At 46.7% G+C, this 143,453-nt stretch overlaps 2 protein-coding genes and 1 non-coding gene across 5 annotated transcripts; all 3 read right to left on the reverse strand.

Annotated features, from left to right (window-relative positions):
- Positions 1 to 22,484: 22,484 nt before the first annotated feature.
- On the reverse strand, positions 22,485 to 112,063 carry NUP214 (nucleoporin 214). 3 transcript variants are annotated; one of them, XM_068963787.1, is made up of 36 exons: positions 111,978 to 112,063; positions 109,426 to 109,621; positions 108,636 to 108,787; positions 107,062 to 107,260; positions 106,094 to 106,164; positions 105,501 to 105,564; positions 104,775 to 104,878; positions 103,492 to 103,598; positions 102,801 to 102,867; positions 100,442 to 100,568; positions 98,480 to 98,641; positions 94,365 to 94,824; positions 93,357 to 93,496; positions 90,842 to 90,936; positions 86,529 to 86,615; positions 86,171 to 86,320; positions 84,340 to 84,498; positions 82,507 to 82,610; positions 80,352 to 80,534; positions 79,323 to 79,408; positions 79,140 to 79,223; positions 77,113 to 77,373; positions 76,198 to 76,359; positions 74,009 to 74,108; positions 64,445 to 64,520; positions 63,023 to 63,101; positions 59,985 to 60,066; positions 57,793 to 57,854; positions 53,229 to 55,055; positions 51,398 to 51,468; positions 35,342 to 35,498; positions 30,928 to 31,080; positions 26,879 to 27,050; positions 24,980 to 25,119; positions 24,093 to 24,117; positions 22,485 to 23,595 (listed from the first exon to the last, which is right to left on the reverse strand). In XM_068963787.1, exons 1-36 carry the CDS (start codon positions 112,020 to 112,022, stop codon positions 23,562 to 23,564), a joined length of 6,243 nt encoding a protein of 2,080 aa, XP_068819888.1. In that variant the 5' UTR covers positions 112,023 to 112,063; the 3' UTR covers positions 22,485 to 23,561. The 3 variants fall into 3 exon arrangements, with proteins under 3 accessions (XP_068819888.1, XP_068819881.1, XP_068819896.1); XM_068963780.1 differs by having other exon boundaries at positions 93,357 to 93,532; XM_068963795.1 differs by lacking the exons at positions 76,198 to 76,359; positions 77,113 to 77,373; positions 79,140 to 79,223; ... (18 more) ...; positions 109,426 to 109,621; positions 111,978 to 112,063 and having other exon boundaries at positions 59,985 to 60,072; positions 74,009 to 74,104.
- Positions 45,600 to 45,718, reverse strand: LOC138093974 (small nucleolar RNA SNORA48). The gene has a single exon (XR_011146183.1). It is a non-coding gene; the product is annotated as a small nucleolar RNA SNORA48 (small nucleolar RNA).
- Positions 112,064 to 115,464: 3,401 nt separating the features above from the next.
- Positions 115,465 to 139,791, reverse strand: AIF1L (allograft inflammatory factor 1 like). The gene is made up of 6 exons (XM_068981328.1): positions 139,693 to 139,791; positions 139,404 to 139,465; positions 124,239 to 124,305; positions 121,745 to 121,786; positions 119,723 to 119,885; positions 115,465 to 116,140 (listed from the first exon to the last, which is right to left on the reverse strand). Exons 1-6 carry the CDS (start codon positions 139,721 to 139,723, stop codon positions 116,053 to 116,055), a joined length of 453 nt encoding a protein of 150 aa, XP_068837429.1. The 5' UTR covers positions 139,724 to 139,791; the 3' UTR covers positions 115,465 to 116,052.
- Positions 139,792 to 143,453: the final 3,662 nt, after the last annotated feature.

The raw sequence follows: 143,453 nt of genomic DNA on the forward strand, positions 1-143,453 counted from the left end.
CCTTCTCCCCCACCCCCCACTGCGGGTAACATTAAGTTCTAAGTTTGCTAAGTCTGTTCTCTTTCGCTGAGTCTCTCCTGTTCTGTAAATAAGTTCATTTGTCTCATTCCTTTTTAGATCCCACATATAAGGGGTATCACACAGTACTTCTCCTCTCTCTGCTTACTGCACTCAGCGTGACAGTCTCTAGGGCCATCCACATTCCGCAGCTGTCCTCTTGACACATGGCTCCGACACACGTGACACAGAATTACATCACGGCAACTCTGCCACGTGGACACATGCCTCCGCTCGCTGACGGTGATGCAGGAGGAGGATCCAACTCCCCACCCCGACCTCATGAAACGAAGCTAATGATCCCATAGGAACGACGAATGTGAAAAATGGTGCAGTGTTGGCAGAATCGATGGGTTTGATGGCCAGGGAACCCAAAAAGGTCTGAATCCTGCTCACAACCCATCTACTTCCCTGGGGGGCTCTGAGGGAGACGGACATCCTAGGAAGAAGCACTGCTTCCCTGTTAGCTGGACAGGGGTCCTAAAAATTCAGCCTGAGAATCCAGACACCTGGGTGCTACAGAAAACCCCTGCACTGCTAGTCTCCCGCACCTCTCCACTGCCAAGGCTCAGCCGTATGAGACACCACTGTGGCTGCTTGGAGGGCAGAAGAAACAAGACAAAGATGTCGACTTTTAGCACTTCTATTCAACCTTGTGCACTGAGCAAAAAAGAAAGAAAAATATAATGTGTAAAGAGTTGTTAAGGAAAAAGAAAACTGTTTGCCGTGAAATGAAAAATGTTTGTGTGTGCAGAAAATGCAAAGAAATCTACATACACACACAGAGAGAGAAACACAATAGTAGAATAAGCAAATTTAGCTCAGTTACAGAGCACATGATCAATTGATAGAAATTATCTTTCTATATACTACCAATTGTTCAACATCATTTGCTAAAGATTATTCTTTCTCCACTGAATTGCCTCTTCATCTTTGTCAAAAATAAATTGATTGTATATGTACACATCTATATTTGAGCTTTCTATTCTGTATAATTGATCTATTTGCTTATCTTGACACCAGTATTGAATGGTTTTAAATATCATAGCTTCACAATAACTTTTGAAGTCCAATAGCTTCTCTAACTTTTTCTTTTTTAATATTGTTTTGACTATGGGCTTCCCTGATAGCTCAGTTGGTAAAGAATCCACCTGCAATGCAGGAGACCCTGGTTTGATTTCTGGGTTGGGAACATCCTCTGGGGAAGGGAACAGCTACCCACTCCAGTATTCTTGGGGTTCCCTGTGGCTCAGCTGGTAAAGAATCCACCTGCAATGCAGGAGACCCTGGTTTGATTCCTGGGTTGGGAACATCCTCTGGGGAAGGGAACAGCTACCCACTCCAGTATTCTGGCCTGGAGAATTCCATGAACTGTATAGTCCATGGGGTCTCAAAGAGTTGGACATTGAGTGGCTTTCACTTTCACTTTAGACTATGATAGGTTGTTCGCACTTCAATATGGATTTTAGAATCAGCTACAAAAAAAGAGAGTCTGCTGTGACGTCCATGGGATTGCACTGAATCTGTAGATCAGTTTGGAGAGAACCGACATTCCTTAACAATATAGAGTCTTCTGTTTCAGGCATACATATCTCTCCTTTTATTTAAGTTCATGCAGCAATATTTTGTAGTTTTCAGTGTATAGGTCTTGTATCATAAATCTTGTCAGATGTATACCTAAGTCATTTATACACTTGATGCTATTATAAGTGGTATTTGCTTTTCAAATTTCAATTTTTGATTATTCATTGTTAATATGTGGGAATACAATTGACTTTTTACATTGACCTTATGCCCTGCAACCTTGCTAAAGTTCCTTACTTGTTTTATGGATTTTATGGAATTTTCTATAGAAAATCATGTTATCTGCAAACAAAGTTTAACCTCTTCCCTTCTAATCTGGATCCTTTTGTTTCTTCTTTTCTTGCCTTATTGCATTGGCTAGAACTTCCTGTACAACATAGAACAGAGCAGGTAAGAATGGAATTCTTGCTTTGTTTTGAATCTGATGTGAAAGCATTCTTTCACCATTAAGTATGATGTTAACAGTGGGCTTTTTTTTTTCTAGAGGCCCTTTATCAAGTCAAAGAGATTTTTTGAAAATTTCTACCTCATTGAAAATTTTTGTCAGAGTTGGACAGTGGATTTTATCAAATGTATTTTCCGTATCTGTTGAGATGATCATTTTTTTTTATTTTTTACTCAATATAATTGTATTGATTGGTTTTCAAATGTTAAATAATCAATTGCTAGAATAAATCCCACTTGATCATTATCTTATATAGATAGATAAATTGGAGTTGATGCCTAAACTGTTGTTAAAAATTCTTACATCTATATTAGATGAGTGATATTTGTAGTTGTCCTTTATATTATATATCTTTTTTTGGTTTCGTTATTTGAGTAGTGTTACACTCATAGAATGGGAGAAGGCAATGGCACCCCACTCCAGTACTCTTGCCTGGAAAATCCCATGGATGGAGGAGCCTGGTGGGTGCAGTCCATGGGGTTGCGACTGAGCGACTTCACTTTCGCTTTTCACTTTCATGCATTGGAGAAGGAAATGGCAACCCACTCCAGTGTTCTTGCCTGGAGAATCCCAGGGATGGGGGAGTCTGATGGGCTGCCGTCTATGGGGTCGCACAGAGTCAGACACGACTGAAGCGACTCAGCAGCAGCAGCAGCAGCAGCAGACTCATAGAACACACTGGGATGTAGTCCATTCTCTTTGATTTCTTTTGGGAAGAGTTGGTGTACAACTGGCATTCTTTTTCCTTAAATATTCACTGGCGTTCACTAGGAAAGTTGTTTGGACCTGGATTTTTCTTTATGGGAAAATGACAGCATCATCCAGAACTTTCCCCTACAGGAAACCAGATCCAAGAGGGCTGCTGTGGTTGCCGCTCTACCCGCCTCCGCTTCTGCCTGCTTTGGATTGGTTTAAGTCTCCATCTCACCCCCTTTGTTGGTTTACGATCATAACTCCTTGTTGCGCCATTTTCTCTGTGTCCCCAGGAGTGGGCCCCTGTTTTCCCCAGTCCTGTGAGGTTTACTACGTCTTTAACCCATAGTCGATGAGCCCTACAATAGCCTGAGAGACTTGAAAAATATCCCCCCTGGCCAATTTTTATATTTACTCATGTAGTTAACATTTCTGATATCTTTTCTAGTTCCCTCATCTCTCTTTTCGGGGAGTTTTATGACACATACACTGAGCTGCCTGAGGTTGCTCTTCAGTTTATCGATGCTCAGTTTCAATTTTCTCTCAGCCTCCTTTGTGTGGTTCATTTTGGGCGTTCCTATTGCTGTGTCTTCAAGTTCACGAATCTTCCTCCAAAGTGTGTAACACTGTATTCATCCTGTCCAGGATATTCTCATTTCAGACATTATAATTTTCATCTCTACTTTGGTCTTTTCCATGCCCCTATTTAACATGTTGTCTTTTTTTTTTTTTTTAAGCTTCTTAAACATATATAGTTTTAATAATGATTGAAAAATTCTTAACCACTAATTATATCACCTGGGTCACTTCTGGATTAGTTTCAATTGACTTTTCACCTCACAACAGCTCACATTCCTCTTTTTGCATACTTGGTAATTTTTGGTTGGATGCTGGACATTGTGAAATTTATTTCATTGCGTACTGGGTATTTTGTATTCCTGCGAGTTTCCTGAGCTTAGTTCTGGGATCTGGAAGTGATCTTATTTACCTGGGTCTTGCTTCTAAGCTTTGTTAGATAAGAGTGGCATTTTGTTAGGACTCATTTACCCCGACTTCCCTGGTGGCTCAGACAGTAAAGCGTCTGTCTACAATGTGGGAGACCCAGGTTCGATCCCTGGGTTGGGAAGATCCTCTGGAGAAGGAAATGGCAATCCACTCCAGGACTATTGCCTGGAAAATCCCATGGATGGAGGAGCCTAGTAGTCTACAGCCCATGGGGTCGCAAAGAATCAGACACGACTGAGCGACTTCACTTCACTTCACTTCACTGAGGTAAGACCCTTCTGAGTCTATTATCTAATGCTAAGTGAATAATGAGGTTTTCCACTTTGGTTGATAGGAACCAGCACGAGTTTATGGCCTGGAGTCCTTGGGACTTTGTCTCTAATCCTTTCATGTTGCTTTTTCTCCAGACATGGGATTTCCTCACACGTGTGTGCTGATCAGTGCTTCGTGCCAGAGACAGACCCTTGGCAGAGTCCAGAATTCTTGCTGTGCACCCATCTTCTCCGACACTTCGCCTCACGAGCGCAGAAAGACTACTGGGCCCCGCCTGGATGCTCCTTTCTGGTGCTGTGACCCGTTAACGTTCCCTGGGCAGGAAACTGGGGAGGTTGCAGGATTCACCTCATCTGTTCTTTGAATCTCAGGGGTCACTGTCACTTGCTGTTTGCTGTCAACTGTCTTGAAAAATTGACTGGATTTTTAGTTGTTGCAGAAGGAAGGTAAATCTGGTGTTTAGTAATTCGTCTTCCTGGAAATAGACAAAGTCAGCATCCTTGGAAAGAAAAAAGAATTTGCGGGCCAGTGTTATGCATTTCTACAATTTCTAGAGGAAAAGAACTCGGAAACAATCGAGAATTAGAGGGATCGACTAATTTTTTCGAAAAAGGCATTACGGCAGCAATTTCACAGAAATATAATGACCCATCCAAAAGGACAAGTGATCCTCAAATTTATGAATTCACTCGTAAGTAGCAACTGAAAACCATGACCAATTCAAGGCAATGCTGATGCTCACTGGAGAAAATCTGGCCCTCCTCCAAACTTCAAGAATCCCCACTCTCCTGACAGCTTTGATGCAGTGGAAAGTCTCATGATAGCTACAGATCTCAACAGGGACCTAGGGTTCCCTGTAGATTTCCCCCGTGCTTTCAGTTGGGAATACCTCAGATGGGTAACCTTTTCTAAGGCATTTTCCTCGCATGTGAAGGAAATCTAAGGAATTCTGTGTTGAAGGAAAACTTCCGTTTTTAGATCCACAGACCCTTCTAGAGGATGTTGCCGAGAGGTTTGGGAACTTGGTCCATCGCTCTGGCATCGGTGACCAAGATACAGGTTGAAACAGGTTTACTTTAAAGATGAGTGGTTTTGTCTTCCCCTCTAGTCCACTGCCCTCTCCTACCCATCCAATCTGGTGTTAGTGAAATAAACAGGAGTCGCTGTCGGACAGCATTAATAGACTCACAAGTGGCAACGGGTCACCGTAACATAGGCCCCCGTGGTCCTGTTTCCCGTTACCAGGTGGCTAAGCTGAGTGGACTCTGATTATTTGTTCTTGACAGAAGTTTAGCGGGTAAGACAAAATAAACATCTTTGATTAAGAATTCAACTGGAAATTCAATTTACTTGCATAGATTAGCTCTATCAGCTCAGGCAAGTTCTTCTTGTGCCCTGATTGACATTAAATGATGAGTAGAGCTGGGGTCCCTTCTCATTCCAAATTCCCTAATCCAATACCTTTGGCACAAAATACTCCTTTATAGAGCTTCCCTGGAGGCTCAGTGGTAAAGAAGCCGCCTGCCAATACAGGAGACGTAGGTTTGATCCCTGGGTCGGGAAGATACCCCGGACAAGAAAATGGCAACCTACTCCAGTATTCTTGCCTGAGAAATCCCATGGACAGAGGAGGCTGGTGGGTTACAGTCCATGGGGCTGCAAAATAGTCGGACACAACTGAGCGACTAAACAACTTTACAGGCAAGAAGAACCACTGCAAAGAGAAATGAGTTTGAGAGAAATCCAAGGTACATTCTGATTTTATATCCAAGAGTGGATGGACACCATCATGGAAAGGCTGATCTCTACAACAAAAATCAGACTAGAAGCTTCTTCTGGGCAGAGTTTTAATTTCTGTGTATTTGCAGTTTCCAATTTCAGGCCCAGTGCACTTTGAGAGAGCTGGCTTTAACATGGATGAATGAAAAGCGAACTCTCTCCTTCGTGGGTGCATTCCACTGGGGAAACGTGTGCACAGAGGGCATTAGGGGCACCCAGAGGCACTTAGGGACTCATGTGGGTGAACAGCCACCACCCACGGTTTGCACCTTTGAGTGACAGGCACCTGTGGAGCCAGAGTCTCAGACGGACCACATGTTCCTGCTGCCCCCTAAGACCTTCCAGGACTACAGGGACCCACGTTACAGCTAGAGTCCCAGGACGCAACTTTGAATAATTGATTCTCAGGGCCCGTGGCTGAAAATGTGAAGATAAAACATTTACTACAGTTTGACTGTGGTTATTTTTTCTTATCCAGTGAACATCTATTGCACAAGCTGACCTATCTCGCATATCTTTTTGAGTTGTAATGCTCTGAGAAACATTTAGCTCTGGGCAGTCAAGCTCATTTGTTTTGGAGTCTATAAACAGCTAACAGAGAGGAGCCTCAGAGCTTGCAACAGACTCATTTTAGCTTTTCGATTCTTGTCATATACTGAGCACAAGGCTCCTTATGTGCAATAAATGAGAAGTAGGTCAGGTATGGGGAACTCAGGCTGCTGCGCTCAGTCTAGTAAGTGAGGAGAATAATACCAGCTTTACACATAACGTCTCATTTAATCCTCAACAAATCTGGACAAATATATTATCATTGCTCCCCTTTTTAAAAAGCACTCCCCTTTTTATATAGGTGAAACAACTGAGACTCAGAGAGGCTAAGTGATTTGCCTGAAGTCACACAGCTAGGATGGAATTCTAGCCCAGAATTCCTTGTGTCCACATGATCTTAACCAATAAACTCTACTTGCTGGATTGAGTCACTTTCTTCCCATTTTTAGGTCTGAATTCCTTTCTGTATTGAGGATGGAATTGAACAGGACCATCTTCAGCCCCTAAACGCTGCGCTTCTTTGAGTCCCACCGGGGCTGGCTTTGCTGCGTGCTAAGGCCACAGGAGGGCCCACCTCCACCCAGAACACACATCCCACAGCCAGCAGCACACTTGGTGAGAAGAGGGCCTGTGGCTGGGGCAGTCGGACCCACTGCCCACCAGGAGGAGATGTGACGGGTGCACCGTCTAGCGAGGGCCTGGCCGTGAGACGCACACAGCAAGCAGGACACGTGAGCACGTGCTTGTGGGCGGTGACCACCAGTGCCACCATCTGCAACACTGGCCACTTGGCTCGAATGTCTCAGAGATGATGTTTATTCCTGTTTCCAGAATGACTCAAGATGAAGAAAGCCGCAGCTGTAGACAGGAGTCGGGTCATGGGGCGGGTCAGCTGCCCGAAGCCCCAAGGGGAGACAAGGAGCCAGCCTGAGTGCAGCTCGGAGCAACTGCCGCTACTTGATCAAAGACAGGAGTGTGGTTCTCGTGGGTCCGGGACAGGAGGGCTGGTGGCAGAGGTCTGGGCTGCGCTGCAGGTAGAAACTTGCAATTATAGCAGTTTCGTTTCCCTACACTGGGGCACATCTTTGTTCCCTAAAACGCAGAGCATGAAAGCGATTTGAAACCGAAACAGCCCAGGACTTGAGAATTCTAAGTGCTTCTGAAAATGCCGGGTGGTGACAGCCAGGCTGTTGCATCGGCTCACACGGCTCCTTCTGTCAGCTGCAGCCAGTGATTCAAAATTTGGCACCGCGGCCCTTCCTGCTCCTCCCGCACCCCCGGGGCCAGCTGGAGGTCTCTGGGATGGGCAGATTAGCAAGGGGTGGGGCTGGAGACGAGCATGGCGGGTGTGAGTTGTGGATTTGGCGGCTCTTACTTGCAGGGAACCTGTAGCCTGGATGGGTGTGTGTGTGTGTGTGTAGCCTGGACAGGTGTGTGTGCATGCATGTGTGTGTGTGAGGCTTGCACCCTCCTGCGCCAGGATGAGTCAGGCGGAAGCAGGGGCCACGTATCTTTCAGCCTGAGGCCTGTCCCTCCTCAGGGACTGAGCAGATGAAAGTGTGGCAGGCTGTGCCCAGGTGGGGGGCGCAGGGGGCGGGCACGGGGGCTCATCTGCTTGAGCTGGGCTGCCACAGCTCGTGGGCCTCTCGCCTCTCCCCGGGAAGCCACTGGTGAGACTCCCGGTGACGTGCAGGCACAGCCTAGTGCGCACCTGCTCCGAGAGGCGTGCGGCCTCTGCCTGCTTCTAACTTGGGCGGAGGACACGACCAGTTGCAGCTGGGAAGTCTCAGGAGGACAGCTTTGTACCCAGGCCTCTCTGCGTCTGGCCTGTGCCCCCACACGCTTCCCAACGTCACCTGCTGCGGGCCACAGACAGCGAGTCCAGCCCCAAGCAAGCACTGTCCAGGGATGCTGAGAACCTGGGGGCCACCGGGCAGGGTGGGAACCACGGGCCCAGCGACTGCAGTGATGCCTGTGGGGAGCTTCAGCCAGCTTGCACAGAGGGCCAAGAGCCAGGCCCCCAGCTGGGGGACGCTGTGTGGCCCTGGTGTGATCAGTTGGCTCCACGCTCCCTGAACAGCAGCCCTGCCCCAACCCCCCGTGTCCTACCCTGCTGGGTTCTGGCTTCAGGTGGGGTGGGAGGCGGGGAAAGGAACTCCTATTTGCTTCTGGAAAGTCATCCTGGGTGGCTTCTGCCCACAGTTCCTGACTCTGCCGCCCTGGCCCGATCGGGGGCTGTGGACAGACAAGGTTGACCCGACCTCTGCCCGAAATGAGCTGAAAATTGGGGGTGCAGGGGGGAGAAGGCATGGAACAGACCAGACAAATCAACAATCCACCCGTTCGACCGACGAATGATTGTAACTGCGATGTGGGCCTCAAAATGGCAGCAGGGCGGGACACAGTTGAATCTGAGCAGGGCAGGCAGCCCGGGGTGGGGTGGGGGCCGCTGGTGGGGGAAGCAGGAAGATTCAAACTGAGACCTGCAGGGTGAGTGGAGGGCCCAGCAGCAGAGATGAGTGTGGAAGAGCCCTGAGCAGGGAGGGAGGCCCAGCGGCTGTTTGAGGAAGAGAGAGTACAGAAGGGCCTGCAGAGGAAGGTGGTGAGGGGGCGGCTGGGGCAGGCGGGCCTGGATGTGTGACCCGCAGGCCACGATAAGGATTTCCTTCTCGCACCTTCTCGATAGCAGGCATGGTTGTGAACACCACCCAAAGGAGGATGAACTCGGCCCACTGCGACGTGGGGCCCGAGGCTCTGGCCAGCCCCCCACACCACCCCACCCCACCCCGCCTGCACAGACTTGCTCTCCGCAGCTGGCGATCCAGGGCCACAAACAATGTGGAGAATCTCCGGCTGGGGTTGTGGGATGGATGGGGTTCTATTTATAAGCACAGAGGGAGGGGCTGAACAATGGAGCCACTGCCACCTCGGTGGGTCTGTGGCTGACCTCCTGGGGGACTCTGGAAAGCCTCAAAGACAGAGCCCCCCCACCCCACCCCAAGAGACAGCGCAGGAAGGAGGGGATTAGCTGGCCAGAGGGCGTGAGGCCAGCTGCTTCCTCCAGGGTCTGATCACCTTCCTCCGAAAGCGGCTGGCAGGTTCCCATCTGTGGACAGCGTGTGCCAACACGGGCTCAACGGACTCGGCCCCTGCCCCCACCCCGCCTCCCCGGGGGCTGCGGCTTAGACAGACGATCACGTACAAGGTTGGAGCCAGTAAGCGACTACACGACAGGCAGAGCGTTTACCGGAGTCCACATCCGTCGTCGTCATTCCGTGGGGTGGACGCGATAGGCGTGTGAGGGGCTTGGCAGGGTCCTTGGCACAATTGGGCAGGTATTTCTTCTAAGAGGAGTGACCAGCTTCAGGAAGAACGATTGTGAGAGCCAGTGATGATGGCCTGGCCTAGCTGAGGGCAGGGGGCTGCGGGGTGGGGCAGGCAGGAAGCACCGCCCCGGGTTCCTTTCTGGCTCCACCGCTACCCACGCTTGGGACTCAGCAGACTGCTTCTTCACTTGGCCTCATTCGTATCTGAAAGGCGTAAGTTACACCTGAAAATGTCCGTGAAGCACTCAGGACAGGCAGTGCCTGGCAGCTGGTAATCACTGAATGAATTCTCACTCCTGTTATCATCAAATACAAGAGAGGAACGTCTTGGAAACACAACCCTCGGGAAGTAAATAAGCTCTGCTTTTGTCCAGAGACACCCACGACGAAGCAAAGATAAGCTCCAAGGAACCTGGCTCCAGAAGGAAGGTTCCACGGTCCCAATGTTTGGGAAACGGAGGACTATTTCATCTTCCTGATTTACAAAGCAAATCTGCATATTAAAGACACACACACAGAGTCCTTCAATAGAAAGATCTGTTAAATCTTGTTCTGTTCACTCTTTTCCCCAACTTATCTGACCCATGGAACCCTTTATGTTTTGGATGAATATACAAACTTTCTGGGCTTCCTGTGTGGCGCCTAGTGGTAAAGAACTCGCCTGCCTAATGCGGGAGACATAAGAGACGCAGGTTCAATCCCTGGGTCGGGAAGATTCAGGGAATGGCAACCCACTCCAATATTCATGCCTGGAGAATCTGCTGGACAGAGGAGCCTGGAGGGCTACAGCCTGTGGGGTCACAAAGAGTCGGACACGACTGAAGCGACAGCCCGTAAGCACAGTCTTCTCACAGGAAACATTCTGAAGATAGGGGAGGTTTGGGGGCTAAAACCATCTCAGTCTGATTGCTCCCCCCACCCCACCATGTGAGTGAGGAACAGACAAATCGGAGCAAACCAGGGTAGGAGGAGGAAGGGACTGATGGTAGAAGCTGGGGCCAGGAGGTACATCCGCCCTGCTCTCCTCTCAGCAGGCGACACCTCCTAACAGAAGGAGCAGAAGTTGGAGAGCCGGCCAGTGCCTGGAAGCGCTGGACAGGGGCTTCATGAGACTGAGTGGGAACCCGGGGCTGATGGAACTGGAGAGGAAAGCATGACAGAGCTGCCTCTCGTCCTCCTCCGGTACTTTGTCTAAAAGTATGATGTGGAGACAAGAGACAGCGGGAGTGAGCGGTGTGGCAGACAGGATGGAGTCGGGGAGGGGGCCTCCTTGCACCTGTTAACCGGGGACACTTCACTGAAGCGGCGGTCAGACACTGCCTCCAGGGGAAGGAGCTGACGGCCCACCTGTGCCTTCTCTTCTGAGCAGGTGCCCAAAATGCAGCTGAAACTTAAAACTCGGTGCTTCTCATCAGTGATTTCAGAAAGATCCTTTCGCCCTGTCGACTCAAAAAATAACATGCAACCTAAAAGTTGAGGGTTCTGCTTTACTTGGTGGAAATTTTTAGGACCTAAGGCCGGGAGGGAGTCTGAATGTCAAGCGTATTTTTGTGAATGAAAGAAAACCAGATAATCCTAAGTTAAGGAATTCAGTGCTTTTCTCTGTACGGGAGGAGGCAAGCGTCTGGGCTCCCTGAAATAATCCCTTTCATATGCACCTCAGCCATCTGGGGCCGGTTTCCTGTGTTTTTCACGTTCTGAGCTTCCTCCAGGCTCACTGGAGGGAGTGGCTGCGGTCTGACGGCTGCTAGATGGCAGGTGTTCTTTCCTCCCTGCGTTCCCTCAGGGCTCACCAGCTCACCTTCCCTGGCGGCTGCAATTGCCGGTGACTGTGATGTTCGTTGTCAACTGATACGGCGGGAAATACTCCACTGCTCAGTTCCTCCTCTTGGTCCAGAATTCGGCCAACATTTGGGAGGCATCTCATGACCAATTTTTGTCCCCCGTGGTGCTGGGAGGCTCATCCTGGATCAGGCAAGATTCTCATGGATGCGTCACTCCAGGTGTTAATTTTTGGGTTAGGCTCATTGGGAGATAATCAAAGGGCTTCCCTGGTGGCTCAGATGGTCAAGAATCCGCCTGTAATGCAAGAGACCTAGGTTTGATCCCTGAGTTGGGAAGATCCCTTGGAGAAGAAAGTGGCAACCCACTCCAATATTCTTGCCTGGAGAATCCCATGGACAGAGGAGCCTGGCGGACTACAGTCCATGAGGTCACAGAGTCAGACACGACTGAGCGACTAATGTTAAAGCTTCTCTGGATCCTCTATCTACTAACCTATTATGGTCCAGGAGATATTTCCCTTGTTGCTTCTTCCCATATCTAGAATCACACTGTTATAATTATTCTATGTTATACACGTGATCTATTTCTTCAAGATGTTTAGCCATCATTAATTTGGCCTCATCATTAATTTGGCCAGGGGCCTGGTTACACATCGTGTAATGCAAGAGACAACAATCTTCTGTTTTTTTAAAAAATAATTTTATTTATCTTTGGCGTGCTGGATCTTCACTGCTTGTGCGGGCTTTTCTCTGCTTGTGGAGTGGGGGCTGCTTGCTAGTTGTGGTGCACAAGCTTTTCAATGCAGTGCCTTCTCTTGTTGCAAAGCACAGGATCTAGGGTGCGTGGGCTTCAGCAGTTGTGATCCCTGGGCTCTAGAGCACAGGCTCAATAGTTGTGGTCCACAGGCTCAGCTGCTCTGGGGCACGTGGGATCTTCCTGGATCAGGGATCAAACCCGTGTCTGCTGCATCGGCAGGCAGATTCTTTACCAGTGAGCCACCAGGGAAACCCGACAGCAATCTTATAAAATAGTTCCAGCCAAAATCTTGGCTTTCTCTGTCCACCAAATAAAAAATTATGGAGACAGGGTCTGGTGGAAAAAGAAAGATGGCTTTAGTTCTCAGCTGGCTGAAGGGAGAACGCAGCAGGCTAGCGCCTCAAGAACTGTGCCCCTACGACGGGGAATCTGCGAGGATCACACAGATGGGGCTCGCGGTCTGGGGTAAGTGATAAGCGCAAAGCAGTGAGTCTTCATTATTCTTGCATTGTTTCAAAACGGTTAGAGCTAGCATCAGGTAGGCCGGTAAGTGGGTCTGTCTCTGGTTTACGGTATTGCGTCCTTTTTTCTAAAATGCGAAAAGCTACAGTGGTGATCTGCAAAGAAGCGTGGGGAAGGTGAGCACCAGGTACAGGATGTAATCTGGCTAGAGTCAGGGGAGGTCGGTGCAGGGTGCAACATGCAGAGCTGGGGAGGTCGGTGCAGGGTGCAACATGCAGAGCTGGGGAGGTCGGTGCAGGGTGCAACATGCAGAGCTGGGGAGGTCGGTGCAGGGTGCAACATGCAGAGCTGGGGAGGTCGGTGCAGGGTGCAACATGCAGAGCTGGGGAGGTCGGTGCAGGGTGCAACATGCAGAGCTGGGGAGGTCGGTGCAGGGTGTAACTCATGCGGAGTTAGGGGCAGTGGGTGCAGGTTAGTTTTGAGAGATACAGAGCACAGATTAGTAACAGTTAAAGTAAAGCCAGGAGTGATCAGCTCTTTCAGGCCCATTTGTTTCTTCTCTAGTCTGCTCACAGTTCTCTTTACTTTCCTTGTTCTCAGGAAAAACTCCACTTCTATTTTTGCTGCAACAAAATTGTGAGTAATACAGCTAGTAATGTTATTAAAGTTACAAGCAGGGATTTAAGCCATGGGTTTCCAGAGGCAAACCATCTTCCCAAAAGATCACCAAGGTTAGGAAATGGATCATCTCGGGCAGCCATCTGATTTTTCAGATGAGTCATTAAATGTGTTGCATTAGAGGATTTGTCTGGTGTGTAAACGCAACATTCAGTTTGAACTATGGCATAGGTGCCCCCTTGAGATGCTGTGAGGATATCAAGGGCTATTCGATTTTGTAAGACAGCTTTCCTCATCACAGAGACCTCAGAATTTAGCAGGCTAATAGCCTGGTTGCTATCATTTAAAGGCTTCTGAGTGAATTTTGTTAAGGTTTCAATGTGGGAAATTACATCTTCCAATCCTAGTGAAGGCACAAAAATAGCTGCCAAATGATCATACCAGTGGAACACAGATCTCAGTTCGTCAGGCTCGGATGGATGGTAAATTTGCTGGAGTTACATGTAAATTTGTATATAAGGGGCCTTGAGCCCAAGGGAATCCTAAAGTACACCTTCCCAGCCACCCAGGGCCACAGATTGGACCCACAGAGCCACTGAGTCCTGTCAGGTGCCACCCAGCACATTTCTGGTTGTCTGATCCAACCTGTTCCGTACCAATCACTATCTTTACGGGAAATGATATACTGGCATTTTTCACAAGGCGCCCATTCTAATTTTCTAGTGTTACCAGGCTGGTTATTATGATTTGACTGTTCCCAGCAGAGGGAGGCCTTTAGAGAACTTACAACAATAGCCTGGTGTTTCAGCCAGACAAATCCATCCCACAGCTGGGGAAGGGTCCCTCCTGAGAGCACAGACTTTACATTTTTTGACTGAAATTTAGCTTTGTTCTGATTTAGCTTGAGTAACCTAACGCGAAATTTCGTATTTATGGCCAGGGTCAGAATAGGTGTGTTTGATTGGCCGAGTGAGTGGGTCCCATCTAGTGATATCAATGGTGGCCCAGACAGAACTATAATTCCTTTCTTCTAGAATAAACTAAGAGCCATCCAATCAGAGCCTCGGAGGGGAGAAACCCACCGTGGTAAACCAGGAGTACGGGATGCAGGCACTTGACCACAAACCCAACAATCTGATTTAAAATCTGCATAAGATCATGTCCATTTGATTCATCTGTAAGAGTCCAAGAAACCGAGAAGAAAACATCACGAACAATCATACAGGTCAGGTCCAGCATCTTGGGGTAGCAGTCTCTTTTTGTCCGGTCCTGGCGTTGGTATTTCTACCTCATTAGGGCGACGTCTTAAAGTGAGTTTGAGGTCAGCAGTTCTTGCTACATACCATTCTGGTTCAGGAGCCCTTTTTAGGTGGGAAATAGGAATTCAAGAATCAATACCCTTCAGCTTCGCTGCACATGAGCTAGTTAAAAGACCCTGACAAGGGCCCTTCCATCTAGATTGGAGGGGGTCCGTTAGATTTGTCTTTTCCAGTACGCACAATCTCCTGGTTGTAAGTCACGCGACATCTGATCTTCATATGAGGACAGATTACTGTGATAAGCTTCAGAAACAAGCTTAGGATGTCCTGCTAATAATTTGATTAAAACTTTGCAATTATGTAATATATCTCCCTTTAGCCACATAGGATCATATAACCCTTCATCCATTCTCACTGGTCTCCCTGTGATAATCTCAAAGGGAGAGAAATGATGTTAGCCAAAAGCAGTGGATCTGAGGTTGGGGAGAGCCAATGGAAGGGTCGCAGGATAGGGAAAGGAATAAGCAACCGTTATTTTAGCCAACTGAGTTTCATTTGTTCGATTTGCCCTTTCTACTAACCCAGAAGACTGGGGGCGAAAGGCACAGTGGGTATGTTGTGTAAAAGGCCAAATTTTACAAATTTCCTTAACAATCTGTCCAGTAAAATGAGTCCCTCTGTTGCTGTGTAGTTCTGAGGGGATTCCCCAGATGGGAATCGCTTTTTAAAAGCAGCTTCCTGACTGACTGTGCCGTGGCCCTTCTGCAGGGGAATGCCTCAACCCAGTGTGAAAACACATAGATCATGACAAGAACACCCACATTGTAACAAGAACACACTGATAACCTTGCAAGGGAGGCTTCTGCTCTAAAATCAATCTGCCATAGTTCAGAAGGACTTGCAGGTCACGGAAAACCTCTCTGAGAACCACACGTGGCCTTTCCTGGGTGATACTTTGGACACAAATCGCATCCTGAATAGACCTTCTGAGCTATGGTAAAGAAAGGCATCCAAAAATATTGTTTACCCCACAACACCATCTTATCTGGGTTCCAAGGAGTTTACTCGTGAATGTATTGTAAAACAGGATACTGGGCTGAAAACAGAAGGACAGGTTTCCCATTTGGCCCTACTCTCTGCTGCAGTTGAAACCTCCCTTCCTTCTGTACACAGGTGTCTTTTTCTTGGCCTGCTACTGTTCTCTGAAACTTGGACAACGTGTTAGTGGGGTTACTGGAGACTGAAAGGGAAAAGGCAGTGGTTAGTTGGCTGTTGATTGCGAGAGAGGCTGCTGTCTCGGTGGCACCATCAGCTGAAGGGTTTCCTTTGGCCTGTGCAGCGTCAGCCTTTCAGTGGCCTGGCATCTTGACGAGAGCAAGGGCGCACGGCAGCAGGATGGCATCTCCCCGCTCTGCGACCTGCTTCCCGTGTTTGATGGGCCGTCCTGAGGGTGCCAGAAATCCTGTTGCCAAAGCATACCAAAATCATGTGCCGCTCCCAAACCACAGCGGCTGTCCTTGCAGATACCGGCAGACTTTCCTCTTGCCAACGGACACACCCGGGTCAGTGCTATTAACTCAGCCTGTTGGGTGGAAGAGACATTAGGCAAAGGCCCATTTTCGAGGATGGACACTGGAGACACAAGAGCACAGCCAGCCTGGTATTCTCCCTGAGGTCCTCGTAAATATGAACCGTCAGTGAATAAAAGAAGATTAGGATTATTCATCGGACTATCTCCAAAGTCAATCCTAGGAAATAAAAGACTGTTAGTTGCAACAATACAATAGAGCTTTCCCTCATCCAACTTTTCTGGGAGCAAGGTGGCTGGATTAAGCTTGTTACACCTGTGGAGAGTTTTGTTTGGCGAGAGCAGGACAATCTTACGAGAAGTTAATTGACTTGGTGAATAACGCTGTGCGTGAGGAGAGTTTAGTAAGGCTTCCACAAAGTGTGGAACAAAGATGATAGTGACAGGGTGACTCAGAACTCTCCCTCCTGTGGTTCAACACATCATAGCTGTTGCAGTGACAGCTCAGAGACACGGAGGAAGGCCACTGGCTACCGCATCTAGCTGCAGGCTCTAATATCTACCGGCTGGAAGGAGCCGCCATGCGGTAGGGATAATACCCTAGTGCAGCACTCTGGTTTCCAAGGACAAAGGAAAAAGGGTAAATCCTAATGTGGATGTCCTAAGGCTGGGGCCTTTACCAGGAGGCCCTTAAGGGTCTCCATAGCTTTAGAATGTTCTGTTTCCCAGCAAAGAGCTTCAGTTTGGTCTTGTTTAACTAAATCATAGAATGTTCATGATTTAGTGGAAAAACTTGGAGTCCAGTTCCTGTAGTAGCCTCCAAGGTCTAGAAAGCCTCTCAGTTGCCTTTCTGTTCTCGGGGCAGGGAAGGCCAGCAGGCCCTTTACTCTGTCTAGATCAATTAATAGCCACCCTTAGCTATCACATGTCCTGAATTCTTTACATTAGCCTTGTGAAAGTGTTAGTCACTCAGCTGTGTCTGACTCTTTGAGACCCCATGGACTGTATCCCACTAGACAACTCTGCCCATGGACTTCTCTAGGCAAGAATACTGGAGTGGGTAGCCATTCCCTTCTCCAGGGGATCGTCCTGACCCAGGGATCAAACCGGGTCTCCTGTGTTGCAGATGGACCCTTTACTGAGCCACCAGGGAAGCCCAGCTGCGGTTTCTCTTGGACCCCGTATGTTCTTTTGAAGCTGACTTCTGGAGCAAGTACAGGGTGTCTTGCTGACTATCTGTTAAGGAATTTGAACACAACAGCGAGTCATCTACATATTGTATCAAGACTGATATATGAGCAAAAGCTAGATCATCTAAATCTGCTTTTAATACCTGAGAAGAGCAAGTGGGGCTTTCAGTGGAGCCCACTGGCATCACAGTCCCCGCATAATGCCATTCACTCCAAGTGAAGGCAAAAAAGATACTGATCATCGGGATGTACTGGGATACTGAAGAATGCACTTCGGTATGTAGAGATACTATCCCAGAAAAGAAATCACTGTTTTTAGGGATATAGGACAGTAAGGTATGGGGTTAGGTACCACAGAGTGACAAGGAATAAAAATAGCGTTGCTAGATCTCAAATCCTGTGTCAATCTCCAACCTTTGCCATTAGGTTTTCTAACTGGCAGGATGGGAGTGTTACCAGGGCTAGTGCAAGGGACAGTGAGCCCTTCCTTAACGGAAGCTGATAATCAAGGGTTTTACTTCCTCTATGGGCTTCCCTAGTGGCTCAGCAGTAAAGAACCCACCTGGCAATGCAGACGTGGGTTTGACCCCTGGGTTGGGAAGATCCCCTGGAGAAGGAAATGGCATCCATTCCAGTATTCTTGCCTAGGAAATCTCATCGACAGAGGAGCCTGGTGGGCTACAGTCCGAGAATTTGGAAGAGTTGGACACAGCTTGGTGACTAAACCACCACCACTAGGGTTCCTGCTATAGCTTCCTGCTTCAAGGGATACTGATGACTTGGGCAGGTGTTATTGTGGTCTATGGTAATGCTTTATTTACTATGCCAAAGCCTTTGACAGTGTGGATCACAATAAACTGTGGAAAATTCTGAAAGAGATGGGAATACCAGACCACCTGACCTGCCTCTTCAGAAACCTATATGCAGGTCAGGAAGCAACAGTTAGAACTGGACATGGAACAACAAGCTAGGTCCAAATAGGAAAAGGAGTACATCAAGCCTGTATATTGTCACCCTGCTTATTTAACTTATATGCAGAGTTACATCATGAGAAACGCTGGGCTGGAAGAACCACAAGCTGGAATCAAGATTGTTGGGAGGAATATCAATAACCTCAGATATGCAGATGACACCACCCTTATGGCAGAAAGTGAAGAGGAACTAAAAAGCCTCTTGATGAAAGTGAAAGAGGAGAGTGAAAAAGTTGGCTTAAAGCTCAACATTCAGAAAACGAAGATCATGGCATCTGGTCCCATCATTTCATAGGAAATAGATGGGGAAAGAGTGGAAACAGTGTCAGACTTTCTTTTTTGGGGCTCCAAAATCACTGCAGATGGTGACTGCAGCCATGAAATTAAAAGACGCTTGCTCCTTGGAAGGAAAGTTATGACCAACCTAGATAGCATATTAAAAAGCAGAGACATTACTTTGCCAACAAAGGTCCATCTAATCAAAGCTATGGTTTTTCCAGTAGTCATGTATCGATGTGAGAGTTGGACTATAAAGAAAGCTGAGCACTGAAGAATTGATGCTTTTGAACTGTGGTGTTGGAGAAGACTCTTGAGAGTCCCTTGGACTGCAAGGAGATCCAACCAGTCCATTCTAAAGAAGATCAGTCCTGGGTGTTCTTTGGAAGGACTGATGCTAAAGCTGAAACTCCAGTAGTTTGGCCACCTCATGCGAAGAGTTGACTCATTGGAAAAGACTCTGATGCTGGGAGGGATTGGGGGCAGGAGGAGAAGGGGACGACCGAGGATGAGATGGCTGGATGGCATCATCGACTCAATGGACGTGAGTATGAGTGAATGCCGGAGGTGGTGATGGATAGGGAGGCCTGGCGTGCTGTGATTCACAGGGTCGCAAAGAGTCGGACACGGCTAAGCAACTGAAGCGAGCTGCATGCTAATGGTGGTTCTCCCCGTGTCAGCAGGGTCACATGCCTGTGATTCTTTAGGCACTAAGCCTAGCAGTCTTCCTTGCTCTGCATCCGCTTTATCATGGGCTATGAACATTGTATGAAGAGAGAAACCTGATTGATCTTTCACACCTCAAAACACTTCTCCCTTAGGAGTTAAAGAAATCTGGGCGCCATATATTTCTAATGAATCTCTACCTATCAGGTGACTAGGGGTACTTTCTACTGGGAAAAAGGAACGTTTTTGAAGTTCTGCTAAGTTAAACTCTAAAGGTAATGATTTAAAAGCCTTAATGGGTGCACTGGAAATCCCCACTATTTGCACTGAGGTATTCCTCTGGGGGAGGGAGCCTTTGATTTTGGTAGGGTTTAAAACTGAGAAGGTGGCTCCTGTATCTACTGGGGTTTTAATCGTTTCTCCTTGTATATTCATTTCTACGTCCCCAAGGGTGTTAGAAAGGAGGAGGGGAAAGACCCTCCAGGTTTCCTCAGAGCAGTCCTAATTCCTTTTTTCCCCTAATTCTTGTTTAACTTGAAATTCTGGTCTGAAATCTAGTCTGTCCTCGATTTGTAAAAATTTTCTGCAGTCCCTTTTTTAGGTGACCAAGTTGGTAACAGTAAAAGGCAACACTAGATTCCTTCGAGTTACGGATTTTGGACCAAGAGTCGTTAACCACCGACAGACCTTGATTAGTTAATTGGCACAAGTGAAGGTTCACAATTTTTATAGAAGTGTCCTTTTCTTTCTTTTTAATGGTTTTGAAAAGTTGGTCTGCCAGCATGACAAAGGCATCTGTGGCGGCTCAGAGGGTACGTAACACAGAGCACCCTAGACCATGTCCTTTAATCAGAGCAGCCAATTTCTCACCCAAACCTTCTAAAAACCTCTTGATATCAGCTTACATTAAGAAAGCCCATCGTGCCTTGCACTAGCCCTGATACACTCCCATTCTGCCAGTAAGAAAACCTAATGGCCAAGGCTGGAGATTTGCACCTGATTTGAGATCTGTCAGCGCTATTGTTATTCCTCGTCATTCCGTGGTACTTGATTTCTCACCCTGGACTTGTGACAAAATAAACACGGCCATGAGAATGAGTCACTTTTGAATGTTCCCTCGGGAGAAAGTATTTACTGTCTCTAAACGTGGAGCACAGACCATCTTCGTGGGAATCACCTGTGAAGCTTGTTGAAAACAGAGGTTCAAAGCTGGGCCAGCACCTCAGGTGGAAATGGACCCACTTGTGTTAGAGCTTCGTTAAGCGGGGATGACCCCTCACCCAGAGTGGTCCCCTATCTGCTAAGCCTAGGGCTGGACAGCCAGGTGGAAGATGCCCCCCATCACAAACCAGATGAGGCTGACGTGGGGATCTATCTAAAATTGTTTACCTGGGACGTAGGGTGAGGTCTGTAGGCTGAAGAGCCACCATTTAATGAGAACCTACTTTGTGCTGGGTGCTCCAGGGGTGGACCCTACTTTCATCCTCACAAGGGCCCCCAAGGTTGGGATTTCACTGCCAAGGGAGACTAAAAGGGAAAACTGGTCCCGGTTCCAGAGCCAGTGAGGGTGAGAGATCAACCTGCAACGTACACCCTCTCCACAGCGCCAGAGACCTGACTCAGAAACATCTCTGGGGGCTGCCAGAGACGGAAAGGAAGGCTGAAGACAGAACCAGGGTGCTTGTGGGGACAGGGCGGGGTGCGGGGGGATCGGATGGAGGGGCCACCCGCTCAGGTGCTGGGGGTGCTACGGCCACAGCTACACGCAAAGGGACTTGGTTCACGCATCCAGTTTGTGAGCTGGGTTCATCTGGCCCCTGAGAAACTCAATTTCTGGCCTCAATCACTGCAATGCCTTCTGAAGCACCAATTATGAATGAACGACATTTAGGTCTGGCAAAGTCTAGCAAAACACGACCTAGCTCATTAAACTGCCATCCTCCTCTTCCTTCCTGCCTTTCCTGAGTTACACAAGCAGAGATACAAAGCCGGCCTGCTGTGACTGCCCATCTTCTGCCGCCACTGGCCGCTCTGCGAGAGCTGGGGGCACCCCCGTCCTGGGCTTCTTACTGGGGCACGACCCCCCTCCCTCCACTGGCTGCTCTCTGTCTGCCCCTACTTGGGAAAGGCGCAACCCTGCCACCTCCTCCCTGGGCAGGCTACACTCCCCGCCTGATATCCTGGGAGCTTGGGTTTCAGGGGATGCATGTTGGCTGCGTGTTGAGATGACCCCTGCCACCTACCAGCGAAATAGACCCCAAAAAAGGAACTCGCAGGGGCTCTTACATCAGCCGCGCATTCCTCAGGGCTGCCGCCCTCCGGTGAGTGCAGGACCTTATCTGGCTGAGCACAGCTGATACAGCCTTCTGGAGAGATGTCACATGCCACCTCGATGGGGGATTAAGCAGAGAATTTGAGGTCAAGGGTTTAGGCCAAACCAGCTTCTATTTATAAAAAATGCCTCTGGGGGGGAAACAGAAGGGCAGGAGATGGCTCTGTGTGGGTGCCGGTCAGCAGGGGGACATGCTGGGGCAGGTCAGCACCTGTCACTCAGTCACACTGCTCCGTGAAAGCCAGGCCTGCCACTGGCCCACCGCCGTGACAAAGGTCCTTTGTCTCAAGATGGCCCCGTCAGGAGCACACGCGCGGGAGGAAAGGACCCTGGGCCAGGAATGTGGACGTCTGGCAACCAGCTCCGTGGCTGAGGGGCCTCCCGCAAGAACAGGTGGAGACGAGCTTTTCAATTCCTCGAGGACCAAAAGGGTCCCCATGAAAGGACTGAAGTCCAGGCTCTCTGAAGGAGGCAGTTACCCTGTTTAGTGCAACGGACGGATAGACGCTCACTCTTCTTTCACAAACTGCACAGAAAACAGGGGAAGTCACCAGGGACCCAATCCTGCGCTGGGGCTCCCGAAACCCAGCGTGCTGCACTGGCAGACTCCTCTTCTGATGAGCGGCAGGAACTGCTGACCTCAGCCCGAGGCGTCCAGGCCACATCTCAGTCCGGCTGAACCAGAAGCTGCCGGCCTGGGGCCTGTGGGTCTGCGTCACCCAGAGCCCCTGGCAGAGTGGGGGCCGGCAGGGCAGGCTGTGGCCCCGGCTCCTCGCCGAGGTCTACCCTCCCCACAAGCCCACATTAGCAGCGAGGCCATGCTGGCTGCAATGTGACACACTAAATCGGGTGGAAAACTTTTATTAGAATGTTTCAAAATAAAACTTTCCAGTATACGAAAATCTAAATAATTGTCCCTTTCCACCCCTCCCCTGCTAATGGCCAGGCTGTCCCACTCTGAGCCTGAAAGGTAACATACGCTTCTGCCTGCGCCTGGTGCAAGGCAGTGTCTGTCAGAAACCGCCTAGGGTGTTACAGGCCTAAGAACGAAATACGCCCAGATCTGAAGAACTCTGCCTCACAAGCACTTCAGCAAGACTGAACTCGACCTCCAGGCCACGCTAGCACACGCGTGTGGTGGCCGAGGGCAGCAGCGATGTCGTCGCAGTTCCTGGGCCTACCCAGGTCTGCAAGCACTGCAGTTCACAGACAGGAGCCAGGGGCGGTCAACCACATCACCAGCGCCTGCTGGAATGAAAGTGGTTTCTCAATCGACTGCCCACCTCCTCGCCAGAGTGTGAGAATCACTTGTGGGATGCTCAGCGCCCAGAGCCAAGTTGGGAAGAGGGGCTGAGGGCTTCCCAGGGCGGTGCCGCCATTGCAGGCCCTGCTGCTTCCATGCTCCTCACAGCCACCCACGCTCTGAGGGGCTTGTGCCGCTTCCAAGACTTGGCTAATGCCCGCGTCGGTGAGCTTCTTTCCCTCCAACTAGTTGCCATGCTGGCACCTCGAGGGGCCTGATGCCGAGCAGCAGAAAGAAGTGAAGAAGAGACAGCAAGTCACGGCCTCAGAAAGGCGCTGGCCGGCACGTGACCTCTTCCCTCTGGGGGCCCGTCTGGGAGAAGCGCCAGCCTGGCCACAGCCCGCGCCAGACCCTTCTGGAGGCCGCCTCTGCAGAGAGACACTGCTGGCTACCGGCAGGCGGTGCAGGCTCCTCAGAGCCCAGAAATGGGGGACCTTTCTCCCTGCCTGTGACCGGAGGAGGCCCATACACATTCCGTGTGGATACAGACCGAATAGTTTAATAGCAGGGGGGGACAACCAACACAAAATGCAACGCAGAACACGCAGTCAGGCACCTCTGGAGTTTGGTTTCTGCTGTTTCTTTGAGGGGGTGGTGTATTTCAACGAGAGCATCCAGTTCAGAGGACTGCTGCAGAGTTTCTCAGAGAAGGGGAGCTGAGAACGCACCGGGTCACAGGGATGGAAAGGAGTGCCAACACCCACTCAGCTTCTCCAGCCACCAAAGCCCTGGACAGACCTGCAAGGAAGCGCCGGGAGAGGCAGGTCAGCTACTGCTCTAGGAAGGGCTCCGGAGCTCATGCAACTGCCTGTGTTCAAAGAGCAGGACTTGGAATTTCCAGTGTCAGGCAGTTTTGCACAGACGCAGAAAGCGAGGACAGAAAAACAGGACTTGGGGATGGGCTTGGAGCCCAGGGCGCTTCTGAGAATGAACAGGGAAATAAGGAAAAGCATCTCTCGGGTTCTGCCTTCCAGGCTCTGCTCAGCAGAGGCACCGTCCTCTCTCTTACACATGGCCCAGGAGAAGGCCAGGCCTGGAACCTCCGGCCACATGCCTACTGAGAGCAGCAAGTCCACACAGCCCAAAACCTGCTGCTGAAATGCCATTTCCAGAACAAGATTTTAAACAGGAAAAATAGATACCAAACTGTACAAACAGACCAAAACTACCGTTTTCACATACCGCTTAGGCCTCCACCCTTACTTAATGACTCAAAAATGAAGAGGGGTACTTACGAGTTAGAAGATCCAAAGGCGAATCCTGAAAAAGAGGAAAAAGGTGCAGTTAGAACACACAGACGCCTGAAAGGCAAAGGTGGTCTCTAGGGCGCCGTGGCCCCCTCCCTGTGTCTCCATAGGAAGCCCTCCTCCCATAAGACGCAGGCCGGGAGGGGGTGGGGGCAGGAAGGGGCGTGGTCTGCTGGCTGTTTCAGGGTCTGTCCCATCTCCACTGTGGCCAGCAGAGGGTCACGGCAGGCCTCCTCTCACTGTTGCTGATGCCACACAAACTCATTTCATCAAGAAAACGTGCTTTTTCTACTTTCCCCATCCACTTGCTCTCTCTTCTCCTTGAGGCCAGAGCAGCTAGACACTCGGTTCGAGGGCCAGCCCTGCTGCTCACTGTCTAGTCTTTTGAGCAAACTGGCCCCTTGCGGTTTCTGTGTCATTTGTAAAATAATAACAATGCCTAACTTTTGCATCTCATAAGTGTGCTACAAAGATATTCTACTATCTGAAGAAGTAGGGTGTCAAATGAAAGACATTTTGTAAAGTTTCTACCTCTTATTTTTACTTTCTTCTATATCTTTTGAGTCTTCTGGTTTAGACTTTTACGTCAAGGTCTAGTTAGAATGGATATTTTTTGGGGTCCTCAAATCTTGAGAGAAAAGTCAAGTCAGCCATTTCTTTATTTGGTAAGAAAGAGCACAGTGTTACAAGTCTAATTAAAACCTAAAAAGAACACTGTGTCTTTCCAGCACTTTCAGCTTTTCAAGTACCAGACTGAATAGCCAGGTAAAATCACTCATTCTTTTGGAGGGTCAGGGTAGGGGTGAGGGTTGTCAGACATTTACTGGGGGAACAAAAGGAGAGACCACAGTGTAGGGAGAGGTCAGGCTGCCCACCTCCTCCGCCTGATCCGAAGCCTGAGAATCCGCCGCTCTGGCTCCCAAACCCAGCAGACTGCTGGGACAGCGATCCGAAAGTCGGTGCGTTCTGGCTGGCGAGGGTGCCAAACGACGTGGTGTTGCTGCTGCTCCCGAACCTGCGTCCCGGTGAGAACGGAGACTGTGGTTAGCGTGGCCACACGGTCCCTCTGCTGCCCGACAGCGTCGGCCCCCCTCCCGAGTCTCAGGATGCGCGACATACATGATTCGAAGTGATGAGCTTGGTTTAAACTGGCAGCCTCTCAGAGAAAGTAGGCTAGAGCCCAGAGCAAACCTTTGCCTCAGCTTTGTGAAGAAAAATAAAGGGCTGCAGTATGAAACCCCACTTGTCCAGTGTTTGGGTTTTCCTCTGCTGTCTGGAACTTCCACGTCACTGGTCCTGGGCTAATCTCACCTCTCATACACGGCTGTGGGAAGCCCTCAGGTGTCAGCCAGGGTCAGAGACAGACTCACGACGGGGACCTGAAGAACGGTGATGGGCTCTTTGGGAGATGTCCCACCAAAACTGGTGCTTGATTCTGCTGGACAACTCGGAACTAACCAGCCAGTCAGGATTTATGTGGGCGAGCCCCTGGCCAGGGCAGAACCTGATCCTTTTTTTTTGCTAGTGAAGAAAATAGCTGGTTTCAAATAAATAAATAAAAACCTCAAGATTCCCAGTCAACTACAAACCTTCCAGCAACTTTGTAATATCATGTGCTGGGTGGCCACTGCAAAAAACAGTATCTGTCGGAACCTGCCAGAAAACTGGTTTAAGTCGACCCCAACTCTCCTTTCAAAGCTTTCCTTAACTTTGGGTTTCCTGACTTCCTGGGAGCAGCTTAAGAGACCCATCAGTCTCTACATGAAATCCAAGAAGCAATGTATCAACTCGCTCACTTTCCTAGAAACTTGCCAGCATGTCTGCACCAGCCTCTTTCATGGACAGGTGAGGAGGTAGTGAGCAGGGGCTCCATTTGAGTTTACTTTCGAGACAAAGATGCGCCCGCTTTGCCAGCACTCATCCCATGTGCCCTGACAGTGCTCCCAAACGGCCCCGGCCCCACCCGCCAGCTCTGTAGTGTTACGAGTCCCGAGCCAGGGTTGAGGGCTGTGAAAGGCCCAGCAGACAGTAACTTTAGACATCCATACTTCCTTCGAATGAGACACTTTGTAGTCATCACCACATATATTTCACTGGGATTTTGTGATGTGGTGAAGGCTATTTTCTCCTTGAGGTTTTGGTAACCAGACTGAATTTCTGGGGCCCTCTGGAGCAAATCTCTACTATGGCATTTTCAAGTGAGCATATACACCAAGCAGTAAGAGCAGCCTTGAAGGCAGAGCGGCCCTGGAGACTCTGCAATGTGTCCAGGGCCCAGACGGTGCCTGTGGAAGCTGGCCTGGGGACTGTGGGTGGGAGTCCTACGCTGGGGGTCTGCAGTGCAGCAGGGGGCTTAAGGAGCTGTCTGCTCAGGGACAGCAATAGCAAGAGAAAAGAATTTGGTAAAAACTGTTCCTTCGGAATTTCCTAACACAAGTCACCACACGAGGGGCAATCTTGCAGTAAGGGCAGACTGTTTTTCTTCCTTTAACCAATCCTTTAGCTCTGCTAGGAGAGCAGGGATCTGCCAGACACCTATGAGGGGACAGGAACGCGGCTCATGTCCACCAAGAACTGGACAGAGTCTGGCCTTATCCTTGTAGAGAACAGGAATCCCGGAGTGACTGGTTTGCGGATTTTGAGGAAGGGAATTTCAGCTTAGTCAAGAAAAGGGGAAACAGAAGAATTTTCTTTTCAAAACAGGAGTACTGGGCCCCAGTGCTTCTGCTGACCCGAGCCTGGGGGCTTCCTCTGGCCTCTCCCGGGGTGCTTACCCGAATCCTCCCGCGCTGGCAGCAGCAGTGCCCTCTCCGAACACTTTGCCTCCCGTCGAGCCCAGAGGGCTTGTAAAGGCTGGGGCTGAACCGAATGCTGGCACCCCTCCAAACCCAGGGGATCCCCCAAAAGTAGGAGGGCTGCCAAACACTGGAGCAGCACCGAAGCCACCTGAGCAAAACAGAGGCAAACAAAGAGAAACAGGGAGAAATAAAGGAGGAGACAGGAAGAGAAGACAATGAGCAGTGAGAAACCAAATCAAAAGAGGAAGAAGGAGAAAGGGGAAAATACATTAGAACTTCAAATTCAAAAAATTATAGCAAAGGGCAACACCCCTTCTATCAGCAAAATAATAAACCCAAACCCAACCAAACCGCCACCCCCTCCATTTCCAGCAGAAGGGTCTGCGGTCCACGTAGGAGCACATCTTGGAGTTCTAAGAACCCAGGAGACCTCATGTTTGTCTGTGAGCTCCCCGGGCCTTCCCAGAGGCAAGCTGGACTCCTCAGCTCCACGTTTTGTGAGATCCAACTGCCATGAAGAACCAGCTTGGCCACATCAGGCCCCCACCTGGCCCCCCTGCCATGTTTTGAGACTCTTCACTGAAAAGTCACATGCAAGAGATTCAATCCCTACCCAGCTGTCAAAATGGTCAGAGTTTATTACTTATCATCACATAGGCAAGCTCTCTAGCTTCACAGAAACATGAATTAGAGGCTCACGGTCCCCTCTCAGGGAGGACCTGCGAGCTGGGTTCAGAGGAGACGCAGCGCCGCGGGGCGCTGGCACTCGGCCAGGAGCTCGTTACTTATTTACAGCCGGATGCCTCTCCGTCTCTCTTAGGAGTCTCCCTCTCCCTGCACAGAAGAATTAACAAAAAGCTCTCTCTCTGTAGTCAGGAACTACTCCTCAATAAAAAAAGGCACACTGTGTTTCTTGTCTGGAGGACGGCTGCTGTATGAATGAGACAGAACCCTCCATCAGCCGGGAAGGCGAGCCCTGAGTCTACCAGCCCGTGGGCAGGCTCCCGGCACTGCTGCTCACGTGGACACAGGCCCACAGGGGCGGCACCCACGCAGGTGGCCGCACATGAAGGGCCAGGTGTGCCCAGGGCCGCCTCCCCCGACCGGTAGATGCCTGTCAAGTGGCAAGACAGAAGGCCCTTGCCTGACTGTTCTTCCTGCCCCCGAGGAGGATTCCCAAACCCCAAGACTCTGCTGACATCGTTCTAGGACATTAGCAGAGACACTCGCCGAGCGTCTATTGAACAGAACACAGCAAAACGGTACAAGAGGTGTGCTCTGAAGGGAGAAATGGTGGCCCAGGCCAAGCCAGGAGGCGACTGGACCAGCAAGATGGGGCCCTCATTCTCGCCCAAGTCGAAAGTGAATCCCGGTGTTAGAGGGATCACCCAGGCCTTCTTATTATGAGTGTAATCACCCACAAGCTTCTGCTGCCTGCATCAGGCAAGAGCAAACGCTGGATGTGAAAGGCTGGCAGCTGAACGCCTTAGCTAGCTGCTGCTCTCTGGTTCGGTCATTTGCTCATTCACCAGGAACAGCAGGAGCACAACTGAGAAGGCGATTTTCGTGCGGGCTCACGTTTGGGTCTACAGTCTGTATTTTAAAACCTCGAGTGAAATTCCAAGCCATGATAATGGAGACTGCTGGGTTACAAATATAACAGACTGGAAAAAAAAAAGTGCTAAAAAACCCTTGCAGTTGAATTATTTAAGACTGATCATGGATCTGGTTACACTTTCTTCCTGGACACACAGACCTTCACCTAGTACTTTGTACTCAATATTGTTCAGAGTTCCTGGTGGAAGGTGAGTGAAAAATGAGAAGTCACAACGATACAGAAAGTACACTGGATGGAGAGAGGAGATTACACGGGTACACACAACGCCCCCAAACAACGGATCCACCTCACAGCTAGACTAGAGAAGAGAATGAACGGTGATCCGGGCTTCACTGTTGGAGACAGACAGCTCACTCCTGATGCTGAGGGTTCCAATTTTATTAGATGCTTACATTTTCATGATTTTCTTCTCCAAAAGAGACAGGAGTTTAGTATTCAATAAGATATCCGATTTACTGAGGGCCCTCCATGTGGCAGGTACTGTTTACCAGTTTCAATCCTCCCTGTAAACCCGGGACCCTGACTTCACAGGGGAGGACACCGAGGCTCAGAGAAGATGCCCCATGTCTAGAATGAGCCACTGGTGAGCGACAGAGCTTGGATGGGAATAAAGGCAGGGTGACCACACGACCACCCAGCACCTCACCACCACGCTGCCCCCTCCACTGCCACCAAAGCCAGTAACTCCGGCGGCAGAACATGGCGTGACCCAGTGGACTGGGGCAGCAGGTCACTGTCAGTCTGTTCCACTTCCTGTCCTCTGTTCAAATCATCTCCAGTGGTGTTATTTTTTACTGCAACTGTACTCAAGGGAGGAGGGCTGCTTCTGGAATTTTTTACAGACCCACCCAAACCCACAATCTGAAATTCCTGGAGTCCTCAATCGAGGTGGTTCCATGGGGCAAGTCATCAAATAGGAAAAACCAGTCTGAAAAGTGGGTGGATGCATTTTCTCTCAGACTGAAAAAATAAAAGGGTCAGTTCTCAACTCGACTGGAACGTGACCCCAGGATAAGGAACAACAGAGAAGACACAAGAGTTGAAGAAAACATGATCAGGTTCCTCAAAAGATAAGTTAAAAGGTCTTGATGATTAATAAACTAAACTATCTTAAAAAAAAAAAAAAAACTATCTTAGTCAAGTCCTACTTGCCCTGTTAACTGGGACCAAAAGATTTGCAGCCCTTTTGTTTTTAAATCACTCTCTGCAGGAAGTGTTTTTAAATCACTCAAAGCTGCAAAATGCAGCTGTGGTGCTCATTCCTATTCCACTTCAGATTCTAGGAGAGAGCATCAAAAGCTAGCAAAGACTGACCCACGCCAGGCACAGGTCTGAGTACAGGTGCCCAGTGCATTAGGAAACCGCAGTAACTTCAGTTCTGAAAGGTGGGATTCCAGGTACTAATTCGGGGCAGCCACGCTCCCGTCAGAGGCATCCAGGCGGCTGCTCCTTCCGGAGGGTCCTTCCTTTGTGATCCCCACACAGAGTCCCCAATACACGCCTGGGGAAGCATCCTGCCTGCTCACCTGTGGGGCATTTGCTTAAACGAACTTCTTGCTCAGCAGGTTAAGGCTCCTTGCCCCCCAAAATCTTTTGACACAATTTTCCACAAGACAAGGGCAGGTATGCAGCCCCTCTGTAGAGCTCAGACACAGAAATAGGATAGATGGGGCAGCTGACAGAGATGAAGGATTTTTTTTTGCAGGTAAATATATACTGTTCTTTAAAATCTTTAATTGCAAGTATAATAATACACGATTATAAAAAAAAGCCACACAGTTTACAAATATACATTTTACAAGTGATGCTGGGATAAAAAGTAGTACTGCAATGTTCTTTATCCCTAGGTAGGTATATTCTAAAAGTGAAAATTAATTGTGTTGTATCATTATGCTATGCAAACTGTATACATACAAGAGCATGTGATATAGTTATGTGATTATACTTGATAAAAAGTTAAAAAAAAAGTGACTTGGGTAGGACAAAATGATATAGACATAAGAAATTACACGGACCATCTGTCTTACCCATCACAGGTAATGGGCATCCAAGCAAATATGACTCAGGATGCTTTCCTGTTTATGCTTCAAGTTACAGTCTTATAGGCTCCCTTCTTTGGTTGTTAAATGCAACTGTAAATATCCACAATGTTTTCTTCCCTATGAAGACACTACACTCTGTTAAGGGCTGCATGACATGCATTCTGTGCTTAGTATGTCTCCGGAGACAGAGAGCAGTGTCAGGAATGTAGTAGATGCTCAATGAAGAGAATGAATTTGGCGGAAGAGTATCTTCATCTGCATTCCAGTCACCTCCCTCGAGAACCAGCCTGGAGAGCTCTGCTTCCAAGTCTATGCATATTACAAACACGTGTAACCATAAGCATAGCAAATAGGCAGAGCAGTACCTGTTTTATTTGGAGTGGAAAACCCAAAGCCTTGGGAGGCCACGCTTCCTCCTCCAGAGCTGAAAGTGCCAGCAGGCTTCTGGTCTCCAAATGATGAGCTGGCAAATCCGCCGAATGTCTTGGCTCCACTGTTTCCGAACAGGTTAGATGTATCTGAAGAGATGAAGAACATGTGTGAGGGAAGTCAGAAGAAGAAAGATGTCCTTATATACTCCTCAAAACAGAGAAGGAAGAAATCTCACTAGGCATTTGGGGAGAAGGGAGTGACAAAGAAGTCTAGGACCCAAGGATGCTGGGTGGCAGTGAGACAGAAACCTCCTCTGATGTGTATGTATCTTCATGACAAGCTTGTAATCATTCCAGTGCCCAGGCTCAGGATTTCCTGATATGATGTTACAGGCACAAAACAAAGGGAGGCAACAGGTTCCAAGGAAGGGCTCTTCTGCAGAAATGCACCTGTGAGCCCACAGGTAGCAGATGTGTCCAACGGGGGGCCCACCCCGCGGCCACACGAGACTCGGCTTCTGAAGAACGGGGCTGGTGTTCATGGATCTTCTCACATGAAGACCAACTTCAAATTTTGTCAAAACTAGAGAAAACAAAGCTAGAGTGAATTCAAACTGGGCACACTGACTTCCAATCCTCCTCTTACATGCCTGCCATTGCCGGCTCTGCACAGAGAATGCAGGCACAATAGGAAAGATCCCGCTGCTCCTCCTTCTGGTTGGATGGAAGCTCGGGATGTTCTGAAGAACATAAGAGGCCAGCAGGACTTCCAGTCTCACTTCCTCTTTCTAAGAGGTTCAGAGTAAGCCCTTGACCTTTTAGATGCTTATATGGTGGGTTGCTCCCTCAGCTGAATTGGCTCCAAGAATTAAAGGAAAAAAGGAATTGAGCTCCTAAAAATCAAGATGGGGGTCAAGTTTTTTGTCGCAGGTACTGCAGATCTGACAGGCAACATATAAACTGCCAAAAGTCAAAAACACGGACGCTCCTGGGGAGCATGCTGTGTAACAGGAACTTTTCTTTAACCCTTTACTGGGAGGAGCGGAGAGGGATGACTCACATTTCCCCACCCTGCTGTGATGGGTGTTTTATTACAATGAGCTTGCACCCACAGTAAGGCAGCAAACTGCTCTCTTTAAAGAGGATCACTGCTCAGACACAGGCATGGACAGGAGGCTGCAATGACATGCTCTGGGTGGGTGTGGAGAGCTGACTGCACAGCACCAAGAGAGACGTACAGACACCTGCATGGGCCAGACAGGTGCTCACAGGGAGGGTGATGGATGGGAGAAGCGTGGAGGGTAACTCTCCAAGACGAGCTGTCTGAAGAGGGGGTCCACCACTAACCTGTCAAGGTCAGGGCCTCTCTTCTTGATCTGCTGCCAATCCAACCCCAGTGAGATGCAACTATGTTAACACTTCTGGTTTCAATGCTCTTGATCCACAATCCAGCAAGTGCAGAGCCTCATCTCAGGGACCCAACCATCTCTAATTTCCATGCGCCAGTAACACAGAGCCCCAGACCACGGCATGGTCACCTGCTCTGTAAAACTATTGCTGACAGTCTAAGAGCTTGGCTGTGAACATGTCAGGCACTGACAGCATGCGTGGGTAGCAAATTCCTTTTCATCACCATCATATATGGTCCCAGGGGGCTACATATCCCCTAGTGGAGCCTGCAAAATGCCCTCTTGAGCAGTCTGATCCTTTCCTGATCCAAGGTGACTGAGGATTACATTAGATCCCTTCAATGGCAGTGCATCTGATACTGGAAACAAAAACCAGGCTTCCCAGCCATTCCTTTCATTTGGTATTTCAAGAAGAGAGGGCGATGATTTTCTGACTTTGTTAGTGCTAACAAGGCAAAAATTCCAAGTGTAAGATTAGAGACTAGATCTCCTCTTGGAGAAACCAGAAATACAGAGGTGAAATGATTTTACTGGAACCGTGTTGGAAGACCTGAATTCCGGGGAGGTCAGAGAACATTTACAAGCCTTTGGGCTTCTTTATCCCTTTATCTCTTTAAGACTCCTTGGTCTTTAGGATGTTCAAAGACATTACAGGGGGATAAATGAGTGGTGCAGTCAGCCTTGGCTTAGAAAACGTAATAATTGATGGGAAAGGACTAAGCCTTCCTGAGTCAAGGTTTCCTCACACATAATTCACATGGCCCCAGGGGTTACCTGTGTCTTTGGTAGAGTCTCCCGGGAAGAAAGAAAGGAGAAACCTTTGCAGTGTGAACTTCAGGATACAGAACACTCCAGCACCAAGCACCAGTCATATCCCTAGCTTGTCTTCTGAGATCACTGCATAGTTAGTTCCAATTGTTTTTCAGGGCTAAGGAGGGCAGCTCCAGGACTACGCAGCCCGGGGTCTAAATGTCACCAGGGGAGGGGCTGGCCTCCCAGTCTGTGCTCTGATCTATCTGCAGGGGAGCGTGTTCAATGAATGCCATGCAAAGCAAGCATGAGGGCCATCAGACAGGGTGCACAGGGAGGGGTTCCATTCCATGGCGGGGCTGGAAGATCTCAGGAGGCAACACGGTGGATCAGAGCTCTGCACACATGCTTGGATGAAACCCCTCTTACACTACTTAATGGCTGTTACCTCTGGAAGCCCACACCCTCTCTCTGAATCTATATCTTTATTGATAAAATGGGGATGGCCACATCTGAAACTAATGACACCATCCTAATGGCAGAAAGCAAAGAAGAACTAAAGAGCCTCTTGATGAAGGTGAAAGAGGAGAGTGAAAAAGCTGGCTTAAAATTCAACATTCAAAAAACTAAGATCATGGCATCTGATTCCATCACTTCCTGACAAAGAGATGAGGAAAAAACGGAAACAGTAACAGACTTTATTTTCTTGGGCTCCAAAATCACTGTGAACAGTGACTGCAGCCATAAAATTAAATAAAAGACGCTTGCTCCTTGGAAGAAAAGCTATGACAAACCTAGACAGCATATTAAAAAGCAGAGATTTCATTTCACTGACAAAGGTCCATAGAGTCAAAGCTACGCGTTTCTAGTAGGTCCTGTACAGATGTGAGAGTTGGACCATAAAGAAGGCTGAGTGCAGAAGAATTGATACTTTCGAACTGTGGCGCTGGAGAAGACTCTTGAGAGTTCCTTGGACAGCAAGGAGATCAAACCAGTCAATCCTAAAGGAAATCAACCCTACAGTTTTCAAAAACTGTTATTGTACTCGAGTTCTAAGATCTCTCTGTTTTAGGTTCTAAATTCCTACTAGCAGAACAAAAATTTCTGATTATATAATTTTGCAACTTTAAAGATGTGTGTGTATCTTCACTACAATCTTTCCTTGCATATTACTAGATAAACAGTGACATCAAAATAACTGATCTGTCAATATGTGAGTCTCAGGAAAGAGAGTTTTGCTTGTAACTACATGAGCCTCATCATCAAGGAAACCTCTGTCCCATCTGGAGAACATTAGCGCCCAATGCCTTGTTGTTCAGCTGCTCAGGTGTGTCCAGCTCTTTGCTACCCCATGGACTGCAGCATGCCAGGCTCCTCTGTCCTTCACTATCTCCCTGAGTTTGTTCAAACTCATGTTCATTGAGTCAGTGATGCTACCTAACCATCTCATCCTCTGTCGTCCCCTTCTCCTCTTGCCCTCAATCTTTCCCAGCATTGGGGTCTTTCCCAATGAGCGATCATGTAATGATCACACAGATGAGAGAAGCTTCTGGTGGTGCATATTTAATGACAGCAGCTAAGATGAAGATTGACAGGTGCCTGACTTCCCAACTCAGTCTTCATCAGCAACACAATATTGTTTTTTTAGAAGATTTAAACAAACAAATTTCTTTCATTTCCAATCACGAATAGACAGATCAACAAGGAATTAGCTGAAGAAGAAAGTACCAGCACAAAGATACAGCTTCGTTTGAAAATAAGACAAAAGTGTAACAGCTGAGAAATAATGATGGCTTCAACTTTTGTGTGACATTTCTCTACAGTAGCTGTATTTTAAAGCAAATTCAAAGCAAGTCCAACACAAATGAAAATCCAGATGCTCCTCCGAGCACACCCAGCCTGTTCGGCTGCTCTCTTTTATGCTTGTCTGCTTGCATTCATTTCAAGTCATCTCAGTCCTAAGAAACAGAGCAATGTGGGCCTTGGGAGAGATGATGGGAGTAGCTCAGTGCATAGATCCTCTCTCCCTGCAGCTCTGATGTCTTTTCATGGTTATATAGGACATCTCATTAAAAACCCCAAAATGAAAAACAAAATCAAAACAGACCGCACTGCTCTGGGGGAGAGATTTTAAATGGGCCTTCCAGACCTTTCCTCCCTTGCTACCCTTGTCACTGAAGCTCTGATACTGCCAAGAGAATGACAATGACATCAGGGGACCCAGAGACCAGGAAAGTTTCTGAACTTACTTGGGGTAGCTGTGGACCCAAAGCCCCCGCTGGCCGAGCTGAATGGGTTTTTGTTGGCTGCATCCTGGCTGGGTTTTCCTCCGAGGCCGCTGAAGAAGCCTCCCCCTCTTCCAGCGTTTCCAGACCCAAACACGCTGCCGCTGGAAGAGGACGACTGCTAGGAGACAAAAGGGACAGGAAGCCAGGGAGGATGAGAGGTCACGGTAAAATGGCAGGCCCCGTCCACAGAGAGCAGCTCACAGCTGTGCAGATGGAACGAGCAAGGGAACGCTGATCCCTGCTGGTGCAGATGTTCTAACGACCAGAGAGGAAGCTGAACTCTGGATGGAATGATCCCTACAACCACACGTTCTCAAGTTATTCTACGTTGCCAGTTCTCTGAAAACATCACTTGTGGTAGGTGGGAGCCCGAACAGTTTACCTGCCCTGATTCCTGGGGCAGGGAAACCCAACCCTTGGGAGCTCTCCCAAATGTGAAGGTTTAAATACATTTCTAGGTTATGATGGGCATCACTTATTTTCATTCATCCTGTGTTTGGCTGAACTCATCAGCAACCGACTATCAGTGATTCACACAATCTTTTCTCCCAATTTGTGCACTTCTATTTCATAATGACTTTCCCAGTGCTGCAGAAATAAGCTTAAATTAGCTCCATTGTTGAAATGATGACCACAGCTGAGTCCTGTCCAAATCAGCAAATCACACACCCTGAAGGTGCTGCTAATGCAGGCGCATGCTGACACAGAGCTGGACCCAGCACCACACGTACTTCTGCTGAGGAACTAGTTCTTTAAGGAAGACAGGTGCTAGATTTGAGGGGCCATTAACACTAGTTAGATACGTTACTCGCTGGCTGGTAACGAAGAATACAGTGGGCCAGTAGAGACGGGCTGCTGTGTGCAGGAACCTAACAGGAGCCCCCTTCTGGGGGGGTGCGTAGGTGGAGAGGTGCCGAAGTCCCTCTTCTGAAAGATGGGGAAAATAAACTACTCACCTCCCAACACTGGGTGACATAAATCAGCTGGAAATGTAGTGCCCTTTAGAAAAGTGCCTCAAATGTAGCTGACATTCTCAGAAATGGTTGCTGGTATTTCAACAACCACCAGCCAGCGACTGAGCACTTCCTCTGTGCAGGCACTTTCCTAAGGTCTTTACACGCAATCATTTAATCCCCCAAAGAAGCCAGACCTCTAGCGGGCGGTCCCTGAGACAGGCTCCCAGCGGGCCCCTGCTCTGGAGGGATGCAGTCGCCGCCTGCAGTCTGAACTGCCCAACCAGGACTGGACCGCAGGAAGGGGCCACCGGCGTGCTGCTCCCCTGTGACCCTGCTCACACAGCAGCTAGAAGAACACTTGAAGACAGCAGTCAAGTCGCTCTGCTCCTGCTTACAAACTCTGAAAAGAAACTACGCGCTTTGGCCCCGTCCATCTCTCAGCATCACCCTTTATCCCCCGCCTTCTTTCGTGCCTTGAACAGGACAGGCTCATTTTTATCTGAGGGCAACCTACTTAAGGTACTTGCTTGTCTCCCGCCCCCCCACCCCTGCCCCTTTAAACTTCTTTAAAAACAACAGAAACTGTTTAATACACCCATTTAATGATGACTGATTTTTAAAACTTGGAATGAAATCCAATCATAAGAGCACAGGCTTTGATAACTAGTGAACTGACTTCCAAAGGAATGAAGACATGACAAATATGCATGTGTGTGGAAAACAGAGAATACCAGGTTTCTCAGCTGACTTCCATGGATCCAGCTGAAACAGGAAAATGGCCAATAGAGAGACCGTTTTTTGCCCTATAGGAAAGGAAAAAAAAAAAAAAAAAAAAAACCACAACAAAAAGCCCCACAAACCCCAGCAACTTCAGATGGTTCACTCTATTTTAAAAAATATGATTTAAAAAATAATGGCTATCTGTAGAAATGAGTAGAAGTGGGTAACACTTCACTGAAGTGAATGTGAATTGACAGTTAAACTATATCCTCAGAAGTGGGTTAGAATAGCCCATTCATTTTAATTAGAGTAAATAATAATAGTTTTAAGAACTTTAAATTATGGAAGATCTCAAAAGTCCCTATGGAGGGGCACAACGAACCCACGTACTCACCACCTAGCTTCACCCATGACTCACAGCCAGCTGAGCATCACCCACAGCCCCATGTTCTGCCCCCGATCCTTGATTAGTATGAAGCAGACATCTTATCATCCCATCCACTGTGTAAAGCTCCAAAACAGAAACCATAAAAAACTTACCACAACCAAAAAACTAACAGTACATTTACACCATTAAAGAGGGAGTCAGTGTTCAAGATCCAGAATTTAAAAATTGCCAAAAACCCTGAGAATTTCATCCGGCCTCCAGACCCAAGCACCATTTCACAGGAAGGGACAGAGGAACAAGTTAATCAGAAGCTACACCACAGGGATGCAATCAGAACAGGAGTGTGCGATCTTAACAGGACCAACAACCTGCTGTGTTCAACAGCTGTATTCTGAGGAAAAAGAAAAGGAGGACAGACATGGAAGGGCAATCAAAGACCCTGAAGAGACCTATCAACCAGTCTCAGTGAATGAACCTGCCTTGATCCTAAATCAAAGAAACAAATGTAAAAAGAGAGATTTATGAGACTTTCTCAGAAAGGCATTTCCGGACAATTGGACCTAAGTAAGCTTCCCTGAACACTACCACATCATCTTGTTCTCTTCACAGTACTCTTTTTGCTTTTTTTTTTGGTCAGGCCACATGGCATGTGGGATCTTAGTTCCCCAACCAGGGACTGAACCTGCACCCTCCACATAGGAAGTGTGGAGTCTTAACCGCTGGACTACCAGAGAAGTTCCTCTCCTCGTAGTGCTTAAAATTATCTGAAATTAAACTCTTAAAGACTGATCCCCCCACGTCCCATCAAAGGCAAGCTCTATGGACACAGCCACTTTTGTCTTTCTTACTCATTACTGAATTCCTGCGTGAATGTTAGTTTTCCCAGCCCTGGTTCTCTACTGCCATTTTAACAACACTAAATCTTTCAATCCATAAATATAAGATGTCCTTCCATTTATTTTGATCATTTTTTATTTCTTGAAATAGTGTTTTCTCGTATTCAGAGTTTTGTGCTTCTGACTATTTCTGATATTTTACTCCTTTTTGTGATACTGGAAATATAATTGTTTTCTTAATTTCAACTTCATTTTTGGATGGTGTGTTGCAAATGTATATAAATACAATTAAAATTTTATACGTTGACCTTGCATCCTACAAACTCGCTGGACTCATTTATTACTTCTAGTAGTCCTTTAGTGGATTACTTTGGGACTTCTCTATATATGATATTATCTGAACATATATAGTTTTACTTCTTCCTTTCCACTCTGGATACCTTTCTTTCATTTTCTTGCCTAATTGACCTGGCTAGAACCAACATATGCTCCTGAGGTCCATCCATGTGGCTGCAGGCCTTGTCCCTCCCTTTTTACTGTTGAGTAATATTCCATTGTGTGAGGATGACAGGGTCTACTATTCTCCTAATGATGAACATCTGGGCTATCATAAAGCTGCTAGCAACATTCTGACACCAGTCTGCCTGTGAACATATACTTTCATTTCCTTTGGGTAAACACCTAGAATTGCTAACCATAAAAATTAGTGTATATTTAACTTACTGAGAAATTGCCAAATGGTTTTCCAAAGTGATCCCACCATTTTACATTCCCACCAGCAGTGCATTAAGAGATCAACTTGTTCTACATCTTGTCCACGTTTGGTCTGGCTGGTTCTTCAGTTCAGTTCAGTTGCTCAGTCATGTCCCACTCTTTGCAACCCCATGAACCGCAGCATGCCAGGCCTCCCTGTCCATCACCAACTCCCAGAGTCCACCCAAACCCATGTCCATTGAGTGGGTGATGCCATCCAAACATCTCATCCTCTGTTGTCCCTTTCTCCTCCTGCCCTCAATCTTTCCCAGCATCAGGATCTTTTCAAATGAGTCAGCTCTTCGCATGAGGTGGGCAAAGTATTGGAGTTTCAGCTTCAGCATCAGTCCTTCCAATGAACACCCAGGACTGATCTCCTGCCGGGAGCCACCACAGGAGATCCCACCCATGACAAGGTCATGCGGAAGAGATCTGGTAAGCAAGGCTTCAGGACTCGATGGATCCCCTAAAGAGCAGAGACATCACCTTGCTGACAAAGGTCCATATAGTCAAAGCTATGGTTTTTCCAGTAGTCATGTATGGATGTAGGAGTTGGACCATAAAGAAGGTTGAGCACCAAAAAATTGGTGCTTTCAAATTGTGGTGCTGGAGAAGACTCTTTAGAGTCCCTTGGACAACAAGGAGATCAAACCAGTCAATCCTAAAGGAATTCAACCCTGAATACTCACTGGAAGGACTGATGATGAAGCTGAAGCTTCAATACTTCGGCCACCTGATGCTAAGAGTCGATTCACTGGAGAAGACCCCAATACTGGGAAAGAGTAAGGGAAAAAGGAGAAGGGGTTGTAGAGGATGAAGTGGCTGGATACCATCACTAACTCAATGGACATGAGTTTGAGCAAATTCAGGAGACGGTGAAAGACAGGGAAGCCTGCCGTGCTGCAGTCCAAGGGGTCGCAAAGAGTCGGACACACCTTAGTGACTAAACCTCAAAAAACTTTTCAATTTCTTCTTTTATGGTTTGTGTTTCGTGTTCTAAAAAAAATCTCTTTCTAATTGTTCCTTCACAGTGACATTATTGACATTTTTGGCCACATAATTCTTTGGAGAGCTACAGAATGTCCAGCAGCATCCCTGGCTAAATGACTACAGTAGTAGCCCCACTCATGAGGCTCAAACAAGTCTCCCGACACTGTGACTGTGAAATTCCTTTGGGGATGGAAATAGACACAAGTTGAGCAGCACTGATTTACTCCAAGGTAGCGAACTTCTTTTTGCTTTTCTGCTATGGCTGTCATATATTTAATACCTTGTTATTAACTGCACAATACATTATTTCTCTTTATGTCATCAGTCTTTTTTTCTTTAGCTGCTTTAAAAGTTTTCTTTTTGTATTTGGTTTTCAGAAGTTTAACTGAATGTGTTCAAGGGTGGTTTTCTGATATTTACTCTGTTTCAGGGTCACAGAGTTTATTGCATTTGTGGGTTCCAGCTTTTCAACAAAATAAAAAAAGCTTGGCCATTGTCTCTTCAAAAAATTTTCTTCTCTCCCATTCTGTCTCCTCTCCTTCCAGGACTCTTGATGACACATTGCTGAATTGCCTTACACTATTATACAGGTTACGAATGTTCTGTCCAGTCTTTTTTTCCGTCTCCTTAAGCTTCACGACTAAGATAATCATGATGGTGTGATCACTCGCCTAGAGCCACATCCTGGAATGTGAAGTCAAGTGGGCCTTAGAAAGCATCACTATGAACAAAGCTAGTGGAGGTGATGGAATTCCAGTGGAGCTATTTCAAATCCTGAAAGCTGATGCTGTCAAAGTGCTGCACTCAATATGCCAGCAAATTTGGAAAATTCAGCAGAGGCCACACAACTGGAAAAGGTCCGTTTCCATTCCAATCCCAAAGAAAGGCAATGCCAAAGAATGCTCAAACTACCACACAATTGGACTCATCTCACACACTAGTAAAGTAATGCTCAAAATTCTCCAAGCCAGGCTTCAGCAATACGTGAACCATGAACTTCCAGATGTTCAAGCTGGTTTTAGAAAAGGCAGAGGAACCAGAGATCAAATTGCCAACATCTGCTGGATCATCGAAAAACCAAGAGAGTTCCAGAAAAACATCTATTTCTGCTCTATTGACTATGCCAACGCCTTTGACTGTGTGCATCACAATAAACTGTGGAAAATTCTGAAAGAGATGGGAATACCAGACCACCTGACCTGCCTCTTCAGAAACCTATATGCAGGTCAGGAGGCAACAGTTAGAACTGGACATGGAACAACAGACTGGATCCAAATAGGGAAAGGAGTACGTCAAGGCTGTATATTGTCACCCTGCTTATTTAACGTATATGCAGAGTACATCATGAGAAATGCTGGGCTGGAAGAAGCACAAGGTGAAATCAAGATTGTTGGGAGGAATATCAATAACCTCAGATATGCAGATGACACTACTCTTATGGCAGAAAGTGAAGAGGAACTAAAAAGCCTCTTGATGAAAGTGAAAGTGGAGAGTGAAAAAGCTGACTTAAAGCTCAACATTCAGAAAACGAAGATCATGGCATCTGGTCCCATCACTTCATGGGAAATAGATGGGGAAACAGTGAAAACAGTGTCAGACTTTCTTTTTTGGGGCTCCAAAATCACTGCAGATGGTGACTGCAGCCATGAAATTAAGAGACGCTTACTCCTTGGAAGGAAAGTTATGACCAACCTAGATAGCATATTAAAAAGCAGAGACATTACTTTGCCAACAAAGGTCTGTCTAGTCAAGGCTATGGTTTTATCAGTGGTCATGTATGGATGTGAGAATTGGACTGTGAAGAAAGCTGAGAGCCAAAGAATTGATGCTTTTGAACTGTGGTGTTGGAGAAGACTGTTGAGTCCCTTGGACTGCAAGGAGATCCAACCAGTCCATTCTGAAGGAGATCAGCCCTGGGATTTCTTTGGAAGGAATGATATTAAAGCTGAAATTCCAGTACTTTGGCCACCTCATGCGAAGAGTTGACTCATTGGAAAAGACTCTGATGCTGGGAGGGATTGGGGGCAGGAAGAAAAGGGGACAACAGAGGATGAGATGGCTGGACGGTATCACCGACTCGATGGACATGAGTCTGAGTGAACTCGGGGAGATGGTGATGGACAGGGAGGCCTGGCGTGCTGCGATTCATGGGGGTCGCAAGGAGTCGGACCCGACTGAGCGACTGAACTGGACTGAAGCTTCATTTCAGGTAGTTTCTACTGACATGTTTTCAAGTTCATTGTTCTCCTGTAGTATTCCCTCTGCTGTTAAACGAATCATTTTGGATACTGTACTGAAACTTCAGATACGAACTGACTGTTTTCGTAATTTCCATTTCTCTGCTGAGATTCATTATTCAACCATTCTTTTATTTTCCTGTAAATACCTGAGCACAATAGTTATTATACCTGCCTGTTCCAATACGTGGATCATCTGTAGGTTATTATTTTATTATTATTATTATTTTTTTGCTGATTTCTAAAGTATGACGGCAGGTCCCCGTTTCTGTTTTACCTCTTTATATGTTACAGAATTGTTTGTTAGGCACAGTGGACTTAACATAGAAGAACAGTGTTGTGGTGACTGAAGACTGCTAATAATTTCCCCAGAGAGTGAGAGACCACTCTTTTCATCTCTGTCCTAAAGTGAGGAGCTAATGGTTCACAGATTTAGAATGAATTCACCCCAGGTAAGCCCAGCACTGTCTTTGCTTAGGATCTGGGTTGTTTGTTGTGTATGTGCTGGAGCCTGGAGCCAGGAGGCAGCTGAGTTGCAGTGTCATCCTTGGATTAAACAGTTCTAGGGAGCAGGAGGATGCAAGACTGCAAGTTCTTTCTGCTTCACTTCTTTACTCTTAGCAAAGGGTGGGAGGGGTGAGTAGAGCAGTTTTACATTGAACCTGCTAGTCTTTCAGACTCCAGTCTTTTTTAAAGGACTTTATTGGGATATAATGCACGTACTACACAACTCACTGATTTAAAGTATAAAATTCAATGGTTATGGTATATTACATCTAAGTTTTAAAAACTGTGGTAAAATATATATGACATATTTTCTCATATACAGCTGAATGGCATTAATTATGTTCACAATGTTATGAAACAATTAATACTATTTCCAAAATTCTTTCATCACATAACTGAAATTCTATAACCACTAACTCACTCCCTGGTCCCTCCTTCCCCTAGCCCCTGGTATACTCTGATCTACTTTCCAGCTCTATGGATTTACCTATTCTAAATATTTTATATACGTGGAACCATATAATATCTGTCCTTTTATCTATGGTTAATTTTACTTAACATAATGTATTCACAATTTATCTATCTGTGATGTGATGTGAAGAACAACTTCATTCATTTTGAAGTCCGAATAATATTCCACTGTATGAATATACCATATTTTGGTTATCCAATCACCGACTGATGAACATGAGCTGTTTCCGTCTTTTGGCCATTGTGAATAATGCTTCAGTGAGCATTGAGGAACAAGTGTCTGAGCACCATTTCTGGGTCATATGACAGAGTTGGACTATAGAGATCAGTCCTGAGTGTTCATGGGAAGGACTGATGTTGAAGCTGAAATTCCAATATTTTGGCCATCTGACGCGAAGAACTGACTCGTCTGAAAAGACCCTGATGCTGGGAAAGATTGAGGGCAGGAGGAGAAGGGGACGACAGAGGGTGAGATAGTTGGATGGCATCACCGACTCAACAGACATGAGTTTGAGTCAACTCCGGGAGTTGGTGATGGATGGGGAGGCCTGGCTGCTGCAGTCCATGGGGTTGCAAAGAGTCGGACACGACTGAGTGACTGAACTGAACTGATGACAGTTGTATGTTTAGCTTTTTGAGGAACCTGTTTTCCATAACTGCTGTACCATTTTCCGTTTCAACCAGAAATACATGAGGGTTCCAGTCTCTTCATATCTTTGTCAATGTATGTTATTCTTTGGTTTGCTTTTAAATTATAGCCTTCCTAGTGGATGTGGAGTGGTGCCTCATTGTGGCTTTGATTTTCATTTTCCTAACGCTTCTAATACTATTGATTACCTTTTGTGTGTTTATTGGTCTTTCGTTTGCCCTCATTGTTACCAAGATCTTCCTCTGGCTTCTTCTCCAGCCAGTATTCTTCCTTCAGCAAGGCCTGTCTTCCACTCTTCCAAACCCAGTCCTGACAGTTACTCCCAAAGGCTGCTGTACCATCAAGGTCACCTACAACTAACTCCCCTCTCTAGAAATCAAGTCAACAGGCTCTCTGCCATGCCTCGAAAGGCCATGTGACAGAGTATATTTTCCAAAGATGGTCACAGTAATATTTCCAGACCTAAATGCTCTTCTAGAGCAAGAGGTGAAGTTTAGTCCCCTCCCCTTGAGCTTGGTGGGACTCTGTGACACAGCCTTGCATAAGAAGATGCAGTATAAATGATGCTTGCAACTTTTGAGGATAGCTTCTGTATGGCTCCCTTTTTCTTGGAATAGTCTTCCTTGGAATCCAGCCACCATGTTGTAAGGAAGCCCAGGCCACATAGAGAAGCCACATGAAGATGCTGTAGCCATGAGTTCCAGTTAAGGTGGGAAATAACCACCAAGTCAATCTCCAGAGAATGCTACTATATTTGGAGGTAATTGGTTAAACAGCACTAGATAATTCTAACATTCATAAAACCAGTGTGATAGTCATACTAACTGGATTTTTCTTGGACTTATAAAGAAAATGAAGTTCTATATCCTGGCCAGAATCTACCTTGTATCCTTAAATTCTTCTGAGAATACCCCTGTGACCTGAAAATTCATTCATTTTTACAACACTCGTCTTGTGCTACCCATAGTCTGAAGCACTGGGGATACAGTAATGACTATAACAGATAAGGCCCCTGGCCATGATAGAAAAAAAAAACAAAACAGAACTGATTTGAATTTCCAGCCTTTCCAATGGGAAACCTAATTTCTGTGAAAGAAGAACATGAACTCGTGGTGGGGTGGGGGGAGTAAGCATTATGGAGTTTATCACAGTATGGGCTTTAAATTCCTTGGCTCAAACTGTGCCTGTGGGAGAGAGAAAAAACTTAGGCCTGTGAAAATCACCCATGTGGCTCTAATGTGTTCATTTTCGCAACCATATTTCACCATGTGGTAACATTCTATTACAGGATAATCCGAGTTCATCTGCCCAATGGTATATCCATAACCATTTGAGTTGCTTCCAGGCTCTAGTTTTTATAACACTGTATCCCAGTGCACAGATGAGTTTCTCTACAGAACAAACTAGGAGTGAGAACTGCAGGGCTTTACCCGATCATCCCAGACTATTTTCCCAGGCGATGGTGCCAATGTACACCGACTAAGAGCACATGTGAGTTCTGCTGCTTTGCATGCTCGCTGGCATTCAGTATTGCTGGGCTTTAAAATGTGTGCTATCTTCCAGGAGGGTCTCTCTTTGAGGTTTTAGTTTGTGTTACTAATTCAGTTGAATATACTCATGGTCCTCTGGCTATCCTTTTTCAAAAATATTTTTTCTTTTTCTATACTGTGGTAAAATGTATATAAAACTTATCATTTTAAGCTTCCCCTCTCCTATCTGTTCAGGGCATGCAGCAGGCACAGGCACAAGCCAAAAGCCAAGCTCAGATAAACAAGGAGTTGCTCTGTCCCTGGCTGGTATGAGACAGGCAGCACCAACCAGGTAGAGTGCACCATTTTAAGCATTTTCCATGTATAATTTAGGCATTAAGTACATTCCACAAAGTTGTGTAACTAACACTATCCTTTTTTAAGAAGTCTCTCGTCCATTTTCCATTGAGTTCACAAATCTTATGTGTTCAGTTCAGTTCAGTCCAGTCGCTCAGTCATGTCTGACTCTTTGCGACCCCATGAATCGCAGCATGCCACGCCTCCCTGTCCATCACCAACTCCCGGAGTTCACCCAAACTTATGTCCATCGAGTCAGTGATGCCATCCAGCCATCTCATCCTCTGTCGTCCCCTTCTCCTCCTGCCCCCAATCCCTCCCAGGATCAGTCTTTTCCAATGAGTCAACTCTTCGCATGAGGTGGCCAAACTACTGGAGTTTCAGCTTTAGCATCAGTCCTTCCAATGAACACCCAGGACTGATCTCCTTCAGAATGGACTGGTTGGATCTCCTTGCAGTCCAAGGGACTCTCAAGAGTCTCCTCCAACACCACAGTTCAAAAGCATCAATTCTTTGGCTCTCAGCTTTCTTCGCAGTCCAATTCTCACATCCATACATGACCACGGGAAAAACCATAGCCTTGACTAGACGGACTTTTGTTGGCAAAGTAATGTCTCTGCTTTTTAATATGCTATCTAGGTTGGTCATAACTTTCCTTCCAAGGAGTAAGCGTCTCTTAATTTCATGGCTGCAGTCACCATCTGCAGTGATTTGGGAGCCCCCCAAAATAAAATCTGATACTGTTTCCACTGTTTCCTCATCTATTTCCCATGAAGTGATGGGACCAGATGCCATGATCTTCGTTTTCTGAATGTTGAGCTTTAAGCCAACTTTTTCACTCTCCTCTTTCACTTTCATCAAGAGGCTTTTTAGTTCCTCTTCACTTTCTGCCATAAGGGTAGTGTCATCTGCATATCTGAGGTTATTGATATTTCTCCCGGCAATCTTGATTTCACCTTGTGCTTCTTCCAGCCCAGCGTTTCTCATGATGTACTCTGCACAGAAGTTAAATAAGCAGGATGACAATATACAGCCTTGACGTACTCCTTTCCCTATTTGGATCCAGTCTGTTGTTCCGTGTCCAGTTCTAACTGTTGCCTCCTGACCTGCATATAGGTTTCTGAAGAGGCAGGTCAGGTGGTCTGGTATTCCCATCTCTTTCAGAATTTTCCACAGTTTATTGTGATCCACACAGTCAAAGGCGTTGGCATAGTCAATAGAGCAGAAATAGATGTTTTTCTGGAACTCTCTTGGTTTTTCGATGATCCAGCAGATGTTGGCAATTTGATCTCTGGTTCCTCTGCCTTTTCTAAAACCAGCTTGAACATCTGGCAGTTCATGGTTCACGTATTGCTGAAGCCTGGCTTGGAGAATTTTGAGCATTACTTTACTAGTGAGATGAGTGCAATTGTGTGGTAGTTTGAGTGTTCTTTGACATTGCCTTTCTTTGGGATTGGAATGGAAATGGACCTTTTCCAGTTGTGTGGCCTCTGCTGAATTTTCCAAATTTGCTGGCATATTGAGTGCAGCACTTTGACAGCATCAGCTTTCAGGATTTGAAATAGCTCCACTGGAATTCCATCACCTCCACTAGCTTTGTTCATAGTGATGCTTTCTAAGGCCCACTTGACTTCACATTCCAGGATGTCTGGCTCTAGGCGAGTGATCATACCATCGTGATTATGGGTCATGAAGATCTTTTTTGTACAGTTCTTCTGTGTATTCTTGCCACCTCTTCTTAATATCTTCTGCTTCTGTCAGGTCCATACAATTTCTGTCCTTTATTGAGCCCATCTTTGCATGAAATGTTCTCTTGGTATCTCTAAGTTTCTTGAAGAGATCTCTAGTGTTTCCCATTCTGTTGTTTTCCTGTATTTCTTTGCATTGATCGCTGAGAAGGCTTTCTTATCTCTTCTTGCTATTCTTTGGAATTCTGCATTCAGATGGGTATATCTTTCCTTTTCTCCTTTGCTTTTCACTTCTCTTCTTTTCACAGCTATTTGTAAGACCTCCTCAGACAGCCATTTGCTTTTTTGCATTTCTTTTCCATGGGGATGGTCTTGATCCCTGTCTCCTGTACAATGTCACAAATCTCTGTCCATAGTTCATCAGGCACTCTATCAGATCTAGTCCCTTAAATCTATTTCTCACTTCCACTGTATAATCATAAGAGATTTGACTTAGGTCATACCTGAATGGTCTAGTGGTTTTCCCTAGAAACCACTAGGCAACTGTCTTCAATTTAAGTCTGAATTTGGCAATAAGGAGTTCATAATCTGAGCCACAGTCAGCTCCTGGTCTTGTTTTTGCTGCCTGTATAGAGCTTCTCCATCTTTGGTTGCAAAGAATATAATCAATCTGATTATATTCTTCCATCTGGTGATGTCCATGTGTAAAGTCTTTCCACAGTCTGTCGCAGCCAGTGTGCTTCTGCGCTGTCCCAATCTTGTATGTAGCGAGCTCAATGAATTTTGGCATAGAAGTGTTTATGATGTTCAACATTTAAGACATCAAACACTGTTAGTACTTTGGGTGGCTCCCCCAGACCTCACTTTTTATGTCCTAAGACTAACCACCATTCTGATTTTGTGGGTTACTTATCTAGAGTAGATACAGTCTGCTTATCTGGAGTAGATACACAGGTGTTCTATGTATCTAGTTTCGATACCAAAGTGATTCTATGAACTTTCACTCCTGCTGTGAGTGTTTCTATTACAGCTGCTCTGCTTCCTCCCAGGTACTGGGGTACCACCAGCCCTTCAATTTTAGCCATTCTGGTGGGGGTGCAGTTGTCTTTTTTCCTTTTGACTTGTATTGTTTATATCTGAATATGATTACTCTGTTGGTTATATAGGCTACAATTTTCCTATTTCATGGCTTGTTTTACCCCCAAATTAAGAAAGCTGTAATTTTAGTGAGGTCACATTTTCCTTCTGCCTGAAGAATATCCTTTAGAATTTCCTTCAGGTCTGCTAGGCATATATCCTCTCAGGATCTGCCCGAAAAGTGTCTTGATTTCACCTCATTATGTACAGATGTTTTTTTGCTGGGTTCAAAAATTCTGGGTAGATGGGCTATGTCTGGCTTTCACTGCCGCCATCGAGAACTCTGCTGTTAGTCCAACCATTGCTGCCTTGAAGGGAACCTGTCCTTCTTCTGAGTGCTTTTAATATTTTATATAGGTAGTGCCACAGTTTCACTATGGCAGGTCTTAGATCCAATTTCCTTTTCTACATTCTGCTTGGCATATGCTGGACTTCAGAATCTGTGGGTTACTGCTTGCTGTTGGTTTTAGAAATCTTTTTCTCTTCTAACACCATACATTCTTTTTCTTCTCCTTCTGATTAAATGTACATTAGATTTCCTCTTTCAGCGTTTTTGCTTTCTCTTTCGTATTTTCCATCTTTTATGCTCTCCATGGTGAATTCCAGATAACTTAATCTGGCCTTCTAGTTCAAGGGTCCGCAACCTCCAGCCCACGGGCCGAATCTAGCCTGCCGCCTGCTTTTATAAATGAGGCTTCATGGGAAAGTAACCGTGCTCAGTCTCTCCTGTGCAGCCTCTGGCTGCTTTTGTGCCACGACGGTGGAGTTGAGTAGTTGCGACAGAAGCAGTAAGTAGCTCTCAAAGTCTAAAATGTTTATTATCTGGTCCTTCACAGAGAAAGTTCTCTGATCTGTGATCTAGTATATTACTATTCTCTTCAGCTGGGTCTGATCTGCTGAGTTAAAATTTTAATTGTAACAGTTTTCTCAAAGTTCTATTCGTTTCTTTTTCAAAGCTGCTATGACTCTTGTAATTTCTGATTCTTAACTGGTATTTTCAAGTCTGTCCTTTATTTCTTTGCAACATGTAAAACACAGCTGTTTTATATTCTAGGGAGTCTTTGAAAATGTGTGTCTCATGTTTGTTCTGGCTCTTGATCATAGCTCCTTATTTCCTGCTGTGACGAATTTACGTGTGGGAATCAATGTCCTTAAAAATTACCAGAGGCCTAGAGTTACTCTTCTTCAGTGTAGCCTGTGCTGTCCTGCAAGACGTCTTGGAGACACTGCCGTCCCTGGAGCAGGTCAGGCTGCGTGTTTAGGACAAGACTGGAGAGGTGCAGTCACAGCGGACCATGGCGGGGGCTCTTTCAGCCCTCCCACTTTGCACATGCCTGGGTGAGTGAAGCCTGCCCCTCTGTCCTTTGGGGTTGTTAACACAGGAAGTCCGAGTGCTCTCAGACTAGTAATGCTCTCAGGGCAGAACTGGCTTCTGTGCTCCACTCACTTCTACAGGTTCCCATTTCGCCTCTAATAAGGTGTGGTAAAATACCTTGTTAGCTTATAAGTGCTTTCGAATCTATGGTTTATTTGGTTTATCTAGCTATTTTTAGCTGTTTTCCCTGGGGAACTTGAAAATCAGAAGTTCTGTTTCTTTCTGTCAAGAATCACTGACTAGGGCAGAGCCCATCTTCTTAGGAGAAAGGTGAAAAAGAAAATCTCCTACTGAAGACTTGGAAGAAGCATATAACACGGCCACCACTTTCTCCAGCTTCTGGACAAATGTCAATTCTACCTTTAGAAAGTCAGTCATTTCCAATATGTCAGAGCATCTTTCTTCGGAAGGACTCCTTGTGAAGGTACTATGATCTAAAAGCAGCATCTGCCTGCCAATGCAGGGGACGCAGGTTCGATCCCTGGTCTGGGAAGATACCACATGCCAGGGGGGCAACTAAGCTCACGTGCTGCAACTACTGAGCCTGTGTATCTAGAACCTGTGCTCCGCAACAAGGGAAGCCACTGCAATGAGGAGCCTGCATACTGCAACTAGAGTAGCCCAAGAGCAGCAACAAAGACCCAGTGCAACCAAAAACAAAACAATTAATTACAAATAAATGAATAAAAGCGGTTGGATTGGGGACTTCCCTGGTGGTCCAGCAGCTAAGACTCTGAACTTCCAACACAGGGAGCCCAGGTTCGATCCCTGGTCAGGGAACTAGGTCCCGCACGCTGCAACTAAAGATCCTGCATGCCACAACTAAGACCCGAAGCAACCAAACACAAACAGATATTTAAAAACAAACAAAAGTAAAAGCAGCTAGCTTTTATAACAGTAAATTTAACCCCTTTGGGTTCTCAGTGTTCTCATCTGTCAAATGGGGATAATGACAGCACTTAGCTTATTCAAGCACTAATGATTTTAAGTCTATGTGGGTACATCACTAAAAACCAGGCCCAGCACACAGATAACCACTAGCTAGACAAACGGAAACAGCTCAGGTCACCAAAAGGAGCTCGTGGACTACACGTTGCTTAGTACAGGGGCCATTTACAATTTCTGTTGCATATTCTTATTATTGTTTAAACAACCACTTAAAAAAAAAAAAGGGCCAAGGAGCAGATTTCGCTTACAGGCCATAGATGCCAATCCCTGGCCTCACAATAGGCAGAAGATTGACAGAAACCAGGCAATGTGCTTTAAAGTGCTTTTTGAGAGGACTTTCAAATAAGGATTAACACTGGAGTGATTCTCTCAAATCAGAAGCAGAGACTTTTGTGACCCCAAGGAAGCTACGGAAGGCAGAGCTTGAAAACCTCAGTGTTGTTTGCTGGACACACAACACATTACACCCTCTATACAGGAGCAACGCAAATGGGACTGACCGTGTCGGCCCGAAGAGAGGCAGATACCCACATTACCTGGCCGAAGACTGCTCCACTGGTACTGGCTGCTTGACCAAACAAAGAGCCAGTATTGCTAGACCCAAAACCTATAAAATAAAAGAAAACAGAAGTTTAATTTGAATGAAACTTCTATACATCAAAGTTTTGTTTTTCGGTTTAAATGCCATTCATGTATGTGAAAGTACCTCAGAATAAATCATCTCAAGAGTAAAATCTGTTTCCCTACCAAGGAAATGGAGAAAATTATGGGCAAATAGTTTTGAAACCTTTTTTTTCACTGCTAAAATTTTGTAACAGTTAAAAAAAAAAGTCTCAAAGCCTCAGGGACTGAATCCTTGTCTCTACTAAACCCCAGGGGGTGGGGCTGAGGACTCTGAGTAGCTTTTCCTTAGACTCATAGCTGCTAAGAAGTGTCTCCAATGACTGACTTAATATCATGAGCATGACTACTCTCTGGTTTCCTCTAATCTCAGCGCCAGATTCTTGCAGAGCTGTTTATCTTCCTTCTAGGGTCTGGGTTGAACGGGGCCTGGGAAACCAGGCAGAACTATATATTGTAGCAGAAGAGCCCCAGACAAGGAGCTAGACAGCAAGAGTTCCATTCTCCATTCCTGCTACTGGCCTAGGTAGGGGAGCTCAGGCAGGCCTCAGTGCCTCCACCACAGCTGGAGGAGGCTGTGCAGGCATCTTCCCTCCTAGTTACCACAGGAAGGAAGAGTTTTTCACAGGTTCTCGGTTGTATTGAAATAGTTTTGATTGTAGACAAGGATTCTCAAGTTTGACTGCAGAACAAAAGATGCGCTAGAGATAGGGTTAAATATCCTATTCTCTTTTAAGACCCACAAGACCTTCTCTCTGCCTGTGGTTTAGACCAACCTGTCACACTTCCCATCACTCAAACAGGCTGACCAGCCTCTGCACAAGGCATTAGGTGGATCTCAAAACTATCTCGCATCACTGTGTCTTGCATCCATTATTGTAGTGGAACATACTGGGAGTTCAGCAAATAGTTATTGAAGACAGGAAGGAATAGACTTCCTTTCTAATAAATTATGAGCCAGCTTCAAATATATTATCATCAAAGGAATGAACTAGCAGTTATCTGTAACCATGCCCACCAAGAAATCAATGACCTTTGATTACCCCCTCACCCTCTGAGCCTGACTGCTAAAGAAATGCCTTTCATAAGATAACCATGGAGAAAGGAAGATTAGAAAAGATTTTGGGAGTGTCCCATCTATTGGTTTTTGGAGTAAAAGCAGCTGCTAAGATGGGACATGCAATAGTGAGGATTACATTTTACTTTAAAAAACTGTAAAACTTAAAAGATTTTTTAAAACTTATACTGAAAATAGAAAAAAAAAACCCCCCAACTTTTCAAATGTCACTATCTGCTCTTCTAGGACGCAAGATGGTATCAGAAGACAATTTAACAAAGGGCTAGGGTGAGGAGCTCTGGAGTCTAGGTCTGGTTCCACCACTGGCACTGAAAGACATTAGACCAGTCACCTCCAGGCTTGACAGTTTTGGACATTATGACCTCTAAAACACCTTCCAAATTTAACATTTCATACTCATGAGTCATTCATTACTTGCCATGTCTTTAAACTTGTTTTTCTCCCCTATGGAATTGGCACTCTGGTGGAGAACTTGCGGAGAAGCAAGACTGGAGCCAGTGATTAGACCAAAGAAACGCCCAAGGCCGCCAGTGTCCAAGCCCTCTTACAGACTTTCCAGAATCTCTTGTTTTCCCTCACTTCCTTTTCATTTCTGAAGCAATGCAAACTTGTTGCAAATGTTTCATATACGGAGGACAACCAAGGAAAAATCTCCCATAAGTTCTTACCTGAAGCTTGACAGAAGCTAAAGCCAGAGGATGACGCTGTTGTGGTGGCGGCCGAGGTGCCACCAAACACGGAGCCTCCCTGCCCAAAGCCAGGACTCTGACCAAAAGCAGGAGGGTTGTTCTGGCCAAAGAGCCCACCTCCGTTGTTGGTAGACGACTGTCCAAATGAGAAGGAGCTGGAGCTACTGGTGCTCGAAGAGGCACCGAAGACATTCCCGCTGGTGGACGTAGGGGTGGAGGACACGGACTGACCAAAAGCAGGCACAGAGCTGAACCCAGGCTGACTGAAGGAAAAGCTGCTTGCGGGGCTGCTGGTTGACTGCCCGAAGGCCGGGGCCTGCCCAAAACCTGGCTGTCCGAAGACCCCTGGGGTGGAGGTGCCAAAGGCAGGGCTGCCGAACCCCGAGCTGCTGACCTGTGGCGCAGCGGCCGCTGTGCTGGCCATGCTGCCCGTCTGCTGCCCAAACAGGCTGGGGGCAGTGCTGGCGGCCACCTGCCCAAACATGGGGGTCGCTGAGGGGGCGCTGGCTGTGTGGCTGCTGAGCTGGCTGAAAGCCGAGCTGGAACTGGCAGTGGGAGGCTGAGTGAAGACAGAGGAGTCAGAAGTGGCCATCCCAAACACCGGGGTCTCCGTGGCTGGGCCTGGAGCAGCGCTGCAAACACCACTGGAGGTGGTGGCAGGTCTGGATGTTTCTGGGGCCACAGGGATGGTGCTTGAGGCTCCAGGTGCCGAGATGGTGGCTGGCCCAGGCACAGAGACGGTGGGGCTTGGGGACGGCGCTTCCGTCTTGATGTCTGGGACCCCAGGGGCTGCCGGAGCAGCCTCAGCTGCAGGCACCAGGACACTGGTACTGGCCGCTTCAGTGCTAGGGCTGCTGATGGCAGGCTGGGTGAGAGCAGGCTCTTTCTTCCCAGAGTCGGGAGTTTGAAGCGGAGCCTGGGGAAGCGGGGTTGGTGGCTGCTGCCCCAGGAGGGAGGCAGTTGATGTCGAGGCCTCATTACTGCCTGGCTTCTCGGGCAGAGCCGATGACGCAGCTGCTTCTGAGCTTTTACCAGAGCCCGTGGGCAGGGTGGGGGCAGACCCTGAGCTCAGGGGGCTGCCAAACGACAAGGTGGGGAGTGACGTGGGCAGGGGCGTGGCAGTGGACGCCGGGGAGGAGGAGGGTGCTGTGCTGCTTGTCGGTTGGCCTCCGAATGAAAAGCTGGTCTTGCTACCACTGAAAAACAGGCCCCCAAAACTGATAGCCCCGGAGGAGCCCGCACTGGTGAGTGGCAGGTTGCCAAAGACGCCTGTTGAGGAGCTGCTGGGGCTGGGACTGGCTGCTGCTGTTGGTGCCGCTGCCGAGGTGGCCGCAGAGGTGGTCTCGGGGGGCTCTGCGGGCTTCCCCAGCACCGCAGGGCTGGGAGAACTGAACCCGGAGGGGGCGGTGGGGGTCTTGGTGGGCTGTGCACTGGCACTGGTCACGCCTGGGGACAGTGCCTTGCTGGCTGGCTTGGTGGGCTCGTCTGCTTGGCCGACCCGCAGTCCTGAGAAACTTCCTAGAGTCTCTCCCGCCAGGGAGCTTGGGAACAGCAGCTCGCCCAGCTTGGATGGTGGCGCCTCCAGCTTGCCAGTGGGGGTGGAGAGAGAGATTCCAGAAGGGGCTGCGGGTCTGCTGCTGTGCGGGGCGGACTCTCCTGGCGTGGCACCAGCCGCTCCTGTGCTAGCTGATGTCATCGTCCCTGAGGAAGGTAAGCTTTCAGGAACGGTCTCATAGAAAGGCTTGCCTCCCCCGCCAAAGGAGAATGCATCGAGCTGGCTTGGCTCTTTGGTGGGGGGTGCTGACCCTGGCAAGAAAAAGAAATTAGGAGATGGGTTGGGTGTCACAAAATATGACCGACCACAGCCTCACTGACTTCTCTAAGCCAGAGCCTCTCTCCTCCCTTGACCTCATCAGGACAGCCTGTTCTGACAGCACTGTCCTTGCGCGAGACAGAATGTGTGCTTCTCCGTGGGAACATGAGCACTGAATCGTCTCACTGAGGTGAGAGGAACACACGTTCTTTTTATCACCATTAAGTCACAACAAATACACCTGTATCTAGAGTACCTGAAGTTAACCTAGTTATCCACAAGAGAAACAAAAAGACCTCACGCACATTTCCTCCCGTGTGTGTGTCTCAGGAGTAACATTCTCAGCACATGCTAGCCTATGGACCTCTTCTTGACAAGACAAGGAATTGATTCCGTATGGTAGGTTTTCTTTTGCTTTTATGGACAAAGTGTCAATCCACAAGTCATCTTTCTTACCTACAATTCAGGGCTACTTCCTAGTGCTCTCCTCACGGAGTGCTCTCACAGTGGCAGCGTGGTCTGCTGGGCAAGGACATGAGGGGCTGAGGCTGAGGGCTCTGCCACTTGCTGGCTGTGCCACTCTGGAAAAGTTAATTGATTTCTCTGGGCTTCAGGGTCTCCATTTGGAAGACAGATAATAATAGCTATACCTCATAGAGTTGTTGCAAAGATGAAATAAAATGTAGGTAAAGTACTCACAAGGCCTGGTCAAAAAAGTGGTCAACAAAGAAGACTAAAATTTGATATTATAAATGGAAACTGGTCTGTTGCAAGTGCCTGTTGAGGTGTTTAGCTCCATGTGGTTTTAAGAAGTCTAGCTATCACAAACACCTGGGAACACTGCGAAGCCCCTGGTATCTACAGATAACTTCCAGAAACCCCTCTTTGTATCACTGATGTGGTACTGAGTTGCTTGTGATTTTGGATTGCTGTCTGTTCTAGTATTAATGAAAATGGTTATGGAATTTCTGTTGTGTTTTATTCCTAATGTATTTCATTTAGGATTTCTGACAATTATTTTGTTCTTGCCAATCTTTTTATACCATTGAGCTGTTTTTCTTTTAGAAAGTGAGACTCAGGAGAGGAGTGGGCCTCAAGGGTATTCTGCCACATCTAAGTGGACAGAACCGTTTAGGAATCACTGCTCCAGACAGAAAAGATAGAATGAAATCAACAACCTTTTAAGTGCCGCACACAGACTGGGTTTAGGATGCCTGGTATGCTTTCAGCTCCCGAATATTCCTCAAGCAGATTTTAAGAGATCCCTTTTTTACCAAAAAATGTTCATCACTTGGGCTGACACACAGAAAAGCACTCATAAAAGTACATGCTGAAGGAAAAGTTGAAAGATGGTCATTGTCTTATTTATTATAGGAAAACCTGGTAAAAGCCTGAACCGTCCATGAGGGGGATGGTTAAATAAATTAGGGCACATCTGCAAGACAAATTATGTAGCCACTAAAAATGACATTTAAACAAGACTCTCATTAATACTGGAAAACGAAGGATTGTGTTAAATGAAAAGGTAGAAGCAAAAAATCCCAAAAGGAAATAGAACTGCAATGGTTAAGGGTACAATGTGTAATCCTAGAACGTATTACTTTAATAAAAAATATAAACACTTTTATAATAAAAGCTTTCTTTTTAAAACAGAAGTAAATTCAATTACTTTGAACTGAGAACTTGAAGGCACTTAAAAAATACATCTGGTTTCTGATAGGTCCTCAAAGTCTTTTAAACATTAAAAACATGCTGGTAGATGTTGGTCTGAGCGTCCCAGCTGGCTCAGTGATAAAGAATTTGCCTGCAATGCAAGAGACTCAGGTTCGATCCCTGGGTTGGGAAAATCCCCAGGAAAAGGAAATGGCAACCAACTCCCAGAAAACCCCATGGACAGCAGGAGTCTGGCGGGCTACAGTCCATGGGGGCTGCAAAAGAGCCAGACCCGACTCGGTGACTAAACAACAACAGACGCTGGCAGATCCGCACCAGCGTGCGCGGGACAAGTGTGTCTCCTGATAGGTTATCAAGGAAAGAAACATGAGTTTAGTCTTTCCTTTCTACAGTACTGTGTGTGTGTGTTCAGTTACTCAGGCCTGTCGGACTCCGTGGACTGCAGCCCACCAGGCTCTGTCAATGGAATTTCCCAGGCAAGAATACTGGAGTGGGTTGCCATTTCCTCCTCCAAGGGATCTTCCCAACCCAAGGATTGAACCAGCATCTCTTGCGTTTCCTGCCTTGGCAGGTGGATTCTTTACCATTGCCTATCTCAACCTACAAATTGATACAATTTTGACTTCATTAAAAAATTTTTTTTAAATTATGAAAGTATGATTAACACTCTACAGGAAACTGGGAAAATACAGAACAAAGTTACATATAGTTTCACTACATATTATGATTATTAAAAATTGATATAAATTTAAATACCATATGACAAAGATGGAGAAAGAAATTTTAATTTGCGTGTAAACATTCACATTTAAAGCACAGCCTTGCCTTTCTAAAAGCAAACCCTTTCTGAGTTTTTAACTATGAAGACAAAAGTCATTCCCCACAGTTTCTTAAATCCAGCCTATTTCTAATGCATAATATCAACACCAAGTTCACTGCAGATACTTTAAGCAAAATGCAGCAGCAAGTAAAATGTCAACCAACCTGCCTCCCTCAAACCTGCACTTGTTTAGAGGGAAACACGAAAAGTGAGGCGACTCAATGCAGAGACTGTACCTTGTGTGGCACTGAAGTTAGAAGATGGTGTTGGTGTGACTATCCCAAAATTAAAGCCAGTCCTAGGGGGTGGAAGAAAAGAAGTTAAAAATGAACAGACTTAAGGCACAACACTGCCCTCTAACAGTACATTTATAATCCATTCACATAATCTACTCTCAGGGACTTGCAATCTATCGATAAACATCAGCAAGCGCGTTGCCTCTGAAGCCGCAGCGCAGAGCTCTCAGAGCGTGGAGGGGAGCGATGTGTGGGTGAGGTGAGAGGGAAGCCGCCAGTGAGGAGGCCTTGGAGGAACAGCCAGGCTCCCCATGGTAGCGGGGCTGGGGACCTATTTCAGGGGAGTGAAGGAGCACTAGGACTGTGCCTTGGGACGGTGGCCGGAGCGGCTGGCTCGCCTAGTGAGGCGGACGGGATGGGCTAGGTGAGGAGGAGCCTATGACCCCCCCAGGGAGCACGTCAGGACAGCGCATGCCACTGGGGGAGACAACAGACAGTGTGAAATGGAAGCCACTGTCTCTGCTGTTCGGACAAAACGCTTAGTCCTCAGCTGGGAAATTTGGTTCGGAAACTTTTAAAAAAAAATTTTGGTTGCACCAAGTGGCTTGTGGGATCTCACTTCTCCGACCAGGCACTGCACACAGCCCACAGAAATGAAAGCGCTGTAGCTGTACCCTAACCACTAGGCCACCAGGAAAAGTCCCTCAAAAACCTATCTGATTCTTTTCATCTTCTCCTCTCTTTCTGTACATTTTCTTCACCCTGTGAGTGAAGACACTATAAGCAAAGAAGAAAACTCAGCACCAGTTGAGCCAGAATGGAGTACTCATTCTGAGAAAAGTTCAAATAGCAAATTAAAAACTGTTGGATTGGTCAAAAAGTTCATTTGGGCGTTTCTGTAAGATGTTATGGAAAACCCCAAATGAACTTTTTGGCCAACCTGATAAAAAGCCGAGCATATCAAATAGAGTAAGTAACAGTAAAGAGTAGAGTTGGGTTTTTTTTTAAACTCGTCACTGGCTTCATCAAATGGTCCAAGACCACCTAAGATGTGTTAAATATTTTATCACCTTAAAAAAAAAAAAAGAAAACAAATCACTTTCTTTGTCTCAACCCTGGTGAAGAAATTTGATGTAACAGAGGTAAGCAGCTGACCCATGACCCAAACCTCTGTAGGTTATTTTAAAGACGGGAAGAAGAGTATCAGGTTCACAGAAGTAAAGATTAATTAACAGATGCGGTAGCTCCCGGAACTGACCTACTCTCTAAAACTGTGCGTCAAACTACCTTTGGGGAGTAGAAAACTAATGATTTACAGGAAAATATATATGATTTCCCCCTTAAAATTCTATTCTAACACCCTCCTTTCTCGTAATGTGTTAGGCTGAAGGGTGTTCAAGAAACAAACTCACAGCAGGGAAAAGAGACTGTGGTCAGTGTGATTCCAGTTACAAAAGCATAAACTGGAAGAGCTTAAGAGGCTTTTCTAGTGGAACTGAATGTGTAACCCTTCACGGTGAAAACAATCTTTGGATGAGTATTTATCTCAGCCACACAGAGACTAACTCCACCCCAAAGAAGAGAGATGCTCTGCCAACTCTCACAGGTTTCATGATGAGTGTTCACAGGATAGTGAAAAGGTACGCCCCCTCCAACGTTAATAAGAACTTCCTTTGGACTGAGGGTTAGAAGACCCTTTTGTTTTTAAAAATAACTCAATTTGACAAGTACAGACATCATCACTTTTAAAAAAATGAAACAGAAATGGACTTCCCCACATCTATATAAAACCCCAGTTCTTAAATGGCCACTGTCTTGATTGCTCAGCAGTCTAGTATAATGTGACCTCTCGGGGCAGCGAAGCCAATCCAAGGTCTCACCCAGCCGCCAGATGGTGTCAGAATGAAAAGATCTCGGTGTGATAAACTAGAGCAACCACAGACCCACTACCCAAACAAGGCTTATCCTAAACAACAAAACAAACAAGCCAGTAAGAACACACATATAAAACTGAATCGAAAAGGACAAACAGATTTACATTAGGACACTAAGCTACTCCCACTATCATTAAATGTGTCACTGTGGAGATAAGAACTCTGGCTTCATATAAGTATACCCGCTGACTATAACATTTGGAGAAGCAATCTATAAGGATTCTGTGATCTGCCACAAAACTTAAGTTTATAACTGACCCTGATGAAAATGAGAAAGGCTTGCTGAACTGCCCAACAGTAGACGGGGTAGAAGTCACAGCTGTTTCTATCTTGGTTGCCACTGGTCCTGGAATTATGGGAAAAAAAGAAGAGCATTACAAAAAACCAAACACCATTTTAGTTTAATTCCCTGTGGCACTGAATGCGCAGTGCCACGCAAAGCGCAGCCCCAGGTCACGTGCTTCCTGTAGGTCAGCAGTCAAGGGGAGAGTGAGGACTCGGTCATGCTCAAGGTCTCTGAATGGGCTCTCTGGCCCTGTCAACTGTCAATTTCAAACCAAGGCATGCCACTTTACCCTTTCCAGGAAAGACATCAACGTAACTGGAGTGCAGGTCAAATTTAAGGCTTTAAAAGTAGATTCTGCAATTAATGAAATGTGATATATAGCAAAGGAAAAGAAACTCCAAGGGGAAGCAGGTCGTGTGAAACGTCTCTGAGCAGTGACTTCCCGGCTGCTGCTTTCTCGCCACGTCTCTGGTTTCCAGAGACTTCCTGTATTACTATTAGTTAATAACAGGTCTGCTTCTTTATTTTTTATTACAGAGGTAACACGACTGCTGTCACACAGAGAAGTGTGGAGAGTTACAGTGTAGTCCGTTGTCTCCCCACATCTGGTGTACTGTGGCTGCTCACTAACAGGCTGGGGCAGTACCCACACTCTCCCCTCCACCTCTCCCTCTCCTTCTAAAAGGAGAAGGGGGCTGGGGGAATTACACTTGAGAAGCCCAAATCAAACCAACCCAAACAATAAGAAAAAGCATCTTCTGTTTACATGAGTATGGAGTAAAGATTTGCAAAATTATCTAAAACACTACTATAATACAACGTGATGCGGACAAGGATGTCTAAAGCAGCCTTACTTATAATTTTGAAAAGTTAAGAACAATCTGAACTATCAGCAGAGTATTGGTAAAAACTGAACAGGGTACAACTGTACAGCGAAGGGATTAAAATGAGACAGGCAGACTTGTACCAGACCTGAAAAGATGAACATGATATTTTCCTGGGGGGAGGGAGGAGAGGGGACAGATTACTGATCAGTATATACAGGATATGGCTATCTTTGTTTAAAGAAACCAACAGATATACATCAAACCCCAAGACACATCAATTCTTTGAGGGCTGTTATCTCTGGAATAGGGAACTTACAAATTTTCTACATTATACAGTTCCACACGGTAGACTTTTTGTGGTCCTGTAAATGGCAACCCACTCCAGTGTTCTTGCCTGCAGAATCCCAGGGACGGGGGAGCCTGGTGGGCTGCCGTCTATGGGGTTGCACAGAGTCAGACATGACTGAAGTGACTTAGCAGTAGCAGCAGCAACAGTTTTAAAATCAGGAAAACAATGAAGGTGTTTCCATTATTAATTAATAAGGGAATTATTCTGTAGAGGTTTCAGAGATGACTTTTTGTTTTTGTTAGAAGTTTTTGCAAACTCTTAAATAGTGTTTTTCAGGGAAATTTTCCTGCTCAAAAAAAGTCTGTTTCTGGCAAATAGAAACAGAAGGACATCTAGCAATGAGAGCGAATATTTCACAATCATCATTGAATGATGAATCTTAGAAATTTCTTTCCAAGTCATGCTAACTGCCCCTGAGATGTTCTTGACTCTTAATTTCAAGAGTGACAAAAAACTCTCCAATAAAATCCTTGAAAGAGGTTAGGATATATAACCTTTCAAACTTTCTTCTAAAATATTAGCCAGAAATGGAAACAAACTTCTTAATTTGAATCCTAAATGATTCAAAAGTCTTTGACAACTGCACTAAAATTTCCCTTCTAAGTTAAAGTTTTAGCTCTTAGTCGAGAAGCGCTACATACTGCCTTCTCATGGGAGGCTTATACGATAAAAACTGTGCATTAGTCTGAATTCTAGAATAGAGCATTGGCTACACAATGGTTTTCTTCTGAGTGTAAGGAATATTTACTGAGGATAAACCCAGTATCCAATGAGAAAGCTTCTGACTACAGAGGAAGTTGGGATGACAGCATGACTATGTAGAGATTACGGTAGGCAGGCTACTCATGTGTGAAGTTCAGCATCTCTGACAGAATTTATTAGCTTAAAGACCCACTTGAGAGCATGAATCAAAATAAAAGCTGGAGTTCAGAGCACAGGGAGAATGCTGGGCTGTGGGTGGCACAAGAGCCCTGCAGCAAAAAGTGACGCATGCCGAGTGAAGCGGGCTCTGACAGGGAGCCAGCAGCAGAGGCCTGCATTCAACTAGGCTGGATGCACAGGCACGCTTCTGCATCAGGTGGGCTCAGGCCAGCAAGGATGCCTGGTCAGAGCACTTCATGGTGACTGTAAAAACTAATTTCAGTTAAGAGGCCTGAGTGTTGGAAGCATGTGAAGCTCAGTCTTTCAATACTGGATTACATCCACTTATCGTGCACTATGCTTTGTTGCTCAGTCGTGTCTGACTTTGCGACACCATGGACTGCAGCCCACCAGGCTCCTCTGTCCATGGGATTCTCCAGGCAAGAGTACTGGAGTGGGTTGCCATACCCTCCTTCAGGGGATATTCCCAACCCAGGGATCGAATCCAGGTCTCCGTATTGCAGGTGAATTCTTTACTATCTGAACCACCAGGGAGGCTCTCCATTTATCATATTATCGTATATTGTAACGGATCCATTTTACTTTCTATATTTTACTGGCTTTTGAATTATCCTTAAAAACCCAGAGAGTTTTCCTTTCCCTTTAGTAGAAGATATAAGAGTTCAACATTTGGATCTACTTCTCTCAAAACTTCGATATCCAACAAGGCAGGTCCTCTTTTTAGGAAAAATGTTTAAAGGAAGGCTTTCTCCTACTGCTCTCCTATTTCAGAAGTCTACAGAGCTGCCAAAGGGCACACTGACTTCCTGGAGATTCTACGTCCCCTGAGGCTTTTCAAGTATGTCTTTACTTGATTTTACATTAACTGCCCTTGTGATCTAGAACAATTAAATTCCTCTGTGGAAAATATCTTTCACCTCTTATTTTCACTAAAACAAAAGTGCAAACTGACCTGAAGCTTTATCACCAGATGACAACGGACTGGGTGCTGGTGGGGGCCCAGATGGCTTTAAGGCATTTATCAGCGATCCCTGTAATAGGAGGAAAACATTTACGTGACCCACAAAACAGTCTTTGGAATAAAGGAACACGTAAAATAATGACATAATTTAAAATAAGCAAGCACAAACACTTCTATTCAGTTAAATTTTGTTCTTCAGTTTCAACTTAGGTCAATATGTTTAAATGTGATATCGTCTCAGAAATGGGAATACTCCACAAGCACAAGAAAACAGGGTCCTACTTGCCGAGCCCGCAGTGCCTAACGCGATGCTCAGCACATGAAAGGCATCAGGGTGTTTGAAACCCAAATGAAGGAAGAAGTAAATGAATGAAATACATCCTGGCTCTCAATTAAACTTATAGTAAGGGTAAGAAGCAAAACCGCCCAACTTATCCATCTCCAGTCAATGCTCTTTCTCTCTTGTTCGTTATGGTTTGTGCCTCACCACGTGTCCTCCAAGGCGAAGATGGAAAGCTCCAGAAGAAAGACCAAATGCTAACTGCTGAAGTGCCATGTTAAGTCAGGGCAAACTACGGAGGAGACAGCCATGTCTGAGAACTCACGTTAAGCAAGTTCTGAGGGTCAATCTCAAACACAGTCTAAAATGACCTTTCTAGAGACAGAGTTGAGTAGCAGAGAAACCAGGTTTTCTTAGGGAAAGTTTCAGAGAGGGCTTGATCTGCCTTTCCACCATCTCCTATTACTTTCTTCTGGATTGTTTAGCTGTCTACAATATAACTTATTTTCGTAAGAGACCATGTTTATCAGGCAAGAGCCTGCAGGCAGACATAACAAACATCACTGAAAATTCACAGGCTGAGAAACAAGGATGACAGGAGAAAGCAGAAGACTCTACTCCCTGGAGGCTGATGCCCAAAGGTACAAGGAACAAAGCAGTGGGCAGGGAGAAGCCGGAAGATGGGTTCCAGCCTTGGTTCCCCATCCACTACAGGTGGAAGCCTGTGTCAGCCACTTGAGCCCTGGTTTCTTCATTAGTGAAATGTAGCTGAACATCTGTCTTGTCTATATGGCTGTTGTATGGGTTAACTAAGACAAGATTAAATGAAAGTAAACTTCAACTCCATACAGATACCCTCCCTACAGAGAATTATGACCCAAGATTACCAGATGCAGAATGTCACATGGTTGACAAAGACATCATCGGGTCCTGACTGACCTACTAGGTCAAGACCATCATGAATTGTGGGGAAAGGATCACAGGTCTTTTTCAGAGTTCATTTAAAAGACGTGGGAAAAAAATTTTTTAATAAAATAAAAAATAAACAGTGTGGGGACTTAGTACCAGATTGTCTTCAGTTACAAGGACAGTCACTGCATGTCACATTAGCAAAGCAAAAATCTGCAATTTACCTGCTTCGATTGGTTAGCAGCCGCTGGGGTCAACACCGGATGAGGCGTTTTGGCTGCAGAGCACGGCACTGAAGAGCTGGAAATACAAAGCACACGCTCAAGAGGAAGGCAAGACTGGGGGAGACTCACACTCAACCCTGAGCCGCCTTTTGTCAAAAAAGTAATACCAGTTCTGGGGTAGAACACAGATGTCTCAGACCCTAATCAAAATCATTTGACATGTTTCTGATTGAACAATCAATTCTTTACATGAAATTTGGGTCTTTAGCATAAAAGTCAAAGCAATGACCTTAAAATGTATCTTCTTCCTGAAATTTTAAGGAAAAAAAGTTACGGGTATTCTGAAGTAGATCTTTTTCTTATTTGAAGGGAAAGCTTTCTCCACCTCCTCCCCATCACCCACCACCATTCCAGACCATGTGGGAAATTCCTGATTCTCTCTCCAAGTCTCAGAAAATGTTCATCAGGATCGATGGGGTGTATGTGATCTTCTCAAAGCAGAGCTCTCAGCTTCTCCTAGCAACCAGCCCCGAGAGCTCACCACATGAGCACACAGGAGAGTTAAAACATACCACGGCTCCGTGCCCAACCTGCACTTTTGTTGTAGTGTCAACGTGAAAAGTGCCTCCTGTCTATGTAGAAAGAGTCCTCGCCATCTTTTGTTATCCCTGAACACAGTGTGCATGGAACTGTTATTTTAATAACTACTTAGTGTTAATTTTGTTGTTGCTGTTGCTTAGTTGCTCAGTTATGTCTGACTCTTTGCGACCTCATGGACTGCCAGGCTCCTCTGTCCATGGGATCTCCCAGGCAAGAATACTGGAGTGGGTTGGCATTTCCTTCCCCAGTGGATCTTCCTGACCCAGGGATTGAACCTGCATCTCCTGCATCTGCAGGCAGATTCTTTACCACTGAACCATCAGGGAAGCCCACTTAGTGTAAATATGTGAGGGAAAAAAAATCCCCTGTTCAACCCAAAGCTCTATTCTTGGCTCCTGGGAGCAATTCTTTTCATCAATGTATCTGTCCTCCGTCCAGAGCTCCTCTGACTGGTGGGTATAGCAGTAACAACTATAGCATCTGGTTTTATTTCTCAGAACTTCTGCTTAAGGAGGATTAACAATTTTCCATTAAAAAGGTAACTTGTGAGAGGAAAAGACAAAAATAAACCCACGCCTTATGGGAAAAAATTATCAAACATCTTAATAATCTTACAGTTACCTCAGGATACTCTCTTGGAATAACACGAGAACCTTCCCAAACAACCTTCCCAAACTTTATTAGATTCAGAGAGAAGGAAAAAAAATGCAATTGTTTTCAATAAAACCCTCTTTATTTTCCTAGTGAAAAGAGAAGCAACTACAAATGTGTGCCTCTCTGAAGAAATGCACACCGGTCCCCCAAGATACTTAACCAAGCAGGTACACAGGGACACTCCCCCATAAGCTTACACTCCAACAAGAAAAGAAATGTGTGCGTGAGAGGCTGGGACTGAGAAATCCCTGGGCAGACACAGCAGCGTTAGGTGGAAAAATGATTGCAGCTCATGAGAGTCACAAGGGAAATGAAAATCTTTCATGCTTTCTCAAAGATGAGCTAAAAAAAAACTACGAATAAAAATAAAACAGCAATTCACCCAACTTTAGAACATTTATACCTCAAACTTAGTTATGATATGATGGTAAATTAAATCATGCATGAAGCAGACTAAGTGCAATTATTCTTCTGTTTATTTGTGAGAAAGCCATAAATCTCTTGGGTGTCCTAAATCCCCAAACATGCAAAATTAGGATTCACAGTATTTACACACTGGACTACATGATGACCCAGCAGAGAAATAAATGCTGTTCATGCACTCAGCTAGTAAACGAACTGATTAAATCAGATCCACTATAATCTAACAGAACAAGCAGAAAAGGACAGTATATGGCTAAATAAATGTGTTCAAAGACTTGTACATGATCATGAACCAAAACAATGGAAATCAATAGCTAGAAATGTTCAAGAGGAGATGGAAATACCAAACTCGGAATTATCATATTCTGGATGACTGTATTCTACTAGCAGCATGCACCTGAGAAGAGATCATCAGAAATTCATCCGAAATGTTCTGTTCCACAACTGAAAACAGAAATCAAAGGACCACAGGCAGAAAATGGCACTGTAACATATATCTACCTCCATTTCATCAAAAGTATGTGACCATCCTAAATGTTTATGTAACTAACAACAGAACTACAAATGAGGCAGAAAAAAAAGCTAGAACTGAAAGAAAAATAAGCAAATCCATAGCTACACTTGAATATAGCAATACTATTCTCATTAACTGATGGAATAACCAGATAGAAAATTATCATCATCAACCACCTTAATCACTGCACATGGTGACTGAAGCCATGAAATTAAAAGACACTTACTCCTTGGAAGGAAAGATATGACCAACCTAGACAGCATATTCAAAAGCAGAGACATTACTTTGCCAACAAAGGTCCGTCTAGTCAAGGCTATGGTTTTTCCAGTAGTCATGTATCGATGTGAGAGTTGGACTATAAAGAAAGCTGAGCACTGAAGAATGGATGCTTCTGAACTATGGTGTTGGAGAAGACTCTTGAGAGTCCCTTGAACTGCAAGGAGATCCAACCAGTCCATCCTAAAGGATATCAGTCCTGAGTGTTCACTGGAAAGACTGATGTTGAAGCTGAAACTTCAATACTTTGGCCACCTGATTTGAAGAGCTGACTCATTTGAAAAGCCTCTGATGCTGGGAAAGATTTATGGCAGGAGGAGAAGGGGACAACAGAGGATGAGATGGTTGGATGGCATCACTGACTCAATGGATAAACTCCGGGAGTTGGTGATGAACAGGGAGGCCTGGCGTACTACGGTCCATGGGGTTGCAAAGAATCAGACAAGACTGAGAGACTGAACTGAACCGAACCACCTTAACTGACATTTATAGAACATGCCACCCAATAAGAGCAGTGGCACAGAACATTTACCAAGATGACTGACATTCTAGATCAAAGATTGGCAAACTAGAAACAAAAGACCAGCTGCCTGCTTTTGTAAATAAAGCTGAACTGTAACAAAGCCATGCCCATTCATTTACGTTTTGTTTATGGCTGCAATCAGGCTACAACGGCAGAGTTGAGTAGTTGAAGCAGAGACTGTATCTCCCATAAGCTTAAATTATTTACTGTATGGCCCTTAAAAAACAAAAACCTTGCTGATCCCACTTCTGGGTCACAGACGAAGTCTCCATAAAACCTAAAGAATTCAAGTCGTACAAAACATGTCTAACCATGATGGAATTAAATTAAAAGTCAATAACAAAAAGATATCTAGAAAATGCCCAATTATTTAGAAACTAACACACTTTTAAATATCCCATATGTATACAAAGAACCCAAAATGTTTTGAACTAAATGAAAATGAAAAAAAAACATTCAAAATCTGTGGGAGGTAGCCAAAGCAGTTCTTAGATGGAACTTTATAGCACCAAATGCCTGTGTTGGAAGAGAGCAGCATCAAATCAATGACCTTAGCTTTCACTTTAAGAAACTAGAAGAGTAAATAAAATCCAAAGTAAGCAGGAAAATGAAATAAAGATCAAGTAGGGAAAAAAAAAAAATTCAATGAAGCCAAAAGCTGGCTTGTTTGAGATCAATAAAATTGATAAAACTCTAGTTAGACTGATGAGGTTAAAAAAAAGACCCAAATTACTATTAAGAGGAAAATAAAATCTATATACATTTAAAGCATGATAATCAGTGACTATTAATGAAAAACATGTCAATAAATTCAACAACTCAAGTGAAATGGATTTCTTGAAACATACAAACTACCAAAGAAGTAGATAAGCTGAACAGTCATATATGTACTAAAGAAATTGAAACTTCCAAGCCAAAATAACTTCACTGGTGAATTCTACAAAAATTTAAGGATGAAATAGTAACCAATCTACAGAAACTCTTAGTGGAAATTGAAGAGGAAGGAACACTTTCTGACTTATTCTATAAGGCTAGTATTACTCTGAAGCTAAAATGGAAGAAAGACATTATAAGAAAAGAACATCTACAGACCAATATCCCTCATTAAGACAGATGCAAAACTATTAACAAAATTTTAGCAAATTGAGTCCAACCATATATGAAAAAGTTGAATACATTATTACTGATGATTGGTTTAACATTAGAAAACCAATCAGTGTGGCAAGGGTACCAAGACAATTCAAGGGGAAAAAAGGCTTTTTCCAAAAATGGTGCTGTGGCAACTGGGTGGGGGCTGCTGCTCAGTCACTAAGTCGTGCCTGACTCTTGCGCGACCCCACGGACTGTAGCTCCCCCAGCTCCTCTGTCCACGGGATTTCCCAGGCAAGAACACTGGGGTGGGCTGCCATTTCCTTCTCCAGGGGATCTTCTCAACCCAGGGATGGTACCACGTCTCCTGCACTGGCAGGCGGATTCTTTACCACTGAGCCACCAGACAGGCCCTGGGACAACTGAGTATCCATATGCAAAAGAAAAATATTGGACCACAAATCACAGTATTTACAAAAGTTAGCTCAAAACAGATCAAAGACCTAAATGTAAGGGTTCCAAATATAAAACTTGGAAGAAAACACAGGAGTAAATCTTTACGATCCTGCATGAAGCAACGGTTTCTTAAACATATATCAGACACCAACAGTGCAAGCAATAAAAGAAAAAAATAAATCGAATTTCATCAAAATTAAAAACTGCTGTTTCAAAGGACACCATTAAGAAAGCGAAAACCACACAAAGAATGGGAGAACATATTTGCAAATCATGTATCTGATACGAGACTTGAGTCTAGATCACATAAATAATATGACACCTTGGGACTTCCCTGTTGCTCCCAACGCAGGGGTCCCAGGTTCAATCCCTGGTCAGAGAACTAGATCCCGTATCCTGCAACTAAGAATTTGCATGCTGCAACTAAAAAGAAGTCTTCCTCAATGAAGATCAAAAATCCTGTGTGCCTCAACTAAGACCTGGTGCAGCCAAATAAATAAATAAAAATAAATATTAAAAAAAAAAGAAAATGACACCTCAACAATTAAGATAAAGAGCCCAATTTAAAAACAGGCAAAAGATTTAAAGAGATATTTCTCTAAAGAAGACACAAATGGCTGATATGCACACAAACAGACATCCAATATCATTAGTCACAGGGAAACACATATCAAAACCACAAGGAGATACCATGTCCAACCATTAGGATAGCTATAATCAAAAAGACGGACAGTAACACATATTAGTGAGGATGTGGGGAAACTGGAACCTCATATATTGCTATTGGGAATGCAAAATGGTACAGCTGCTTTGGAAAAGTTGAAACTACATTTAGCTCAGCAAGCAGACTGCCATATGCTCTAGCAATTCTACTCCTAAAACGTTACCCAGAGTAACTGAGAAGCAGGGACTCAAGGAGAGGGCTGCACAGCAGTGCTCAGTGCAGCGCCATGCACAAGAGTCAAGACGGGGAAGCCCTCAACCCGAGTGTGTACTTACAGATGAACGGACGGGCGAAACAGGGCATATGCATACAGCGGAATGTTATTCAGTCATAAAGGGAATGAAACTCTGACATATGCTACGACATGGGCTTTCCTGGTGGTTTAGACAGTAAAGAATCTGCTTCCAGTGCCTGAGACCTGGGTTCGATCTCTGGGTTTGGAAGATCCTCTGGAGAAGGGAATGGCTACCCACTCCAGTATTCTTGCCTGAAGAATTCCATGGACAGAGAAGCCTGGTGGATAACAAACAGTCCATGGGGTCACAAAGAATCAGACATGACTGAGCAACTAACACTTCACAACATGGATAAATCTTAAAAATTTGAGTGAAATAAGCCAGATATAAAAGGACAAATACCACACATAGAGCAAATTCTTAGCGACAGAAAGTGTATTAGAGGTTACCAGGGACTAGAAGTAAGGCAGAATAAAGGGTTACTATTTAATGGGTACAACCGCTGTATGAGATAATGAAAAAGTTCTGCAACAGATGGGGTGACACTTATACACACTGTAAACATACTTAATGTCTCTGAATTGCACACTTAAAAATGGTTAAAATAATAAATTTTGTTACACATATATTTACCCACAATAAAAAAAGAAATAGCTTCTTAACTGTTCTCCCTTTTCTTATTCTTCACTCCAGCCCTTCTCATCTATTCTAAATATACGAACCAGAAACTTCTTGCTAAACTCACAGGTCAACAAAATGATCTGCATTTATCATAGCTCGTGGAATTTTAGACTACAAAAAGGTGAATTTTACTGTGTGTTAATCATGCCCCAGTATTTTTAAAAATTACTAAAATTGCTTTAAAAAAGCAAATGTTAATTAGATCAGGTTACTCAGCATCCAGTGGTCAGCTAGGTCCTCAACCAGGTTTACCAGATGTTATTGGATTTGTACCCTGGCCCTGTCCCACTCTCTTCTCTCCTTTCAGCCACCAGGGGCTGCCTGGCTTCATCCTGAACCTGCCAGACAAGATCTCACTACAGGCCTGGTGCTTGGGGCTTTCTTCCTTAGGATATTCATGAGCCTGCTCTCTGGTCTTTATTGAAATGTAAAATGTCAAAGCCACTGCAAGGCAGAGTATTATCAACATATAAGACAGGAGAATCACCAGTTTTGTGGTGAAAAAAATATGGTCTGGTATTTCTGAGACATGTTAGCCATTAGTCATGGAGGAGAAGCACCTTCTTTGCCTCTATTTAAAACTGCAACCACGTCTGGACAAAAGTCCCTAAACCCCTTTTCTGCTTTAATTTTCTCTGTCATACCTATCCCCTTCTAAAACACTGTATTTAGATGAATCTTACTTGTCATCTGTCTCTCTGTGACTAGGGCAGGGTTTGGGGATTTTGGGGGGCGGGGTCTGTTTTGTTAACTGTGTTATTCTCAGCACCTAGAACAGTGTGTGGCATATACAAAATGCTACTTAAGTATTTGTAGAAAGAATGAAGAAACGAATGCCAAAATTCCTGAAAGGAATGACGATCTGGGTGTGTTTTGGAACACAACAAACCAATAAAAAATTCCACCATATTTCTCACCTCATTTGGCCCTATTTCCTTCACCCTCCATTTCCTGCCAGAACTCTAGACACACTGGCCTCTCACTTGCCCTCAGACCTGCGCTGCCCTTTCCCAGCTCTGGGCTCTCCCAGCTCCGGCAACCCCTGTTTACAACACTCTTCTTACACTCTGCCTGGCAACTTCTGGTCACCTCTCAACTTCCAGCTGAAACATCTTTTCTTCCTAACCTCGTCAGCCCCAGACTCAACCAGACTGCCTCACTGTGAGCATTCTTAGCATCCTGTACCTCTCCTTCATCAAACTCATTATACTACAGTTAAATAACTGATGTGAAATGGGTAGCTTAGTGGCTGTCTTCTTGCTAAAATCTAAGTGTCGTGAAAGTGGGGATTTGGTATATCTTACTGACTACTGGACCCCAAATATCCAGGGTGTTATCATGCTCATGGCAGACATCCCTTAGGAATCTGCTGAATCAAGTGCCTGGGCGCTGGTGAGGAGTCTAAATAGCATGAGTGTGCCCTAAATAAGCCCTCTTCCTGTAAACAGGATGACTGGTCAATATAAGGGGTGAGCGGGGTGAGGCCAGTGAACATAAGCTATACCAGTGGCAGAAACATAGAACCTCATCTTATAATAAATCTCTTTAAGATGTTACTCAGGAGAAGTTAAATGCAAAATTAAATACTTAAAATACACTTAGGAGGGACTTCCCTGGCAGTCCAGGGGTTAAGACCACTGCAGGAAGCATGGGTTCCACCCTGGTCAGGGAACTAAGATCCCATAAAGGCTCAAGGTGCCACCAAAAACAAAAACAAAACAAGCAAAAACAAAAAACACTCGGGAAACTACTGCTTAACAGAATCTGAAAGTAATTTTATAATGAGTATAATTCCCTCTCAAGCTTTCTTATTGGGGAAGGTGGTAAAAACCAATTTCCACTTACCAACTGTGCTTAGATTCACCTATTATTCAACAAGGTATTAAAAAGAAACAACATTCCAGGTGCCATGCTGGGCATACAAGTTTAATAATAACCAGAGTCCAATTCTGCAGAGAAAAGAAGAGTTTCTTCAACTCTTTTTAAACTCCTATATCTATTTTTCTTAAGTCAGAAAAAAGGGCAAACTCAGAATTGCTCCTTTAACAAAGCTCATATCAATGATTAGCTCAGATGAATCACTGGAGGAAAACACTGCCTGAGATAAGATAAAGGAGATCATCAAGAGGTGCTTCTCACATATTGTGAGAACAGCTAAAATATTCCAGACCATGTTTCTTTCACCATTAAGCTGGCTTTTCCTGTCTTATGTAAGATTCTGCCTTGCGGTGGCTTTTCCCTGCCTACCCTACACTAGGAATCTGGCTATAATTCCCAAACTCGAATGCATAGTTCTTTCCCTTGAGATGTTCGCAACAACCACAAATGCCATCTTGGTCTAAACAGCATACCAAAGCTTCAAGGTCACTATAAGATAGGAAAGCTAGGCTTGTTTTTGGCTGTTAGTATGGCCCTGAGATAACTAAGAAATTCCTGGCAGTGTTGATAAATGGACCAATGTGGAAAAAAGAGAAGGCCAGTGGACTAGTGAAGCAGGGCCACTTGATAAAGCCAAAACCGAACAGGGAGCAGACCTAGGGTGGGGGAGGAGAGGGCTAACGTGAACTGGAAAAAACACAGGGTTAGCGGCTGTTCTCGCAGTTGGACTGGTCACAGGCACCAGACACTAACCCCCTGAATGACCCTGGTCCTCACGATCTCTACATTCAAACTGAGGATACAGCCCTCAACTCTTCCCCGAGCCACACTGCACAGCTCTTGGCTACAAAATACTTGGTAGCAACAGGACACCGGCATGTTCTATGAACCGTGCTGCCCACAACAGTGGGAGGGAGTCAATGCCTTGAATTCTAAACACAGATTCACACTTAAAAGTCAGTTCTGGCAGCAATGATCCAGCTCTTAGATGTGGCATGGGGAGAAACTGGAAGTCTCCAAACAGAGCTTCTGCCTTTTAAACCACTGCTTTTTCATACAAGCAATATGAGAAACTTGAACAAACAGGAATGCCTGGAGAGGGGAAGGAAGGGAGGAGAGACCATCATTGGGTTTTTAGAATCAACAGTCTGCGTTAGAGTTGAAGTGTCAACTCAGGAGCCCCCAAAATAAATCAAACCCTCCACCTTACCTGACTTAATAACTGTAACGTGTACCACATGCAGACTTACATACAGCAAACAGCACACTGAGTATGTAACACCAAGACTTTGGAAGTTTATGAGGCAACTGTTACTGCCAGTTGGAGAGGACAATTTCCTGAAAGGCCAACTGTGTGCCTGAGATTAGCTGTCTATTCCGCTCCTCTGATAACCTGAAGTTGTGCAGGAAAGTCACACTGGAACAAGAGCACTGCTGCTCCCTGCAGGCAGTTCTACGCTACTGCAGAATAATTCATTGGCTGAAACACACTACTGAAGCAGTAACATACCCCATGGTTGTGGAGGGGGCTGTAGCATTATTCTTCAGTTCCTGCACATTTACCACTTGAGGGACATTCTTCAAAGTTGATTCAGTCAACGTACTGACAGCTATTTAAATAGAGAAGAGAAAGGCACATTAATTGCAATACAAGATCAAAATTCTAGCCAGGTCTAATGAATAACTAGGACACAAGCAGAATGCAAACTTATTATATAAAGGAAATTTAGGTGGTTCTGCAGCACTGTGTTCAATGGAACACCTGGCCTACGCCCTTCATAAAGATTATCCAATGAAGCTTTGTGCAATTTAATCAAATGTACTAGTTCAGAAAAAAGGAATTCACCAGCCAGCTTTTATAGAGCAGAGCTGAGATACCTGCCATATTGGCTTGTCCTGGAAAAGGGCAGAAAAAGCTAGAGGATTACCAGTGTTTCTGCCTCTACCATGCATTCATTCATTCAACCACTCTTTCACATGAGCTTATTATTGTCAGACTCTGTTAGGTGCTCGGAATACCAAAAATGTCTAAAATATAGTGTCTTCTTTAAAGAAGTTCATGCTTTAGTGAGAGAGACACAGTGAATAAAATATGAAAAATGGAGCTTGAACCAAAATGGAGGAGGAGGCCAAGCAGGCCTGAATTAAGGAAAGGTACCAGGGACTGATGTGGCACTTAATTACCTGTCTTAGGCTTATCAGCTTTCATACCTTTTTTGTATGTGTCTTATAATTTATAAATAACTATTAAGGCCTAAGCAAAGCTCTTGGATCTTCTCCAACTATTTTGGGGCAGTTGGACTTGTAGCCCAGGTAGGATGGTGGCTCTATGGCAGCTCACTCCACCCCCTCCTTCAGGGAGTCACCAGGGATGCCCTGCTTATGACTGCACATAGTTCATCCTTGACACTCACAGGTGCCCACACCTTCGAAACTTGTTTTTGAATAATGTCTTCTGAAATGATCACACCACCTCCTGCTGAGAATGGACTAATCCTAAATCCTGGTAGACTTGAAGCTGATAAATAATCAATCAGCTTGATTTTGGATCTGTTCAGTACAATGCTAAGATTCTGCTTGGTCCGACTAATATTTAAAACATCAAGGAATTCTTATATTTTTCAGAATGCTCAAAAGTACCTTAAAAAGTTCTGTTGTTTTTTCTCTTTCATATCTATTTTAGGTGTCTTAGTAAGGGTTTTAATCTGAACTTTCCCTAGAGATCTATTATCATCTAATGGCAACTATTTTTGGCTAAATCAAACCACCATGTCTTTTCCATCTTTTAAAATTTTAGTGTAAATTGCCATATGTTCTAAGCAGGTATAAAACTAAAAAAATTCATTCAGCTAAAACAAAAATATGATTTATAGACAAGTTTCTCACTCTTGGCACTACTGACATTTTGGAGATAGATAATCCTTTATTGTAGGGTTCTCTTGTGCTTTTGGGAGTTTCTTTGCAGCATTACTGGCCTCTACCCACTACAGGCCAGCAACACTGCCAACTGTTGGAGGGGAAGCAGGCAGAGTAAAAAAGCCTCTGGTTGAGAAGCACTGGCTTGTAAAAACTGATTAACTGAATTCCGAGGCAAATTATCTAGAAATCTTGATGTAGAAGATTATGGAGAGCCACAAACCACTGACAAAATGCAGGAGCTGATTAGCTCCTTAGAGCTTCAGGTTTCCAGGTTAAAACTGCAATCTTAAGAAAAAGCTGTACTTCAATACAAAGAACACAGGATTGGAGTCTGGGCTTTGTTGCATATTGGTTGGTGACCTTTGCCTCTCGAAACCGAGCATTACTCAAAAGCAAAACAGGCACATGTACACTCATTGCAAAGGGTGGCTCAGATCCTTAAAATACTGCGAGACAACTCTAACATTATTAGGTGATCTAACAGCAAAGATTAATTCTGGGGCTTAAAGCAGACATTATTAAAAAATAGGGATGAATCCTTATTATGTTGAATCTAAAAAGAAATGATGCAAATGAACTTAACATGGTAGATCTTATACAGCCCTTTAAGGGCAAGTTTCCAACTGAGTCTGCCCTCTCAGAACTCTCCCCCAAAAGGCGCAAGCTGTCACATCAGTCCTCTTTCCTGAAAGGCAGTGAAGGGCCCGCTGTTTCTTGGCCGCTGTGTCCTGGCCTGTGGCTCAGAAAGCTCAGCATCAGCCCCTGTACCGGTGCTTTTACCTGGCGCCTGACTGGCCATCTGCCGTCTCAGTGCTGCTGCAGCGGCCGCCTGGGGGGCAGAGATGGGGTGGGAAGGGCCAGGTGCACCATGCTTCACGGTTTTTGTTGCGAGCATGGTGCTATCAGCTCCTTGGGGAATAATTTTGCTAGCAGGTGTAGACACTGAGGGAAAAAGTAAAGTTAAGTGAGACAGTGGGTCAGAACAGAAGCACACACAAAAATTAAAAGGGTAAATTCTCCATGTTAGGTTGCAGGGAAAATGCGAAGATTTAAAATCCTTAAGCATTAACAGAAAATACTGGCAAACTGACAGGTTGGCACTTTTATCTTTCAAAGATGCTGTATGCTATTTGTCTGCCCACTTCTACTGGCAAAAATATGTTACATGATCATTTCCTCTGACACTGAGTGAGATATAACTTCTATGCCCATACAAAGCAATGAATAGTTAGCTCTCCTCTCACAAATCTCTCCATTCTGGTACCTCATGCCTAGGTTGGTCTACTTAGGAGTCACTTCAGTACAAAATCCTGACCCTCTGAGCTGAAGATCTAACAGCCCAACATAGGTCCTGTCAGCAAGCCATCAGAGATAACGAGCACCATGGCTGGTGAGCCCTGAGACAGGACATGGCTTCAAGCTGAAATGAGCCGAGGTCAGAAGGGCACATGCTGTCCTCCACGTAACGGGCAACAGTGTGAGCCTTGCAGCGCCTCCTCTTCCTCACAGTGCCCTACCAACCACTTTCAAGGGGAAAATATCTCTTGACTCTGTCTGTAATTTCTAAAAGATCAGCAGAAATGGGCTAGAACCCACAACTTCTGCGTGTGCTAGTAATAAAACCCAGCCACAGTTCCTTCATGAATTAGGAACCTCTTAGGGAAAAGATTGTTTCTGGTCTCACTGTTTACTTACTTGAAGTTCCCATCATACCCTGCGAACCATGAATCAGGTGAGATTTAGCAAAAGGAGTTGCCTGGGGTAAGAGACTGGGCTGGATGGAAGGTGTTCGAACCACAGGAGCGTGCCGGGGGACCTGGACCACTGTGTCGTCATCCTTACAGGATGTCCGTGTGTCTTCACTCTCCAGAGACTGGGAAATGGATGACGTTGAGCTGGCTTCATCCAAGTCTTCATAATACCTCTGAGACAGGAAGGCCGACCGAGACAGGCTGGCTACAGAGCCCAAAACAAAACACAACTGAGACAATTCAAGTCCAAAAAGCTATGTAATTTTCACTGTTGCTAGAGAACTGTCCAATTTGTAAAGTGACTTAATTATTACTTATTTTAAGTGGAAGTAGCTGCGGCTGAATGTGAACAAAGATAGCCTTTGCTCAAATGGGTTTTGCAAAACTGAGCTGTATAGGACAAGAACATTTTGACTGTTAGGCAAAAAAATGTGAGGTGGGACACAGGATGCACACTGGTGTAAAAGCAGGACGTTCACGGGCAATAACGCCACCTCAGAAAAGCAACAAACTCCCACAGAGTGAACAAGCAGTCACATTGGTGTCCCTGCTTTCCAGCAACAAACTTCTAAGAATAGGCCTAATACAAACTGGAGAAGACATCACATCCTCAGTCCCGAGGATCTCAAACAATGCCAGGTAAATCCAATGCTTCTTTTGAATGAGACAATTAGTTTTTTTAAAAAAAAATCACTAAAATCGATTCCCACTTTCCCTGTTTTGCTCCTTCCATAGACTGTAAGGTTAGGCTTTATGCCATGTTACTTTCTACCATGAATTTCAGAAGTCATGTTACTGTCTGTGTATTGGAAACACCAAAACCAAGCAAAAAACAGCCCTCTCGCCTCCTCAAGTTATTTAAAAGTATTGCTAATACTTACTGACTTATGTGTCCTATGGGCGCATCACTCTGCAAGATTTTACGTATCATAATGCGAGTGTAACATGGGCTTCCCTGGTGACTCACTCAGTAAGGAATCTGCCTGCAACGCAGGAGACCCAGGTTCGATCCCTGGGTCGGGAAGATCCCCTAGAGAAGGAAATGGCTACCCACTCCAGTATTCTTGCCTGGAGAATTCCATGATCAGAGGAACCTGGTCCGCTGTATAGTTCATGGGGGTGCAGAGAGTCAAACACAACTGAGCAACTAACGCTTTCACTTTTTTCAAACATAATATAAACAATTGCAAGTGAAAACCACGCATGGGGACTTCCCTGGCAGCCATAGCCAAAAGAATTTTTTAAATTAAAAAACGCTGTACTAGGGCTACTGCTAGGTGGCAATGTCAGTTTGGTAGCCACCAGCCATGTGTGGTTATTCAGATGAAAAACAAATGAAAAATTTGACCTCTAAGTTGTACCATCCCCCTTAAAGCACCCAATGGCCACCAGTTAACTGCTGTATTGGACAGTACAGATCCAACATCACAACCACGGCAGGAAGTTCTACCGGACAGCACTGTACCAAAGTGTTTTGAGGCAAGTCAGTGTGCAGCATAGCCCCTCAGCAAGTCCATTTATAACTACCTGCGCCTGCACGTTCTATGTCTGCATCTCTCATTAAAGTAGCCACTAGCCACGCGTGCCTACTGAGCATGTCTTTTTTCAAATGCAGCCTTACTCAAAATCCGACACAAATCAGAAAAGTAAAGCTTTTCCAGCTAAAGTGAAGGCTAGGACCCCTGGAACCAGTTCAGTGTCCCCCCAAATCCTTGGCAATCACTGCCACAGAACCTGAGGACTATGGAAAACACAGTGTGAAAGCCGAAACTACCACCTCGAGTTGACTATGCATAAGCTTCTTCTTAATCCCATATTCAGACGGATGACAGATTCTAGAGACACTTCCTCTATCTCCCATTAAGAACCAAAGGAAAACACACACAGACGCACACACACACAAACCCCATCCTACTCCCACACAATGTACTATACAGTTTATCCTAAAAATTCAGGACCGGGTTCCTCTACCTGGAGCAGTGGATCTCACTGGGGGGGTCTTCCTCTTGGCCAAGAAATTTCTCAGTTGTGCCTGTTTCACGGGGGACAGTTTAGCTGCAAGAAATTCGTGAACCCATAAATGCTTAAAACTTGGTTTTTAAGGTCAATAGATGAAAGAGAACAGAGTTTAAAGACTGGGGAGAATGCATTTACCTGGTACTTTAGGCAACGGCTTGGGGTGAGACTCTAGAGTCGTTTTCAACAAAGCATTGCGCAGGCTTTCGAGGTCACTGTCAAAACTGAAAAAGGACAATGTTACGTATGAACCAACTATTACCTGAGAAACTGGGACTCATGGTAATGGTGATGGTACATTATCCTCCCAAATACAAAGGCAAGAGATAAGAGCATCCTGAAAAGGAAATGGAAAATCTGACCAAACAATGAATTAACCCAAAAGGAAAATGATCAGTCTCACTATCACATCCCACCCCAGAGCAAACACAACCCCAATAGGGCTCTAGAAGGAAGGGCAATTAAAATCTATACATTCAGGCTAAAGGCAGTTACCACTTTGGTAACTTTAGGGGTAAACTGTCTAAGGCAGGGTCTGAAATCTCCACACTTGCAAAATGACAACTCTGAGTTTCCAGACAAGTTGATCAACCTAATCCTGACAGCTAATTTTCAATTGAACAATAATGCTATGACTACAGTACCAGCTATTATCTATCGAGGGCCTGTTCCATCAGGCACACTGCTAGGTACTTTAAAGACTTAAACCCTCCAGTAACCCCAGGAGGTGCACATTGTTAGTTCCCTGCGTGCACGCGTGCTCAGTCATGCCCAGCTCTTTCGCAATCCCACAGACTGTAGTCTGGCAGGCTCCTCTGCCCATGGGATTGTCCAGGCAAGAATACTGGAGTCGGTTGCCATTTCCTTTTTCAGGGGCTCTTCTTGACTCAGGGATCAAACCTCCGTCTCCTGCATTGGCAGGGGGATTCTTTACCATTGAGCTACTTGAGAAGGCTATTGTTAGCCCCACTTTTTGGCAGAGGGAAAAAGGATCAGAGAGGGTGAGGAATCTGACCACGATCACAAAGATGAAAGACAGCAGAGTCACTTTCAAACCCACATCTCAACTACTCTGCGACTAGTCCACTTTGCTCTGTGTATTTATTCGCTCATCCCACCTCATTTACTAAGCGCACGTGGCATTAATATACGTGTTCTCCTGCACACCTGTGTGTGGTGCTCTGGGAGGGAACATCCACGGGAAGGCTCCAATGGGAGGTCTGGTTGTAAAGTCGGAGCTGCTGGAGACTATCCACCAGGTGATTCAGCCTCTTCCTCTGTTGGTTGATGATTTCCCGGTTGTTGGCAAGAGTATTAAATAGTGTCTCTCGTTCTGGCACAAGCAGGCGCCTGTTTAGACCAAGGAGGAAAGAACTGTATAAGAACGGTTCAAATAAAAGAAATTTCTACTGGAAAGAAAACAAAAAAAGACTGTAACAGTGAAAATAATAAAATGAAGAACCACTAGTGGGAAAGAAATAGCAAGACGTTACTAAGAGGGACTTTTTTGGTGGTCCAGTCATTTAGAATCCACCAGCCAATGCAGGAGACAAGGGTTCGATTCCTGGTCCGAGAAGATTCCATGTGCCATGGAGCAACGAAACCTGTGCTCCATAACAAGAGGAGCCACCTCAGTGAGAAGCCCGAGCACAACTAGAAAGTAGCTCCCACTGTCCACAACTAGAGACAGCCTGTGTGCAGCAATGAAGAGCTAGCATAGCCAAAAAACAAACTAGTCAATTAAAACAAAAAAGCATGTCTTCAGAGTGCCGTCAAGAAACAGAGGACAGCACATGACTTGGCGGCAGGGGGTCCCCTAACCAAAAGAATTAAAAGGAGAAAAGGACAATGGTCCCTTTCTTTCTGGTGACAAGGTCATTAGCTCAACATATATTTTTTAAAGGCATTTCAGTGGGGTTCCAGATAATATTTGGAGAAGGGTCTAAAAGAGACGTGCCAGCAAAAAGTATAGATTTAAGAATCAGAACTCCGCAGAAAGGAAACTTAAAAAAGGACATTAAGTATAAACAGAAAATCCATGGGGTTGTTTAAAGGAGAAGAAAGCCTGGCTTTTCTTGTTAGCCTCATGCACTTTTAAAAAAGTCAACGTATTAATTAGACAAGAGTATTCCAACTGTCAAGCCAAGCAGAACGTTCATGCTGTCAGGTCAAGCCATTCTCTCACTTGGGGAGGAACATGAATTTAGCAACAAGGGAGTGCACTCTGAAACCTCTTAGAAAGGGGCCAGGCTGCCCCAGGGACAAGGGCTCCAGGGCACAGAATCTGCCCCTGCCAGTGTTGGGAAGATCAATTTTCACCTCTGTCTTACCACATCTATGCTCTGAGCTTCCTCAAGTTAGGGACAAAGCCTTTCTCCACACTGTACAATATCATGTATTAAATTCTGTTTACTGAATTTTAAATACATTCTACCCCTGCCCCTGACACAACACTCAGGCTGCCCTACTTAAGTCTGTGACCTCACAGTTTTGTAAACAAATAAACAGATCATTTCCTGGTTTATTTCCTTACAAGGCTAATCACACTGATCAAGTGTAGGTGTTTCAGAAATCTAGCATTTGGAGGGCTGACCTATTTTTCACATCATCTTATTGCTTTCACAATGTACTGCATTCTATTCCTTCTGGAAAACACAAGGCATCAAACCAAACATCCATGGACAGAAGATCACAAGAGAAGGTTTTCCTCTATGTTATCATTCCTCTCATCCTTTTAGTTATCCAAACTAATTAGCAATGTTTCCTTCAAAAGAAAATCTGGAATATACAGGAAAGTGTAAAAGAAAAACCCCTCTGAATCCCACCTTACAGCTATAAGTGAGTATTCTGATAGATTTATTACCAGCCTTTTTTTTTACATTAGACTTCCACACTGAGGTCATCTAGTATGACTTCATGTCTTAACTTTTTCATTTCTTATATGCTGTACCTAATAATTACAGTTACACAATTATATATTTTGTATATTTCATATAAAACAGAAAAGATATTTAACATGATTTTTTGAGAATATGAGATTCAACGGTTACCCAGTACTTTGTTTAAGAGAAAAATGTGGTCAGATTTAGCTACTCTTAACTTTTGCATAACTAGGCTGAATCCAATTTTTCACTCTCATAAACCGTGCTGTAAATTCTTTTATGTATTATTGTGAGCAATGTTATTATTCCATAGAATTTCTTGATGTATAATGACTGTGTCAAAGAGAAAGAACCTGTGTAGGGTTTTCGGAAACCTTCCTAGATGATCTTTTTAGAAGGCCACAGCACTATCAAGATGGTGGGTGAGAGATCTCGCTCACTTTTGTTTTTTCTTTTGTTCCAGATGCCGATCCCACTCCAAGTCTAGAACATCATTCACATCTTGGACAGCAAATTTCACATACTGATGAAGGCGCCGGATTTCCTACAAGAAAAAAATGAAATGGCAAAATGACTTGGTTTTCTAGTAGTTTGCAGGAATGTGTCTCAAAACAGTTAAAATGACCTTGAAGTCTTTTCAAACTGAGAACCACAAGGAATAAGGAAAACATAACAGGTTTTAATATAATCGTTAGATGGAGAGGAAATGGCAACCCACTCCATCATTCTTGCCTGGAAAATCCCATGGACAGAGGAGTCTGGTGGGCTACAGTCCATGGGGTCACAAAAGAGTCAGACACAACTTAGTGACTAAATAACAACAAATAATCATTAGAATGTTAGAGAAACCCAACCTTTAAAGTGTGTGACAGAGAGATAGTGTTAAGAAAAGGGAAACAGAAAGGGTGTGTCAGCCCAGGGCCTCTAGGGAACCGATGTTCTGGCTTAGTTCTCATTTTTCAGCTCTTATAAAGTATCTCCACGTGGCCTAGGAATTTTCCACTGTACTCTGCTACTCCAACAGTATACCCATTTAGATTTTGCTCTCCCACCCATGAAATTAACTGTAATACAGACAAAATTATCCTACAAAACAGCACTGAAAATAATTCTGCACCTATCTATTCACAGAATAGAACACATAAGTCATCTCATCAGCAGGGGAAAAGTCATTTCTCAAAAACAAAGAATAGTATCAGTACTAGAAATGGAATTTTCCATTATTAAAAGTCTTACCTATTAATTCATTTTAGGCCTTCAATAATTTTCTTTAAATTCTGATCTAGTGTTAACCTTTATGGCGCCATAACTTAACTCTCAAAAATTAAAATAGAGCATTCTACTAATGAAAATGAAGCATTCCATTAAATGTGTATACAAATGAAGATGAAGTGCTATACATTGGGAAATACTTTTACATCTGTACCAAGATCTTATTGTGTTTAACTGTATTTTCAAAATTATTCTTGGACAAGGGTATGTGCCCTAACTGAAAATGACAATGTCACTTAAAAGAGAGTCAGGCTTATTCTAGGAAGCAGCAGTAACCTCAGCATCAAATACAAATTTCAACTCAGTACTCTGTGACTACAGGGAGGCCCTTTACTGCGGACACTTCAAAAGTGACCGTATCTCTGCATGAACTCATGCTGTTTCTTCTGAATGCCCTCCCAAACTTGTTTACCAGGAAAACAACTCCTTTTCTTTTAAGGCCAATAAATAGCTGCTACATTAATAATTATTATTATTCCTGATTTGATTTCTAAATATATCTTTTCAACAGCTACTTTCTACCAAGCTTCAGTTCAGTTCAGTTTAGTCGCTCAGTCGTGTCCGACTCTTTGCGACCCCATGAATCGCAGCATGCCAGGCCTCCCTGTCCATCACCAACTCCCGGAGTTCACTCAGACTCACGTCCATCAAGTCAGTGATGCCATCCAGCCATCTCATCCTCTGTCGTCCCCTTCTCCTCCTGCCCCCAATCCCTCCCAGCATCAGAGTCTTTTCCAATGAGTCAACTCTTCGCATGAGGTGGCCAAAGTACTGGAGTTTCAGCTTAAGATTTAATGAAAAATTATGTTTTTGTTGATCCAAAAAACCTCAAGGGGGAAAGTGCTGTCTTCTTTGTTGTAGTCAAGGAGGTATATATGAAGTGGGTTAGCACTCAGAGGAAATGAGCAACTTTGTCTGGGCAGTCCTGCAAACCCGGACCTTCCAAAGGAGTGTGCCCATCTAGGTATCTGTTTTCGGCAGCTCTGGTGAGGTTCTCCTACCTGGAGTTGAGCTTCACTCCTGGGGTCCAGCGGCCTCTTGTAGAGCAAGTGCAGATATGCGGAGTCACGGTTCCTCTCATTCTGTTCTCTGGCTTCTTCGACACCAGCAAAGCCCTCCAGTAAAGTTGTCTTCAGGGTACTTATATCTCCATGAAGAGACTAGAAAAGGCACAAGGATGGGCTGACACAAAAGTGGTATTTCTGAGAAATAAACCTTTCTTGCTAGATCAAGGTGGTGCTTCTCAAATATTTAACAAGATGAACATCTGAACAGAGCCAAAAGTGATTTCACTGCTTGGAAAGAAAGATACTAACATTAATTTTTTTGTTTTTCCCTTTTTCATTAAAAAAATACAACTTTGATGATCAGAAACTGAGGAAATAAAAATAAAAATACTGGTAATCCTTCCGTCTAAAGATGATCACTGGGATTTCTCTGGCAGTTCAGTGGTAAGGAAGGGCCTTGGTGCTTTCACTGTCAAGGGTGTGGGTTCAATCCCTGGTCAGGGAACTAAGATCCCGCATGTTGCAGGGTGTAGTCGAAAAATAAAGAATAAAGAAATGAATAAATAAAGATGATCACTGCTAAAACCTTGGAGAATTCTCCCCTTTTTTTTAACTTTTAAAATTTTTATTGAAGTATAGTTGATTTAAAATGTTTCAAATGTACAGCAAAGTGATTCAGTTTCACATATATATACACACACACATATACTTCTTTTTCCGATTCTTTTCCATCATGGGTTATTATTAATACAAGACATTGAATACAGGTCCCTGTGCTATATGGTGGGTCCTTGCGGTCTATCTATTTGATATACAGAGTGTATATCTCTTAATCCCAAATTCCCAATTTATCCTTCCCCCACCCTTGAGAACTTTCCTGTTTCCAAGCATGATATTTAAGACAAGAACTCTGGACTCAGGCAGTCTGAATTGGGATCCTGGCCCTATCACTCAGTAACTGGGTGACTTTGGGAAAACACTTCATCTCTCTAAGCCTAGGTTTCCTGTTCTTGCAAAACAGAAAGAATAATAGTGCCTACCACACAGAAAAGCTGTGACGATTCATTGAGATAATATTGAGACGCCTGGCACATAGTAAAGAGTAATAATAGAAACACAGGGGTCTCCCCTGGTGGTCTAGTGGCCAAGAGCTCTCAATGCTGGGGCCTGGGTTTGATCCCTGGTTGGGGAACTAGATCCCACATGCCACAACTAAGACCCTGTACAGCCAAAAAAAAAAAGTAACACAGTAAATAATACAGCGAACAGCAAACATTTGTTATTTTTATATTGTGTCTGCTCTTGAGTATCCTGCTTTTTTCTTAAACTTAACACTTTATAACCTAACAATTGACTATAAAAGACAGTAAGTTTTCTCCTATAAATGACCCACAATATCTTCATTAAAGTTTGCTTTTATACCAAGAAAAAAAGCTAGTAAACTTTCAAATATACCTAAACTAAACTAACAACTAGAACAGACTTTAATGGAATACCTTGTGCCAATGGGGTACAAAGCACTTACTGTATTTTCCACATGAAAAAACTAAAACATAGAGCTGCTAGAATAACTTGCACAATGTCACATAGTTTCTTGTTCAATATCCATGGGAAATCACATGGACCAAAGTCCATAGGGTCACAAAGAGTCAGACACGACTTAGTGACTAAAACAAAAGGTAGGGTTTGAAGTCAGGCATTCCTGGGTAAACCACTCATCCACATAAAAAACACTACCAGTGGTCCTTTAAGAGAGAAAATATATATGCCCATGGAGTATCAGGATGACAATGTCTAACTTACGAACAGTATCAAAAACACAAACCTCTGTGGTCTCTTTAATCTCCAAGAGAAAGGTGTGTAGGTCATCTGATTCTGTTCGCAGCATCTTCATCTCCTCAGATGTGCCCACCTGGAAACAGGCTTTGGACGTTCGGGCTTTCAACTCTTCTAGCTCCTTCTGAAAGTGAGCGATCTGTCAAGGCCACAAATGAGGAGACGACTCAGTCTGAATGGTGTGGCAGGCCTGTCATGGCTTCTGGGCCCTCTAACAGCACAGACTCCCAGGACACGCCAAGGCTCAATGGCCAGAATAAAATAGTCACATAGGAGTCAGCACCCAGAGCCATTCAAGTCTCGCCATCAGAGCTATTTCCGGGGAAAATCTGCAGGAACAGATTTACCTCCTCCCCAATTCCAGCCATCACAGGATCTGACTCTTTCCACTGGTGTCCCTGCTTTTCTGTAACAGGAGGCTGAAGTGATTTTGGCTGAAATGAAAGGGAAAGGTTTAAAAATGCATCCCAAACCCCAAGCAAGATGTTACAACCAATGGCTTCCTGGAGTGGGTGGCTCAGTGTCTGTCACAGGTGTAGCACTCTCAAAATACCGTGACCGTTCCCCCATTCAGTCTTTTGAACCCATATTTGCTGGGCACCGTCTCGGTATGAGGCGTGTCCTAGATGGAGATGGAGGTAGACGAGGCAGATGAGGTCCCTACTCTCACGGAGCTCACCTTCCACTGGGACGAGACAGAATAAGAAGTAGACAAATCTTAAGTAATTGCAGCAAGTGATAAGTGATGTGAAAAAAATGAACAGGAACACAGAGAGAGAATAAAAATGAAAACACTGCTTCAGATGAGACAGCCCAAAAGCCTTCACTGAGCATTGTCTCTGCACTGAGATATGAAGTAAGGGAGAAAGCTATGGCAAGTTTAGGTAAGCACCTCTAGGCAGCAAGAAAAGCAAGTGCAGAAAAGACTTTGGCAAGTTCAGGGCAAAAGTGAATGTGGGCACATGAAGTCAGGCAGGGAGTCGGGGGCAGGCAGAGGGAGGTCATGTAAGACTATACCAAGGAGTCTGGATTTTATTCTGTGTTGGCAAACTACTAGTGGAGTTTTAGGAGAGCTGAAACTATTCTTTGGTTTATGATATTAGAAGAGTCCTCCTGCTATTCAACAGAGCAAGGATGACAGTGACAGGCAGGAGAAAAAACAGAGTGGTCAGGAGGCTACTGAGGGTAAAGAAGATAATGGCCTGAAATTCGGTATCAGCAGGGACAGAGATGTGGATTTATGACAAATAACACATCACAGAGCAAAGCTGGCAAGACCTCTGCTAGCATGGACCAGAGCAGGTGCTATTACAGAGAGGAATCCAGGATGACTTCCGGATCAGGAGCTGGAGCAAACTGCCAGGTTAGTGCTTTTCAAGATGGGACTACCAGAACAGGACAGGTTCCTAGAAAATACAGATCAAGAATTCTGCTTTGGGACTTCCTTGGGGGTCCAGTGGTGAAGACTTTGTGCTCCCAATGCAGGGGGCCTGGGTTTGATCCCTAGTCAGGGAGTTAGATCCCACAAGCCCCAACTTAGGAGTTCACATGCTGCAACTAAGAGCCAGCACAACCAAATAAATAAATAATGGGAAAAAAAAAAGAATTCTGCTTCAGAGACGTTATAACTTGAGAGGATGTTCAAGTGATTTGTTACCTACACCAATGAACATACAGAAGAGTTTTTAGATTGCATAAGCATTCAGTAGAACAGCTTTATTTAATAAATGCCATGTGTCACGTGTTATGCCAAAAGCTACAGCTGAAAACTGGGCATTTACTGTGAAGCCTGTACAGGCATGTGCTGGGGCGGGGAAGGAAGCAGACTGGGAGAGAAACAGAAGGAAAAGACATGACTCCTGTTCTGAAGGCACTCAAATAATCAAGTGGGAAATGGACAGAAAATTCTCTTTAAACTATAAAAATAAACTGAGATGATAGACTGTAGATCTAATATGAAAAGTAAAATAATAAAACTTTTAGGAAAATATCTTTTTGACCTTCGAACAGGAAATTATTTTCAAAACAGAACACAAAAAGTACTCATCTTAAAAAAATAATTAAATTACATTAAAATTAAGCACTTGGCATCAAAAGACACCTCAAGGGGACGTAAAGGCAATTCAGAGCCTGAGAAAGTATCTGCGTTATATATATGTGTTTATACATGCATATGCATATCCAATAAGGAATGAACTCTTACAAGTCAATAAGAAAAAAACAACCCAATGGAAAAATAGGTAAAAGACTCGCACAGACACCACTGAAAAGACGATAGTCAGATGAAAAAAAGCTCAATTTTACTAGTCATCTGTGAAATATTAATTAAAACCACAAAATACAACAACAATAAAAATGTAAACTACAAGACTAGTGAGGATGTGCAGCTGAACTCAAATACGCCTGGTGGGAATGTACTAAAAAGGAATATATGCATATTCTATGACCTAACAATTCCACTCCTAGAAATGCATACATATATTCACCCAAAGCCGTCAACTGGTGTGGTTATAACAACACGATTCACAATGACTTCAACCTGGAAACTACTCAAATGTCTGTCAAGGGTGGGATGAAACTTGTAGTAATAGTCGCCCAGTGAATTCCAGACAGCAACGACGACACGGAAAAACCTCACATACACAACCCTGAGCCAAACAGCCAGATACAAGAATGTATACTGTATCATTCCATTTTATAGAAGATACTCACAGGCTAAACTAAGCTATGCTATTAGAAATCATGATAGTGAGACCCCTTTGGCAAGGGTAATGTCTAGAAGGGCTCACAGGAGCGGGGACTCAGGGACTCCAGTATGGTCTGTTTCTTGTTCTGGGTGCTGGTTACCAAGGTGTATGCCTGCAAATTTGGAAAACTCAGCAGTGGCCACAGGACTGGAAAAGGTCAGTTTTCATTCCAATCCCAAAGAAAGGAAATGCAAAAGAATGCTCAAACTACCGCACATCTGCACTCATCTCACATGCTAGTAAAGTAATGCTCAAAATTCTCCAAGCCAGGCTTCAGCAATATGTGAACCGTGAACTCCCTGATGTTCAAGCTGGTTTTAGAAAAGGCAGAGGAACCAGAGATCAAATTGCCAACATCCGCTGGATCATGGAAAAAGCAAGAGAGTTCCAGAAAAACATCTATTTCTGCTTTATTGACTATGCCAACGCCTTTGACTGTGTGGATCACAATAAACTGTGGAAAATTCTTCAAGAGATGGGAATACCGGACCACCTGACCTGTCTCTTGAGAAATCTGTATGCAGGTCAGGAAGCAACAGTTATAACTGGACAAGGAACAACAGACTGGTTCCAAATAGGAAAAGGAGTATGTCAAGGCTGTATATTGTCACCCTGCTTATTTAATTTACATGCAGAGTACATCATGAGAAATGCTGGACTGGAAGAAACACAAGCTGGAATCAAGATTGCTGGGAGAAATATCAATAACCTCAGATATGCAGATGACACCACCCTTATGGCAGAAAGTGAAGAGGAACTAAAAAGCCTCTTGATGAAAGTGAAAGAGGAGAGTGAAAAAGTTGGCTTAAAGCTCAACATTCAGAAAACGAAGATCATGGCATTTGGTCCCATCACTTCATGGGAAATAGATGGGGAAACAGTAGAAACAGTGTCAGACTTTCTTTTTTGGGGCTACCAAATCACTGCAGATGGTGACTGCAGCCATGGAATTAAAAGATGCTTACTCCTTGGAAGAAAAGTTATGACCAACCTAGATTTATATTCAAAAGCAGAGACATTACTTTGCCGACTAAGGTCTGCCTAGTCAAGGCTATGGTTTTTCCTGTGGTCATGTATGGATGTGAGAGTTGGACTGTGAAGAAGGCTGAGCGCCGAAGAATTGATGCTTTTAAACTGTGGTGTTGGAGAAGACTGGGATTTCTTTCAACCCTGGGATTTCTTTGGAAGGAATGATGCTAAAGCTGAAACTCCAGTACTTTGGCCACCTCATGCGAAGAGTTGACTCATTGGAAAAGACTGATGCTGGGAGGGATTGGGGGCAGGAGGAGAAGGGGACGACCGAGGATGAGATGGCTGGATGGCATCACGGACTCGATGGACGTGAGTCTGAGTGAACTCCAGGAGTTGGTGATGGACAGGGAGGCCTGGCGTGCTGCGACTCATGGGGTCGCAAAGAGTCGGACACGCCTGAGCGCCTGGACTGGACTCAGCTGGTGACAATTCACCCAGGTGGGTGTGTCACCTGTATCCTGCTTCCCACTATGTGTGCTCCATGTTAGCGAAAAATTAAATAAAATAACCCAAGTCATAATGGAAAGGCAGAAAAAAAAGAGGGCAGTGGGAGATTTCTTGATTACTTTGGGAATAACAGAAAAAGATCAGGTGGTATACTACAGTCTTCAGAAATGAATAGGATTCCACAAATGGAACATAGCATGGATAAGCTCAGGAATCAGCAGAGAAAACAACCCTAAGATTCTAGGGTTGCGTTAAATGGCTTTTATGAGCAGACATTACAAACATTCACAGCTCCCACTTTGGTACTTCCTATCACATAGTCCGAAATACTTTTGCTGTGAAATCTAAAACCAAAAAAAAACTCACTTTATAAACATGTATGTCTGGGGCAGTAAATTAATAAACACAGTGTTGCAGGCTGAGTTTAAACATACCTGAGGAGAGCCTGACTTAGTCACTGGAGGGGTTATCCTAGGTGATTTCTGGACCATTGAGGGCACTGGACTTGGACTGCCCTGAGCAGCTCGCCCTGTAAGAACAAGAGGTCAGTCAAAACAAACAGTATTCATTCCCATTATTTCTTTCAGAATGAATATCCTTTCCTCAAATCTAATAAAATAAGTTTTTCACTGTCCCTGGCCTCCATTTATGATCTTGGTTACCAAAAGAGATATCCACGGTTCCCAAATACCTAAAAAACACGTATAACATTTTAAAACAGGAAGCTCCCTTGTAAAGCAGGTAAACTGGAGTGTCTCTAATAACAGGTATGTACACTGGTGTCCAGGCCCAGGAGGCAGAACACTCAGCCCATCCCTAATCCTCACAGAGGTGCCTGATGACCTCTGGGAACTGGGGACAAAGTTTAAAGACCATGAGAACAACAATTCTCATCACCTAGGAAGAACTCACAGGGCTTTCGGGACCCTCCTGGAATCCTCTAGGACAAGTCTGTTGCACATGAGAATCACCTAGGAGCTTTTACCAGAGAAGGCAATGGCACCCTACTCCAGTACTCTTGCCTGGAAAACCCCATGGACGGAGGAGCGTGGAAGGCTGCAGTCCATGGGGTCGCTAAGGGTCAGACACAACTGAGCGACTTCACTTTCACCTTTTACTTTCCTGCATTGGAGAAGGAAATGGCAACCCATTCCAGTGTTCTTGCCTGCAGAATCCCAGGGACGGGGGAGCCTGGTGGGCTGCCATCTATGGGGTCGCACAGAGTCGGACACGACTGAAGTGACTTAGCAGTAGGAGCGTTTTAAAAACAAATATACCAAAAACTTGTATCCAAGCCTCATCTCAAGAGAACCAGATTAAACAGTGAGAGAGGGGACTCCCCTAGTGGGTCTAGAGTACAATCCAATGATCCAGGAGCCACCAAACTGTTAAGAATTAAATAAGAGCAATGGCGGTAGGGAGATGTGGGTGGTGAGCAGCAGACAGGGAGAAAGTGTGTGTGGTGTGGTACAGTTTTTCTACCCTAAACTATGAAGAGATATGAAAAGACAAAAGGCTTGTTAACTCTTTAGGTCATAGACAGGTACTTTCCAGAATCTGGTGAAAAGTCCCAGAATGAGATAACTTTGACAAATGCTACAAGGCAATCCTTGATCAGCAGCTAAGAGAGAAGATTTCAGGAATTTATACAGCTCAATGCTTGCTCAGGATCTACCCAGATAAAATTATTCCTGACACTCAAACACCAAATGGCTATGCAAGTACGTCTGGCTGGGTATTATCGCTGGCACGAGCAAACAACTAACTTAAAAACAGAGACATATCTGACAGACGCCACCACAACTGTGAGCAAGACGACGTCGCTTACGTCAGGACAAAAGGAAGTCACGGGATGTGGCACACATCCACCACGTGGTATCACCGCTCAAAATGTGTCAGGTAAGTTTCACTGTGTAGAAACTCTCAAGCCCAAACTGGAGGACAGTCCACAAAACTACTGGCCTGATCTCACCAATGTTAATGCCGAGGAAGACAAAAACGGTAAAAGACTGCTTGAGAACAACGAGACAAAATCGGAACATAACGTGTAGTTCTTGAGTGGCTTCTAGAAAAACAAAGGGGGAAAACAAAGCTGTAGGAACATTACAGGAACAACACTGGAAATGGGAATCGGGCTACAGGCTGAATTTACTGTTAAATTTCTTTAGTGTGATAATGTATTGAGTGGCCTTGTTTTTAGGAGAGAGACACTGAAGTTCTTAGGGGTGAAGTGTTTCATATCTGCGATTAACTTTCAAATGTTTTAGAAAAAATTTACATTAAAAAAGAAAGACACAGGACTTCCCTGGTGGCGCAGTGGTTCAGAATCCGCCTGCCAATGCAGGGGACAAGAGTTCCATTTCTGGTCCGGGAAGATTCCAGATGCTGTGGAGCAACTAAATCCACAACTTTCGAGCCCCTGTGCCGCAGCTTCCGAGCCCGTGTGCCCTAGAGCCTGTGCTCTGCTGCAAGAGAGGCCTCAGCCTCCGAGGGCTGAAGGAAGAGAAAGACAGGCTGGATGCATTTGCTCATGGAGCTGTATAATGCACTTCAACCTGGAGAGAACCACTATCATGACGTTTATTTTAAAAATCTGCTTAAGGTAGGGCTGAGTGTGAAAATCCAGGGCAGTCACCAGAGGAAATATGCAGAAAGCCTCCGCAGGTTCCTTATCGTCTATGTGTCTTCAAGACTTACTTGGTGACTGACCTGCATGGAGAGCAAGCTCTATGTGAAGATAAATGCCCCACAAGACAGAGACAAGCACTGAAGCCATTATGAATCTTTCCAAACCGGAGTACAAAAGCCACTGGACTTCAGTGTGAGTTACAGGAAGCAAGAAAAAGGAATCCAGTCCAGCTATGTTGGCTAGGATTTTTAAATAACTTGGAGAAATGCTAATCTGGGAATTCAGGACTGAGCTTTGAAGCTGTTTGCTTAAAATCATACCTGATGCCGATGGAGTGACTGAGGACTTGGATGGCAAGGAACTGGATGATGCCGAGAGGGGTGTGGGGTGGCTGAGAGGTCCAGAGGAAGCTGGCTTGGAGGCCGAGGAGAAGGGCAGCATCGAGGCTGTACTCTGTGAGCTGTGAACAGGAGCCGAGGTGGCTGCAGCCGTGAACCTGAAAACGGCAGCCCAAGTGGGTCAGAACAGCCTGCTGCTGTGGGATTATTCGCAACAGTCATGAATGATCATCAAAAGGTAACTTCCTAGACTCTTCTGCCTTTAGGAAGTGCAAGGAAAGTGAAAGGAAAGTGAAGTTGCTCAGTCGTGTCCGACTCTTCGCGACCCCATGGACTGCAGCCTACCAGACTCCTCTGTCCATGGGATTTTCCAGGCAATAGTACTGGAGTGGATTGCCATTTCCTTCTCCAGGGGAGCTTCCCGACCCAGGGATCAAACCCAGGTCTCTCGCATTGTAGACAGATGCTTTACTGTCTGAGCCACCAGGGAAGTCCAAATGTGCAAATGTTTAGCTATTTCCTGGGGCCTCCCCAGTGGCTCAGAGGTTAAAGCGTCCGCCTGGAATGCGGGAGACCTGGGTTCGATCCCTGGGTTGGGAAGATCCCCTGGAGAAGGAAATGGCAACCCACTCCAGTACTCTTGCCTGGAGAATCCCATGGAGGGAGGAGCCTGGTAGGCTACTAGTCTATGGGGTCGCAAAGAAAAGTGGAGGGGGAAGCTGGTAGTATTTACACTGAATGGCAATTATGCGAAAGGGTACAGGTATAAGGGATACTTCTCTCAAAAGGCTTATATTCTGGTGGTGAGAACAAAACAAGCAGGTACAGAAGTGAAAAAATAAGATCACATAGGGCTTCCCTGGTGGTCCAGTGGTTAAGAATCTGCCTTCCAATGTGGGGAACTTAGATCTCTGGTTAGAGAACTAAGATCCCACATGTAAGTGAAAAACAAGTGATATGTCTACCTGTCAAACTTGAAGTGTTACTTACTTTTCGCTAAGGTTGACCTTGACTGCAGGAGCTGATGGTGGGAAGGTGGGCTTCATTCCCATATTTGGAGCTGACACACTTGGCATTGGCGTGCTTTCCAGGGCAGGCTTAAAACCCGATGATCCAAAGGAGAATGAAGCAGCTGAGGGGGTCATGGGAGAGGCCACAGGCGTGGGCGCGAGGGAGGCTTGAGAAGGAGGAGCAAAAGAGAAGGGCGATGCGCCAGAGGCCAGGGCTGCTTTGGCACCGTCAGAGCCACTGGAACTCGGAGGAGCCTCCCCAGGGACAGAACCAGAGGACTTCAAAGATGAAGAACCAAAGGAGAACACAGCAGAAGGCAGAGAGAAGGTGGAGGTGGGGGCAGCCTGTGATGAAGGCAGAACAGAGGCAGGCGCCGTGGCAGCTGGCACATCAGGCTTCTGCGGGGCCTGCAGGGAGGTGGGGGTAGTAGGAATACTTCCTGCAATGAAACACAGGGAGGAAAAAGGAAGAGACAAGTTAATGCCGTGACAGTGGAGGTCCACATCACAGGAAGCAAGTGGAAAAGGGCTGGTGGAAGAATGAGGCCAGAAATAATTGGTCCTCATTCCAAAAGTTGTGGGGAGAAGAAATGAGAGCTGATGTTGAACTTTCCAGAGCAAACATTCCATATGGCAAGATATCTAAAACTCTGAAGGAAAAAGAAAATGCAGAAAGACATCAGACTAACGGGACTTCATAAACACCAATTTGAGTAATACAGAAAAAACACACTTCTCGATGTCACAGTGAAAAGTAAGTCATTCTGCAATATTTTATTATCAGGAAAAAACTTTAACTCAGACCTACGCCTCTTAATAGTCACTAAAACAACTCCAGTTTAATCAAAGATATATCTGCTTTGTTTTGAGATATACAAAAGGATATATGTAACTGTATCTCAAAACAAAGGTGGCAAAAAGTGAATTAAGTCCAAGTGTCTAACAACCCGATAAACCTAAAAGTGACCCCCCCAAATCACAAGATAAAGATTTGACTAAGTACAAAAACTGGCATACAACCAAAAGGTATACTAGAAAAAAATCTGCAGCAAATGACAAGTAATATGTTTTATTTTTTAAATAAAAATTGAGATTTAAAAACCTTTTGAGGAGTTCTCTGGTGCTCCAGTGGTTGAGTCTGCCTGCCAGTGCGGGGCAAATGGGTTCGATCCCTAGTCCAGGAAGATTCGACATGCCTTGGGGCAACTAACCCCATGTGCCACAACAACTGAAGCCCTGGTGCCCTACAGTCTGGGCTCCACAACAAAAGAAGTCACCACAATGAGAAGCCCGTGCACCGTAACAAAGAGCAGCACCTGCTCACCACAACTGGAGAAAACCCCACGCAGCAGTGAAGACCTGGTGCAGTCAAAAATTAACCAATTAAAAAAAACAAAAATATAAAAGCAACAACAAAAATGTTGGGGACTTTAAATTTTTCATTTATTTATTTCTTAAATTTTTTGGCCATGCCTTGAAGCATGCGAGATCTTAGTTCCCTCACCAGGGATCGAACCCACACCTCCAGTATTGGAAGCAGAGTCCCAACCATTGGAACACCAGGGAAGTCCTGAGACTTTAACAGATAAACGCTGGGAATCTAATTCACAGGAAGAAAATACATACATTCCCTCTAGTCAGAGAAACACAAATTAAATGAGGCATACTTTGGTTCTCTAAATTATCAAAATATAGATACATATAATACCCTAGGTGTGAAAGGGTAAAATAAACCTGAAACTTTTTGTTACCAGGTACCTAATTTTGCAATCTTCGAGAAAACATTAAGTCTCAAAAAAATCATAAAAAATGGACCTTGTAATCCCAATTCTAAGAATAATGCCTATGAAATAACTTAAAAAGTAAAAAAGATATTTAATACAACCCAATGATAAAATATATTCAACAGAATATTAAACATTCTTAAATAAATCATAAGAATTGCATAAGAACCTGGAAAACACTTAAAATTTAAATAAATGAACTGCATATCAATTATGTATATAATATGATCACAACTATGAAGATGTTTATGAAAAAACACTGGAAGAGAATACCATAAAAGGCAAGTTTAAATTTTTTTCTATTTTCCAAACTTTCTATAAACAAGCTAGTTCTCTAAATTCCCCAAAATTATTCTCCAAATAACTAAGAAAGCAATATTTTTCAATCAAAATATTTATAGGTCTTGGTTCTTTCAAACTGTCAGAGATGACAGTTTACGCTCACTGTATCTAAAAGAATGAAATACTTAGGATACAACCATGAAAATGCTGGGGTTCCCAGGTAGCACTACTGGTAAAAAAATCTGCTGACAATCAGGAGACACAAGAGATGCAGGTTCGATTTATGGGTCAGGAAAGACCCCCTGCAGGAGGGCAGAGCAACCCATTCCAGTGTTCTTGCCTGGAGAATCTCCAAGGACAGAGAAGCCTGGTGGGCTACAGTCCATAGGGTCTCAAAGAGTCAGACATGACTGAAGTGATTTAGCACATAAAAATGCCACTTTCTGAAAATAGAGAACCCCAAGTAAATGTTCACTTCTTTGAAAGTATAAATACAAGTAAATCTATTAATACTTCCTGGGGCTTCCCTGGTGGTTCAGTGGTAAAGAATCCACCTTGCAATGCAGGGGGTGCAGGTCCAATCCTTGATTGGGGAACTAAGATCTCACATACTACAGAGTAACTAAGCCCATGTGCCTCAACTAGAGAGACCGTGGGCTGCAATGGAAGCTTTCACAGGCCACAGTAAAGAGCGGAAGCAGTCAAACAAGTATTTAAAAAGAAAGAAAGAAAGAAAAAGAAACAAACATCATTCCCCAGGCTCCTGACTTCACAGGGCACACTGCTTATTATATATGGACCCAGAAACTGAGTGTAGGGAGTTCGTGGGACGCAGGACCACTTAAAGGGAAGAAAAGAACTCAAGAGTACACACTGTGTTGAGGAGATTTTCCAACATAACAGCACGGATACAGTCTATGCAAGGCACCTAGTATATTACTTAAGGTCACACTGACAGTTGATAGGAGCCCAAGTATGCAAGTGGCTCTATATATGATGTATAATTCACTCTGCACTGGGAAGCAGTGCGATAAGACACTCTTAAGTGTTCTCAACCATACCCAAACCCACTGATCCACGTATTTCTTACAAGATATAGAATTGGTTACACTATGAGCTTTAAAAACTATATTAGAAGAGAAAAAGCTTACTAGTTATATATTCACAGAATTCAAAAAGAGAAATAGTAGTGAAGTTCTAAAATATGAAACAATGCCCTTCTAAAAAGTTTATTTTGTTCTCACAGGCGACTGTCATTGAGAAAATGCTGAAAATGCAGACTGGCATTTATATGCATGCATTTATGGACATAAAGAATATGTACCAAAATGTTGACTGGCTATTGCTTGATGACTAATGGGCTCTAAAGTGTTTTGGTATTTTTCATTCCATTTTCCTCCAGTAAGCATGTATTACTTAAGCAATACCTTTGGGGGTCGGGGGGGGTGGGTGTGGGGGGAGGAACTAAAGAAAATTAAATACAAAGAGAAAAGAAAATTTCCATGTTCTCACCACACAGCAGTAGCCACTATCTACATTTTAGTATCTCACAAGTAGTTTTTTAATGTATATATTTTTCTCATTAAAAAAAGAAACCATAGTGCTCTTTCATGCCATGTTCTGCCCTTTCTCTGTTAATAAATATAACATTTTTAACTGTTACATGACATTTCACTGTTTAGACGTACAATCACTTAGCCAATTTCTCACATTAAACATGTTGGGTTTCAGATCATATAATATGGGGTCTCACAACAGGGTACTGTCAGTAAATTACCTAATGGGATCCATCGGGTTGAGCTTCCTTTTTCTCTAAAGTAAAGGTTGGTGAATAAAGCTTGAGGATGAGAGATAGCAAGTTTGTGCATGTGTTCAAGGGGAAGACTGGTCCTCCCTTGAAGAGACACACTGGCTGACAGTGATAACACTTTGCGACCTCACAGCACTCATGCCAGCAGACACTCCTGTTCGAGCCTGCAGGACCCCCTCTCCGCCGCAACTGGGGTCGGGGGGCAGTGGAGGTACACACCTGATGACTTGGGTTGCCGCTCTCCTTCCAACGAGAGCCGCTCTGGTGTCCTGAGGAGGGACCTTATGCCAGGATTTTGATTGATCATGTAAAAAGGACAAAGCACACCATCTGTTGAAAGTAACATAAGCACTGGAGCAGGTGGAAGAGTCTTCTCCTCATCTGTTAAAAAAGAAAACCAAGGTAATAGAAGGGCCAAGTCAATGGAAGGGCCCCTGCGTGGGAGGTGAAGACAGCCTGATGTGCAAGGGGTTTCACTGGACTCTTCCGCATACAAGCCGCAGTTGGTTCGCTCTGACTTGGAGCTGAATAGCCCTTATGAATCGGCCCTTTAAAGCAGAGCTGTGATTAGACAGCCGGTGTACTGCCAGCTGCACAAACACCAGCAGCTGTGCAGTGGCTCTGACTCTCCCAAAGCTCTGATTTTTATGTGTGTCCTGGTGTCAGGGAGACAGGTTCAGCATTCCCCCGACCAACACAGGAGTCTCCAGGAAAAATGACAGAGGAGACTCTTGGGGAAAACACACAGAAGGACGCAGAAAAGTGAGTCCAATTACTTTACAGTTGAATGATAAGCATGTATTTTGTCAATTAAGTCTTCGTGAGAATCAAAAGTAAAGTGGACCAGACCAAACAGTCTGGTCAGAGAAAGGACAAGGAACTCAGTGGTGCCTGACACAGACACCTCTCTAAAATAACGCACATAGTATATGCCTTTTTAAAAATAGATACATACATTCCCAGTTTTATTCACATAAAACTGACAAATAAAAATTGCTATGTACTTAAGGTGTATAACATGATTTGAAGGACACACGTACTGTGAAATGACTACCACAGTCAAGCTAATAAACACATCGATTGTGTGTGTAGTAAAAATTTGTTAAAAAGTTTTTATTGGAACAGAGCTGATTGACAACATTGCATTAGTTTCTGCTGTATGGCAAAGTGAATCAGTCATACATATTGTACACACACACACCCACTTTTTTAGATTGTTTTCCCATTTGGTCATTATAGAGTATTGAGCAGAGTTCCCTATGCTGGTAATTAGTAATGTCGAGCACCTTTTCATATACGTTGGCCATCTGTATGCTTTCTTTAGAAAAATGTCTATTCAGGTCCTCTGCCCATTTCCTAATCAGGTTATTTATTTCGCTTTGCTATTGAGTTGCATGAGTTCCTTATATATTTTGGGTATTACCCCTTAACAGATATACTTTGTAGATTTGTTTTCCACTCCATTCTGCTGCCTTTTCATTATACTGTCTCCTTGGCTCTTTTTAAAATTCTTTACACAAGTGTTCCAGGTTGCACCCCACTTACAGTTACTGCCAGACACTGGCCGCGTGCACCGCCTCCCTGCAGCCTGTCTCGCACCCAGCGGTCTGTGCCTCCTGCTCCCCCTCTCCTATGATGCCCCTCCCCGCTTCCCTCTCCCTACTTGCAGCCAGTAGCTTGCTCTCTGGATCCGTGAGAAAAAATGTCGTTTCTCATGTTCACATTTCACGGGACTGCAGCCCTGTCAAGACTCAGCAGGGGAGAAGACAGACTCAGAGCACATGCTCGGGCCCCATTTGGAAGTCTGTACTTGAGGCCTCCAATTTCTTATCTAAGCCATGGAACCGAGTATTGGGATACACCACCTGCCTGGGAGGCCCTGGGAAACCGGGAGGGGCAAAGAAACAAGGCTACGAAGTCGGTGTTGTGTATTCCAGCCATATTCTTACACACACAGAGACACACAGAGTGTGTGGCCTTGGTCAATGAATATCCACTCAAATCAGACGGGTGTGGTATAGTGCACTCTGTCTCACTCTTTACACAGACACGCTAAGACAAGCTGAAAGTGCACGGCAGAGAAAGTTCCATCAGAAAAATGTAGAGCTGGATTTGAATATTAACCATGATGGGAAGAAGACTATTTCTGCACGTAGCTTAGCTGTGACAGACTATACTTACTGATGGTAATTTCCACTTGGTTAGTGTAATCTATGGCAACTCCCATGGGCAAGGAATCATCACTCTTGTCTGTCACAGGCAGTTCAGCTCGACTAGAATCCTCCAGCAGCCAAGATTCCCAGCTATTCTGGAAAAAAGAACAAGTAGAAGAAGATACAGCATTGCTTAGAGCTTTTTCCAGCACTGTTCAAATAGGAGAGGAGAAAAAGGAACTCACTTGGTTTAGTGTTGCATTCCCTGGGACTCTAAAATCTGGAAACATAGTCTAAAAGCTATGAACCCCACAGGAAGCAAGGGGTTCCTTTTCCAAGTCTTTCTATCTGTTCCTGGTGTACAAAGCTCCTGTCTGGTGAATAAATATCGCTATCACGAACATTCTCTGACGTGTCCTCCACCACATCCGAGTGGACTCCTGACAGTGGGACCATCTGACAGCCGCGTGGAGCCAGCCAGCAGCTACTCTGAGGGATCTGCATGGGGACCAGGAGCGCCAGGTGACAACGGCTGCGCCCGTGAGCACAGCCTAGGAAGCTGCCGGACGCCCCGTGCTCACTCGACCACAGAGGCAGAGCTCTTGTCTTCCTAGTTCTCAGTGTATTTCCTCCAATGGTCAATCTTCCTGCCACCGGATTCCTTGAGAAGCCACCACATCTTTCCAATAAACTCCCCTTTGGCTCATGTTTGCTTGAGTGGGATCTGTTCCCTACAATAAATGACTCCTGGTTTTTAAAAATCACAGACATTTTGTCCAACTTTCAATGCTGACCAAAACTGGGCAGCATGAATTAAAGGAGGAATAATGCTCAACGAGAGACAGAAAAACAAAAAAACTGTTGAGGAAAGAAAACAATTGTGATCCAAGCCTTAGGCATGAAGTGAACAGTCACATTCACAATAACGTTAGTAAATGAAACAGGTTCCAACTTTGAAAAACAATCGGCAATACAACAATACACAAAACAAAGAAGGCTTGCTAATCACTATAGGGCAAAATACAACCAACATCAGCTTTGATTTTGTGGAATATGAGATGCAGGTGACAACACCTTAAAGGTGGGCATGGAGGAGGTGCGCTAAAGGCAAGGGTGGGTACTGAGATGGTCCTCTCACAGCTCGGAAGATCATGAGAGATGGTACATGGTAAAACCGTAAGAATCGAAAGTAAAAATGATGACTTACAGTTCAAAGGTAACAAGTAGAAGAGACTAAAACAGTGCTCTAATCCTACTGAAAGGAAGGACGGGAGTCTAAAGGCCACACGTGAGCTAAACCCTCATTTGCATCATGGCCAATAATTTAAAGTTAACAATTGATAACCAGTGATGCAATAAATTATTATTTCGGGATAAGGAGATAACCATTAAGAGAGAGAGACCACAAGTTAAAAATGGTCTCTTTCAGAGAACAGGACAGACCAGGACAGGATGGGAAGGGCTGCTATTTCACGTATAAGCCCTTTTCCACTACTTGACTTTTCAACCATGAACATAAATTACTTTGATAAAAAGCAAAAATCAGAGTGTTTCTTAATGTGTGAATACATAAAATACTTGTGCTATCAGGAGATTGTTACTGAAGTTAATCCAAGAGCAGCAAATCAAGAGTGCTGGACTCTGAGAGCTAAGCACTTATGGTGGGCCACCGTGCCACTCAAGAGAAGGGTGGATAAATGCTGAATGACTGAAGAGGCACAGGATGCACAGAACATTTTCAAACTCCAGGTAGACTTTTCAAAAGGGAAAGTTTTCGGCTGAGGAGCTGTGTCTCCCGTGTAGTCTCTCTGCATAAGGGGAGTGCACCATGACAACCTCAGCCCACTCTGGCCTGCAAGGAGCACAGAGCAAAAGAAGGAAGATGGGGGCTTGTCTACACAGATGCTTTTAGCTTTCTGGTGGTTTTCCAAACAGAAAGTATTTCTCAAGAGTCACAGTTTGGTTTGACTTGCATGTCTCTCTTCCATAATCAAGGATGGGTTATAGTTAACTGAATAGGAGAGGCAGATTCAAGTAATAAGGAGAAAATAAAGACAGTTAAACAGAATAAAGCACAAAAAGGCTCCTACACACCCAAGTACACTCGTATTGGAATACATTCAATTACGACTATGGGTATGAGGTATTCATGGAGGGTGGAAACAGAAGGCTTTGGCTAACACTGAAGGAACTGCTGAATCCAGCACCCAAGATTGTCCAACACAATACCCAAGTCATTTGGTCCACAGCTTTTTTAAGCTGTGCTCTCATCCAGAAACTCAATAAAAGGAGTGTGACTTCAGCTAAATCTTAACCTCACAGTTAAACCCCTCCAAAATCTCTCTCAGAACAACATCACATAAAAGTGACAAAAGAGAAACATTTACCTGGCTGCTTTGTCGTGCGAGAATGCTGACTTCTGTGGAAGCTGCAGATGCTGCCAGCACTAAATCCCTTCAAGGAATAAAACCGGAAGACCGTTAAATTCAAACGGCAACAGCTGTACCTTGACTTGAGTCAGTGGAGACACCTACAAAGCTTCCCTAGATGTCAAGGAGAAAGGCGAGCTTTTCTGCCTCGTTGAAGGTAAGAAGATTTTGGATGTAAAGCTTTACTTTTTAGTCCACAGGTCAGAGCCCTGGAGACTCAGCCAACTGTCTCCTTACTTAAGACAAAGGGGAGACACTACAGAATCAGTTCAGATCCCAATAAATATACCACTCTGAACAGAGAATAACCTAACTGAAGCAAGAGAAACTTTGTTTCAAGAAATCCATCTTTCAAAGGGACACTTCAGCTCAGAGGGAAACTTTTAACATGTTCCTTAAATATCTGTATTTTCTTAAGTCATCAGTGGACTTATTGAGAAAATGGGATTTTTAAGTTTAGTGTGTATTCAAGCTATATAATTCAAGACTGGGGAAACAGATGTAGTAGTCAGAAAGGCATTCTCCAACATGAGCTCAATATATGGTTAGGGCATCTCCAACCTCTATTCTCCTCTCTTACAGAGAGGAGACAAAACAGAACAAGCAGGACAAAATGACCCAGGTGTGCCCTCCCTCGTCCACAGCTCACCACTCTTCAACGAAGCTGAGGTAGTAATGATGCTGCCTCTCGGTACAACTGCCATAGCAGGGCTCCATGAAGTTCATAAACACCTCAGGGTGCTTTTCCTCTTTTTTCTACATTGAACAGAATGAGAAAAAAAAAAAAAATCTCATGGGTGATTTTTCTTTAATCCTACAAAGTTAAGAATCTCAAAAGATAAAATCCTTTAAGTTTTATGAAAAAATATACTAAAAAAATGAAAAAAGAAAATACACAGACACACTATAAAGACAACACTGAGCAATACAAAGAACAGAAACATTGGCCATGGAGATTACTCAACTTCTCTGATGTTTTTCCCCTATGTATGATGGACCTACACCTAAAGGAAATCATTCCTGAATATTCACTGGAGGGACTGATTGTGAAGTTGAAGCACCAATACTCTGGTCCCCTATGCAAAGAGCCAACTCACTAGAAAAGACCCTCATGCTGGGAAAGATCGAAGGCAGGAGGAGAAGGGGACAACAGAGGGTTAGATGGTTGGATGGCATCACCAACTCAACGGACATGAGTTTGAGCAAGCTTCAGGAGATGGTGAAGGACAGGGAAGCCTGGCATGCTGCAGTCCAAGCAGTCACAGAGAGTCGGACACGACTCAGCAACTGAACAGCAACAACATATGATGGACCTAAAAAAATCTACATCAAAGGCTGTTTTAACTGAGATATGAAAGGATATGTAGAAAGTTTCTAACCCAGGACATGGAACATAAACGGTACTCAGCAAATGCTAGTGTTAACATTATCCCTGGGAATAGAAAATCTTAATCTTGAAATAAGGCACCTTAACAAACTTATTTTTTAAATTTGACATTGTCAGGAACCCAAAAGAGTTAATAAAAAGGAGGCACTTTTTTCTCACATCAGATTGGCAAAGATTAAAAATGGTACCACTGCATATTGACACACTTTGTTGTTCAGTCGTTGAATAAGTGAATGAATTTTGAAAATCAAGATATTTTCTTGCTTTTCTAAAATGACTTCATCAGATTAACACCTATCACAACTCACAGTTTACAACTTAAAATTTTAGGATTTTTTTTTCACCATATGGCTCAACAATAGAATGTGCTCTAAGTGGACACCACCATTTTGGTCCTCAGGCCCCTAGTGCAGCATTAAAAAAATCTCACACCTCAAATGGTACCACTGCCAGTAAGGAAAGGAGAGAGACGCCTAAAGCCTCTAACTTTATTAGAAGACTTATATAATTTTCAAATAATCAAGACACCCCTTTCACACACATACCGGGAGCAGAGCCATCACCACATCTGGAGCCGTTTCCAAGGTCCCATCCGCCGCGGCATACACTATGGTGAATTCATATGTGCCGATCCACAGAACGTCCAGAACTGAAAGACACACATCCTAATAAACCATCTTTGTGCTTGGAATAACCCCTGTACATTATAAAATTATCAGCTCATAGATAAACAAATATCCAACTACTGTAGCTTTTAAAAAGGTCTAGACTTCACTAAACGTAATTCACAAAGATTCAAAAAGCTCAAATTCATTCCAGAGTGGTATTTTACCCCCAGCAGATGATAATCAAAGCAAATAATGAAGAATTCTAATTAAAAAAAAAAAGTCAGGATCCATTTAACGTCATTTACCAAGTGACACAGGTATCTACTAGAGAATTACTGTTATGGTGACTTCATTGTGTATGTATGCTGTGCTCAGTTATGTAGCCGTGTTCAACTCCTTGCCGCCCACGGACTGTAGACCACCAGACTTCTCTGTCCATGGGATTTCTAGGCAAGAAGACTGGAGTGGGTTGCCATTTCCTTCTCCAGGGGATAGTCCCGTCCCAGGGATCGAGACCTAATTAGCTAACTGAAACAGTGTTTTCACACAAGAGGCACCAGCACTTTCCTGAGCCGGTATGCAGGCCTCACATGGTCTAACATTTCTGCACCACAGACAGTGCCTCATTAGACGTTAGCCCAGTAAGAAAAGCAGATGCATTACCTCTGACGGGATGGTCTGCCTCATAAAATGGAGGACAAGGAATGACTTTCTTTTCCTGCAAAGTCTGAAAGAGATTTGAAAAAACCAGTGTCAAACAAAACAATCCCCAGACTCCAAATCCAACAACTGTATTGTCGTTATACAGGCCAATGCCCTAAAAGAACATGGACCAAATTTCATGTAACGACTTTCTGTGCTGATAAAGAAGAAACTGAACCTGAACCTGAAGCTGAAGCCTATCCCACCACATTCACCACTCTGTACCCTGCAGAGAACAGGAGGGATACACAGCAGCACAGGCCTCGGCACTGCCCACGAGCCTCTCCTTCTCAACCAGGTGTGATCGGACATACACAGATTCTCTGCCAATTTATACTGAAGAGTACTCAGGAATATTATCTCTGGAAGACCACAGGAAAAGGATGACAGAGTGGGCACGCGACAGCTCTTTCCTACATTCTCTTGGGTACAGACAGATTTGTTGCAATGAACATAAACTATATTTCAATAGGAAAAAACAGCAAAGATACTACCAAACCAACCCCAAAACAGTTACTTGATAAAAATGCTCTGAAGCCCAAGGCAAGACTTACAGGAAGATACTGGACCACAGTTCCATTCTGTTTCCCCACAGCCAGCTGCTTTCCTTTGGGGCTCCAGCACACTGGGTAAAGAAGAAAATACTACCAATTAAAAACTGAAGAAAATGGAGCAAAACGTGAGATATGTACCAAAACAGCCATGTAATCACCACTTCAGGCTTCCCTGGGGGCTTAGCGATAAAAGATCCACCTGCCAATGCAGGAGGTGCAGGCTTGATTCCTGGGTCAAGAAGATCTCTTGGAGAAGGAAATGGCCACCTACTCCAGTATTCTTGCCTGGGAAATCCCATGGACAGAGGAGCCTGGCGCACTGCAGTCCATGGGGTCACAAAAGAGTCCGACGTGACTTAGCGACTAAATGGCAACAATTACCACTTTGTGTTCCTCTTTCTGTCAGTCCATGGAAGACTGTGGGATCATCCTTACTTGGCAAAGTAAAAAAAGAAACATCATGTCGATGACACAATCGAATTGTCATTTGTTACTGGGCCATTGAACCAGTTGCTAAAAAGGCTTTTTCAATGGAGTATTGCCCAGAAAGCTGTAAAGTGCAGAAAACTCCAGTTTTTAGATAAATCGAGGAGGATAGAAAAGGTTTTCAAATATCAAGAAATCTTTCTCTTGCTTCTATTGGATATTTTCTGATGTTTTCCCCCTAAGGTACAAATGACTGTTTCAGAGTCTGATCTTTTAGGTCAAAATAATTATTTCAACAACACAGTTCTAAACCAAACATTTCTATACCCAAACATTTCACCAGAAAACCCAAGCACACTGAAGGTAAATCATGTGTGCTGTGTGGCTTCAAGGACAGTAACTACACAAATAAAATACACTCTCTCCACTTCTACCAAAAAACAAGTATGACAAAGAGCCCTATTTGCTTTTTTCCTCAGAGATTAATTTTTAAATAGATGACCATTACCGTATGTTAAAGAGTAAAAGACGTTATTACTCACCAGACGTTACTCCTACTGTGGAAGGAAGGGTTGCACACACTTTCACTGTCTCTGTGACTTGTAGGACTGCAATGCTGCCGTCAGCCAGACAAACTGCCACCATGGAGGAGACTGTAGGGTTCCATTTCATGTCAATCACCAAGCCTCCTGCATCTTTTAAGAGCTTATGATATGCAAACGGACGCTTCTGCTGTTTAGCCTTTTAAAACAAATGCCCAGAGGCAAAAATAAACAGAAAAATACAGAGACATTCAATGGTCCAAGAAAATTATTGAATATGCAAGTTTTCTCAAATTACAGTTCACTTTTCCCCATGATCATGAAAAAAAACTGTAGCCCTATACAACAGTCTATTTGTTACAGAAAATTTTAACATAATTTTGAAAATGGCCATCGATTATTGTAGCATACTCAGAGGGACTCTCAACAGGGAATACATAAATGCAAAATAATGGATAAAGAGCATATACTAAATAAAAACTGAGACTCTGCTTCTTAATAGTGTTGGGTCCTTGAATTTTAGAGAGTGCTCATCTTAAAATACTGCGCTTATTTTAATTGGTATGCAGAAGCCCCAGCAGGCTTCAAAATTCCAAAATTGCCTCAGTGAAAGATTTGTTGTAGAAGGCTAATGAAAGATTAATGATATAAAAGGTGCTTCAATATGTATGGTTGAGTCCCTTCACCATTCACCTGAAACTATCACAACATTGCTAATCAGCTATACCCCAAAACAAAATTAAATGTTTAATTTAAAAATTAAGAAAAAAAAGAGAGACCACCTGAGACCAGATTAAAGGCGTGCAGGCCCTGCACACAGGCTAATCTTCCATCAGCAACCCCGCTGTTGAGCCATTGCTGCGAAACTCCTTGCCAAAGCCTCTGGGCTTGAGGCGCGGTTTCGGGGCACGAGCCTGCTGCATCCCCCTTTCCCCAGGAGAGGAATAAAGAAATTCCTTTCTACTTAAAAAAAAAGTGCCTCAAACAAACCCCACCCCCCACCCCGCCCCCCGCCCAAGTACTGCTGGACTCTTGGTTACTTAAACTCTTTGGGCCTGTTTCTCCATCTCTGAGATGAAGACCGTGATACCGAGTGTATGAGGCTAGTATAAAGCCAAGAGGGGCGGGCATGGATGAAAACAAGGCATGCAAAGCGCCAGCACAGGGCCTGGCACGCAGTCAATCTCAACACTCAATCTCACTGACGATTACCATTACTACACAGCCTGGAATGGAAGAGCACTGCGGTGGAAGGCCAGGGACCCAGTATACAGGAACTTCTGACACTGTCTACTAACTCTGCGGCCTCAGGCAAGTCACTTAGGGTCCCTGGGCTCCGGCTGTCTCGAGTGTAAATGAGAAATGACAGCACCCTGGGGCAGATGGTATTACAAAATAATTTCTTGAAGTCCCTATTATTGCAAAGATCTTGATTTATGATTCCATAACTAAGGACCTCTTAAAAACCCGAATTCAAATCTAGAAAAAGAATTCAAAGGTCAACCAGGAACTTCTAGGTTATGATTCAACACCAGGCACTCTCCTTAGGTCCCTAGAGTTTGCCGGCAGCTTACCTCATTTGAGAATGTGCGAACATCAAAAAAAGCAATAATGGAACCATATTCACTGGACATCATGCACACAGACAGTGTGAGGTTATCACAGCTCAAGGCCAGGTGATGTATTGGGAATTTCATAGGAACCAGCAAGCTTTGAACTTTATCAACTGAAAACCAAAAAACACAGAGCAGAAAATGGAATCTTTGAAGCATAAGCCACAAACTCTTTCTATTCAGGTCTATGTGACATCATTCTTGCATCTACATAAACGTACGCACACACACCCGGATACCAAGTTGTGCAGAAGAACTGCAGCTTTCTTATAGATGGCTAATGCTGCAGTGAGTGTTGTAGGGACTCTCCCTCATACGGCCTGGGGAAACCAACTGTGGCCAGAGCCCTGGCTGAATATAGTCCTGTACCATATTTCTGCAACAATGCTCCAAACAGTACACATTCCCCTTTGTTTGGATGATGCTATTGTGACAACTAAAAGGCCATGCAGCAAAGTTCTTCTCCTACAGAGCCAGAACCCAAGTTGAACTGAACAATGAAAAAAATGTGTGGTACAATGGTAAGCCGTTCTTCCCTCTGAGTTCAGAGGAACAAGTCACCAGAAGAGAAATACAAAGGAGCAGAGAGAACACCCAGGAAGGCGTCCAGCAGCCCATCTAGCACTTCCTCTTCTTGGGGGTCAACCTCAGGACTAACAGTAGTTTTGCTATGTAAAACTTGGGAAGCAGATGACATTAGCACTTCACTATGCTCCTCTCTCTATCATGCAACAGAAACCAAGGAACTTACCTATTTTATTAGGATCATCTCCAGGTTTATTCTGAATAAGAAGATTTTTAGTAGAAAAAACGTGCAATCCACTGGCTCCACCAGCAAAGACCAGGCCGTATTTGTTGGACACAGAAAGCAGACTCGAGCGTTCCTTGGGCAACTCCTCAGGGGAATCAAAGATTCTCACTTTCTTCAGTGCTCTAAACTGAAAATCCTATGGCGCAGGGTCAAAACAAGATCAATTCAGGACAAACAGGACGCTAGATTACCTGTCATATTCTGGTACAGCAAAATATATATTACCCTAAGAGTAAAGACTGTGTGGCCGGTTTGACCCCTGGGTGGGGCAGATCCCCTGGAGGAGGCAATGCCAACTCACTCCAATATCCTTGCCTGGAAGATTCTATGGAAAGAGGAGCCTGGTGGGCTACAGTCCATGGACTTGCAAAAGTTGGATGCAACTGAGCATGCACACGTTAAGTTGTACTATACATATTTTTTTCCCTTCAATTCTAAATCTATCTTTAAATCAAGGTTTTAGTGAAAAGAATGTAAATTTCCTCTTGCTTACACTCTAAAAGACATAAAAACCAAAGACAGCCTTTCTCAGCCTTCATTTGTGTACCTTTATGGTGTTTCCTATGGCTTCCCTTGTGGCTCAGGTGGTAAAGAATCTCCCTGCAAAGCGGGAGACCTGGGTTTGATCCCTGGGTTGGGAAGATCCCCTGGAGAAGGGACAGGCTACCCACTCCAGTATTCTGGCCTGGAGAATTCCATGGACTATATATTGTCCACAGGGTAGCAAAGAGTTGGACACGACTGAGCGACTTTCACTACACTACACTACATGGTGTTTTCTACAGGATCCCCACATACTAATTCCCTTGGATGTGATATTTAAACATATTTGGTAAAACACTAACTGAAATAATCTTCTTAATTCCAACTGTGTATGGTGATCAGAAATCCACACGGATTTCCAGATAAGACCATAGTTCAGTTCAGTTGTCTCTCAGCGACCCCATGGACTGCAGCATGCCAGGCTTCCCTGTCCGTCACCAACTCCCAGAGCTTGCTCAAACTCATGTCCATTGAGTCAGTGATGCCACCCAACCATCTCATCCTCTGTCGCCCCCTTTTCCTCCTGCCCTCAGTCTTTCCCTGCATCAGGGTCTTTTCCAAAGAGTCAGTCACATCAGGTGGCCAAAGAATTGGAGCCTCAGCTTCAGCATCAGTTCTTCCAATAAATGTTCAGGATTGATTTCCTTTAGGATGGACTGGTTTGATCTCCTTGCTGTCCAAGGGACTCTCAAGAGTCTTCTCCAGCACCATAAAGTTTTCAGTTTTTTGTTAATTCTCATCCTGATAACCTCTGGGTCTTGGTAATCAGAAACTCAATGGGAGACCACCATTTTCTGAGTCTGTGGTTCTAAAACCTTTTTATCCTTCTGCCCCAACCTACATGAGGAACAGGGCACACTCTCATTGGGTTGGTCACCCTTGGCAGAGATTCTTAAGAAGAGACTTCTACTCTTAACATGGTATGGATTACTACTTCCTAATGCATTTCAGTGAGTTGTTGTCCAAATGCCTAAAATCTTCCCATGACTTATCAATATTTCCTTTCTATGGACATGAGTGTGAGCAAGCTCTGGGAGTTGGTGATAGACAGGGAAGCCTGGCAGTGCCGCAGTCCATGGGGTTGAAGAGTTGGACATGCTGGAGCGACTGAACTAAGCTGAGATTTGGATCATCTGGTCCTCTCAAGTTTCCTGACTTCAGGAGGATTTCCAGTGCCAAAAACGGACCTCCAAATCTAGTTAATTAAAGGATTTGTGGGCTTCCGTGGTGGCTCAGATGGTAAAGAATCTGCCTGCAAAGCGGCAGACATGGGTTTAATTCCTGAGTCAGGAAGATCCCCTGGAGGAGGGCTTGGCAACCCACTCCAGTATTCTTGCCTGAGAATCCCATGGACAGAGGAATCCGGGGGACTACAGTCCATGGGGTCCCAAGGAGTCGGAAACGACTAAACACAACAAAAGCGCCTGTAGGATGAGGGATGATCCCTGCTCTGCGTTAAGCAAGCCTGGGTTACAGGCTTGAACTAGTTCAGCGACAGAGAGAGAATCTCTCCTCTGCTCACAACAACCTAGATTTCAGTCCGCCTGTCAAGGGCGGCTTTGGCTAAGTTAACTTTCCGAGCCTCTATTTGCTCCTCTACTTAACAAGTACTTCCTAGGGTCGCTGTGATAGTTACCAATGCCTGGCATGCAAGTAAACGCTCAATAAACAGCAGTTATTCCCATACTCCGACGACCACATTAAAGTAACCACGATAACTCAGGAGGCTCCCACGAGACCAGCAGGGGACGCGGAAAGTACATTCCGTGGGGCTTTCACGCCGGCTGCACGGCAGAGCACTCCAGGACGCTCTGGAGACAAGAACTTGCATCGCCTCACACCGTTCAGTCAGGAGGCGGGGCAGCGGACACCCGCGCTTCCCGGGTCAGGGAGGCGCCAAGGCAATACCAGGATTAAGGAAGGGTGGGAGGCCCTGGCCAACACCTGACCTTCATCTCCCGCTCAGGGATCACGGCATCCATTTCGTCTCCCATCGCGCGGCCCTCAGTTGGCGAAAGGAGCCCCCACCGCCGCCGTCCGCGGCCTGGCCCACACAGCCCAGGTCTTTCCGAGGCCAACTTCCTCCCCTCAGAGCTTGCGACGAGACGCACAACTCGCACTTCCGGCGCGCTTTTGGTGACGGCACGCATTTCGGCCCGCGGCGTGGCTGAGGAAGGCTGAGGGGGCCTTCTGAAGTCGCGCGGCCGCCTCCTGACCACCGCCTCCCATTGGCCGGCTCGGAAGAGGAGGAGGCGTGGCCTGGCAGTCACTGCGCCTGCGCCCGGCTGCTCCCAGGCCGGCGCTGTCGTCTGCAGGTGGCGTGGGCTCGCCTCGTGTGGGTTTCCTTTAGTCGGTAGTGCAAGCGCCAGATATCCACGCTCGTTTCGTTGAGGCTTCACAGTAATCTTTGGATGTAGGTGGTTATTAATACTTTCGATTTCAAAGATGTTAGGAACTTGAGAAATATTTCCAAGGAGCAGCTCCTGAGACGGGGTGTGGAAGGAAAAGGTGTTCAGAAAATTGATGGGACGGGGCCTCTCCCCTGGTGTTTCTGAAGGCTGAAAGGGGAGATTAAAGGGCCCCAGCGATCAGCTTTGTTTACTCCTTTTAAGGTAGTCATTTCTGGAGCAAGAGCCAGTGAAAGTGAAAGTCTCTCAGTCGTGTCCGACTCTTTGCGACCCCATGGACTATACAGTCCATGGAATTCTCCAGGCCAGAATACTGCAGTGGGTAGCCTTTCTCTTCTCCAGGGGATCTTTCCAACCCAAGGATTGAACCCAGGTCTTCCGCATTGCAAGCGGTCTCTTTACCAGCTGAGCCATGTGTAATTGAATCTTCAAGACGTCCTAGTCACCTAGGGATTATCATTGCCATTTAATTGATGAGACAACTGGAAGCACAGGGAAGTCATGAAGATTCCCAAGTTCCCCTCAGTCAAAAAGTGGTGAAGGCCTGATTAGAATTCAGCATGTCTGGATATGCTGATTGCCAGCTATTACACAGTCCAAAGGAGAGATTTTTGTAGTGGAATATTATAGACGCTCTAGGACACAGATTCTTAATTTGGATCACATGGGTCAGCTCCAGGGGGTGTATTGTGCTGCTTACTATTTGGTTTTCAGCAAACTGCCTATCTCCTCCAAGCCTGCTTCTCATTTTTCAAGCAAGGCTGATACACTAGAACCTTACTCATGGGGTTGCTGTATGCAGTAAAGGAAGTTCAATGTCTAACAGCCTGGTACACAGATACAGTCTTTCACTTTGTCACTATATGAGCTAGCTCTGAATTTCCTGAGTGTCAGAACCATCCCCAGAATACACCAGTCAAGACATGGATAAGTTTGTATGTTTTATTTCCAGTCTGTAGAGATGATATCCAGTATCACACACACTCACACGCACACACACACACATACTGCATCCACCTGAACTTGCCCGACACACTCCTTCCTTTTGAATGGCAGGGACAAAGCCATACTTAGCAGTCCCCAAGTTGCTGGTTACATTAGTTAGATTTGGTCTTTCAGAAAGAAGGCAGCTGACATCTAAGAAGCTGAGCCCTTAGCCAAAGAAGTAAGAGTCCTATAACTAATAACCACAGTCTGAAATACATGCAGACCTCCCTTTCCAGGAACCACTCTTGAGACTCTCTCCCATCAGGAGCTGCATTCCAAGAAATGATGAAGGAACTGGTGGGGTTTCCCAGGACACTCCCCATCCAATGAGAGAACCCTTTCCTGCTCTTTCGAAAAGCTGAAAACACACCCACTTGCTCTCCTCCCTTAAAGAGGCTTCCTGCAATCTTGTAAAGTGTGTAACCACTGCACTAAGCCTAGATGGGTCTGCCCTCCTGTCTGAGTGAGGTACAGATACACTATGATGAATGGTCAAGGAAGGCATTTCCTTGCTCAAACGTCTCAGCCTGTCCCAGAAAGGAGAGGCGGTGGGAAGGGGAGGAGATAGACGCTTGCTCAGCTAAGGATCTCGGGGGTGGGAGCAGGGGAGGAGATGTGGGGGTGAGATTTTGCATTTACAGGGAGGAATGTTTTGCTGGGGTTTAAACTTCAACTAGGCTCATGCATTTAAAGTACCTCCTTAGACTGAAGATCAGCCAGTCATGGCCGAATAATCTTGCTCCTGAACTGGTCAAGACCAGTGGATTAATCCAACCTGGCCATATCCCCACCCCCTACCTGCTCCACTTCCTCAAAAACTGTCGTCAAGTCAGCTCCTTGGGTCCTTGATTATGGGTCAAAGGAGCCATGGGGAGCTCACACTGGCTCCAGCCTCCAACAGCCCCCAGACCTTCCCACTTGAAGTTTTTCAAAGTCTTCTGCAGGACTCTTGCCCAGTCTTGGGTCCAGTTAGGCCCCTAGGATTGCAATGCAGTCACCTCATAGCTTCCTCTTGCCCAACATTCATCACCAGGGTCTGAATTCCCCACTAGACTCTAAGTCTGTCCTTTTCAGTACTGGCCGGTAACAGGTGCTTATAAACATGTGCAATGGATGAGTACATCTAAGTCCTGAGTGGGCAGGGGAAGGGACTACAGAATACACGTGGGGTCAAGGCTGAGGGCCCTGCTGATCCTGCCTCAGAGGCACTAGGAAGGGTGAATCCTGGCCCAGGGCCCTCCCCGAGGGTTGACCTAGGAGACTGCCCCTCCCTGTCCCTTCCCTTGTTTTCATCACTGACTGAGGCCAGCCCAGAGCAGAGACGAGGCAGGGGCAGAGGGTATCCGAACACCCAGGCCCCAGTCCAGATCCCCCATCTCCAGATAAACCCCTGACCTTGGACAAGGCACTTAATCCCTGTGGGTCACCACAGTTTTGTCACCTGTGAACTGAGAGGCCTGTCCCCGCTAACCCACAGGGTGGCTCAGGGCTCTAAAACTCTAGTCCGTAATAAAAAACACAGGTGACCCTGATCCAATTCCCAGACTCAAGGTTTTGAGTGATTTGGAAACAAAGAGATGAATCAGAGAGACAGTGGGCACAGCACATGTCAGGACAAAGTGGGGTGGGGGTGGGGGCTTAAAGCTTGTAATAGGTTGTCAATAAATATCTGTTGAGTGGCTGACTGAATGAATGAAGAATGAATGAATGAATGGTGTACGGAAGGTGTGAAGGCAAATGAGGAAGCAGAGTCAGGTTTCAAGCAGATCAGGCAACCTATTTCTCAGCTCCTGGCTTCACAGTGGTGTGCTGCCGCTCTTTGCCATGAGCACTGAAGTCCTCGCCCGCCTACCCCATCGCCCTCAACATCCTCCCTGAAAGGTGGGACTAGACTGAGCTGAACCCCTCCCCAAGGCCCCAGGATCCCCTCCACCTCTGAAGCCCCAGCAAGGGTCAGGGGGTGCTCTAGCCTCCTTCTGAGCTGCCTGTAAAGGTGTGGCCGGGGGCAAGATTAGAGGATTCCTCTGGAAACTTCTGGAAGGGCTCACATTGCCAAGCCCCTCTCCTCATCTCCTTCTGTCACCTCACTGAGAATAAGACAAGGCATGGACGGGAGAAGACCAGCCAGGGAGGTGGGACCCTGCATGGCCACATCCTAGCACACCCAAGATCCCTGTCCGAGGAAACCCAAATGAGACCTTACAGCCTTATCCCAACTCCAGGGTCTTCTAAAAGTGGGCTGAGGTCTTCACCAGGGCCAGGCCAGGATGCCAGGACTCAGCTCAGAGACCTGGAAGGACAAAGAGTGCCAGCTTCACATGCGGGAATCACAGGCTCTGGTCTCCCTGTCCTGGCCCTGTTCTGTCTGGTTTTTGGTTTAATGTCAGCCCTTCTGCACAGGGAGGGGAGACGCAAGGAAAAAGAGAGGGAGGCGATCTGGACTCCCCAACCCAGGGCCCCTTTAAGGCAGATCATTTGTGCTACACAAAGAGATCACTGATTCTGCTGAAGAAAAAACAAACACACGACGACCAAACAAAACGAATAAGAGGTCACAGTGAGTCACGAAGGGTGAGGTCAGGAGGGAGGAAGAGAGTGGGGAGGGCGAGGCAGGTCCAGGCAGGGGTCCTCAGGGCAGGCTGGCGATGTCTCTCTCTGGAGGGGGCCCGACTGGCTTGGGGCTGCCCTCATTGGCTTTTCCTTCAAACATCATGACTCTGGTTTGGAAGTGGTGAGAAAAAAAGAGAAAACAACACAAAACAGGATTAGAACTCTTTTCCTCGTCCAGGGAAAGATCATCCTGGCCCTCACATCTGCAGGGACCACCACAGAATGCCTTTGCATCCTCTCTCCAGGGGGATTTCCCCAGAAGCCTCTGCAGGCAGATGGTCCCATTTTACAGAGGAGAACACTGAGGTGCCAAGGGGCAATGTGACTCAGAGCCACACAGGCAGAATGAGATTCCAGACCTCAGACTTCTGGGTCATGTGCCTTCCCCGACCACGCTGCCTGGAGGAGGCAGGGCTAGTCTGCCCTGTGGGTCTGCTCAAAACCCAGGTCTTCAAAAATCTCCCACTGCTCTGACAGTAAAGTCTGGGGAGCAGAGGGTGGGGGTTCAAGGTATAGCCTCAGGAAGGAATCCCAGCCCTACTCCTTCCCAGCTGGTGCCACAAGCAAGACACTCAACACATGCTCAGTGTTTCCAACTAAATGTGATGATGCCAAAAGCGCTCACATCCTGGAGCTGTTCCAAGCGACAGTGTTCTCCTCCCTCTGGTCTCCCTCCCTGGGTAGGCTCCTTCAGGCCCCTGGCTCTGAATCCCATCCAAGGTTCAATCATCCACAAAGGGCCTCTGAGCACCAGACCTGCACAGCCAGCTCCCTCCTCAACCTCTCCCCTTGTGTGTCTAGGGGCACTTCCAAGTCAATACATCAAAACTGAGCTCAAGTCCCACCTGCCCCCTGCTCTTCTCTCAAAGCAAACTGCACCATCACTCAGTCAGCTCAGAACCCAGACCTTACAACCATCAGACTCCTTGTGTTTCCTTTAAACCTGGAAGCAACCCTTCCAGCTCTAACTCCAAGATCACCCCCGACTCCAACAGCCCCTGCCTACCTGCACTTCAGCCCCTCCAGGCTGAGCACCTCATTTCTTACTTGCACAAGTGCGTGAGCCTCCTAACGACCTGCCTGCAGCCACTCTTCCTCCAGTGCAGTCAGGGAGACCTTTTAAAAGTCAGCTCCATGGGACTTCCCTAGTGGTGCAGTGGATGAGAATCCGCCTGCCAATGCGGGGGAACGCTAGTTCATTCCCTGGTCTGGGAAGATTCCACAGGCCGCAGGGCTACTATGCCTGGGCCCCACAACTACTGAGCCTGTGCTCTGGAGCCCATGAGCTGCAACTCCTGAGCCTGCATGGTGCAACTGCTGAAGCCTGTGTGCTCTACGGCCCAAGAGCTGCAACTCCTGAGCCTGCATGGTGCAACTGCTGAAGCCTGTGTGCTCTAGGGCCCAAGAGCTGCAACTGCTGAAGCCCGCGTGCCTTAAGCCTGTGCTCTGCAACAAGAGAAGCCACTGCAATGAGAAGCCCGCACACTGCAACGAAGAGTAGCCCCCGCTCACTGCAGCTGGAGAAAGCCTGCATGCAGCAACGAAGACCCAGCACAGCCAAAAATAAATAAGCAAATAATGCTAAATCAACCGTGGACTACAAGGCCCCACATCGTCTGGCCCCTGCCCATCTCTGCAGACTCACCCTTCACTCAGTGTCCTCCAGGCACACAGGCCTTGTTAGGCTTTATGCTATTCCTTGAGCATCAAAGCACGGCTGTGCCACAGGGCCTTTGCACGTGCAGCTTTCCCCACCTCATCTCTTCACATCCCCCTCACGCAGGGCCCTGGTCAAACGTCACCTCACTGAGATCCTCCCTCTCCACTACCCTGCCTCTTTCTAGTCCTCTTGCCCACTTTATTTTTCTGTGTGCTGCCCTATTGCAACCTGGTGTTTGGGGTTTTTGCCTTGTTTTTGTCTGTCTCCTGTCATTAGAATGTAAGTAATTCATGAGTCCCCAGCACCAGGCATAATTCCTGGCACAGAGGTGGTGCTCAATAAATATTTACTGAATTCATAAATGACAAATCTAAGGAGTCAACGTGCAGACTGGGGCCCAATACAGAGTAAATATCCACTGAATCTTAGATGTATTTTAATAGCATCATCACTCCTATTGCTACCACCTAGCCATTCAGGTGCGGTGTGATCTCACCTGTATGGTCTTCCTACCACACCTCCTGATCACCCTGCCCCACACTAAACGCTCTGACCAGCCTGAAACCCATGGGCTCATGAGCAGGTCACTCAGCTTTACTCTTTGTAAAGTGAGACAGGTATATTTTACATTAGTACATTTGAAGTTAATCTTACACAAACACACCACTGTATATAAAACAGATAAACAACAAGGATTTACTGTATAGCGTAGAGAACTATATTCAATATTTCATAATAACCCCTAATGGAAAAGAACCTGAAAATATATATATACATACTGGGCTTCCAAGATGGCACCAGTGGTAAAGAAACAGCCTGCCAATGCAGGAGACCCAAGAGATGTGGGTTCAATCCTTGGGTTGGGAAGATTCCCTGAAGGAGGGCACAGCAACCCACTCCAGTGTTCTTGCCTGGAGAATCCCATGGACAGAGGAGCCTGGTCGGCTACAGTCCACAGGGTTCCAAAGCGACACGACTGAAGTGACTTAACATGCATGCATGCATGCACGCACGCACATGCATAACTGAATCACTTTGCTATAAACCTGAAACTTACTCAATATCATAAATCAACTGTGTCAATTTTTTTTAATTAATCTTATAAAATCCAAGCAAGGGTCCTTTCCAGTCTGAACAAATACTGTGGGACTCTCCAAGGAATTTCTCTGCTGCTCTCCAGTGGGGAAGTACACGCAAACTGGGATTTTGGTTACCACACACTAGGCGCTTGCCATCAGCCAGGTGCTGGGCTCCTCATATGTATTAGCTCATTAACCCTCAGGACAACACTTCATGCAAGATACATAAGATCATCTCTATCTTACAGGTGAAGGAACTGAGGCTCAGGGGCCGAAAATAATATTCCCAAAGTCATTTCAGTAGCAAGCAGTAGCGTTAAGAGGAACTTCCCTGGTGGTCCAATGGTTAAGAATCTATCTTCCAGGATAGGGGATATAGGTTCAATCCCTGGTCGGGGAACTAAGAGCCACATGCCATGGTGTGATGAAGCCTGCACGCCACAACTAGAGAAGCAACAAAGGACTCTTGTGCCGCAACAAAGACCCACTGTAGCCAAAAAAAAAATATTTTTTAAGAAGCAGAATTGAAAAAAAAAGAAAAGAAACAGCATCAAGATTGAACACTACCTACCTTTTGAGCTGGGTTTTGGCTCTAGATTATGCTCACAACAATCTGTGGGGTAGCAGAGTCATTTTACAAAGGAGGAAGCTGAGGGTGAGAAGGTCTCAGCTATGCAGTTATCATCATCGTCATCACCATCACCGTTGCCGCTTACCGAGCCCTGATTTCGCTAGGTTCTGCTATGGGCTCATTTTGCGGGCAAGGTACTTATTAACGGGACCATTTGATAGATGAGACATCAGGTTCAGCGAAGTTAAGAACCTTGCCCAGTGAGTCAGAGAAATAAATTACCTCCTGGCCGGGGACTGGCTCAGGTGCCGAGCCAGGAACCTCTCCACACACAGTGACTCTGCCTCCAGAGACCCCAGGAGAGGCAGGAGGTACTCACAGCTTAAGGACCGCCGAGCGTTTCCCCAGCATCATGTTCACGAAGTCTCGGTAGGAGATGGTGTCGCTGACCCCGCCTGTCACCTCCGAGATCATCTTCTTCATCTCCAAGTGGGTCTTGGGGACCCCAAGCTTCTCCATCATCCTCTTCAAAGACATTAGATCTGCCAGAGGAGAAGCAGATCTGGTAAGTGGGGACAGGCTGCCGGGCCAAGTTGGGAAGCTCCCAGGTGGCACCCCATGCCCAGAAGAAGCCGGCAGGATGGCCCCTCCCTGGAGACTGCAGGCAATGACTTTTCTCCTCTTGGGAGAATAAGCCCATCACACCCTCCCTGCCCTCTTCAGAGGCAGTATGGACTAGGGGTTAGGGACATGGGCTTCTAAAGTCAGGCAGATTTGGGTTGGAATCCAGCTCTGCTATTCTTGGCTGTGGGATGTGGGGCAAACTCCTTAACCTCTCTGAACCTCCTGCCATCAGTGATCAAATAGTCAATGGGATCGTGTGGAGTGAGGATGCACAGGATGCCCCTGACACACAGCTTCTCTTCATTCTATCTTTTCTCTGCGGCTGCCTGAGGTTCAGGTGACCGTGAGTCCACTGCTGCAGCCACCCGGGAACTCGAGTCCAGCGAAGTAGGATCAGAGAGTCGGCCTGACCCATGCATCAGAAATCGCTTCCCCGGGTGCTGGCTGCCAGCTTCTCCCCGACCTGCCTCTCCCACCCCACAGTCCCAGGCTCCACCTTGCTGGAAGGGAGAGGGGGCCCAGAACAGCCTACAGAGCAAGAAAGCCAACAAATGATCCAAATTCAAGAAAAACAAGGGAGGCACCCCGAGGAGCTGCTGCCTCTGACCTCCTGGCTCCCAAGATCTGAGGCAATTTCCTTCGGATTGTTCCATGAACAATGGGTCAGCAAACAGCGGAGTGAGGGTAGGGCGGGGGCCAATTTTAGGGCCGGGGGAGGGGTGGACCAGCTCCCCGGAGAGGCAGGGTGGGCCACACTGATGTCAAACCGAGGTGCCAGGATGTCCAGGACATTTCAGTGAAAGCTGGACAACGCTCTACAGGAAGGAGTGAACCGTTCCCCACACGCTGTGGGCCAAACTAAATTGGCAAGACCTTTCCGGATGGCAACTTGGCAAGATGCTTCAAAAGCCTTTAACCCAGAATGCCTAATTCCTGAGATTTACTCTAAAGAAATAATCAGCAGTGTGGACAGGGATTGACGTACAAAGACATCCTTCATGGGATTACCAGTAAGACTTAAAACCAGACATCATCTGAAAGGGTGATGCTAAGGTGTCAGGTGAATAAATCATAGTCCATCCCCACAATGGAATATTATGCAGCCATTAATTATAGTTCAAAAAAATGAATCATATGTCAAAATACAAACAAGATATTATTTTTAAAAAAAGGTTCTGAAGTGGTGTAAAACTGCTTGTGATTAGCACAAAGAATGGAAGGAAGCTATTGGGGTTGGGGTTGTGGTGATGTATTTTGGGAGGTGGGGTTGTGGTGACGTATTTTGTCCCTGTGCTTTTGAGGTGATTTCCAAACCATTTTATAGTGATGATGTATTAATTTAATAACCCCCTATTTTTAAAGACGTTTCCCTGGTGGTTCAGATGGTAAAGAATCTGCCTGCAATGCAGGAGACCCGGCTTCAATCCCTGGGTGGGGAAGATCCCCTGGAGAAGGGAATGACAACTGAATTCTCCAGTATTCTTGTCTGGAGAATCCCATGGACAAAGGAGCCTGACAGGCTACAGTCCATGGGGTCGCAAAGAGTCAGACGTGACTGAATGACGAACACTTTCACATTTCATTTTTAAAGAAAACAGGATAAAAATATTCAAAAAGGAGAAAAACAAGAGAAGATAGAGGAGGAGGAGAAATGCTGGAAGGAGGGTTCACTGGGAAACCACAGGCTGGTGAGGCAGAAGGACTCTCTGACCTGCCACCCCCGACCCATCAAACTGCCTCCCCTCCCCCGGCCCAGCACCCCTGGGGTCTCACTTACCAATCTCGCCCTCATTGTTCAGGTCAAACTCCATGTACTTCTCTGGAAATCACAGAGCAAAAACTGGCATTAGCAGGGCCCCAGTGACTCCCCTGGGGGGTAACTGCCTGGGTCTTCAAGGAGCCCACACCAGCCTCCTCACCCCACTTGGGGGGCTCAATGCAAGTCCTGCCATTTCAGCTGTTGTCTCTGGAGAAAGGGCTCACCCCACTGCACCTTTTGACAGCAGGCGAGGTGGAGAAAGATGCCCAGGGTCCACTCTGACCCTCTGCCAAGATGGGCAGCTGCTTTCCCCCAGACCCCCAGCAGTGCGGGCTGGCCGCATCCCAACCATCTGTGAAGAGACTGAAATAAATACCCGGCCCCGGGGAGGCGGATCTGCAGGATTTGGGAAGCAGATCTTGGGGGCAGGAATTGGTGGGTTCAGAGCATCTCAGGTGATTCAGATGGGCAGCTGGGTGAGAGAACCTCCAAGCTAAGAAGTCCCCACAGTTCTGATCTTTTGTAGGCGGCTCATGGGTTTCACTGAGAACCTGATGCTCTCTTGGGACAAATGCCCACGCACCTGCCCTTGACCGCAACGTGCCATGTACAGTGCCCAGGGGTCCCCGGACGCTCCCTGCAAACCTCACTACAGACTTGGAGTTCGACCTCCCGGATCAAGGGGTCAAAAGAATGAGCCTGGTATCTCCTGAGAAGGCAGTGTGTGCAGGGAAGTCCTGTGGCCTTGGGCAGGTCGCCCCTGCCACAGGAGGGCGGAACCTTCGGGGTCTCTTCTGCACTGAGCAGCCAGCATGAGACAGCCAAGATCCTCCCAGTGACCTGCAAGGCCCCGTGACCTTCACAAGCGTCTGCCCTCCAGACTGCAGGCCTGCCCCTCCCCTTCGATGTCCCCCATCCCACCCTGCTCCCCCCAGCAGCATGTTACGGCTCCTGGCCCATCTCCCACATGCTCCTGCCTTGCCACCCCTCTGCCTGGAATGTCCCTCCAGGAATTCTCAGGGCCTTTCCTCTTGCTTTCAGGGGCCTCCAGCCTTTCTAACTGGGCCCCGTCACCCCCACAAAGCACCTACTATCATCTGACACACTTTCTACTCCCTTGCTCTCTCTTCACCACCCTTCCCCCAGGAGGACACGGGCTCCTTTGGCCAGGGGCCCGCCCTGTGTGTGTGTTCCTTGTGCCCCCCAGGTCCCAAATGGCCTGGTGCCTAGTAGGGCTCATTCGGAGATAAAATGAGTGAGTGATTGAAAACTTCCACATTCCCTTCACTTCCGAGGTATCTTCCTGTGGTCCCAGGATGGACCCCATCCTACATCCCAATGAGGACCAGGAGCGTGGAGCCCCCTGGGACCTCTATCCCTCCTCTCAGAGCCACCTCTGAAGAGTGACCCTGTTAGTATTCAGGGAGAAGGAAAGAGACCGGCCGCTCTGCATTGGCACAGGGAAGGGAGGGGCAGAAGGACCTGCCAGGGCGGGAGTGTCTGTCTTCTACTTCTTTGCCTTCTTTCTTCCTTTTTTCTTTCTTTATGATGTAAAAAGCACCAATTGTGTAATGGTTAAGAGCAGAGGCTTTGGAGTAAGACCAATACGGGTTCAAGCCCCAACTCTGCCAGTAGTGAGCTGTGTGACCCCAGGCAAATGACACCACCTCTCTGAGCCTGAGTTTCTTCATCTGCACCATCTCCTCGTGGCTTGGATTGGGCTGAGGCGGGGAGATCTGCAACCCTGAGCACAAGGTCAGCGCTCAGCACACGCTCAGCCGTTGGTGCCCTGCCTCAAGGATGGCTGAACTATAAGCGGTCCAAGGAGCACTGGCCAGCTCTCTGCCCTGGAGCAGTGAGGATGCCCACAATGCCAAGTTCGAGTGGTCCCCCAGCGCGCCCAGGGCTCCCACACCCAGAGTGCATCTCCTGGGCACCAAAGGTGGGTCTGTCCGGCTCCTTCTGTGCACAGCTCCTCTCCTTTCAAGCCGCTGGCTGGGAACCAAGCACCAGGGCCCAGAACAGAGGGACCTTTCTGCCGCCCCCGCCCCGCGTGGGCTCCTGGGCCCTGTTTTCTTTTCATCCTGTGCTGCTGGGGATTCAATGGGCAGAAACTCTGCCCCCTGGCCCACTGTGGCGACACAAACGTCCATTCTCCGCAGGGGCTCCCGAGACGCTCCACCGCGGAGGAGGGGAGGCAAGCGCGGCGACAAAGAGCTGATTGTGTCCTGGGGCCCCGGGAGTGAGCAGGGCGGGCCTGGGCAGCAGTGGGCAGGAGCCAACCTGAGCCACGCTGGGCAGCTGAGGGGAGAGAGGGCCAGGGCGGGCCCGGGGCCTGCGGGCGAGGGGTGTCCCCGGGGCTGGACACCCTGTCTCATAGTCCGCCTGGAAGTGGGGTGTTTTGGATGAAACCGGGGTGCAGCCTGGCCCTGTGGGTGAGGAACGCTATGTGTGAGGGCAAGGGGGGCCACCCAGCTCTCCTGGGGATGGGGGGCAGCCAGCCCCAGCTCACCTTTAAAGGCTGCGAGCTTTTCCGGCAGGTTCTCTTCATCACTGAACTTTTGGTCGCAGAGGAACTCCTATGGAGGAAGAGGACAGCGGGGAGCAGGCGGTCAGCAGGCAAAGCTCACCAACACACAGGCCCCCTGCCCGGTGCCGCCCTTCCCGCCAGGTGGCTGGGCTTGGCCGGACTGGGCGGGAGGCTTCGGGGTTTATCTTGGCCTCCTGTCAACCCTCAGGGGCAGACCTGCACAGTCCAGCCCGTGGGTAGGAAGTTTGTTTAGCAGCTGGCGGTGAGGCCCAGTGGTTCTGCTCTGGAAGACAAAGCACCTTCAGTCAGCCTCTGAAGTAGGGGCACAGGGACCTGGGCTTCCCCTCTGGGCACCCAGGAAGCTTCAAGTTCCACAAAGCCGTGAGCTGCAAAGGCAAATCACGTGGTTCCAGCATGAACTCCTTAAGTAGGCGATCCTGAGCCAATTGACCCCTCTTTGAATCTCTCTCACTTTATCTGCCAAATGGGTATAACTATCTGAGATCCAACCAATCCATTCTGAAGGAGATCAGCCCTGGGATTTCTTTGGAAGGAATGATGCTAAAGCTGAAACTCCAGTACTTTGGCCACCTCATGCGAAGAGTTGACTCATTGGAAAAGACTCTGATGCTGGGAGGGATTGGGGGCAGGAGGAGAAGGGGACGACAGAGGATGAGATGGCTGGATGGCATCACTGACTCGATGGACGTGAGTGTGAGTGAACTCCGGGAGTTGGTGATGGGCAGGGAGGACTGGCGTGCTGCGATTCATGGAGTCGCAAAGAGTTGGACACGACTGAGCGATTGAACTGAACTGAACTGATCGTCAACTTCTTCTTGTCTGCGAATCCAAGGAGAGTATATATATGAATCTTGGCAGCTCAATAAAAAATAGCTGTTATATTATTATTATTTTTATTACTCTCTCTCCAGAAGTCATTTACCCTCCCACCTGTGTCCTCATCTGTAAAACAGGGTCTGCCTTCCCCTCAGATGCTTCAAGAAACTCAACTGAGCCCTTTCAGAACCAGATGGGGTTGAAGGGAGATGGCGTAGGATTAAATAACAGTCCCAGAATGAAGCACCTGCCCACATGTTCACTCTGGATCTCCTGGTGAGCCCAGAAGGTAGCTATAATTACTATTCTCATTTTACAGATATGGAAACTGAGGCTCACAGAGCCAGAGCTTCAGCTCAGTTCTGTCTGACTTAGAGCATGCACCTTTAATCCCAACACTTAAAAATGGGCAGTGAGCAGGTATTCATCTGACTTTAAAACAAAAACTAACAGTTAGCACCTGCTAGGCTGGGCACAGTGGCAGGTGTCTTACTTGAAACTGAAAGTGTTAGTTGTCCAGTCATGTCCAACTCTTTGTGACCCCATGGACTGTAACCCGCCAGGCTCCTCTGTCCATGAGATTCTCCAGACAAGAATACTGGAGTGGGTTGCCGTTGCCTTCTCCAGGGGATCTTCCTGACCCGGGGATCGAACTCAGGTCTCCTGTGTCTTACCTCCCTTGTTGCTCATCTTCAAGTGGACCTGGAAACTGCATTCAGAGGAGGGAGCAGAGGGTGCGCGTGCATCGTGGCACCAGAGTTTGCAGAACTTCCCCTCTACTTCCCTGGACCTTGCTTTTCTCACTGAGCCGCATGGACACGCCTGTGACTCCATCCTTTCATTATTTCAACAGTTTTTGAGGGACCACAGGGTACACTGCTCTGTTCTAGGTATCCTGAGAGCAGGTGAGACCAAGGAGGGGAAGACAAGGTCCTTATCATAAAATTACAGGAAGTCCCTGTTTAACATGATGTTAGAAGACCTCCCTGGCAGTCCAGTGGTTAAGACTCCACGCGTCCATGCAGAGGGCTCGGGTTCCATCCCTGTTCGAACACGTGCCATGCAGTGTGGCCAAAAACATTAAAATAAAGTAAAATGTTAAACATTATCTAGGCCTAACTAATACACAGTTTGAAGCTCCCCTCTGCTCTTCCCTAATCCAGTTTCTCTCCCTTCCCAGAGGTAATCACGATACTGAACTTGGGTTTCTACCATTCTCTTGAATGTTTTTCCTGTTATGACTAGGCCAACTACTATTGAAAAATACATCTTACAAATTAATTTGGAGTTTACAAAATTCTAATTTAAAATTTTGGAACGTCCCATATAAATATATACTTGTAGTTCAATAAATGATCTTTAAGTGAAAAATAAAAAAAATTATCTGGGCCAATCATGCAACCTGTTTCTGATAATTCCTGCCATCATTTCCTGCTAAATGATGAACAAGTCTATACTTACACATCTCCTAGGACAGGGAACTCACTACCTCTCCAGCCAGTCTTTGTAAATGCAATGTAGAATGGAAGAATGACAAGCACCTTAGTTAGGATAAAGCTCTCTGGGTTTGGATCTCAGCCTCCTCCTTACTAGCTGCAAAATGGGCACACAGGTACCCACCTCCTCAGGCACCTACCCCTCAGTGGAGACAACCCTCTGTGGGTAGTTAGCACCAGGCTCAAACGTCCCTGCTCGGTAAACAAGAGGTACAGCTCTGTGTGGGGCAGCATCTGATCCCTTCGAGGGTTCGAGTTCCTCCCTACTAACTCAGAACCCTTTGACAGAGTAGGAGGCACCCCCCTCCACCGCCCTGCCAATGTGGCTTCTCTCACTGGGTCAGGGGGCCTCTGGTTGCTCCTTTGCTTTCAGCAGACACTATGTGATCCCACTCAGTTCTCACAGCCACCGTTATTTGAGTTTGCAGGTCAGAATAGGACCAAGGTGGTCAATATATTACACGTCCAAGGTACCCAGGCAAGGTGAAAGCTCAAGGTTGGTTTGGAACCCGCATCTATCGGACCCCAGGGCCCGTGGCTCCAGCAGCTGAGTAGGTGGGGGGCAGCCCCGGGGCCCATGGGGTCCAGCTGGCTCAGCCGCAGCCTCACTCGGAGCCTCATTACCACGCACCACGCACAGCCTTGCCTGCACTTGGCTCCGCTGAGCTGGAACCTTCCCCTGCAGCCTGGGAGACTGCCCTCCTGTCGGCTGGCTCTGTCTGTCCATCCCTTCCTCTTGGCTTCTTCTCGTAGCTCTAGCTCTTCTCCTCTGCGCCCCCACCCCCACCCCCCCGCCGACCGAAAGCAGGACAATTAAGTCTTGTCTGTGAGCCTGTGTCAACCAGGCACCTCCTGGGGTCACAGATGCCACATCTGTCTGGCAGAGGTACAAACCAGCCAGGGGTTCCCAGCCTTTGGGGTAAAGCAGAAACATTAAAAAAAAAAAAATAGGGGGAAATGCGAATATAGGGCGTCCAAGATTTTATTTTGCCAAGTCGAGTCTTTAAACAATGACCATTGACGGTTGCCATGAGTTCAGAAAAGGATATTTCATAAAAGAAGGAAGTTCACAATCTCTGAATTTTTAAGTGGAATCCATTTAGGCTACTCACCACACTGTGCCTGTGACCCCTTCACTTGATCATGTTAGGAAGCACAAGAGCACAGGCAAACCCCAACATCTGAGATCCTCTGGGGAGAGACCTGGGGGCCCTCCGAACTCCCCTGTTCTTTCTGGTTGACCAGAAATCCTGCACCATCCTGGAGCCTGTCTGTAATGTATGCTGACCACCTCTGAAACAGGAGGGAAGGGGGCAGGGGATGACTTTAAAAGAATGATACAGCCTGAGTACGCAACACAGACTGATTAGAACCAAACAGGTCCAAGACGGTGGCCGAGGGGACCTCCACTAGACCGGGAGCCTCAGCTTTAAAGGGCAAAAAGTGGGCGGTGGCCCAGTTCCTGGAAATCCCCACCCCTTCCCCCAAATAGCTGAAATATTCCTCCCACTTATTAGCCTACGAAATTACCCAGCTCTATAAAAACTGACAACCCCGTACCGTGCCGAAGCTCTCGCTCTCTGAGATGGCCCACACTCTCTGTGGAGTGTGTTTCTCTCTAAGTAAATCCACTTCTTACCTATCACTTCGTCTCTCATTGAATTCTTTCTGTGATGAGACATGGAGAACCTGAGCTTCATTAAGTCCTGAGACCAAGTGAGTGATCTTAGTTAAAAGACTGTGGGTTCAAGACCCAGTCTGAGTTTCAAGGTTTCACCTCTACGGATTTCAGACGGATGGGGGTCAAGGGGTAGGACGCCATCCTGGGGCTTGGAGACAAATCAGACCTGAAGGCAAGAGCTCAGCCTGAACTGCGGGGTGCTTAATAGCCACACCCGTCTCTGGACCTGACCCTGGGCCTGGTTCTCAGCAGGCAGCCCTAGGTGTCCAAGACTATTGTCTGTTCACTGATAAAGCCAATTTCCTCCTTAGCACTGATCACCATCTAACATGCTATTTCACTTCTGCCCTCTACATCCCAGCTCTCACCCCCAGAGTGGGTGCCTCAGCAATCCTGCCTCCTTTCTCTCCTTCCCCCATGCCAGGTGCGCTCCCACCACGGGATGGCAGCTGTGTCCCCTGCCTGGAGCGCACATAGCTGCATGTCACCTCCTTCTGGTCTTTACTCAACTGTCACCCTCTCAATGCCACAGAGCCTCCTGGAGACCCCACCCCACTTCCGATCCACCTTAAGATAACACTTTGCATTCCACGGTGAGTTATCTCTTAACACGACTTACAGTGTAATTGCTTATTTAGGGTGTTGTCCATTAGCTGTCTGCCCCTGCTGGGTTCTACTCTGTAGGTGCTCAGTCAATACTGGGTTGGCCAAAAAGTGGTTTTCCTATAATAAAACCTAAATGAACTTTTTGGCCAATATTTGCAGGAAGTGTCAATGAACTGAGACTCAGGGAGGATAAACAACTTGCTCATCAAGGTAATCTTTTCATACTGTTCATGAGGTTCTCAAGGCAAGAATGCTGCAGTGGTTTGCCATTCCCTTCTCCAGCTATGAGAAACCTAGACAGCGTATTAAGAAGCAGAGCCATCACTTTCCCAACAAAGGTCTGTCTAGTCAAAGCTACGGTTTTCAGTAGTTATGTATGGATGTGAAAGTTGGACCATAAAGAAGGCTGAGCACCGAAGAACTGATGCTTTTGAACTATGGTGCTGGACCCTTGACAGTCCCTTGGACTGCAAGGAGATCCAACCAGTCCATCCTAAGGGAGATCAGTCTTGGGTGTTCATTGGAAGGACTGATGCTGAAGCTGAACTCCAATACTTTGGCCACTTGATGCGAAAAGCCAACTCATTGGAAAAGACCCTGATGCCGGGAAAGATTGAGGGCAGGAGGAGAAAGGTGACAGAGGATGAGATGGGTGTATGGCATCGACTCAATGGACATGAGTTTGAGCAAACCCTGGGAGATGGTGGAGGACAGGGAAGCCTCGAGTGCTGCGGTCTGTGGGCTCGCAGTCGGGGACACGACTGAACAACATCAAGGCAGCACAGCTGGCAAGTGGCTGAGCTGGGATGAAACTCCACAGCAGAGGCTCAGGTTCCCTCCCTGAGCAGAGGTGAGGAGAAGAAGGAAGGAAGTGGCAGTGGGTGCTGGAAGAATGCTATGAGGAGGTAGGTTCTTGGTAACAGGTTCTAGGAGGATGTGTTTACTGTCTCTGCCCCACGGATGCCTAGCACCTGGCAATTCCTAACATATAGTAGGTGCTCAATTAATGTGAGCATTGAGTGAACAGGGAGGACTGCATTCAGCCCAGGAAGACTTTCTCCACCCTCCCTCCTGAAATGGAAAGGGCAGCTTTGCAAAAGCATGTTTATGCATATGACAGAGGCTGGAGAGGACTGAGATTGGAATGACATTTTCCCTCAGTGATAAATGCTTGAGACATAGGGCAACTATGGGTGGGAGAAGCAGCTGACCTGTTTATGGGCGGGTGGGCAGCCCATGCTGACCTCGGGCTTGGGGCAGCTGTGTGGACCATGCCTTTGGCAGGGGCGTGGGGAGGCGGAAAGGCGGGAGGCAGGAACAGGAGCTCTATTGGCTGGGCTGCCAGCTCCCACCCCACCTCGGAGCTTTGGATTCCTGGTCCCTGTTCATGCACAGCCCACAGCTTCCTCCCTCCAGACTCCTCCCCCTACATCCTTGCCCAGCCTCAGGGCACAGCCATGCCCACTGGGCGGGTGCCTTCTCCAGACCCCAGCAGCTCCTGCCCTAGCTCTGGGCCCCCAGGTGGAGGAGATGGAACTAGAAGGTCACCTTAGATGTTTGAAGAAAAAGAAAGAAACTGGAGGAGGAAATGGCAGCCCACTCCAGTATTCTTGCCTGGAGAATTTCCATGGACAGAGGAGCCTGGAGGGCTGTAGTCCATGGGGTCGCAAGAGTCAGACACAATTGAGCGACTAAACCACCACCACCAAAAACAGAAACAAGAGGGCAAGCTGGAGTCAGAATGCCTAGGTTTGAACGCCCTGAGTGCCGCGGGGAAATGACTTCATTTGTCTGGGCCTCAGTTTCCTCATCTCTGCATGCTCCGTCACTCAGTCGTGTCCAACTCTTTGCGACCCCAAGGACTGAAGCCCACCAGGCTCCTCTGTCCACCCCATACAAGAATACTGGGGTGGGGTACCATTCTCTTCTCTGGGGCATCCTACCGACCCAGGGGTCAAACCCAAGTCTGCTTGGCAGGTGAATTCTTTATCATTGTGCCACCTGGGAAGGAGAAAAATAGTTACCTCATAGGCTTGTCCTGAGTATTACAGTAGGTAGGTAAATATACCTAAAGTGCTTAACTCAGCGCCTGGCACTTGGTAAATGTTAAATTAATGTTAGCAATTTATTATTATCCTGGCATGCTGCAGTTCATGGGGTTGCACGATTTAGTTACTGAACAACAATTTATTATTATCATTTAACGTTTCTATACATTCAATCCACTTATAACCCCCAGCTCGTCATCCAGACCATCATCAACTATTAAACAGATTAGGAAGGAAACCCCCTCCCTCAATTCAGGCCGGTTATAGTTGCCCTTTCCCTTCTCTGGGTGTCCTCATCTCCCAGATAAGACAACGGAAGTCCAGAGAGATTGCTCAGCTTACTCAAGATCACAGTGTTTTCACAATGCAAGGTCTATCTGCCTTCACAATCCCAGCTCCCTCCCTGCCCCTTACAAGTCCTGGCCACGGTTTCCGGGCAAAGAAGGTCAATACTGGGATTTGGGCAGTATTTCTTCTTGGGCAGCTACAGAAAGAGGTTATTCCAGAGGCCAGGGAACCACTCTATAGCCCTCTAGGGGGTTGAGAAGGGGCGTGTGTGCAGACGTTTCATTCTAATCCCATCCCCCACTCCCACTCCAACCCACTGTCCCCACAGACCAGTTTTTCAGGCTGCAGAAACTGCTGTCAGAGCATCCAGGTATGAAGGGTTCAGGGGCCCGCTGGGCTCTGAGAGTAGACAGTCTAGAGCCCTTGGGTGCTTGGTCAGTTCCTAACAAAGGACCAGGAAATGCAAGCTGGAAAGAGCCTAGGGTTGAAAACAAGAAGCCATGAGCCAGGAGGTCACTGCCCACGGCCCGGACTCCCAGAGGTGGCAGAGCAGCTCCAACATCCACCCAGTCACAGAATCCAGAAGGGACTCCTCAGAGATCCAGCTGGTCCTCTTTGTCAACACCTGGGGAAACTGAGGCCTCAGAGGGTAAGGTCTTGACCAAACCATCTTATCTCCAGCAAGTGCAGGGCATGCTCGGCAGAGGGATGGGGAAGGGAGCTTGACTTGGATTGCTTGGGCTCAAATCCCAGTTCCAGCACTTACTAGCTCTGTGGCCCAGGGCAACTTGCTTTACAACTCTGGGCCTCAGTTTCCTCATCTGTGAAATGGAACCATAATAACAGAACCTCCTCACTGGGTTGGTATAAAGATTAAATGAGTGAACAGTATAGAAAAATCCTCACTTCTAGTATACTTACTGTGTATATGCTTAGTCACTCAGTCATGTCTGATTCTTTGCGCACGTCATGGACTGTGGGCCCCCCAGGCTCCTCCGTCCATGAGATTCTCCAGGTAAGAATACTGGAGTGGGTTGCCATTCCCTTCTCCAGGGGTTCTTTCTGACCCAGGGATTGAACCTGGGTCTCCTGCATTGCAGGCAGATTCTTTACTGTCTGAGCCACCAGGGAAGCCCAGTATATTTACTAAAGGTTAGCAGTTATCACTGTGTGTTTGGATCACCCAAACTCAAGCCACACCAAGAGAGTGTATAGCGGAAGGGCAGAGAAGAGGCCCACCCATGACTCTGTCTCACATTGTGCCATCAAGTCCTCCTGGTGAGCCTTGACCCCTGGTCACTCCTCCTCCTCCAGGGCAAACTTGGCTTTGTCCTTGGCTACCAGGCTGAGCTGGTAGTAATGGGCCATCCACAGAGGACAGAGTGCGCCCATCTCAGACCCCAGGGATGGTGCCCGCAGCTGTGTGGGCTCACTGCTGCCTCTCTTGGTCATCTATACTCTCTGATGCACACCAGTCTCCCCCTGAGAGCTCATGCCCAGAAGGGGCTGTTTCCTGAACCAGCAGGGGTTGGCAGCCCCAGGATGCTGTGTCCTGGCCTCCTGATCCTCACCATCTGCCTGTCCCACCCCCGGACCCCACGTAACTCCCTTTCTGGGCTGGTACCTCTAGCACCTGCTCCCGGATGCTCGCTCCCGGCCCTCCAGGCGTGTCTTTATGTATTAGCTGCAGCAGAATTTTAGGGCAGGCAGATATCACCATCTTGGAGGCCATCCAAGGGGCCGGTGGCTGAAGGCCTGGGAGAAAACCCCAAGGACAGGTGGTACCATGCCTGGCCCTGTGGCCTCTGACGCAGCCCACAGGCTCTTAAAGGGCCAGAGCCAGGTCACGGATGCCCGGCCTGGGGCCTGGCGTGTAGCAGGTGCCTGTAATGTGCACCCGCGAGGACAACAGGCTCACATTCCCCACGGCGGCTCTGGGGCCTCATCCGGACACAGTGTGCTCGCCAATAGATGGGGCAGCTGGAGAAAAACACCCCACCGCCTGCCCGAATGAAGCAGACCCTGCAGAAATTCCATCTCCGGCTTCCTGTGACGTGGCCAAACTAAGGTCGAGAGGGGCAGGACCTGCAGGGACACTGAATCCTCAGAGGCTCACGTGGTTGCTTATCACCATCTCCCTTATAATATATTAAGGAAGAGCAAGAGATACGGGTGCCCGGCGATGCCAGCTGGGCATTCACCTGGGCAGGGGACAGGGTAGCACTGCCAGTCCACAGGACAAGAGACACACCTGTGCAGTGGCAGGCCAGGGCTCAGAGGCCTCCCGCCGCTGGGGGAGGGGCCAGGGAGAAGCACCCCCTGGGCAGAGCTACCCGGCCTGCTGTGCCCAGTTCCTGGCGCAGGTGGCACGTGGGCTCTGACTAACCATCAGGCACCAAAATGCTACAGGGAATGCCGAGTGCCCTTCATTTGACCCTGGAGGGCTGAGAGGGCGGGATGGTAGCCAGAGATCCTTATCCACGTAAGCAAGAGAGGCCTGTGTCATAGTGAGGCCATAGCCACCTGGTGGACAGGGGCCAGGCCAAGCCATGGGCAGCGTTGGGAGACAGAATCCCGACTCTGTCACTTCCTGGCTGGGTGGCTTTGGGCAGGTGACTTCACCTGGCTGAGCCTCTGTTTCCTCATCTCTAAACTGGGTGGCCAAGTAATCCTTGTCTCACGAGGATGTTTACAGACTCTTCCTGGGCATCCACCTCATCCGGCGTTCCACTGAGAGGAGTCAGTGAGATGAGGCGCGCTAAGCACCAGGCCTGGAGCGAAAGCACAATGCAAGCTATTTTGTAAATGAGCCTCTGGCCTCTGGCTGGTGCAAGCCGCAGCTCTCACCACCCTCCAGGCTCCTCCTGCTCCATCCCATGGCTAAGGACACTCTGAGGGGCACCCGCCCAGTCCTGTGGCTTCCCTTGGTTCCTGCAAGAAGCTGGAGAGAATCTGTCCTGTTGCCATATAAGGCCGGGTCTGGCTGACCCGGGGTCACCTGTCATGCCATCAGGGTGCGGGGAATGTCAGCTATGTAGGGGGGTAGGAGGTCCTGCTGGCTCCAGTGATGCAGAGAATGCGCACGCGCAAGCACACACATACAGATACACACACACAGACATACACACACAGACACACACAGAGACACACACAGACACACACACATACACAGACAGACACACATACACAGACAGACACATAGACATACACACAGAGATATACACAGGCACAGACACATACACATAGAGACACACACACATACACACACACAGACACACACAGACACACACACAGACATACACACACAGACACACACAGAGACATACACACACACAGACACACACACACACAGACACACACATAGGCACACACACATACACAGACAGACACACATACACAGACACACACATAAACATACACACAGAGATATACACAGGCACAGACACATACACACAGAGACACACACACATACACACACACAGATACACACAGGCACACACACAGACATACACACACACAGAGACACACACAGACACACACAGACACAGACACACAAATATATACACACACACACACAGACATGCACACACACAGACACACACACAGACATACACACACAGACACAGACACACACAGACACACAGACATACACACACAGACACACACAGAGACATACACACACACAGACACACACAGAGACACAGACACACACATACACACACACAGACACATAAACACACAGACACACACATAGGCACACACACATACACAGACACACACATAGACATACACACAGAGGTATACACAGACACAGACACACACACAGAGACATACACACAGACACACACAGAGACACACACAGAGACATACACACAGACACACACACACAGACACACACACACAGACACACAGATATACACAGACACACACAGAGACATACACACACACAGACACACACACATATACACACAGATACAGACACACAGATTTACACAGACACACACACACACAGACACACAGAGACGTACACACACACAGACACACACACACAGACACACACATAGGCACACACACATACACAGACAGACACACATACACAGACACACACATAGACATACAGAGATATACACAGACACAGACACATACACACAGAGACATACACACATACACACACAGACACACACACAGACACACACAGACACAGACACACAGATATACACACACACACAGAGACGTACACACACACAGACACACACAGACACACACAGAGACATACACACACACAGACACACACAGAGACATACACACAGACACGCACATAGGCACACACACATACACAGACACACACATAGACATACACACAGAGATATACACAGACACAGACACATATACACAGAGACATACACACATACACACAGACACAGACACACAGATATACACACACACACAGAGACGTACACACACAGACACACACACATACACACACAGACACACAGATATACACAGACACACACACAGACACACAGATATACACAGCACACAGACACACACACACACACACAGACTACACACACACACACACACACACAGATATACACAGACACAGAGTGGGGATGCCCACAAGGGAGCCCCAGCCAAGCTCAGAGATGGAGAGGAAAGGCTGGGGTCAAGTGTGCCCACTTGTGTGTGTGTGCATGCTCAGTTGCTTCGGCTGTGTCTGGACCGTCGCCCGCCAGGCTCCTCTGTCCATGGGATTGTCCAGGCAAGAATATTGGAGTGGATTGCCATTCCCTCCTCCAGGGGATCTTCCCAATCCAGGGACTGAACCCAAGTCTCCTGCATTCCAGGCAGATTCTTTACCCTCTGAGCCACCTGGGGAGCCTCATGTGGCTGTTTAAACCCAGGTAGTATATTCAGCCCCTCTGAATCTCGCCTCATGCAATATGGGAACAGACACTCACAGGGTTGGAGTGAGGATCCAATAAGATAATGTCCCAAGCACGCCTGGCAAACTGCCCAGCACATGCCAAGTGCGCAGAAAATGACAGCAAAAACTAGAGTGAAACCCCAAAAAGTGCGTTTTCATACAGCTCTACAGGGACCTCTGGGTCCACCCAAATCTCCTTCTCTTTTGACTCCTGAATCCCTTATCATAACAATAGCCAAGACTGAGCTACCCTGCTGCCCTCTGGAAACTGGCCCATCCCAGGGAGGAGAAAGGCCGCAGGGAAACTGTTGGCCCAGAGAAGCCCCCAGGGCTCGTCGCCAGGCCAGGGTCTGCCCCAGGTAGCAGGCACAGCAATGCCCAAACACATACAGTGAGTCATGAAGCTCTGACCTTCATGCCTGCCAGCTTCCAAAGGGCCACTGGGCAGCTGCTCAGCCCAGCACCCCAAAAACCCCACTTCAGTGGAGCAATGAAGCTACACCCCAAAAGCAGGCAATCTGGGCTGCCAATACGGGTCCCTGACTCATTGGAAAAGACCCTGATTGGGGGATAGACTGAGGGCAGGAGGTGAAGGGGGTGACAGAGGATGAGACTGCTGGATAGCATCATAGACTCAAGGGACATGAATTTGAGCAAGACTCTGGGAGACAGTGAAGGAGAGGGAAGCTTGGCGTGCTGCCATCCATGGGGTCATAAAGAGTGAGACACAACTGAGTGACTGAACAACAACCAGAATCCATCCACCCTAGGGAACCTCCACCGCGGCCATGGCCATGTGCGAAATGGATGCAGGCCTTCAGACGCAGTGACTCCCCGAGAGTCTGCAAGGAGCTTCAGTCTGATCATCTCTAGTGACAATCGTTGTAGGGACCTGGAACAGAGCAGGCATCTCTGCTCCCAGTTCAGAAAGGGGAAGATAAGATTCTGCCAGACAAAGGGGTCTGGTTCAGGATGAACAGCCAGCCTATCTCAGACCTTGCCCCTGGTTTCCACTCCTGCACCTTGTAGTCCCAAACAAACCAATGATAACAATCAAGACAGCAGGCAGCTCTCCTGTGTACTCTACATAGATTATCTCAGCTGAAAAATCACAACAAACATACTACCATTATCTCAAGAGGCTTGCCCAAGGTCACAGAGCCAGTGAACACCCCCCTCCACCCATGACTCTCAACTATGGTGGGACAAACTTGCTGCTGTGGTAGGGAACAGCTCAAGCTTCTAGTTTCATCCTGGTGCCTCCTTCCTTGGGAGCCCAGAGCCTAGATCCCAGCAGCCCAGCCTGGGCTCCCACAGTGGATCTCAGAATAGCATCCAGGCAGGGAAAGGACACTAGACCAGAAGTTCTGCCACTGGCCTCTGTGAAGCCTTGGCCAGTGGCTTGCCCTCTCTGGGCGTAGGGGTCCCAAGGTGATTAGACATAGCCCTCTCTCATTCACCATCTCCAATCTCAGTGCTGTCCAGACTGGCCCCTGAGAGCCACAGTCCCTCCCTTTTCTGAGCCAAGTCAGCACACCTCCCAGAACAGCCCTGTAGCCTCACCCCCACCCCATGTAGTCGCCCCATCCCCCACGGGCAGGGTTGGCATGGAAAGTCCCACACACTCTCAGCTCCGCTGGTCTGTCTAACTATAGTCACCTCTCTCCCATCTCCAGCTGTCTCTGGCTCGGGGTCCTCTGGCTGTGGGTGGATTCAACTGGCTTGGAACCCGGCCGGCTGAGTGGCCCAGGGGGCTGTATGAGGTCAGGGTTCCAGGCTCCCATCCAGAGGGCAAAAGCAGCCAACACCAAGGCTGGGCCATCTGCGACGGGACCTGGGAGGGAGCCCAGCAGCCTGGACCCCTGAGAGTCCCAGCCAGACGTCCAGGTCCGGACATCCAGCTGCGCTCAAGAAGGCACCAAGAGGCCAGGCGTAGGATGATGACAAGGGGGCCAGAGTTTAACCTGGTGGGACCCTGGGGTCTCCAGAGCCCTCCAAGGGTTTCCTACTGGTGGAGTGAAACCAGGCAGGCTGCCTAGTTCTAGACAGTCCATGGAAATCAGACTGCAAGCCCCGGGTGAGAGTTAATACTACATTTGTGCCACAGCCCTCGGACCTGCCTCCACACGGCCTCCCCCCAGGACCCCGCGGACCCTCACCGCTGTCCACTTGGGACTCTGAGCCGTACTTGGATCTTGGATGCCCAGCAGCCCAAGGGAACCAGCAGGGGAAATGTCCAGCCTTGTTTCAGTGGGCATGACTCTGCCACCAGTTAGAAACCTGGGACATCCTCCTCAAGAAGTCATCCGAATATCACCCATGGAGGTCTTCTCTCCTGCCGGGCCAGGTGCTGGACCAATCACAAGACGTTCCTTCCCTTACTGAGCCCTTCGGGGGACCCAGGCTCTGCGAGGAGAGGTCCTTGCTACGGACCGCAGAACTGGTACATGGTGGAGACCAGATCTGAGCCCAGGGCTTGTGGTGCTGCCTTCGAGTTCTGACCAATCCGAGCAGGCCCGACAGTTTTCCCTTTCTTCCAGAGTTTAAATGTAGTCTTTAAGCAAAGGTCTAAAACGTCCCATTGTGTGTCTGGCAAGAGCCGGAAGGATTTCTTTATAGAAATCCACCAGGACCAGGATGAAAAGCATCAAGTATCTAAGGCAACCTTTCCTAAAAGCGCTGGAGTGAGAAGGAGTTGTGGGAGTGGGGGAACCAGCCAGGAGGCCAACATTTTCTGGGGGGCGAGATCACTGGCCTGTGAGTCTGGAGCCCGGGGTCCTAACAGCAGCCTGACCCAGACTTGCTGTGCCACCTTGGGCTGCTACCTCACCTCTCTGAGCCTCTCTTCCCTCCCCCGCTGTAAAACAGGGGACAACTCAGACATCGGGGGGCCCTTCCAGTGCCAGGTCCCTGCGCCAGATCCCAGGCCAGCTCCGGGGGGGCCCAGGGCGGGTGAACTGGGCTGGCATCAGAGCTCCAGAGAGGGCCCCACCTCCCTAGTCTGAGAGGAACACTTGCAACCCGAGACCAGAGGGAGGTGGAGGGGCTGGAGGGGGACCTACCTGGAGACGCGGAGACAGGGCTGGAGGGAGGAAATTGGGGAAAGCCGGGGAGAAGGAGGGGGGTTGATTTTGCAGCCAGCACAGCCTCGCAGACGGAGGTGGGACCCACCCCACGGGGCGCTGGGAGATTTGGGGGCGACTGGCAAGCTGCCCTGGGGGGCAGCGTGGAGCTGGAAAAGCGAAGGCAGCGGCGCGCGCTTACCCGGTTGATCTCGGCCAGCCTCCTCTCCTGCCGGGCTTTGAGCAAACCGAAGGCTTTCCCTCCTGGAGGAGACAAAGAGGCGGCCGGGGAAGCCGGGGGGTCTCTCTCCGGGCCGCGCGCCCTCGGCCCGCGCCCACTCCCCGCGCGCCGCAGACCCCACCTAGCGCCCCGCGCGCACGGGTGGCGGGCGGGGGCCCCCGGGCGCGGGCCGGGGGGGTGGCGGAGGCGCGCGCCGGCGGGCAGGGGGCGGGGCAGGGGCGCGGGCCGGCGGGGGGACCGCGATGCCTACCTTGGAACCTGTTGCTGAGCGCGACCGACATGGTGAGCACACGGCTCCCGCCGGCTCGGGGCTTCGCGGCCGCCAGCGAGGGACGAGGAGGAGGGGCGGGCGCCTGGTCCGAGCTCGCGCGGCGTGTGGCGGCGGGACCGAGGGGCGGAGGGATGGCGCGGGCGGCGGGACACTCCCCTCCCCCCTCCCTCGCCGCCCGGCCCGCCCCGCTTCCCCTCCCCTCTGCTCCCCGCCGCCGGCATCAAAGCGGCTATTATGCGGGACGCCGAGCCCGCCGGCCGGCCCCTCTGCTGCAGGACGCGGAAAATGCTCCGCGCGGGGGCCTCCCGGGGGGGCCTCCCGGGAGCGCCTCCCGGAGCGCCTCCCTCTCGCTTCGTCCCCGGGACCTCTTCCAGTCCGTTCCCGTTCAGGCCGCGGTTTACCGTTGAACGGACGGGGACGACCTTAGTACTCACTTCGTGGAATGACTCCGAGGATCCATCCAATGCAGGTCCCAGTTGCCGGGAGTTGAACTCTCCTTTCGCCCTTTGCGCAGCACGTACTTTCAGAAAGGCAGGCCCAACGTTCCCAAACTTTCCTCTTAACTCTTGAAAGATGTACACGCTTGTAGCTTGCTGAGAAAACGCATAACGACAAAGTGTCTCTCGGGTATCACCAACACTTGAAATCAATTAGAACGAGTTGGTGTTTTGTTTATAAAACCTTTTCCTTGATCACTCACTGGCACCAACGCAGGATATATGTGTTGCATCATTTAATCCTCAAAACTTTGTGAAATAGGACTCCACCGCTCCACGTTACAGAAAAGTCAGAAAGTTGGAGCCTGGAGTACAAGTCCACCAGGATGATAAACCAAGCCTCTAGTTTCTGAAACAGCAGGTCTCAAGAACTGGAAGAAAGTGAAAAGTGGTTAGTCCCTCAATCGTGTGCAACACTTTGCGACCCCATGGACAGTAGCCCTCCAGGCTCCTCTGTCCATGGAATTCTCCAGGCAAGAATATTGCAATGAATAGCCATTCCCATCTCGGGGGGGGCGGGGGGGGGGGGAATCTTCCTGACCCAGGGATTGAACCTGAGTCTCCTGAATTGCAGGCAGATTCTTTACCGTGGAGACACCAGGGAATCCCCAGTGGCCCTCCTAACAATTAATTATGCATGGGTCACAGCACTGACAGGGACTAGGATAGGCGAACAGCATACCTGGTCACCACTTCCCACCCACACGCCCACTGAGTGAGCAGGTCCCTGGGGACTGGGTGCAGAAAGCCTCCATTTTCACCCCTAGGATTGAAGTCCTGGGGCCAGCTGGTTCTCTTTTGTTTCTGCTGCTGCCTCTGAGGAGGGAAGTGGCTAGGCTGTCCCAAAGGAGAGGACTACACAGGTGGAGATTGGTGGAGACGGGACAACCCAAGGTGGAGATTGATGCCAGGGCAGCAGGTCCAACCTCCCCAGCACAGCCAGTTATTCTCCATAAGCCCATTTACCCCTACTTAGGGTTTGGATATAGGCCAGCTGTGTGACCTTGGTCAAGGTATTTGACCTCTCTGAGCCTCAGTCTCCTGGTCTGCAGAATGGAGGAAACAATGCTTCTCACCCAGCTGGGGCTATTATAAATTTTATTACCATGAGGGTGGTTTAAGCAGGTAGAAATTGTAACCCTGGGTTAAAAGGAGATACTCTGTCTGGACGCCAGAGAAGAGAGCGGACTTAGAATGTTTATTGTTTTAGTCGCTAAGTCCTGTCCAACTCTTTTTCGATGCCATGGACTAGCCCACCAGGATCCTCTTTCCATGGGGATTTCCCAGGCAAGAATACTGGAGTGGGTTGCCATTTCCTTCTCCAGGGCATCTTCCCAACCCAGGGATCGAACCTGCATCTCGTGCATGGTAGGCGGGTTCTTTACCACTGAGCCACTAGGGAAGCCCCAAAGTATAGGCCCGTCCCTGGGTGGGCCCGAACCAGCAACCTTTTGGTTAACATCCAAACTTAGAATGGGGCCCTGATCATGCACTTCCTAATTGAGGCTCAGACAGCTGTTTGCCCTGGGTGTTGGGCTGGTTGGTTCTGCAGGGCAGAGGCTGCCCTGTCTTCCACTGCTCAGCTGCTGGGCTGCATGCCTAGCCAGATGTTCAGCAACTGCCGCATTCCACCCAGCCACAGCCCCACCTCTGGGGCCAGAGAACAGCTCTCCACACCAGGCACGCCTGGACTGCATGAGTCACGAGATGTCAGGCCCGAGGTACGTCACCACGGAGCAGAGAAGAAGCCTGTTCTCCACCCGTCAGGGATGCTGGGACAGGGCTTTGCTGAGCCCCCTATGGCTTGGGCAGATAAAAGTGGAATGCCAAGAGCAGGCATCAGAGCAGCTGTGTGCCTCTGTCAGCCAGGAAGAGGGGTTGGGGGGCGTCAGACCCTGCCCTAGAGGTCTTCAAAGAACCCCTATCTCCTTGGCACCACTTACACAGGCATCAGTCATCAAACTCTCAGGAGAGTAAAACCCTCCTGCTTTGGCCTCCCCACCCAGATCTTCCTGGTCCCTCCTCGGGTCACTGTTGTGCACCATGTCACCCCGCACCCCGCCAACCCTGGCCTCGGCTTTTGGTTTCTCCATGGAGGAGCACACCTCTTCTCTGAACGCTGTCTCCTAGAGGTTGGCAGAGATGGGAGACGCACAGCCCAGCTCTCATTACGGCCTTGGGCCCAGAAAGAAAGGAAGTGTGAAAGTGCTAGTCGCTCAGTTGTGTCCGACTCTTGCGACCCAATGATACTGTAGCCCACCGGTATTTTCCAGGCAAGAATACTGGAATGGGTTGCTATTCCCTTCTCCAGGGGATCTTCCTGACCCAGGGATTGAACCTGGGTCTCCTGCACTGAAGGCAGATTCTTTACCATCTGAGCCACCAGGGAAGCCCAGAGAGATCCTTGTTATTCTGACCAGGAGTAGGGGAATCTGGTTGAGCTGGGTTGGTCTCTCATGGAAAGCTGGAATCAGGACCGTTTCTAGCCTGTCTCTGCTAAGCATCTGACCTGATGACAAGTCAACAGAGGGGCCACAGTGGGTCTGGGTGGAGGCGGTAAGGGTAGTGAGGACATTCTCTTCCATCAAAGCACAGGAAAAGCAAAGAAAGCTGCTTTGTGGAGAGAAAAAAAGTAAACAGTGAGAGAGCAGAGGCAGAGAACAAGGGGAAGGACAGAAAGGAGGGGATAGGTAAGCCTCCGGCCCCTGGCCACAAACGCCCCTTTTCTGCTTAAACCAGAGCAGGAGGGGGTGGTCCTTGTGGTCAAGAGCCCTGACTGAGCATGCGCCAGAATCCCACCCTCAACCTGGGTTCCCAGAGTGACCCGTGCAGGCCAGGCCCCCACCCTGCAAATGCTGGGCTGCTGCCCACTCTCCTGCCTGGAATATTCCCTGCTGTCTCCCCAGCCTCTGAGGCCTGGCCCCAAGCCCTCCTCTCCTCACTGGGGTCCCTCCCTGAGCCTTCCTGCACCGCTGGACACCGGTGTTGAGTTCCTTTCCTACCTCACTGTCGCCAGCCTGAGCCGGGGGTCAGCTGAGAACCTCTCTGCACCCCACCCCACACGCTCCTCCAGCCCCTGTGAAAGTGTGAAAGTGTTAGTCACTCAGCGGTGTCTGACCCCATGGACTGTAGCCCGCCAGGCTTCCCTTTCCGTGGAATTCTCCAGGCAAGAATACTGGAGTGGGTAGCCATGCCCTTTTCCAGGGGATCTTCCTGACCCAGGGATCGAAACTGGGTCATCAT

Source organism: Capricornis sumatraensis, chromosome 1, assembly GCF_032405125.1.
Source record: "Capricornis sumatraensis isolate serow.1 chromosome 1, serow.2, whole genome shotgun sequence".
NCBI lineage: Eukaryota > Metazoa > Chordata > Mammalia > Artiodactyla > Bovidae > Capricornis > Capricornis sumatraensis.

Excerpts from the sequence above, each read along its gene's own strand:
- NUP214 (XM_068963780.1), bottom strand. The coding sequence starts at position 112,022 with ATGGGAGACGAAATGGATGCCGTGATCCCTGAGCGGGAGATGAAG. Across the intron at positions 86,321-86,528 it reads TGGCTGGAATTGGGGAGGAG|ATCGCTCACTTTCAGAAGGA; the intron begins GTAAATCTGTTC and ends TGGCCTTGACAG. Across the intron at positions 77,374-79,139 it reads AGTGAGATCCACTGCTCCAG|CCAGCCTGTCTCGGTCGGCC; the intron begins GTAGAGGAACCC and ends TGGGCTCTGTAG.
- AIF1L (XM_068981328.1), bottom strand. The coding sequence starts at position 139,723 with ATGTCGGTCGCGCTCAGCAACAGGTTCCAAG. Across the intron at positions 139,466-139,692 it reads GCTCAGCAACAGGTTCCAAG|GAGGGAAAGCCTTCGGTTTG; the intron begins GTAGGCATCGCG and ends TGTCTCCTCCAG. Across the intron at positions 121,787-124,238 it reads AAAGCTCGCAGCCTTTAAAG|AGAAGTACATGGAGTTTGAC; the intron begins GTGAGCTGGGGC and ends TGTGATTTCCAG.